This window comes from Notechis scutatus, chromosome 2, assembly GCF_049901735.1.
Source record: "Notechis scutatus isolate UNSWTSFEM ecotype Mainland chromosome 2, rNotScu1.2, whole genome shotgun sequence".
In the NCBI taxonomy this organism is placed as follows: Eukaryota; Metazoa; Chordata; class Lepidosauria; order Squamata; family Elapidae; genus Notechis; species Notechis scutatus.
Genome location: NC_142010.1, coordinates 85,447,602 through 85,573,447, shown reverse-complemented (window position 1 = coordinate 85,573,447; position 125,846 = coordinate 85,447,602). Strand labels below are relative to the sequence as shown.

The 125,846-nt window shown below is 40.1% G+C and overlaps 1 protein-coding gene and 2 long non-coding RNA genes across 5 annotated transcripts; 1 reads left to right on the top strand and 2 right to left on the bottom strand.

Moving 5' to 3' along the window:
* Positions 1-65,861: 65,861 nt before the first annotated feature.
* On the bottom strand, positions 65,862-92,871 carry LOC113425629 (uncharacterized). 3 transcript variants are annotated; one of them, XR_015747599.1, is made up of 6 exons: positions 92,671-92,871; positions 89,581-89,689; positions 86,891-87,040; positions 85,490-85,549; positions 83,208-83,305; positions 82,839-83,050 (listed from the first exon to the last, which is right to left on the bottom strand). It is a non-coding gene; the product is annotated as an uncharacterized LOC113425629 (long non-coding RNA). The 3 variants fall into 3 exon arrangements; XR_015747600.1 differs by lacking the exons at positions 82,839-83,050; positions 83,208-83,305; positions 85,490-85,549 and adding exons at positions 65,862-65,909; positions 67,225-67,409; XR_003372609.2 differs by lacking the exons at positions 89,581-89,689; positions 92,671-92,871 and adding an exon at positions 89,093-89,170.
* A 12,735-nt stretch (positions 92,872-105,606) lies between these two features.
* Positions 105,607-125,560, top strand: SPRY4 (sprouty RTK signaling antagonist 4). The gene is made up of 4 exons (XM_026687848.2): positions 105,607-105,881; positions 108,103-108,198; positions 120,113-121,747; positions 122,077-125,560. Exon 3 carries the CDS (start codon positions 120,142-120,144, stop codon positions 121,033-121,035), a length of 894 nt encoding a protein of 297 aa, XP_026543633.1. The 5' UTR covers positions 105,607-105,881; positions 108,103-108,198; positions 120,113-120,141; the 3' UTR covers positions 121,036-121,747; positions 122,077-125,560.
* LOC148132112 (uncharacterized) lies at positions 109,099-115,089 on the bottom strand. The gene is made up of 3 exons (XR_015747602.1): positions 114,993-115,089; positions 111,583-111,785; positions 109,099-109,791 (listed from the first exon to the last, which is right to left on the bottom strand). It is a non-coding gene; the product is annotated as an uncharacterized LOC148132112 (long non-coding RNA).
* Positions 125,561-125,846: the final 286 nt, after the last annotated feature.

Here is a 125,846-nt window from a genome sequence, read left to right as displayed (position 1 = left end):
ACTATCTGAGTAAAAGAGTAAAATCGTATTTATACCCAAATCTTACAGTGGTTCACCCAGGACTTTGTCCCAAAGCTTGGGAAAATAGCCCCATATAACATTATCAGTGTCGGAGCCATATGGGTCTCTGGAGGAAAATGATTATCTCTGTTTAACAAAAGAGACTTAAAGTGTACAAACTCTGCCAGATTTTATCAGATGAGCAAAAAACGAGATATGCAGGAACCTTATTAATATCCAGATCAGCGGTACCAAAAGGGCTCATGGGTTTTAAATCCAGAAATGTCGTTGGCTTTGAAAGAATAAGCCAGTGAGGGTAATTATAATTATGGTTATAAAGATAATGCATATGTTACATGTGCAACAGCCGTTCAAATGGAAGATAGGAGAGAAAGAGTTAGGAATGGAACACTGGGGAATCGAATGAAAATTATTATAGGTTTTTCCCATCCTGAATATCATTCAGAACCTAATATACCCTGTTAATTGCTGCATTGTCCTGTGCTTGAAAATAATGTTTGCAGAAAAGTGCTGAAGTGCCCAATAAGCTGCAAGTGACAACAGCATGTTCTTCCTTAGATAAAGTGGGCCTATTCATTCACGGTCCTGGATTATGTTAGACTACTTGCATAGAGCTCTGCTTTCTTTGGTTGTATTGGTTTGTGCGCTGTGCTTCTAACTAAAGAAAATTTACAACTTAAATATTTGCCTGTTTTATTCCAATCTAGCCACTCAGGAGCCATCTAAGTAGAACAAACAGGAATAGGAAGGGGATATGGCCATGGAACATTTTGTCCGCAATGAACTGCCTGTTCCAAGTCTGGCACTGCAACTCCATGAGGACCTACAGCCTGTTTCCTAACTAAAATCCCAAATCAATTTTCTGCAAAACGTAATTTACCCAAGATTCAAAAATGGGTTGCGTTGGTTGAGGATCTGAAGATAGCATTGCAGAGGGCCACAAACAGCCCACCTAGCTTATCAGAGCACAGGGTCTCTTCATTAGAATCTAGAGGCCAAATGAAGGGCTGGATTACATGATCAGGTATATTGGCCAATTTACCATTTCATGCTCTGACTAAGCCTGAGTGGCTCTCAGTCACTTCCCTTTGATGTTAACAGAACTGTTCGTCATATTGCAGGGAAATTTTCCTAAGCGTCCACCAGAAACTATTGTGAACCATCATGATAGGTGTCTGTAGTGATCCATTAGAATGAGCTTGGGAGATCAGACCAGATTAGATCAGGTCCTCCAGGAAGAAACAACAGAAAACTTTGCAGATATGCCCAAGTAGCACAAAAGTCCATCTCAGCTCAAGAAAATATTTCCCTGTTTTAAATGTGCACGGAATTATAACCCAAGTTTATACATTTCTCAAGATTTGCTCTGCATCTCGGTAGTGGAAAAGTGCTCTTTGCTTGACATGCTTGTTTCTGTGGACTTGATAAATACTTGCACAAAATACCATAACATAAATGCACTGCCATCCACAGGAGCTCACTGTTTCTGTCAAAAAAAAGAGGGGGGAGTGCATAATGAAAGGGAAATTAAAGCATATTGGTTGACTTTTGATCCAGGCAAGCTTAGATTTCTGAGCAGGAAATCTGCAGTCAGACATAAAGGATCTTAGAAATTAGCCAGTTTGAGGGCAACAAGCATAAGCACTTATTTGAAAATGCCTTTTGCAAGCTCTGATTTTTTTTTAAATCTTTCTTCCAATTCAAACACAACAACAATTTGGGGAAGGACAAATCTCCAGCAAATTCAGCAAGTCTTAGCAATCGATACATTGGTAAAACAGCTTCCAATCATAATCTCACAGATTTGTTCCATTTTTGTCCTGTCTTAACTCCTGTCAGGCTTTATCCTGTCTATGATCCAACTTACCTCATTCCTTCCTCTGCAACCCTATAACAAAGGAAAATGCCAACCAAATGAAGATCGCATCATCTCTCAATAGCTACTGTGTTTCTCACAAAATAAGGCCGGGCCTTATTTTTTTTTGACCCCCGAAAAAACGGCCCACCCGTCCGCGGACAGGGAGGCGAGCTGATGGCAGCGCTGCTTCCCTGGCCGGTGGAGAGAGCCCGAAGCCCTCCATCCTTTCCACCCCTCGCCCAGCCCGTCCCTGTCCCCATGCATCTCCAAACGCGCCGGCAGCTCCAAATGCTGCAGCGGAACGGGCATCAGGCAGAGGCGCTGATTCGGCGGGGCTCGGCTCAGAGGAGGACACGGCGCAGGCCGTTGCTTTGCCTCCCTGTCCACGGATGGGTGGGCGCTTTCACTGCCTCGGGCGGCCTCTCCCAGTGGCCCCTTCAGGTCCGGGCTGGAGGGACTTGGGAAGGAAGCCAAGTTTGGGTCGGCCCGGCTCTTTCGCTTGGCAGGCGGGCACGCACCCGCGGCTCGCTTTCCTGGCTCTGCCCAGCCCGCATGGCTCTGGCGCGGCCCTGGTGGGATGAGCGGAGGGTCCGGCGGGGAGGCACTCCTGCCTTGGTGAGAGCTCTGCTGCCGGGAAGGAGGGCCGGCCTGTCAGCTGCGCTGGGCGCCCCAGGAAAAGCTCTTCGCACTCTGCCTGGTGCCAGGCAGGGATGGGGGCTGGGTGCTTCTCCCGGGGTGGGCCGATCCTGCACTGCGGCCCCGGGAGATTCACCTCCCCACGTGGGGTTGGGCTGCCCTCTCGGGCAGAGGAGGCTTTGTTGTAGTAGGGTGTTGTTTTTAAAAGAATTGGCTTTAACTTCGAAGGCAAAGGGAAGGCGGTGACAGGAGCACCTGAAGCCAAGTGTCTCCGCAGGGCTCCGGTTGCAGGAAGGAGCCCTGGCTGGCCGCGCATGGCTGAGCCAAATGCCACAGCATTGCTCTAAACGCTGTGGCAGCAAGGGAGAAGGGAAAGCAACGGTGGCGGAAGGTCTAATATGGGCCTTAATTTGGGGGGAGGGGCTTAATTTGATTTTATGCCAATAAAACATGGTGGGGCTTCCTACTGGTGGAGGCCATATTGTTGGAGAAACACGGCAACTGCATGTCATTCTGTCATCCGGTGTTTTTTTTACCTTTATTGATATGGATAAGTTGCACTGTTGCATATTGTTTGATAAGGTCAATGCTTGATAAGGTCTATCAACAACCTTTTGAACATTTAAAAACCTCAAACCCTCACAGCTTCAACCTCAAACTGTCTACTATGGACCTCACCCCATTTTTAAGAGGTCCTTAAAGGGGGAGTGCATAAGTCCACCAGCGTGCCTACAGTTCCTGTCTTACTGTCCCCATTTATCTGTATTTACTTCCTTTGTTCATGTTTATGTTCATACCTATACTTGTTGTCTTGTACATGTTTGACAAACAAACAAATAAAATTTTAACTGATATTCTGAAGTGACAAGATGTTCCCTCCACCCCAACTTCTTAATCAATTATAAAAATGTTGAAAAGCACTGACTTGCATGCCGAGATACCCTACTTCATACCTCCTTTCATAGATCCATTAAGGACCATGGTTTGGGTACAGTAGTTTAACCAGATGTGAATCATTCTGGTCGTGGAACCATCCATTCCACATTGTTCTTATTTATGAAGATGACTGTGATGGTCAGTTTTATCAAATGACTTCCTGAAGTCTCTAGTATACTACATCCACAGCATTTTTATTTATAATCTAGTCATGCTGCCCACCCCCCAAAAGCAGCAATAAGATTTGTATGGCAATGATTTGTGATTTAAAACAAAAACAAAGAAACAAACATGGTGATCTCTACCTTATGCCTTTCTCATTGCTTCCCCATTTCTTGACGGTCTTTTCAAGCTTTTTCCTGGTATTGACCAGTAGTTACCCCCCTCCCCTTTCTTTTTGAAGATTTGGACAGCATATATTGCTTTTCTCCATTCTTCTAACACTTTCTCTGTATTTCAGGAATTCTCCATGACTTCTCCATGGTTTCACTTTTGGGAAGTGCCAATTGGGCTTTGAAAGTACATGCCCAACCATCAGATTTTCTTAGCAACAATATGGAAGTAATTTATCACTAATTTCTGGGGTGGGGTGTTTTTTTTTTTCTGTTCAATTACTCAATCTAACCCTAAGTCCTAGAATTCCCTCACAGTCAAATCTCCTATAAGCCAATGCTTATTTTGCTTGGCTTCCAAAATCAAACACGATCAGCTCAGTGCTGCCCTCTGCTGAGACACATATGCAGACTTTAAACACATTTCTGAAATTCCAAGCCAGGAAAAATATCTAATTACTATAGTATATTTATCCCTGCAAAGGAGGTAGAATGTCCTCCTCCATTAACACTCTCCAAGTTTAGAACTACACACATGCTTCCACTTGCCCTCGTGTCATTCATTTCCTGCAATGCATTTTTTGTTATCGAAACAAATGTTGTATAAGCATTCTTATACACCAGAGATCTACACTTCATATAAGATCCAACAGCCGAATATTCAAACAAAAATATAAGGTTACGTGGGCCTCACAGGTAAGTCAGATAGGATTCACAACCAGATAAACTAATTTTACTGCTTTCTAAAACTACACTGACAGACTCTGCAAGTCGGACAGTATCACTCTCCCCACTATCTCCTTCACGGCCTGAGAACTTAGGGAAAGTCCCTTCTGAGCCTCTTGCTCTGCCTATTGTGCAGCTGCAGGCTATGCTCTCTCTTATCTAGCCATTTCCTTGAAGTGTCCCTTTGCCCAGGCTCCCAAGTTCTTTCCCACATATTATTACAGGTTAGTCCATATCTACCACCATGCTGTAAGTAAGAACCATTTTATTTTTCTGGATAATTGCTCCCATCCTGTTCGTGCTGGAGACACCATATAAGGCACTTCCGGGATGAAAAGATTAGCCAAGTGACATCACCGTTGCTCTGGGGATGCCCATAGGAGCTCCTTTCATATCCTTGTCGAGCAACTGGAGTGAATGACGGGGGCTCACCCTGCCACGTAACAGCCCTCGGGTCTCAAACGTGGGCTCACTAACCTCCAACCCAGCATTGTAACCACGTGAGCTACCACACTCATTGGATAATTGTTGAAAAGATGGATTTAAGGATGCGTGAGAACACAGCAACTGCCAAATTTGTAAAAATTCGAGCTTATACTCTTGCAGAAAATGGGGAAAGGAGAAAGACTGTCTTGAACATCATGGATATTACATATAACTTCAGATTGGGTTTGGGGAGGCCTGGCATTATAGTGGAATAGAAATCAGATGCAACAGGAGAAAGTAGGAAAGGGCTATCTAATCTTGTCCAACAGGGCCTTCCCCCTCCCAACTCCCATGGATATAAGGATCAGGGTTGCCAACAGGCTGCAAGCGGAAGTGCCTGGTGTGTGCACAGGTGACTGGGATTTCTAATTAAACCTGAAAGCTGGAAAATGGTAATATTGGATTTAGTTCTGCTGTTTTCCAGCACCTCATTAACCTCCGGGCATTCCTTTCATTAGACATCTGAAGCCCAGCTATTCCTTACTTCGTGTGTATACTTGACACCCAACTGGGGGAAAATGTCAACACTCCTGTTTGAAAAAATAATCCCCAGTAATTGCTCCAGATGGATGAACAAGGGGGAAATGCTGAGGCCCTCCATCCTGCACTAAGTTAAATATGTCTGAATCCTCTGGTTTCAATGGATTTACACCAGCACAAGTACTATGCCTCAGATTGTGTCCCAATAGCATTTTAAGAAGCGAGTCTCTTTTCCTAGCTTGAAGGATAAAACATAAACTTCTTTTCTTCCTTTCTGTGTAGTAGGTAGTTATCAAATCATTTATTGGTCAGCTACTTTGCTGTTCTTCAAGCACGTTACAGATCTGCATTGTTACAGAAATTGGACAATGGAATAAGAAATGGGGAGCTGGGGCTGGCACATCACACATACAAAAATTAATTCCATATTTCCCATTAATCAATAATATTCCCTTAAGTGGAAAATATTGCACTCCAGTACTGGAAGCAATGTATTTCAGAAACAGTTCTAGTGTTTCCTGCTTCTTTTGAAAGCTTTTCAAGAACCAGTTTAGTTGGTTATTATGGGAACCAGATGCTGGTTAAGCTGATTCCATAAGGCCTTTCTCATAAACTTAATTCAACAATCAAATGTTAAATCCTTTAAGGTATGCACAGGTGTCAGGGAGTCCATGCAGAAATTAGTGTGATAGTGCAGAATCTCTCTTTTTTAAAAGCTGATCACATTTCCATCCTAGTGCTCTTATCACTTATGTCACAATAAGATTTGTTATAGCAAGGCCCCTATAGTTATCCAAACACTGATGATCATTGACATTGTCAGTGTTGGCTTGGGCTTCCAAGACTTCTTCAGCAAGATTCTGGCAGCTCACAAATTCCCCATTTCTATCAGATTATGAAGGTAAACAATAAATAAATTCCAGAATGCCATGACATTAGACGTATTCATTACATTTTAGCAATGAAACTTTCCAAGGACTTCAAGACAACAGGGTCTGAAGAAGACATTCAGACATGCAACATTCTGAAGAAGTTAATTGCAGAATTTTTTTGCTCGCTAGTGTACATTAGACAAAAGAAAATGAGAAATTACCAGCTGTCTTTGAAGGCTTATTTTTACTTTACATATCATATTTGAAAGGCCAATGTTTAAAATTTCCTGAGTCCTTAGTTAAAAACAAATACAACCTTAGAAATGAAAGCTGTCTGAAGAACTACAGTGTGTTAAGTTCAAAGTCCCTAGGATCCCCCTAGGACCGTGATGGCGAACCTATGGCACGCATGCCGGAAGTGGCACGCAGAGCCATTTCTGCCGGCATGCGAGCTGTCACCTGGAACAGATCCACTGTGCATGTGCGCACCCCGCCAACTGATTGTTGGGTATCTGCCGTGCATGCATGAGGGTAGGGTTCGCATGGGAGGCATGTGCATATGTGCAGAGGCACACGGCATGAGGGTGGTCGTGCGCATTGCATTATGGGTGCAGGCGCATGCACTTTCAGCATGCGACAACGAAAAGGTTAGCCATCACTGCCTTAGGATTTTACTCCACTAGTCATTGCCAACTATAGTGGGCGGCCATCTCCATTTCAAAGTCATTGAGCCAGCTCTGTCCAAAGACAAATCTGCAATCATGTGGCCAGCATGACATCAATGAGCACTGTTACTTCCCACCAAAGTGGTACCTATTTATATACTCACATTTGCGTGCTTTCAAACTGCTAGGTTAGCGGGAGTTCAAGGGCAAGGACGGGAGCTCACCCTGTTGTGTGGGGGTGTCGCGCCTGGGCTGCTGGCTTCCCAGTTGACAAGCTCAGCATTTTAACTGCTAAGCCACCATATGCCACCCTCAGATTCCCTAACATGGGAAGGTTTCTTCAACCAATACACAGCATTCAGGTCCATTCATTTATTTGGTTTTAAAAGCCGCCTTGTAACAGTTGGTGCTGGCATCAGAATTTATAACGCAAATCTAATCTGTATGGGGAGGGGGGGAAGCATTCCAATAATAAGACAGTTTTTAAACAATAAAGTGCAAAAGGGCCTTTCCAAGCACTCTGATTTCTGCAGAGGGCATAAACCAGATTATTAACCGACCCCATAACATCAGCCTGGAGAATGCAGCTCACTAAATGTAATTAACGATGTTGCAGTCTCTCCACAGCCCCAGATGCACACCCAACTTTCCTACTGCCATTTTAAAAAAAGGCTTTGTACACACACAGAGAGAGCAATTCTGCAAAGAGGTGGTGGCGGAAAGTTGTTTATTTGGCAAATAAAATCGTGTGATTGTCTCCGGATTGGGTTTATTTGTCCTTCTAACTTCCAGCCAAACAACATTTTTCTATTAAAGCCTTCCTGCTCAGCAGGATTAAGGGGGCCCCAAGCCCACCCTCCGTGCCAGCGCTTCCAATCCATTCCAAGTGATTTAGGAAGCCATCGCCGCGGCTGCCTGAGGGTGCCATCAAGGGCAGGGAAGGGCTTATTAAAGCAGAGGGGCGGGGGTGGGTGGGGGAGAGCTTCCTCTCTCAACGCGAAGTGCTGGCAGGCAGGCAGGCAGGGAAGGCGAGGAATGTACCCGAGACAACAGGGAGCGAAGCGGACGGAAGATCCTCCTGACAAGGCCGGGGAACAACGGGTCCTTCCGGGCGCAGGGAAGCCTGTGATCCCATCCCACGCCCGATTATCTCCCTAGTTCCGGAGAGGCAAAGCAGGACAAAGGCCTCCTTCGACCTTACTTGGGCCTTAGGCAGATTTCCGCCCCCCCCTCCCCGTCCACACGCGGCGGGAGGTGGGGGAAGCGGAGCAGCCTCTCTCGGGGTCTTCCTGGCTGGCTCTGCAAGACGCGAGATAAGCAGATAAGGCGGCATCTGCTCCGGCTGTGCGTGTTTTTGGAGCCGAGAGACCGGCCCGATCTGCTGCTCTGCTTCAAAAACAGCGTCGGTCTGGGTGAAGGTTTGCAGCTCGCCCGAGAGAGCCCTTGCTTCGCCCCGAACAACTATGGTCCCAAAAATCGGGGCTGGCCTGGAGGGTGGGAGGATATCTAGGTTACTTCCAAGAAAGAGTCTATTCTCAGTCATCCAGGTCATGGTTGTCCCAAAAGGGCTTTTTTCAAGAGGCAACTGGACTTTTTCCTCTTCTTTGAAGACATTTCGCTTCTCAGATGAGAAGCGAAACGTCTTCAAAGAAGAAGAAAACCAGAAAGTCTAGTTCCTTCTTGGAAAAAAAAAAAAAAAGCACCTTTGAGTCTTCCAAGAAAGAGAAACAAAAATTAACTGTGGCTCCCCATGGATCAGAGACTAAGGAGAACTTTCCTAGCCCTGACAGTAATCAACCAATGGAATAGTTTGCCTTCAGAAGTTGTGGGTGCTCCATCACTGATGGCTTTTTAGAAAAGATTGGACAGCCATTTATCTGGGATGGGATATGGTCTCCTGCTCCAGCAGGTGGTTGGACTAGATACAGGGGTCTCCAACCTTGGCGACTTTAAGACTTGTGGACTTCAACTCCCAGAATTCCTTAGCTAGATTTGCTGGCTGAGGAATTCTGGGAGTTGAAGTTGCCAAGGTTGGAGACTAGAAGGCTAGAAGACCTCCGAGGTCCCTTCCAACTCTATTATTCTATGTTTTAATTCTCAGCCTGGAGGGCTTTCTGGATTTAGCTGGGAGCTCTTGTTGGTTTTACTTTTGGGGAATTTATTACTTGGCCTTCACTGCTTTATTGCTATTTAATATTTTAATTGTTTATATTATCTCCATACAATCCAAAAAAATGAGTTAACACAAGAATAACCTCTGACCCATCAAAATGAAAATTCAGTGTCTTCTTTAAAACATGATGTCTGTTGCACAGAAATGGAAATGCGTGTAAAAAGATGTGTCTTATACCTGCTGAAATAACCCTTACCTGTGTTCATATAATTGTAGTCTTCAGCTGTTACATTACCGCAAGTCCTTACAGGCACTCAGCCCAGGGCCTCTGTTGGCTGCATTCAGTAGCTGTACCAATGTGCTTCTCCCTCAGTTGTAGCACAGTCGAAATCCCAATAAAACTAGCCTTGACTACAAAACATTGAGGCTCTATGGAGTTTTGGGGCAGCCTATTTCCACATCTGAAAGAACTCTTCTCTCTCCGTAGTTTAAAAGGTCCTTCAAAGGACTCATTTGATGAGTTCATAATTATCTCTCATAAGACAGGAAGGAGGACTAAGTATATTCATCATCTTAAGTTACTTATAAAAATAATAGTGGGAAGAAGAAAAATCAAATGTTATAAAATGGATGGACGGATGGGAGGGAGGGAGGAAAGGAAGGAAGAAAGGATACATCAGAAGGAAGGATTAAACACATAAATCAAGATATGGGATACGGTGGGATGCCAAGAATTTATATTATTTCCCCTTTTAATATAATGGGGGGGGATTATTATTTTTTGCAACATTCAAGAGGGATGATAATTCTGTGCTCCCTGTTATTCAGATTGTGAAGTCAATAGAAGAAAAGACTATTTCTTCTTCAAACTGCTTTGGAGATGCTGGAGAGTGGCAATGCCCTTATTATTCATACCTTGGAATAAATCCCTTTCCACTCAGGTGGGCTTATTTTCTAGTGTTCCAGCCTTAGGCTGTGACTCCATTTGCATCTAACCACAGGGGAAAAAAATCATGTTCATATGAAGTTGCTTTTAGCTGGTTGCAAGACCTTTAGGTGAGACAGGCTCTAATTGTCCTTGGTTGTGCCAGTTTTAAGCCAACAGTTCCTGGGGTTTTTTTCCAATGCCATCCAAGGGCAACTTCAGGGAGTTGGAAAAGTCTTTTTGGGTGTTGTCCCTAAGAACTTCTTTCTTGTAGGGGAATCAGATGAGCTGCGGTAATTGGGACCAGAGTAAATTTTCAGGCAAATTTCATGAAGAAGTCAAGTCAAGGATATCATTGTGGCTCAGTGATGGGGAAAGTCCCTCATAAAGCTAGAGAGATGTCTGTCTGTTCCTTTCTCTGACCTGGTATGCTTTAAAAAAAAAAAAAACTCAAGAAAGCAGAACCCGAAGGCTAAAAGTATTCATGGTTCTCAGCATTTTTCATTAAATTAAGTAAGCCTTTTTACAGTATCTTTCCTCTTATTATTAAGCCTCTCTAGGGATTCTGCCTTAATATCCTGCTTTCAAGTTTCTCAAAGCAGAAGGTCATTAATTTTTTTTAGAACTGTCCCTGTTCGCCTCTGAACTGAGCTTTATTTAAAAAAAAAAAAACTAAACCAAGTTATGTGTACCACTTATTGTATTGAGAACAGGATGATGGCAGAATAAAATGGCATTTTTTTTAAAAAAACAAACCAGAAATAAAATATCTCATGTTGGTATTCATCAGGCACCTAACACCTAGCAGCTGGTGCCAAATGAACCACTGTAGAAAAGTCATTCCATAAGTGAGACATCACTACTGAGAAGGATTAAATGCCGCATCATCACCCAACCAGTGTAATCTATTGTGTTTTCCTCGTTAGACAATTTTTCTGCCAAGGGAGAACTGGCATTTCCTGATGTAGAAGGCTACAGTGGAACATGATATCAGATAGCATTAACCTCTTCTAATATTAGGATTACATTTTGTATATCCCTCAGATTATATCGCTAGAGTACTATGGTGAAAGACATAGCTTTTATTTCAGATCAATTTGTGAATATCTCTCATCAGCCCTGCATAACTGTTCTTCCAATCTGTTTGCTCTTGTGGTTTTATTCTCATCTCAAATTTCAACCATTGGCCTTGAATCTTCCTCTTCATTTATTCTAACCCTCTTTCCTTTCTCCTTTCCTCAGGATGTTGACATCTTAGGAAATTGCTTCTCATCCCTCAGTGCATTAACATTTTTCATATTCTGCATCTTCTTGGCTCTGTCATTGGCAGCCAAATGCTCTTCTGTCTGCCCAGAGTCTATTACTAATCATACTGCGGAACCTCCATTGCAATTGTCTCGGCTTTTTGGAAGAGCCAGTCCACTTCATTTGCTTTAAAGAGTTTCCTTACTGTCATTTTTAGATTTTTGTTTTCCATTGTTGAATAGCGATTTTCACCCTAAATTGGGGAGATTTTTGTATTAATCAGTCTTTTTCGTGAAGCTTTGGTTGGTTGGTTGATTGGATGGATGGATGGCCTGTGGATCCATAATGGAATAACTTGCCGCAGCCAATTCACTGAAGCCAACTCACCACAGCCAATTTGGCATGGCCAACTCACCAAAGTTAACTCACTGCAGGATAACTCACCATGGCCAACTTACCACAGGAAAACACACTGTGCAACAATTCAACAATTCAATTTAATTATTTAAAATATTTTTTAAAATATTTTAATTTTTGTCATTCACTTTTTATTCTTTTGTTTAATGATTCTATCCCATTATTCCTTCAATATTTGTGTAACTCTTATCCCACAGTGAGTTGGCCCATGGTGAGTTGGCCACAGCAGTTGATTGTGGTGAGTTGGCCATGGCGAGTTCGCCATAGGGAGTTATTGAAAACCCTATTGGATCCGTACAGTCCAATAGCATTCATGGGGACTTGCTTGACGAGAGCATTTCTACAGACAGTGGCCTTCTCTCCATTTAGGACTGATGATATTATCTAATTTGATAATGAAACATCTGCAAGAAACCAACCAAGCTCAGAGAGCACCAAGGTCCCCACTTCTTTCCATTTATCTGATAATGCTTTCTCTTTTCCTCCGTGCTAAAATTTGTGTGTGAACTTTATATTAGAGAACCACAATTCTCACCAAGTAAGTTCATTCACAAATTCCACAGAGAGAAGAATGAAGAAACACACACACACACAAAAGTTGTCTTTAATAAAGGCAGCCCAAACTCAGTGCCACTGTCAAGTAAGGCCACTTGTGAACCAGCATGAGAAAGAGAGTGATGGCTTCCTGTCTCTTTTAGTTAGCAACAATAGTGATGTAAAGGTCTGTGTGGTGTCCTAAGACCTCTCTGCCATTGGAAACTGGAAGTGGAGAGTAAAGGTTGGGCAGCCGGTGGGGTTTTAATCAGACGTGGTATTCAGCAGGTTCTGACTAGTTTGGGAGAACCGGTAGCAGAAAATTTGAGTAGTTTGGAGAATCGGTGGTAAACCTTCCTCCAGGAGTAGGGTGGGAATGGAGATTTTACAGTATCCTTCCCCTGGCATGCCCACCAAGCTACACCTACCAAGCCAAGCTACGCCCACCAAGCCACGCCCACAGAACCGGGAGTAGAAATTTTTGAATCCCACCACTGATTTTAATCCTCCCCACTGCTTGTTTATGAGCATAAACATCATGAGCCTCTGTGGCGCAGTGGTTAGAGTGCAGTACTGCAAGCTACTTCTGCAGCCAGCTGCCTACAATTTGGCAGTTCAAATTCCACCAGGCTCAAGGTTGACTCAACCTTCCATCCTTCTGAGGTCGGTAAAATGAGGACACAGATTGTTGGGGGCAATATGGTGACTCTGTAAACTGCTTAGAGAGGGCTGTAAAACACTGTAAAGCGGTATATAAGTCTAAGTGCTATTGCTATTGCAATAAGGGGAGCTGTAAAATAGCAGAAGATGCTGGCAATACACCAAGAATAGACTCTGACCCTGAAGTAACACCTCCAACTTATTCAAGTTGCTAAAAGGCAGCCCCTGATTCACATCCCAAGACTTCTCATAAACAGAAACAGATTAGAGAGACCTGCAGAAGGCTGGGGGTGGGAAGGGAAACAGCCAATAGTGTGTTAAGTCTTTATATGCACAAAAATTTTATTTTCTATTTTCTGCAATAAAACTATTTGTCCAACTTTCCTGTTGTCTGCTTGAGAATGCAGACCAGAGAGAGAAGAAAAAGAGAGGTGGGGGGGAGTGTTGATCCTCCTATGAAAGCTGGAGATCAGTGCAAAAAAGGTGCCATCAGCAAAGAGGACACAGCAAAGTAGCCCCGCGTTACAAGAAGACTTTCTGTGGGCAACAGAATAAGTATCGCCATCAAGGAGGAAGCTGAAAACCACTCATTACATTTTGACAATGCACTAGAATAGCCAGGATATTAGGGCAATGTCAAAAGGACAATTTCCTACTTGTTGGTAAACAGGTTTTGGGGCAGGCTGGCAGGCTTTTATATTTTTCAGGGAGGCTGCAAAGGAAGCTTCAGTAACTGCTTCCCTCTCATTATTTATATGATTCATGCAGCATTCTTTTGCTATTTATAGAACTATTTTGCTCTTCAAATGGGGGGGGGGAATGTAAAGTAGCCAGTAATTAAAGCTTTCTCTTGTCCCCTTCAACCCCGCCTCCTGGGGAGAAAAATTAATGTTGGGTCTCTTCATCGATAATTATCCAGACAAAACGGAAGACACAAAACTAATTGCAGTTTAGAAATGCTTCAGATGCCTAAAGTGCTATTATTGCAGAATCATTCAGGGCGGCGGAGATGCCTCATGGCAGGAGATCTGATATACCACCGCCTCTAAATCTCATTCTCCGTTGCAGACTTGGCTCTTTTCAGAAATGGGAAAATATTTCAATATTCGCCTTTGGGCTTCTGAAAAGAGCGAGTGGGCATTCTTCTTAGCTCTGCTCCAGGGGTGGTATTCAGCAGGTTCTGACCAGTTCTGGAGAATCGGTAGCGGAAATTTCGAGTAGATCAGAGAACCAGCAAATTCTACCTCTGACTGGCCCCTCCCCCATCTATTCTCTGCCTCCCGAGTCCCAGCAGATTGTCTGGGTCTTCTTTTGTTGCCCTGCACAGGAGAACGGAGCAGGAAAGCAGGTTAGTGTGGTGGGGAGAGAATGGGGATTTTACAGTATCCTTCCCCTGCCACGCTCCACAGAACCGGTAGTAAAAAATAATAATCCCACCACTGCTCTGCTCGGTGCTGCTTGTATATATGCCAGCATTGTACACACACACAGTACTATGAAGGGGTCAGTTAAGAATGAGGTGCTCTGACTCCTAGTTTCTTGATGACAGACTCTGCATGCCCCTATTTATTTGTTGATTTGTTGATATTGATTTATCCAGCTGTCCATCTTACAATGGTCTGCCTGGACTCAAATAGTACAGAGAATCAATGAGACAGATCCAGGAGGGGGCAATACAGAGACAGACAGACAGTCGTGGGGCAGCCATTTTGAATTTTTGTGCCGTCATACAAACATCTTAATAATGCCAAGGCCTTTGGATTAAGCCCAGAAGAGGGTGCTGCCTACTTCTAAGATATGATAGCAGAGAAAATGTATATGCTGTATACTTTACCACCTGCAATAGAGCAAACTGGTACATAAATAGAAGACTTCCTTCTCAGCAACCCTGCAAAAGAAAAGGCTCCATGCAGTCCAAGCAAACAGCAGCGCTACTAAAAAAAATCTCACTGTCAAGCAAGCTAAATATCTTTATATATTTCCATCCAATCTTGATTGCAAGGGGAAGGGGGGGATAAACACAAGAGGAAAACTAAAGGGTACATCCTTTGAGATTTCCCCCCCCCCCCCCCCCCCCCCCCCCCCCCCCCCCCCCCCCCCCCCCCCCCCCCCCCCCCCCCCCCCCCCCCCCCCCCCCCCCCCCCCCCCCCCCCCCCCCCCCCCCCCCCCCCCCCCCCCCCCCCCCCCCCCCCCCCCCCCCCCCCCCCCCCCCCCCCCCCCCCCCCCCCCCCCCCCCCCCCCCCCCCCCCCCCCCCCCCCCCCCCCCCCCCCCCCCCCCCCCCCCCCCCCCCCCCCCCCCCCCCCCCTGCTATACAGGCAGTCCTCGGCTTAGGGCCACAATTGACCCCCATTTCTGTTGTTAAGTGAGATATTTGTTAAGTGAATTTTGCTCCATTTTACGACCTTTCTTGCTTCGGTTGTTAAGTGAATCATTGCAGTTGATAAGTTAGTAACCTGGTTGTTCGGTGAATCTGGCTTCCCCAGTGAATTTGCTTGTCAGAAGGTCACAGAAGGTGATCACATGGCCCTGGGACATAGCAACGGTCATAAATATGAACTAGCTGCCAAGCATCTGAATTTTGATCACATGACCATGGAGATGCTGCAAAGGTCATAACTGTGAAAAAGGTCATAAGTCACTTTTTTCAATGCTGTTGTAACATTGATTGGTCACTAAATAAACTGTTGTAAGTCAAAGACTACCTGTATTATCCTCCTGCAGTCTGGTTTTCGAATAGACAGAAGAAGAGATACATTTTAAAGTAATGAACATGCTTTGGCATTGCAGTCAGGAATATTCCAGGGATACTATTGGAAGCGGTACTGGAAGTTAATGGTACAATGTAAGCATTAACATCTCCTTGGAGCCTTGGGACCCAAGCAATCCAGGCGGATAGAAAAATATCCCCTTGCCCCAGTGAATGCATTGGAACAAATCAAATTGCATCATCTGATTTAGAGGTGGCAAATTCTTTTTATACTTATTTTAATAAAAATTACAATTAAAAGATTAAAAACCTAAGTACAAACTAAACACAAACTAAAAAAAAAGAATAAAAAATAAAAAGTGAAGAAAAGGGGAAAAAAATAACTCTATGTCCCTTCTCACAAAAGTTATTTGGGTCACTCTCTTAGTTTGTTGTTTGTATATCCACTTTAATTATGATGACACTAGCTGTTCCTTTTGTCCCATAATGTGGCATCTTTTTCCATATCATTCTTGTAGCCTGTCATTTTTAAATCCACTTTTAGGTCAGCCTCAATCTTGTCAGGTAAAATTTGTTCCTTTTTCATAACATCTTTTAAACATCTATCTGTAGAGGCAGGCACTGTTAAAATAAACTTCTGAGTTCATTGTTCAAAAATATGCTTTGGTATATTCAATGTTAAAATACTTTGCTCCATTCTGTAGTAATAAATCAGATTTAAGCATTCTCCTTTAACAGTAATCTCTAGTTCTTTCTGGATAGCTCTAATATTCAACCTTAAAGGTCTCATCATTTTTATAAAGAAAATTTAAAAGAAAAGCATTTTTCCACAGGAAGGATTTGTCCAAAATTCTATTTCAAATCCGTATGGACTCATTCTTTCAGAGTAATCAATCAACAAGATAATTGAATTACAGGATCAGATTCATTTCAATATCATATACAGAAAGCAAGTGGGTTTCTCATTTATTTTAAGGGTCGGTGTCTCATAACTAGGACAGATTGTCTTCTACATATCAGTTTATTTTTCTGGGATTTCTTCAATCCTAAACATTTCCCAGTTTGGTAAAATCTCAGTTGTGCTGCTCAGTACAACAAGTACTGAGTACAGTACAGTACAACAAGGGTTTTAAAGGGTGGTAATTCATGCTTACAGTTACAGACATAAAATTATGCAACCTGCATTTTAAGCTGCTTTTTAATTATTTAAATACAGGGTCATAGAAAGAAAGAAAAACACATGGAAATCCAGTTTGCTAAGAAGATGGATATGTGGTGAATGTAGTTTGCAACACAGCTGAGTCTCAACAAACTATGGAAATTTTATGTTCCTCCACTTACTTTATCCCAACCATTGTCAACTTCGTTTATTTGAATTTCTAAGCAAGATTGTTTTAACATGAAGTTCAATTCCTCTCCTCTCTTTGTATTGTTTGTATTTTATTTTATTTTGAATGAATTGTATCATTTATATTCCAGCCATATTCCAGTAAAGGGAATCATACAGTACAGGTAGTCCTCGACTTACAACGGTTCATTTAGTGACCATTTGAGGTTACAACAGCACTGAAAAAAGTGACTTATGACCATTTTTCACACTTATCACCGTTGCAGCATCCCCAGGGTCACATGATTTACATTTGGATGCTTGACAACCGACTCACATTTATGACAGTTGCAGGGGCCTGGGGTCACATGATCATCTTTTGCAACCTTCTGACAAGCAAAGTCAATGGGGAAACTAGATTCACTTACTAATTTAAGAACTCACATCCTCTCTTTCTGACTAGGGAATTTTTGCAAATGTTATTCTAATAACAAAATAGGTCACTTCCTTCTTCCCTAAAAAAAAATCCCTCCAAGCTGGTTCATTGGTGCAGGCATTCTCTACCCAAAGGTTCAATATAAAGCAATAAATGTTGACATTTTTTGCTCACATTGTCAAGGGGTTATAATATTTTAAGCCACAGCTATGCCTATGAAACAAGGCTTGTCCTCAGTAATTATGACAGTATGTGTTACTGTCCAAATACAGTATATTGTTGTAAAGTAGTTTGATATGTTTTAAAATTCTAATTTATACTCTTTGTTTTTATTTTAGGGCACAAAACAATAAAAAGTTGAAAAATTCTTCTTCTCCTCCTCCTCCTCCTCCTCCTTCTCCTGGTGGAGAGCAAAAGCAAGCAAAAAAATGCTCCAGCAAGAAACTTGCTAGATTAATAACCAGGGGGAGAGTTTGTTGATTTTGTCTGATACAGACAATTCTATACCTGTTGACCCTTCTATTGGCACTAAGCCATGCCATCAAAAACTTTGCTTTCTGCATTGTGTCAACTTTAAAATTCAGCTGTCACATTTCATGGAAGGCGGGGTGGAGGAGTTGAAAAGTTCAAGGTTATTCTGTATGTCGTATTAAGAAATTCCAGTTGCAGTTAATTGGTTCACGTGATTTAAGAAGTGTAGAAGTGGGAGGAGAGAAGGGAGGAGAGAAGGTGGATTCTGTGTAACGCGCAAAAATAATTTAACTTTGGGAAATTGCCTTTGACATGCCAGATCTGTTTTGAAATAATCAATTGGAGAGAAATTGTCTCCAAGTGATTGATATCATGGATACTTTCTGGATGCCTTACATTTATTTCCCAAAGTCCACTTTTATTTTTTGAAGGGGCTTGGCTTTTATTTTTTGAAGGGGCTTGGCTTTTATTTTTTGAAGGGGCTTGTTCTTTTCCCAGAGATGGAGAAAGATCAACAATCAGCCAAAATTGGAGATATGCAGGGGGGAGAGTGTGGGGGCCCTCCCTCCGGAACATTAATTGGATCTGCAAGCCCTTGTTTGGAGGAGATGATGGATGCTTTCAGAATGACAGTAGAGGAAAGAAATTTGGGAGCTATACTGAAGCGTTTCAACTCAAGAAGTTGTTATAACCCAGAGGTAACCCAGATGTTTGAAGAGAAATCTTTCTCAAGCCCCAGGCATATTGCTATTCTGTCGGATTGGAGGGAGGAGACTATACAGATGCCAGTTGGAGGAAACCAGAAAGATGCATCAACTGACAGAGGTATGTTGCAGCCTCCGAGGCAATCCCCTCATTTTCCAGAGGGAATTTTGCTGTTTGCAGAGAGTATCCCTCCAGGGTGGGGATTTTATCCAGGCCAGGGGTGGATTCAATGCCAATGGTAGCCAGCATCAACACAGCCCTGGTCTGAAGGGGGGTTGCCCAGTCAACAGACAGCAGCCACTTCCCCTCCACCCGACCAGGGAACCAGGCCACACCCATCTTCCACAAATGCAGCCCCAACTGGCAGCGAGGCCACAAGGACCCCTATTCCAGAGAAGCACCACCCAGCCAGGATACAGGGGGCCTACCCAGCCTACCCAGCCTACATACACCACCAGGCCAGTTCCTTTCATTCCAGTACAACCTGCAGGGGCCTGGCCTGTGCCACCTCTGCAACCATGACCCAGGCCGGACCAAATACTCTTTAAGGCCATATTCGATGGCCGCCATGAACATTTCAATTACTTCCTCACTCAAATATGATCCCATATAGAACAATTTGGGGATCAATACGCCACAGAGTGCGGTTTGGTTACCGCCATAACAAATGGGATGAATGAAGGGGATGCTTCAGACTGGGTGGCCCAACTACACAATGAACAAGCCCCGAATTATGCGATGTAACCTGACTTATTCAATTATTAAGATTTAGATTTGAAAATCCAGACAGGGTAGCAGAGAATGAAAAGAAATTAATGGAGATGAGGCAAGGCAAGCGACCCTTGTCAGAATTCATTTGGGACTTTAGAAGGGTCGCAAGCCACCTCATGGATTGGCCTGAAAGAATGACTTTACACTATTTTAAAAACACCATTGATCCAGAAGTAAAGAAGGCCTGTGAAATTAGGGGAATCCCAGAGACCTTACAATCATGGTATGTCGCATTCCCTCAGCTTAGTTCACAACATCAACACACACAGGAAACCCCTTCCGGGAGCCCCACCTAAGAGAATTGTGGTTAGGAGACTGCCGACTGAATCAGCCGAACCTGCTCATACCCAACCTACCAGGGTGCTGAAATGTTACCGATGTGGCCAAGTCGGTCATAGAGCAGCAGACTGTCTGGCCCCTGCTCCTGTAGCTGTTAGAGGTCAGAAGAATCAAGAAAGACCTCCGGCCAGGGGCGGGTTCGCCAAACACAGCTGGGAAAGCCCCCTCTGTGCAGATGGGAGCAACAGACCACCAGACCGCCACCACATCCCCAAGAACCCGACCTGAGAAGACAACCCAATGGTGAGTGATCCCATCATACCTTTTACAGTCAAGGTCAAGTTAGTGGTACCAAACACAGGGGAGGCCGGGGAGTTAGAAGCTGTCATTGATACTGGGTGTTCTAGATGTCTTATGGGACTCCCCATCGTTGAACAATGGGCATAAAGACTAACCCGCTAAAATGCCCAATCAGATTTGAGCAAGTGGATGGAACCTTAATTGGGGGGGCCCAGCCACTCAGATGACTGAATTGATCAAGATGGAATTAGGGCCCCATCGCAAACTCATATGCTTCATAGTGGCCCCCAAGATGTCAGAACATGTTCGATTGGTTCTAGAAAAACTTCTAGCCGCCAAATTATATGTGAAACTCTCAAAATGCAAATTCCACAAAGAGTCATTGGACTACTTAGGCTACCAAATACCCAACCTGGGGATTGAAATGGGCCCCGGAAAGGTGAAAGTGGTGCTGGACTGGCAACCCCCCAGAACCCGAAAACAACTTCAAAGTTTCTTGGGGTTTGCCAACTTCTATAGACAATTCATTCCATCCTTTGCTGAAGTTGCCCTCCCGTTGACAGAGCTATTAAAAACGGGCCCGTCGCCCACCAAACCGAAGCCAAGTAAACCCCTGGCTTGGAATATGGACTGTCAGAAATATTTCGAGCTCTTCGCAGCTGAGCCCATTCTCCAGCACCCAGATGCGACCAAGCCTTTTATTGTCCAAACAGATGCAAGTGATGTAGCAGTGGCAGCTGTTTTGCTGCAAAAGGACTCTCAAGGCTGACTGATGCCTTGCACTTATGTGTCCAAAAAGCTGACAGACACAGAGCAAAGGTGGGTGGTCTGGGAGAAAGAAGCATTCGCTGTACGATGGGCTTTGTTGACTTGGAGGCATTTTCTAGAAGGGGCACCAGAGGCCTTTGAGGTATGGACTCTAAAGACCCCTAGGAGATTATCACCCAAACAAGTTCCACTGGGCCCAATATTTCAAACGATTCAACTTTAACATTAAATATATCCCCGGAGGGAAAAACATACTGGTGGACGCTCTGTCCAGAAAACCTCAGTTTGATAGCCACCGAGAGGAAATAGTACAAGCCTTAATTTCAGAAGCTCAATCAGCTGGACTATGTTAATATACTTATGATGGGAGATTTCAATGGAATTGTAGACAATAAACTGGACTATACAGCAAAAGCAACACGACAAAATAGGAAGACTCTCCCTAAATCCTTTTTTAAAATGACAGATGAATTAAACTTAAAAGATATATGGAGAGAAAGAAATGCTAAAATTCAACAATATACTTTTTATTCCAATAGACATTTATCATGGTCCAGAATAGATATGATTTGGACATCAGCAGAATTATTATCTAATATTCAAGAAATAAATATTGAAACAAGTACGTGGGCAGACCACAATCCAATGACAATTAAATGGAAAGGACAAAAAAGAAGATCTAGATGGACATTAAACAATACTATTTTAAAAGAAGAAAACTTTACACAATGGATGGAAAAAGAATTGGCCTTCTTCTTTAATGAAAATAAAAAAGAAGATACTTCAATACAGAATGTTTGGGATACAATGAAGGCATATGCAAGAGGATTAATAATAGACTATATAAAGAAAAAGAACATTAGGAAGAGGCAAATGATTAAAGCTCTAGAAGATGACCATAAAAACTAGAAAAAGAATTACAGAAAACGCCACAGAAAAAAGATGTTAAACTCAAAATGGATATAATCAAACATAAAATGGATCAAGTAGAGAAAGAAGAACTGGCACAAAAAATTAGAAGTGCTAAACAGAACTATTTTGAAGATGCAAATAGGCCAGGTAGATGGCTAGCATATAAATTGAGAAAAGAGAAAGAATCAAGGAAAATATTACAGTTAATAGACGATCAAGGTCAAATTTGTTATGGTAATAAAGAGAAAAAGGCAATTATTCAAGATTTCTATGGACAACTATATAAACAGGAGGATTTTGATGAGGGAAAAATTAAACAGTATTTACAAAATGCTAACCTACCTAAGATATCTGATGAAACTGGGAAAATGTTAGAAAGTGCTATAACAATGATGGAACTAACCGAAGCACTTAACAGACAGAACAATGGAAAAGCACCAGGACCAGAGATGGTCTCCCGGCAGAATTTTATAAAACATTACAAGAATCGTTGAGCACTTCACTGTTAGAAGTCATGAATGAAGTTATGATAAACAAGAAAATACCTAAAACATGGTCAGAAGCTTATATTACACTTATCCCAAAAGAAGGGGTCGACCCATTACAAATTAAGAACTATAGACCTATTTCCTTATTGAATGCAGATTATAAAATCTTTGCTTCAATCTTGGCAGAGAGGCTTAAAAATACTTAAACAACTTTATTCACTCTGATCAGAATGGATTTTTACCAAAGAGACAAATTAAAGACAATATGAGGGTAATCCTGGACACATTGGAATATTATGAGTCGCATCCTGAAAAACAAATGGCTTTGATATTTTTAGATGCGCAAAAGGCATTTGATAATGTGAATTGGAGATTTATGTTATTATTATTGGAACAGATGGGCTTTGCTAGAAAATTTATCCAAGCAATAGAAGCCATATATTATAAGCAAACGGCAAAAGTAATGATAGATGGAGAATTTACAAACTCTATTAATATTAAAAAAGGTACAAGACAAGGATGCCCATTATCTCCTTTGTTATTTATATTGACTTTGGAAGTGCTAAATAGAAATATTAGAGAGGATACAAACATAAAAGGAATGAAAGTTAAAAAGGAGGAATTTAAATTGCAAGCCTTTGCAGATGACTTGGTTTTTATCTTGGAAGATCCTCTAGAGACAGCTTTAAAACTATTGGAAAAGATAGAGATATATGGTGAGATGGCTGGTTTGAAAATAAATAAAGACAAAACAAAGATTTTGACAAAGAACATGCTGTTAAGACAAAGAGAAGAGCTTGGAGACTTATTGAAAATTCAAGTTACGAACAAAGTTAAATATTTGGGGATATATTTGACGTCAAGATGTACTACACTGAAAGATAATAACTATATTAAACTTAAACAGCAGATAGCATCTGATTTGAAAAAATGGGAAAACTTACAATTGTCATTGATAGGCAGAATTTCAACAATTAAGATGAATATTTTACCTAGAATTTTGTATTTGTTCCAAACAATACCAATTAGGTTAGGTAAGGATTACTTTGAAGAACTGAATAAAATTGTGTTGAAGTATATATGGCAAGGTAAGAAAGCGAGAATAAAATTAAAACTTTTACAGGATGCTAGAATTAGAGGAGGATTTGGCCTCCTAATTGGGAGTTGTATTATCAAGCTGCAAACTTAATGTGGGCTAAAGAATGGATAACGTTAAGAAAGACCAGATTGTTGGCATTAGAAGGACATGATTTATTATTGGGTTGGCATGCTTTTTTATGGTGTAAGGGAACTAAATCACAGGGTTACTTTAGAAGGCATTATATACGGGAATCGTTATGGTTGAATTGGGAGAAAACTAAGAAACAATGTTATTTGAAAATCCCAGTTTGGTTATCAACTATTGAAGCTTTTTCTTATCCTATAACCTATAAGAAGGAACAAACAGTTAGATATGGGGAATTATTAGATGAAAAGGGTGAACTTAAAACGATGCAAAATTTAGAAGAACAAGGCATAAAGATGAATTGGTTTTCATATGCGCAAATACATTCAAGGTATCTTAAAGATTCTAAAATGGAAGGATTCTATGATAAATTGACTGATTTAGATAGGATTTTGACAGGTACTGATGAAAAAGTGATTAAAAATTATATAATTATTTGTTGGAAATTAAATTAGAGGAAGAGCAGGTTAAAGAAACAATGATTGCTTGGGGGAAGAATTTTGGATATGGGATTGATTTAGAGAAATGGCAAAAATTGTGGTCTCAAAATTATAAAATGACAATGTCAACAGCATATAAAGAAAATTTGTATAAGATGTTTTACAGGTGGCATTTTCCTCCGACAAGAATAGCAAGAATGTTCAAGAATAAATCTGAAAAGTGCTGGAAATGTCAACAGATACCTGGCTCATATTACCATATGTGGTGGACTTGTGAGGATGCTAGAAAATATTGGACTAGAATTCGTATATGGTTGGAAAAAATGACAAAGAAACATATAGATTTGAAACCAGAGATTTTTTTATTAGGAATCTTACCTGATACATATAATAAAAACTTAAAGTATTTGATTGTAAATGTATTAACAGCGGCTAGGATTGTACTTGCTAAAAATTGGAAGAATGAGAAAATACCATCAGAAAAAGAAGTTCTTAAGAAAATATTGGAATGTGCAGAAATGAGTAGATTGACATTTGAAATTAGAGAACAAGAAGATAAACAATTTTATGAAGTTTGGGATCTTTTTATCAATGGTTGGATAATACAATATAATAATAAAATATTTAGAGATCTAGGAAATAATGAATATACATCTTGGGGGGGGGTTGATAATACTTTTATAATATTTTATTAAGATAGACTTGGTATGATTTTATGATTTGTTAGAAAATAAATTAACTAAACTATAGTTATCTCGCTTAAGTATGAATTAGTTAAATTATAGTCAAATGATTGTTTAATAATGATATTAGGATATATAATTGTTGATTGATAATATGAGTTATTATGTAATATAATTATTGTAATGACTATGAAATGGATGCACAAAAAGGAGTGGTAAACCAACTGATACACTGTCTGTAAATTTATGAAGGATGATGATGTTTTTATGTTATGTTTTATGTTTTATGTGTTTTTTGGTTTGTTGTTAAAATCAATAAAACTTTTACTTAAAAAAAAAGAAGCTCAATCAGCAGGCCAAGTGACCACTCGAGCCCAAGCCAACTGCAACCCCAAACACCTGGAAGATAAGCTGACTGCAGAATTGAAAACAGCCCTATTGACTGATCCTTGGTTCCTGGACCATCAAACCGAGTTGACAATGAATGATGGACTAGCTTGGAAAGGGACTAAGCTTTATGTATCCACCACCCTAAGACTACTGGTACTAAAGCGTAGCCATGACTCCCAGCTGGGAGGCCACTTCAGATTCCTAAAAACCCTAGATTTACTGAGAAGACAGTTCTGGTGGCCAAAAATGAAACCTGATGTTGAGGACTATGTAAAAAGTTGCTTAATTTGTGCCACAATGAAACACAGAACTGGAAAAACCCCTGGCTTCCTGCAACAAGTTGCTGAACCAACCCAACCTTGGGAAGAGATCGCAATGGATTTTATTGTTGAATTACCTAAGAGTGAAGGGAATATGGTCATTTGGACTATAATTGACTTATTCTCTAAACAGGGCCATTTTATAGCCTGCAAAGGATTTCCATCTGCGAAAAAACTTGCAAAACTGTTCGTGAAACATATCTATAGACTACATGGAGTACCTCATAGAATAATATCAGACAGAGGGGTACAATTTACCGCAAAATTTTGGAAGGAATTTCTGAAATCCATTGGTTCCTCTCAAGGGTTATCCTCAGCTTTCCATCCTGCTTGTAATGGAGCAGCAGAGAGGGCTAACGCCATGATTGAACAATACATTAGATGCTATGTAAATTATCAACAAGAAAATTGGGCTGAGTTATTACCTTTTGCAGAGGTTGCTTACAATAATGCAGTACATAGCAGCACGGGATTGACTCCATTCCAAATCAACACTGGAATGGAATTTGTCCCAATGCCAGAGTTACCTAGACAACCTCCCTCATCCATGTCCCTAACAGAATGGATGAACTCATTAAAGAAAGGATGGGGAGATACAAAAAAAGCTTTGACCGAAGCTGCAAAAAATTATAAAAAACAGGCGGATAAACATAGATCCCTTCAACTGCCTTTTTTTTTTTTAAACAAGTTTTATTATTTTTTTTCAAAACACACAAGTCGTCATTATCCATTACATATTTAAACCCTTTTCCATTATAAATTTAACAAGTCAGATAAACTATAATTCTGTTTTAAACCATTTCCATATAAACATACAAAAACCTCTTATCCATTTTCTCTTTCTTTCTCTTTACTCTTATTCCATTTTATTATTATTATTTCATCTATTTCTTTCTGACTTAGTTACCATTATTCTCATTCTATATTTCTGCAAGGTTTCATTAATTCTCCCCCAAAAAAAACATATATACACAACACACAAAACATAAAAAGATCTTTTTGGAAAGTAACTTGGACCCAGGTATTTCTTTCTTCATGGACTTCAACTGTATTCATACTCATCTTACATATCATTACTTATTTTATTTACCATTCTAAATCTTCTATATTAACTTCTCCCCATATTTCACTCTTTTTAATTCTATCTTAATTAATCATCTTAATTTGAGTCATTATATTTGTATCTTTTGTCCATTCTTTATTGTACCTTTGTCTCATTCCTTATAAAAAAAAAAGAAATTTCTCCTGAAATCACTAATCAGAGTATGATGCCTTTCTATCTCCTGACTAAATTAATCAAATTAATCTTTAGAATACCCAATCCGATTTTGCTTGGTACATTCTAACTGAATAATACATCCAAAATAATTAAATACATAGTTAAACAATAGATCTAAATATTAAAAACAAATACTATAATGAAAATTTTATAATAACATCAATCCCATAATCTTATTAAACTCTTTAATTAAAGCTCAATATTCTAAATCTCCTCATATTATATTTTAAAACCAATCATTATTAACATTTCAACATTTTAATCTCTTATCAACTCTTAAGCCATTTAAGTTTTCTATTTCTAATACAATACTACCATATCATCTTATGTACCTTGCAAAATCTCTTTGAAGAAATTATACTTATCCTTTATCCCTAAAAAAATTCCTTTTTTCCCATTTAATTTCAAAACTTTGTAGCTTTTCTCCACCTTTTCCCTTTCTTTCTTCTCCCAACAAACCTTTCTACCCCCTTCTTCTAGCCTCTGCCTTACTGGCTTCCCTTCTCTGTCGTATTCCTCTTCCCTTTTGTTTACCATCCTTATATTGATTTTGCACCTTGTTTTTCCCTTTCTTAAATGTTTTTTTAAATCTTAAGTCCTTTATTTCTCTTCTCTTCCCTCTTCCTTCCCTCTTGGTCGAGTTCTGAGATTTATTAAAGATGGTTTCCTCTCCTTCTTCTTCTTCTGCTGTCTTCATCTGCTGCAATGTTTGTTGATAGTTAATAAGCGCCATTTCTAAAAAAAGGAAGGCTTCTTTCAAACCAGCTTTACCATTTTTTTTGCTTGCTCATAATCTTTTCTCAGTTCCTCAATAGAAGGAGCCATTATAAATCTTTTCTTTTCTTTTCTCTTACAACAGTCAGAATATTCCAAAGGAAAAATAAGACAATCCCAAAGTTATCAGTCAGTCCAAACCAAGACAGAGTTCCCACTCTCTCCTCCTAGGGTAGTATCAATCAGAGAAAAGAAAGTCCAAATCTGTTTCTTAAAATCTTATTGCAATATATTTTAGTCTTTCAATCCTTAAGGCATCTCCTCCAACAAAGTCTTAGCATACAAATATTTTTTTAGTCCTCTCTTTTCCCACTCATCGCTTAAAGCCAGTTTTCACCTAAAAAAATAGATTTCTTAATATTCACTTTTTTATTCCATAGAAAAAGAGGGTAAGCTATCCTTTCAGCACCATTAAACTGCCGCTTTCTTCCTCTTCTCGAAGGTATCATTCAGAAAGTCATACTTTTCAGGAATTTTGTTAAATATGTCTTAGAGTCCTAGTAGCCAAGAAAAACTTTCTCCTTTCAAGCACTTTCTCCACTTCCTCCTGCGCATTCTTACCCGGCTGCCAGCTTCTTTGTGGCGGCCATTACGGACCGCCGCTGCACGTCCTGGGAAAGGGGTTCTGCCCGGCGGGGGGTCTCAACCCCAAACCCTTCCCCGGCATCCCCTTCAGCTGCCCTGCCCAGCTACCCGTCTGGGTGAGCCCCAAACTAGCCTGGCAGGGATCGGCAGCCGTAAATCCTCATGGGCCGACAACGGAACTGCCTTTTAAAGTAGGGGACAAAGTATATTTGTCGACCAAATATCTTAGGTTGAAACTGCCCAGTAAGAAGCTGGGTCCAAAATTCTTGGGTCCATTCCCAATTTCAAAGATAATCAATCCACTCACTGTCCAATTAACTCTTCCTCGAATATTGGGGAAAATTCATCCAGTATTCCATTGTAGTTTATTAAAACCAGCTACTGCATCAATGATAAGACCACCGCCAATTGCTCCCCCTAAACCATTAATGGTACAGGGGGAAACACATTATGAAATTCAAAATATTCTCAATTCTCGATTTCACAGTGGCCGATTACAATATTTGGTCTTATGGAAAGGATACCCTCTCTCAGATGCTAGTTGGGTAAAGAGTTGGGATGTTCATGCTGATCAATTGGTTAACCAATTCCATGAGGATTTCCCCCACAAACCGAAGGGTCTTCGTGGAGGGGGGAGAGGGGGTTAAGGACAATGTGTTAACTCCTGTATCTGTGTTTTTTCCTTTTCTTTTAGAAGGAGGAGTTTTCAAGGGGGGACGCCTGTTAGTTTTAATATTCAGCTGTCACATTTCATGGAAGGGGGGGTGGAAGAGTTGAAAAGTTCAAGGTTATTCTGTATGTCGTATTAAGAAATTCCAGTTGCAGTTAATTGGTTCTCGTGATTTATGAAGTGTAGAAGTGGGAGGAGAGAAGGGAGGAGAGAAGATGGATTCTGTGTAACGCGTGAAAATAATTTCACTTTGGGAAATTGCCTTTGACATGCCAGATCTGTTTCTAAATAAATCAATTGGAGATAAATTGTCTCGGAGTGATTGATATCATGGATATTTTCTGGATGCCTTACACATTGCTTACCTTTATTCTGCTTCAGTTGCACTCACTCTAATTCCAAGCTGAATCATATTGTCTGATTTTGGGTGGGCAAGTTCTTATGGTCAAAGAGATTTGTCTTCTGGCTTGCTACTGCTTCCTTGCCCTCAGGAAGTCATTGGCCAGCGAGAAAACATTCACCACTGCAACATGTATTGCATGGATCAGAGAAACTGCTTGAGTTGTCTTTGGAGATACATAAGGAGGTGCCAGGATAGAAATAGGAGGGAAACATGATCAAATAACCCCCTGTAGAGGTAGATTCCTGAAACATCTCACTTTTTTCCCATATAAAATAATGGAACTTTTCTTCTTTACCTGGTGAATACTTTGGAAAGAACTCAAACAGAAAGGAGGACTAAAAGAGGGTGAAAGAAATCAGGAAATACAAAAGCATAGGTAAAGGTATCTGAGCCTCAAAAGTAACCAGATAAGTTTCCATGGTAGTAAAAAGAATTGAATGCCAGGGTGGTTTGACTCTCCAGCCCATTTTTACTGGTCTGGCTGATTAAAGGAAGGACAATTGGTTGGCTGCAGTTACACTGGTACTGCTGCTGGCAGAGCTGATGAGTGACTCTGTTTACAATATCAAGAGTTTAGTTCATCACTCCCTTTCATTTCCCTCAATCTCTAAGGCTCCTACTGAGTGTCATGATCCAGGAATCAGAGTATATCTCTAAATGTGAAGACAATATCTCTAAATGTGAAGAACTGGTCCAGCAGAGGCTGATCAAACACAGGCAACTCCTGAGCAGTGGAAAAGTCAGATACTGACAATGTAAGGCCTCCTGGGGAAGGGGGGGCTTCCCTCCATACTTAACAACTACAGAAGACAAGAGTGCAGAATGTTTTATGAGGCTCCTTGCCAAACAAGGAACTAAATGTATTGATTAGAGACAACTGGATGCAGTTTCATTTAAGAGGCAGCCCAGATGCATAGTCCCTCACTAGAAGTAGCTCATGGATCTCTGCTTCTTATGTGACATTTGTGTGTGTGGATTCTGCTCGTGAAATTTTGACATCTGGACTGGTTTACAACCTGGATCTTGGAACTTGGGACTAGATTTGGACTAGTCTTCTGAAGCTTCTTTCGGAGACTCTATGAATATTTAATTGGAACCAAAAGCAAGACATTGAGAACTACACAAGCAGGTGATTGAAGGAGTGGAGACAACTTAAGGCCAATATCATGTGGCTAGCATATGGGGAAGGTTGTGGTTGTCAGGGCATTCTGATGCACTGACAACTACAATCTGGGGCTGCAGTTTGGTAAACTACAAACAAGGAGAAGGCTTTTATGTGGACTTATTTGGGAGCACATACTATATGTAAGATATGTGCTCTGGAAAGTCCTGAAAGTTTTCTATCATGTCCAGAATATGCAGCATTAAGTGTTCGATGTTAGCTATTTAAACCATTTTAGCTGACCAATTGTTTGCTTTAAATGATGAATTCTATTAATTTTGGTTCTTAAAGAAAAGAAAGTAATTCTTTCAAATGGGACAGTTTTATTTCAACAAAAATAATATTAAATTATTAACATACACAGATGAGGATTAAACAGCAACATCTTTTAAAAATGCATTTTTAATATATTTTGGGTGAATATCTTTGCCTGGTGCCAAGAAAGTTGAAAATGCTGACGTTATGTGAAACTACTGAAGAAGTCTATAAAAGAGATGCTGAGAAAACTTCTCTGTCTCTGATGACATCAACAATATGAACTGCAATTAAAATAGGAATATTCTTTATTGACCAAGTGTGATTGGACACACAAGGAATTTGTCTCCGGTGCATAAGTTCTCGATGTACATACAAACAACAAATGGTAAGTCATAGATCATGAATTATAAAATACAAACAACAAATCATAAGATACCAATAGGAGAAGGTAGTAGGAAAGATGAGAAGGATAATAGCAATACAGCTGTATGGCTGTATTGCTATTATCTTTCTGTGTTCTCCTGTATTATAAATGGGTTATAAACCAGCAAAGTTATTTCAGAGCAAGATCCATCAACAGCTCTAGATTAGATATTATAATTTTATAAATTTGCAAAGAAAAAAAAAAGCAAGATACTTTTCAATGAGCTTCCAAGCTTATTGAAAAGTAAATACAGAAAATAAAATACAAGCTGAATAGTCAAGATCTTGTTGATGACCCAAGCTCATTCTTCTTTTATTTTTCTTATATGTACCCATTTCATGTATTCACAACTATGTATACACTTATTATCTTGTAAACAATTGGCAAATCAAATAAATAAATAAATAAAAATAAATAAATGTTATCAAAATATAACTAACTAACTACAAAATGATAATTTTTAAACCACTGAGGAACCCCTCAATTTTGCAGAGGATTCTGGGATGTTTCCAAGAAGCCATCTTGGTTTCACCTCACCCCAATGATCCATATTAACAAAGACTGCCAATTTGCCTCAACCTTATGAAGGAATCGAGCAGTACAAGCAGCCCCAACAGCTTCACATCCCGTGGTCACACTTTCCCCATTTTCATTTGCAATGCAAAAGCTCTGTACTCTCAGATGAATGCAGTCGGCCCATTTTCTATTGTGTGTGTGTTTGTTTTTTGAAGGGGGGGGGAAGTCCCCAGAAAAAGTGGGGGTTGTTTCTCAAAGTAGCTCATAAATAAAAGGGATGTCGACTTCAGATCAAATGAGTGAGACTTAGTAGAAAGGTTGGTTGTTCTGTCCAATCGCTCCAAGTAACAAGTTTTCATTCCCTAGGGCACCCAGTTGGGCCTCTCCTTTGCTTTCCATCCATGTTTGCCTAGGACTGTGCTGCTTCCACCGCAGTGTTTTATATTTCAGCCATATCTTGGGTCTCTTGGGGAATCCAAGGATCTCTCCTCTAATCTACCCCTCCTTCGACCATTTGAATCTCATTTATCCTGCAACTGATTTGGGGGAAGGGATGGAGAGCAAGCTCTTTTTGTGGATCCATCTGGATATTATTAAAAATATGTTTTCAGTGCACTGAGGCTGCTGGCAAAAGTTTGTTCTTGGCTTTCTCAGTGCTGGACAACCTTAGCCTTAGTAATTGCCTTTTTAGAAAGAGTTTAGAAGTTTAGTGTACAAAACAGAAACAGTATTGTTTGGGTATTGAAAACTCGTAAGTTCTGTTAAACTCGTCAAGATGCCTCATATTGTCACCTTAACATGATCAACCATGTACCTAGCCAAACATTACACTAATTATGAATTATCATATTCTCTGCCTACCTTCTAAAAGTAGCTACAGCTACTAGTAAGAAGGTAAGTGATTAGCCTCTCATCTGCTGTGAATTCTCAGTTCAGTTCAGATTATCATAAGTTTGATAAACCTTAACAATTCACGTTGACTTAAAAACTGAGTTGACTTGATGTTTTATTTTTAAAGGACCGAATCAAGTTGATCCCGTGCTTTTTGCCCAAAAGCCATCCAAATCATTTAATCAATATAGACCTGCCCAAATTTGACAATTTGATCAGAATTTTCAGTCTGACTCAATTCAGAGATTGGATTGATTTGGCTTGGAATCAATTTCCCTCAATCAAGAGTTTTCCACAGCTTTATACAAAATAATGTATGTTATCCATAGTGCACCTGGATTACCTAAGCCTCTGGCAGAGTGCTGAGAAAAAGAAGTTATATTTTCCCTTCTATGTTGGACTTCCCCCTTTTTTCTTTTTTTAAATTTTTAAACAGTGGAAAATGTTTCCTAGATAAAGAAGCATGACAATTTCATGTACAGCTCAGAGCTTCATTTGGAAAAAGGTTCGAGGAGATAAAGTAGATTTGCTACAGTCAAAGTAGTATGGTGGATTGCAAATCCAAGCCAGAATCAGCTTCACTATCAAGTTGTGATACTAATTTTGAAGTTACATATTGATGTACTGCCTAATGCTTCTATACACTTCAATCATAAGGACTCTAAGCAGCTCATAGTTTAACATATCAGAGGTCCTGCTTGCTTGACTTAAGGGCTAAATGGTTGTTGGGACAGTGTTATTTTGGACTGTTTTCAAATTATTTTCAGAGTAGATACCATTTGCAATTCCAGGGAGAGAAAGCCTGTCACATGGCCTGTGTCTCACGAACTCTGTAGAGAGGGGAGACTTACAACAGGCCCTTTCTAAGTGACTGGAGGCCAATTAGATTTTGTAAGGTGCTATCCGATGTATCCTGATGCTGCACCATAAAGGGCTTTCAAACTGATTGCAGCACTTTTGAGTTGGGCCCAAAGCCTACCAAAACTTCAAGACAGATGTCTATGGAGATTCTTAGTCATCCAGGCCATGGTTATCTCAACGGTGCTTTTAGAAAAGGCAACTGGACTTCATTTTTTCCTTGAAGATGTTTTGCTTCTCATCCAAGAAGCTTCTTCAGCTCAAGACAGTTGTTATTCTCACTAGCCTCTGTGTGGAGTCTAGCACCATAGTTTGTATCACTATATTTTCCAAGTCATTTCCAAAGGCAGCCCCACATAATATGCACTGGAGTAGTTCAGCCAGGTGGTGATCAGAGCATGATTTTTGATCCAGGTGGTCATAATTGGCACACCAGCTGAACCTGGGCAAAGGCTGCCCTGACCATAGTTTCCACCTGCTCTTTAATCAGTAGCTGCTGCAAATCTAGAAGAACTCCCATCCTTCAGTGGGAGTTCAGTCCCATCCAGAGTAATTACCAGAACAATTTTCTAAGATTACAATGCCTCCTGTCAAAAACCAACTCTGCTCTGGTAGATTTTAATCTGATCTTGTTTTGTCTCACCCAGATGGTGAACTGCTTTTGAACTGGAAATACTTTTATCCGTTTGTTTTTGTTTTGCTTTGTTTTCCCCTGCTAAGGAGTCAGACTACACAAGATCTGAAAAAAAGGGACATACGTTCTTTGCTGCTATTTGGGGAGGGAGGTGATTTTCATCTGTATGTGGGCAATCTGGTGTCTGCTCCTAACCAATTATTGTCTAATTCCAGCTTGTGCATCAGTTGCAGCTCCATATGGAGTATGAATGTCTTTCAAAGCTAACTTATCACGAAACCCTAACTTATGCAAATATATTGTTGCAAAGGGCTATCTTTGAAGACCACTGTAAATGAAGTTTACACTTCACTGAAGTAGCAATTTCACTTTGAAGGTTATAATTGATGCAAAATATGAGGGGGGGGGAATTATTATCATTTGTTAACCCCTGTGCTTAAGGCCCTATATTGGCTGTCAATTGGCTTTCAGGTACAACTAAAAATGCAAGGTTTGAGCTATAAGACACTATATGGTTTGGTAGCTTCAGGAACACTCTTCTCCAACCAGAATCAACTCATTCAACTCATCGTTCATCATGGAAAAAGTTCTCATGGATTCTATATCTCCAGAAGATGGGAGTGGAGTCTAAATTTAGAAGATAATTAATAATTTTTGGACATGGCTCCCATACAGTATTATAGAATAGCTTCCCTTTGAAATCAAATTCACCTACACTGCAACAGTGTAGAGCAAGGGTGCCAAACTCCCATTGCCATGGCAGCATCATGTGATGAATCTGGACTTTTTCCCCCTTCATTAAACCAGGCAGGGGCGGGGCCAGCACATGACACATCTGGTTCAAGGGCCGCAAGTTTGACACCCCTGGTGTAGAGAGTAAGGAAGATTGCTTTGACAGAGATATAAAGGGATTGTTCCCTAGACCAGGGGTCCCCAACCACCGGTCCGCGGACTGGTACCGGTCCGTGGAACAAGTCCTACCGGGCCGCTGGTTTGCTGGGCGCCATCTTTTTTTGATGAAAAAGTGCTTCCGGTGAGGTCACCAGAAGCACTTTTTCATCAAAAAAAGATGGCGGCGCCCAGCTGATGCCGGTACCGGGCCGCGGCACCCAGCTGATGCCAGTACCGGACCGCGGCATAAAAAAGGTTGGGGATCACTGCCCTAGACAAAAGGGTTCATGTGCTTTTTAAATACAGAGCAATGATAATAGCAACTCAGGCAAACACTTTCTAATTCACTGAAGATGTATAAGGAGGAGCAAGAGCAGGGTTGGGATTCTACCAGTTCGCACCTATTCGCTAGAACCGGTTGTTAACATTCTAAGCAGTTCGGAGAACCGGTTGTTAAGAAGAAATTACTGGCCTAATCCTGTAAGGAAGGCAGGAAGGAAACATTCTGGTGTTGCTTACAGAAACTGCCTGTCCATTAACTCTTATTACATTCTTGGAAGGACTAGACTTCCTGTCTCAGGAACCTCTCTGGAGTTTTTTTTTTCCCCTCCTTTGCTGGTACTTTGCTTGTGTGGAGTGACCATTCAAAGTTACAATGGCACTGAAAAAAGTGACTTATGACCATTTTTCACACTTATGACTGTTGCGGCATCCCCACAGTCACGAGAGGCCAGGCGAGGAAATGCATGCCTCGATGTGAGTGATGTTGAGTTGGCCACGCCCAGCTAATAACACGACCACCAAGCCACATCCACCCAGTCACATAACCACCAAGCCACACCCACCAACTAAGCCACACTAACAGAACTGGTTGTTAAAAAATTTGAATCCCACCCCTGAGCAAGATGAAACCTGCAAAATTCTGTTACTCCGTACAATCTCAATAAAAATAATTTTAGCTTTCTTGTGGGATTCATGTTCCAGTCTGATCTAACTAGTGGGGCTGAGATACAGGTAAATTTTAAAGACTGAATTATTTCAAAGGATCTTCAGTAAGTAGGTTTTATCCACTAATTATTATTATTATGGAGTTGATTGCATATAAATTTATTTATTAAGTTTATTAAATTTACACGCCACCCATATTGCTGTCCAAAGCAACTCTGGGTGGCTAAGTGCCACAATGACAGAGCAGCTGTCATAAGCAGATTTTTCATGCACATGATAGTCCTTGGTAACAGCTTCCTGTTCCCTGCCTTTGTCTAATCCATTTTTAGAACCATCCATGTAGGTTGCCAGAACCAACTCCTGCCTGCAGGAATGAACTATTTTTATTCATTTGGTTTCTGGGGTATTTATCTGATAAACCGGCCACTAATCAAAGGAGTAAAATATTACTGGAGAAGGAAGAAAACATGTTTAGTAACGGAGTTCATATTTGGCATGCAGAAAGCCCCAGTTCAGTCCCCACCATCTCCAAGCCCTGCATCCTAGGAAAAAATCTGCCCCAAATTGTGAGAACTTGTGCAGGACAGTATTTCTTATATCTGATAACCTAATGGGAGATTACTGAGATTTTTCTCTTTGAATAAGGTTCACTTTATCCCTGCAGTTTACAAGATCTTCCCATCCAAGGTCATTTTTTATTTATCTGCAGTGTCCAATTCTGCACTGTACAAAACTAGATAACCTTGAATATGTTCAGTCTAAGTTTATTGGAGCAACCTTTGCAATTCCAAGGATAAGAGAAAGGATAATTTAGACTTGGTCTCCATGTATTTCAAGCTTTGGCTAAAGTTAACCATTTTTCTGCTTTAATTCAAACTGGTTGTCAACTTTGGAAGCCATATTGAAATTTGATGCTCCCGCTGCCACAAGCCTGAGAAAGTGGGAGGTGGGATTCAATTGAGTAGCTCTAAGTAGACAAAATAAAATTCTTTTGTTAGTTCAAGGTAATTGAGTATGGCGCAGAATGAAATAAGACTCTTTTACTTTAGGACGGATTGTGATTGGGCCATGTGATGTGATGACAGCCAAGGGGGGACGGATTTGTAGTTTTGAATATTGCAAGGAAGCCCGAAAACTTTCAGATTCGAGATTCCACAGATGTGCCAGTTCAGTATCCAAATAAGGGTATCTTTGGGATATGTCTGTCTCGGAGTTATTGATTGGAATGGAGGTTTGCTGGAATGCTGACACTGGTTCAAAAAATTACTTGCAAGCTTCAATCCCTAGGGCTCTTGTTAGAAAGCCCCTGTCCATTAGGCCTCAAAAATATCCGAAGTATTCTTAAGCAACACATCTAAGACAATAATTTTCAAATCAATATAAGCCTGTTTTCCAGCCTTGCAGCATTTGGGATTTTGCAACTTCACCGGTTTGAAATTTCACGAACCTTTCACTTTGGCCAAACTGGTGCAATACATTGCCTTCTGGAGCTCTGCTGGGGCATAACAAAATTACTTCTCTATAAAAATGAATATATCTTTGAGGGGACTTCTTGAGCAACATACATCTTTATTGTTCTCTCTACAGGAAGTCCCAGATGACTTTGGTCCGTCCTATCCTGAAGATATTCCCAGGCAGGCAGAGAGTATGCTTTTTATTTGTGGCTTTTCCTGTCTGACCTTTATTAAGACGGTTTCTCCCTGGATGGCCAGTTTTGTTTCTCCTCATGCATCATCCACTTCCTTTTGCATTTGAAAAAAATGTATATGAACATAGTGGTAAGTGGTATATACTTTGCAGCTGGTTGCTGGCCTTGTGACTCTAATAAATACTTGGTTAGATTTCATTTGATAATGTAAAAGGTTATGAAACTGCTTTCTTGTAAGTCTGTCCTGCCTGGAGAAGATAGGAAGTGTTGTCAACACTATATGAACAAGCCAAGGAAGCATCTTTTCATGGGGGGAAAAAGCACCTGTTACATTACTCTTGCCCATGTTCTTCTTCACACATTTGTTGTTTTCCATCAAGAATGTCAGATTTGGAAAACAATTTTTTCAAGTTATCATATGAAGTCCAAAAGAGAATAAGTAAAATAGCTTATTAATAAAAGTGGTATATGTCATGGAATTGTGCAGCAACTGTCCAAATGAAGTGGGAGACACTAACACAAATTTGTAGTTTTATATAAATAAATATATTTAGCATTTATATTTACAGCAGACAAGATAGGTACATGGGAACATCACAAGGAAAATCTAAACAGCATGCAGAACACACAGAAGAAAAAGGGGTGAAAAAAGGGAAACTCCCCCTTTACACCCAGTAACCAAACATAGTACAGATTGCCTCATGCATAAGGTGACCAATCGTCCTCCTTTAGGGAGGACAGTCCTTCTTTTGTAAGTTCTGTCCTCCCTCGAAAAGTGTCCTCCTACATGTCCTCCTTTTTGATATTTGAAGACTAATCTGTAAATCTCCGTATTTGATCGATGCCGATCTGATCCGTTGTGTGTGATGTGATGTATTTGTATTTGACATGTGAAGGCTCGGTACAGTTTGATGTGATGTATTTGTATTTGACATGTGAAGGCTCGGTACCAATTAGTGAAGGCTCGGTACAGTGCAGCGAGATGCGATTATGAGACGCATGTGCTCCACACAGAAGAATTGTTTTGAGAGAGAGTGTCACGGGCAAGAGTGCGCTGCATACAAGTGGCTTTGGTTTTTTTCTTCAATTTATTTGGGTCCTCCTTCTCATTGTAAAAAGTTGGTCACCTTAATCATGCAGGAGCCAGAATTCTCTAACCAATCAACTGTGTATTCTGGCTAATTGTGCACTTCACTGTTCCAGCTACTAAATTAAATATCCTAACAGAATTAAAAATGCATTTGTAATTTATATGGCACAAGATAAAAGGGGAAGAGCATTATTTTCAGATACCCAGAATATGAAATAGTCTCTTGTAATCATTAGTTTGTAAACAGTTATAGTGTGATGGTATTAGTAGAAAGAAATGTTGGAAGTGAAACAATTTTAGGTGCAATTTTGAATCTGGGAAGATATGCAGGTTGCAGTTGTAAGCATGTTTAACAGAGAATAAGCTGTACTTAACAGTGGAATTTACCTCTGTGTAAACTTGAATAAGATTGCGCTACTAGTTTTACTGTCCTACTGATGTAATATGTCATAAATATGTCATAAAAGATCAGTTTCCACAGATCTACAATTATGAGCTGAATTTCAAATTATGATCATGAAAGTTGTCTCCTTCCATCCTCCTGCCATCAGAACTGATAGAGCTTATTAGATGAGAAACAAGACATTTTCTTCTTCTTCCTCAAGGAAAAAAAGTCAATTTGCCTTTTGAAAAAGCACCTTTGAGACAGCTATCACCTGGATGACAGAATCTCTACAGTCAGGAAAGTTCTTATTAAATGTCATAGCTGCTTCACAATCTTGAGATTCAGGAGGAACAGATGAAAGATGGATTTGGTTAATCAGAAATGACAGTGGTATCAGTTCTACCCACTACCTCCAAGAAAAAGTCAACAGTCATTTCAAGGAATAATGGAGTTTATTAATGGGGATTTCCAGTACGAAATAGGATGGATTTCCTTTTCCACTCCCTGGTCTATTCAAATAGCTGGGAAAATTCTTGTCAGGCTTAATATAAGAGGGAAGCAAAAGGTTATAGGAAAGCAAATAGGAAAGGAAAATCTGAAATTTTGGATTTTTTTTCTAGCGTACTGACTCCTCTCATCCTGATACTTGTTAGATCTGTGCTTGTTGATTGTATGAAGAACTTGGCATGACTTTCACCCATCATGTTTTAAAACTACTCTTTGAGGCATGTGCTTGTTTAAATACTGGGAAATCCACAGCGGTCTGTATAGAGTTCATATATTTCATTTTAAATGGTAAATAAATTGAATTTCCTGAACTGTGGTGCCCTTTGACCACAAGCTGAAGAACTCACAATTATTTTATTTGTCTGTTGCTTTCTTGAATGCATCACAACCAAAGGAGTTCAATCAAGCATGAAGACAAAACAAACACAAATATAAATACATCAATTGTTGGATCTCCATCAAAGTTCCTGAAAGCCCGTCCAGCTTAGAAAAAAAGAAATGTGAGCACAAACTTTAAAGTTCTTCAACTTTGAAGTTTATCTGTGGGATAATCTACACTGAAGGTACTAGATGTCTGGATCACTTATATAGCACACAGCAAATCCTCAAAATATTATTTTCCCACTACAGTATTTCCATCCTTTTTCTGGATTTGTTTTTCAGCCAGTTTTATTACTTTTTCACAATCTATTGAAGTTGCCTCATTGTATACATTTCATTTGAATGATCTGAATACTAATCTCACTATTAGTCCAGCCACACCAAAATCTGTTGTGATTCAAGGTATCCCAAGCAGAAGACCAATGTGTGTGTGGGTTAGCAGACAGTTAGGGTATCTAGCAAAGTACCAAGGGGTTTCTCAGTTGGCTTCAAAATAACAGTAAGTACCCTCCATTCAAGAGCCTTTTGCTCATGCGAGTGGAACTTCATGCGCGCACGCACACACTCCCATTGCTCACACGGCCTGGTTCAAAACAGGCTGCGGCCTGTAGTGGACTGCAGCAGTGGTGGGATTCAAAGAATTTTACTACTGGTTCTGTGGGTGTGGCTTGGTGGGCGTGGCTTGGTGGGCATGGCAAGGGAAGGATACTGTAAAATCTCCATTCCCTCCCCACCTCACTAACCTGCTTTCCAGCTCCGTTCTCCTGTGCAGGCAACAAATGAAGACCCAGCCGATCAGCTGGGACTCAGGAGGCAGAGAATAGATGGAGGCGCGGCCAGTCAGAAGTGGTATTTGCCAGTTCTCTGAACTAGTCAAAATTTCCGCTACCGGTTATCCAGAACTGGTCAGAACCTGCTGAATACCACCTCTGGACTGCACCCTGGGGTTTGGGGACCCCCTGCTCTATGAAGTCTTGTGAGATTTTGACAGTATAAGAATACGAATCTGGGACACAGTACACACAAAAATGAAGCATTGATATGTAATTGGTCAAACTGGTCCAAGCAATAGTAGTAAATTACCTTCACCACTAGCAGGATACATGTATTTGCCTTGGTTCGGTTTGGGATTTACTTTTCTCAAAGAAGTTCCTCTTGGTGCTTGGAATTAGCAAACCACCATTAGATTCTTTTGAAATGTAAAAGGCAACTAGAAAACATGAGGGAAAGTTTCTAGAAGGAAATCCAGATCAGCTACCCAGCCACATCTCTAGCCTTTCTCACTGCACTCATCATAGAGATTGCAGTTGTACTACGATTGCAATTGCATATGTATTCTAACAATGACCATGTGGGTCCTGTTATTTGTGTCAAGAATATCCTTTCCCATAAGGCATGTTATTAACTGCAAATGCTTAGGTTAGCTTTGGCAGTGAATCCAAAATTATTAGTTCTCTGACACGCAACATCTGAGTTAGGGAAATTGCAAAAGAACCCAACCATTTAGCTTGGAAGTTCTCACTGAGGAGCACAAATCAACTACAAAAGGAAAGGGGTTGAAATAGAGGGTGGGGGAAGGAAGAATCTTATGCTCTGACATTACTTGTATCGTTCTTGCACACCACTTTATAAACAATTGCTTCCTGCTCCACAGTATATTTATCTTGCATGTTTATCTTCCATACACTTCATTTAAAAAAAATGTTAATGTGCATTTTTCTCAAAACTGTTACATCCCATTGGAACTGACTCAAAATACATCAGCTGTGGTTTATTTATGTACAGTATATATGTACATAACTTTGTTGCTCAAAACACAAAAGCAGATATATACCTACAGAAATTAATCAGTAGCATTTTACCAGCTTTTGTGTTTTGAGCAACAAATTCACATGTTCATATTTTCCATCTTCTCTATGTCTCTTCAATGGAAAAATAACTCTGAATTTGTTTGTAATGTTTTTAGTTCACAAATAAAATACTAACCAAGTTAGGGCACACAGTAGTGGCATATTTACTTACTTGTTTGTTTATTAAATTTATGTACCGCCCATCTTGTCCAGAATTGACTTTGGGTGGCTTACAAACATTAAAACATTATATTAAAAATAATAAAGCAAAAAATAACAACAGGATCCCCCACCCCAAACAGCTGTTGGCCAAGAAGAAAAGTTAGTATTTCTGTGAGATCTGCAGCAGAACTGCAAAGGGTAAAAAAAAAAATGTATAAATTCCTTCAAGTTGAACTCCCCTTCTATTGTCTTCATTAATATATTAATATATCCAAGCTATTTTCTTGGCAGCCATATTTTTTATTTTAATTAATCCACTTAATTTACATATTAGAATTGAAAACCACAACTGGGGGGGGGGGGAAGACACACAATAACAACCAACAGCACACCAACACTTAACAAAACCCAGTAACAGTCAATGACATTTCAGCTGGTGGAACATAATCCACATTGTCTGAGAGCCTGTGAAAGAAGTTGACAGCCAGATGTTTAAAGATGTGAGGAAAAACATACCAAACCAGGGCCATTGAAGCTTCTAAGAGAAGACCCTTTTCACCCTCCCACATGACATTGCTCTTCATGGGACAATGAAGTAAGACAGCTGTGGTTTGCCATTGTCTTCTTCCAGTACATTTTACAATTTGCTAGTCTAGCTTACATCCTTGGTATTTTCTGGTACTTTTCCATCCATGTACAGTACTAAACTGGCCTGATCTTGCTTCAGCAAATCCAAAGTTGTCACCAACTAGCTTGATGAGTATTAGTGCTTCTCCTCATCAGCCTATGTGCATACACGTAGAAATGTTCTTTATGTTCTTAAAAGCATGCACATAATAGGGTACACATAGGGAATATCCTGTTTAATTTGGCCCTAAACTTTTAATGCAAACTGTTCAGAGGAATGTGGGCAGCCAATGCTTGTATGGTATTCCAAAAGTTTGCTCAACATATATGGCAAAGACTGATGTATTCTCAGCCCCATCCATGGATTAACCTAAAGCTTTCAAATAGATCCGTGCACCAACCTAACCCTTTAGTGAACTGTCAGTAGATAAGCTGATTAAATCAGATTGTTTATTTTTTTAACCCAGGCCCTTTCAGAGATGTTTGAAATAACAACAAGCTGAGTCTGTCAATCAATGCTGAATTACTTGAAAATGAGAGAGATTTCCCAGGACTGACTAGATCACGGTCACATCCTTCCCCATCGCAGACAACTCTTAACAGCACACATAGCTTTGCACACTGATTTTTATCAAAGGCATAGATTAAGCAACTGCATGTGGAGGATTTATCACTGTAAGCCTGAAATGCTCAGACAATGGACTATTCTCACACAGAATTCCCAGATCAGAAACTGAGACAAGGGGAGAAATGCACCTAGGCACCCCTGCTTATCAGCTGAGTGCAATCATGTAAATTAAATGGCATTTGAATGTTGCTGAGGTATGTATGAAAACTCAGCCGAGTTCCATACCTTGCCATGCCTTTTTTCTTGATCTATAATGTTGCATCCTTCTTTTGCCCCATCTCTCAGGAAATTTTGACTTCAGTAACAACCCAGAACAGGTAGTCTTTGACTTACAACCATTCATTTAGTGATTGTTCAAAATTACCACAGCACTGAAAAACGTGACTAAGGACCAGTTTTCGCACTTATGACCCTTGCAGCATCCCCGTGGTCGTGTGACTAAATTTCAGATGTTTGGCAACTGGCATATTGCAGTGTCTCAGGGTCACATGATCACCATTTACGACCTTCTGGCAGGCCAAGCTATGGGAAGCCAGATTCACCTAACAACCATTTTACTAACTTAACAACTTCAGTGATTCACTTAACAATTGTGGCAAGAAAGGTCATAAAAGAGCAAAACTCACTTAACAACTGTCTCACTTAGTCACAGAAATCTTAGGCTCAATTGTGGTCGTAAGTCGAAGATTACCTGTATGCCCTAAACTTAAAGAAAAGAATATTTTTATTCTTGTGCATACCTGAAATCCTGTGCTAAAATCTTGACCTTTCACCCAGTTCTAATAGTCTATGGAGATTCTCAGTCATCCAGGTCATGCTTTTTTCAGGAGGCAACTGGACTTTCTTGTTTTTTTCTTTGAAGATGTTTTGCTTCTCATCCAAGAAGCTTCTTCAGCTCTGACTGGATGGTGGGGAATGGAAGGATCTGCAAGGAATATAAATCTTTCCTTTCCCCACCAAGAAGCTTCTTGGATGAGAAGTGAAACATCTTCAAAGAAAAAACAAGAAAGTTCAGCTGCCTCCTGAAAAAGCACCTTTGAGACCCTATTCTAATGTTGCTTTATTCAAAAGTAATGTCTCATCTTAAATTACTCTCACTAATCCAGTAGAGGACAATGAATGCAACCTTGGAGCAATCATTCTTATTACATAATAATGTACATAATATTACATAATGAGCAGGTTGTAAGACATAATTACACAGGCTTGTTAAAAAGGATGGTTCAAATCCAATGTTAGAACCTCAAATTATTTTTATGTAGAAGCTAGATTATACTATTATATTGGTGTATGATTGATCCAGCACCCAAAGAGATCACTCCATCTTTGATTTCCCTTTCCTTGACCCTGTAGCAATACCAAACAACACTCTGGCAACAGTGATCAAGTATTTCTGCAAGAGTAATGCCTTCTGAGTTCCATTCACCCAAGAGAGGTTAGCTTCCATCTGCTGCTCAGTTACCATGCAATCTTATAAAGCCACTTCCAAAGGTGGTACTCATCAGAGATTTCAATAGAGAAATGGCTGACTAGTGTTCTATCCTATCTTTCAACCAGTTGGTGAATGGTGAGTTTGACTGTTTTATTTATGTGTTTGTTTTCTTAGATTTCTAACTCCCTTCCTCCCTCCCCCCACAGCAGAAGACTCGACTCAGGTTATTCCCAGCTTACCCAATGAGCCTCCATAAGGAATGACCCTGAACCAAGATCTTCAGGGTCCAACATTTTAAACATCATACTTCCTTATTTTGTGTGTCAACGAATCACCAGCATATTCCAAGTATCAATGTTTTGCCTATTAAGAATACTGTGTCCCATAAGACCCATTACATTATAATTCTCTTCTCCTTGATGCTGAAATTCTTCCTTGGATTCTTCATCTGAATGACTGTGCCAGATCACAATGTTCTACAAGAGAAAAGGAATGCCCACTCCACCTTATCCAGTGAGACAAGCAGAAATCATGGGAAACAGATGGCCCTACCAGTACAGTGGAACCTCAGGTCACAACCGTCATCCATTCCAGGACTTCGGTTACAACTCGATTTGGTCGGAAGCAAGACTGACTGCACATGCGCATATAAAAAAAAAAAAAAAAACTGGCACAGAAGGAGAAATCACCATGGCAAGGGAAATCACCACAGCTGTGTTTGATCACCACCTGAGGATATGTTCGCAACCAGAGTGAAACATTTAGCAGATTTTTTTTGGTCGGCACCCAATTTGGTCATGGTCAGAAGTGTTCATGACCCAAGGTTCTACTGTAACTTGGACCTGTTCTTTAAAGGTGATGACTAGCACCTTGAATTGTATCCTGAAGTCTACTAGAAACCAATGCATCTTAAAAAACAATAGTGTTATAAGGATATACTGGGGTGTGCTTCAAACTGAATGTGTCATTGCATTCTGGACCAGTGGCAGGTTTCAAATGCTCAAGAGCAGCTGGGTCATAGAGTGCATTGAAATAGTCCATTCAGGAGAGAGCCAAAGTTTTCATACTGTCCAGATCCAACTGTTGAACAAGATGAATTGGACAAAACCCTCCTGACCACAGCTGTTACCTGATCTTTGAGCAGGAGCCATGCATCCAACAGAACTCTCAAATTACACATCTGCTCTCTCTGGTGGCTTGTTATCCCATCCAGAATGAGAGATGAAACATTAAAATACTTGATCATCATTTCCTCTCATATGCACCTGGGAAGTATATACATCTGTGAATACTAATTAATGTCTAAAATTGAATAGTTCGCATCTTCATCAAATTTCAGTTCCTGTCATTCTTTGAAGGAAATCATATAAGACATATTGATAGAAATCTGATTAACTGTAACATAGTTATGCTAGTCTGTTAAAACACCTGACTAGAAACTAGGAGACTGTGAATTCTAGTCCTGCCTTAGGGATGAAAATCAGCTAGGTGACTTTGGGCCAGTTACTCTCTCTCTCTCAGCACAATCCACCTCACAAGAGTTGTTGTGGGGAAAATAAGAGATATGTTCACCATCTTGAGTTGTTTATAAAAGTAATATATGTGGAGTAAACTTAAATAATAAAATTGGGAAGAACCCGACACCCTCATGAAATGAGAATATTGGCTAAAAAGAAGTCATCACAGATCAAAGCATTGGATGTAATTGTGGCTGGAGATTGTTAGAATTTGCTACATTTCACACTATCTACAAAGAAATGGCTCCTGTTAGGAATTGCTAGTCACCTAACAGTTGGGTTGAAAATATATAAACCAGGATAGACATTTAATACCATCTCTTAAAGGGAATGCTAAAATAGTAATTGGGTGTGGTTCCTCAAACGGCCATAAGATGGAGCCAGAAACCTGGGTTGTTAGTTCTGTTGTTGTTAGTTGCTAGTTGGTCGATGTTCTGATGTTCGCTATTTTTGATTCCTGCATTTTTCCCTATTGACTGTTGCTGATCGTCATTCTTCTTGAATTGCTGTAAGTCTGTTACTGAACTGTTTATGATACTGGACTTTGATATTTGGATTATCCCTGGATTGGAAAACTGACTGCTTTAACCGTGTATGACTTGGACTGCTTGTTGGACTTTGCTTAACCATTTACTGGAAGTAAAAACCTACATTTTATTATTCAGTGTATCTGTGTGCTGGTTATATGTTATTCAACATCACTCTCACTACGTTTCCCTGTGTGCACTCATTCTCCTAACGGGGAATTACCTCAAAAAGCTCCCTTCTTTAGGAAGTGCTGGATTCAGAACTGATGAATCATGGCAGTCAATAAGAATCATAAGTAACTGGACTACCATTGACTTTAATGGATAAGTATACTCCTCTACTCATTGCAGAATACCTTATGCCACCAGACTTGACATTCTAGACCTAGAAAACCTAGAACTATGCCACCTTCAGTCCAATCTAAATATAGTACATAAAATCATACATTGTAATGTCCTACCTGTCAGTGAATACTTCAGCTTCAACCACAACAATACAAGAGCACATAATAGATACAAACTCAAGGTAAACCGCACCAAACTTGATTTCAGGAAATACGACTTCAGCAACAGAATGGTCAATGTCTGGAATATTCTACCTGACTCTGTGGTTTTTTCCCCAAACCCCAAAAACTTTAACCTTAGACTTTCTACTATTGACCCTACCCCTTTCCTAGGTATGTAGGGGGCGTGCATAAGCGCACCAACGTGCTTACTGTCCCTGTCCTATTGTTTCTTTTTTTATTTTTCTTATAGGTATCCATTTCATGTATTCATAAGTATGTTTATACTTATACCTGTTATCTTGTAAGCGATTGACAAATCAAATAAATAAATAAAATAAATATATTGTAAACATGAATACATCTATATCAGTCCTCCTCTCATCAATTGTTAAACAATTAAGATGGGATTAAAATTATCATTGAGAAAAATATATGAATCATATCCTGTTCTGTTTTAAAAGAAATCTGATGATTTTCTTCCCCCCTGCTGCTTCTTTTGAATACATGGAGTTTTTTTCCCTTCTGTACAACCATGGTGGCCAATCAGCCATCTGGACTGATAAACAGCTCATGATAGCATTTAGCTGACCATCCGTGGGGGTGGGGGAGAGAGACATGTTTCCTTCAACTCTCCCTTCCTCTCAGTTGTTCCCAGGAGATTTCCATCATTCCCTTGAAGAGGCAGCTGGCTATCATTTTACGAGGCAGGAAGCAGCAGAGAAGGAAAAGGAGCAGACAAATGACCAAAGGACAAGGCAAATTAAGTGCTGTGAAAGCATGAGGCACTTAAAAGTGTCTCCTCGGGCAGTTGAGGCACAAAGTGGGAATACAGATAGAGGTCCATCTGTATATAACAACCATGTAGGTCTCTTTATGGAATGCTTCTCAAACATTTCCAAAGATGCTTGCAGGGTCTTCTCCAAATTTCAGCAAGTTCTTCTCAATGACAGGTTGGGGCGGGGGGATGCAATTAAAGATATAGCAAAGCAGGACACAAATTCAAATATAGGGATGAGGACTATGGATAACTTTAGTATAGAAATTACTATATAGAAAGAGAGGTGCACAGGTTATCATTCTTATTCGTTTTGATTTAAGAATGAGAACAAGCTTTCATTTATTTTAAATAGCTGGATTGATTTTTTCTGCCATACATACGTACATTCAAGACCAGGCTCTCCTTTCAGAATCACAATCAATTGATGGTAGTACCTCAAGTGAAGGCGTCTGAAGCTCAGAGATTTATTTATTTATTTATTTATTTATTTGATTTGTCAATTGTTTACAAGATAATAAGTACAAGTGTATACATAGTTGTGAATATATGAAATGGGTACATATAAGAAAAATAAAAGAATAAGAGAAACAATAGGACAGGGACGGTAGGCACGTTGGTGCGCTTTATGCACGCCCCTACAGACCTCTTAGGAAAGGGGTGAGGTCAATAGTAGACAGTCTAAGGTTAAAGTTTTTGGGGTTTGGGGAAGAGACTACAGAGTCGGGTAGAGTATTCCAGACATTGACCACTCTATTGCTGAAGTCATATTTCCTGCAATCAAGTTTGGTGCGGTTTACTTTGAGTTAGTATCTGTTGTGTGCTCTTGTGTTATTATGGTTAAAGCTGAAGTATTCATTGACAGGTAGGACATTGCAATGTATGATTTTATATACCATGCTTAAGTCGGACCGAAGACGGCGTAATTCAAGGTTTTCTAGTTTTAGAATTTCGAGTCTGGTGGCATAAGGTGCTTTTTTCAGTAGCAGCATCTGCCCTTTGAACAGCTTTCTGGATACAATCAGACTTTTGCGACCACTTTTTTGGAAGATGCTAAAAACAGTTTTTCCATTGGTGGATTAAGTGGATTCATCTGGGGGCTGTATAATACTGGTGAATTTCAGGCTTTGTTTTAGGGGTTATTTATCGATGATTATAATGATGATTTTACTGTGTATATTTTATTTATTTATTTATTACTGTAAATGTTTTAATCTCTCTCTCTCTCTCTCTCTCTCTCTCTCTGTGTATGTGAAATACCACTCATGCATCATCACAAAATCTCCAGAACCATAAAGCTGACAAACTTGAAATTTGGCAAATACTTTGACTTCTAGGTGCTCATTAAGAAAGGATTTTTCTAAATGACCAACAGAGCATTAGCACTTTATATATTATTAATAACAAGTTCTACTCCCCCTCCCCACCTGAAAAGCAAATGCAAAAAGCAAATGCAAAACACAAGCGGAGGAGAGGAGTTTCAGTTTCAGTTTCACAGCAGCAACCAGCATTAGTACAGAACAGTTGAGCTAAGCCACGCCCAGGCTCCTTGCTGTCTTCTTCTTGCTCACACAGCAAATACTGTTTCAATTTCTCAACTCTCTCACACACTGACAGGATGCTACCCAGATGAATACCGATAGATGCTTGTAAGCAGAGGCATTTTCCCCCTTATTTTCCTCCCCAAAAATTAAGCCCGATCACATAGTTTCATAGCGAAGCACAGGTATAGAGCTAGTTAGCTATACATTGTTAACCATGGGAGTCCTAGCAGATTGTGGAATGAATTAATGAATAAATGATAGACAAATAAATATTTTCTTAACTGAATAGCTCTTTCCACTAAGTTATCTTTTGACTTTCAGAAAACACTTTGTTTATATACTTTTAGAAATCATCTTAACCTGTGTCAGTCAGATGCTTCTTATACGTTATTTTCTTTCCTTACAGTTCACTTAAGTCAGCATTGCCAAAACCACATGCTTAAACTATATGGAACTCATTAGAATTTCTGTTTTTCCTTCTTTTTGTTAAAAAAACTCTTAAGTATTATTTTACATGAGATATATTTTATAGCTAGTAAAAGTTTCCTTTAGGTTCCTATTCTGAGCCTGCTTACCTAAAACCCAGAAGGAAGAAAATTTAGCCAAATTGTTTGTTCAGTTACTGAGGGCAACCATTCCCACAGGGTAACTACTGGACAGCGGGGGAGCCAAACTAGCAAATTATTCATTTGATGCAAGTTTCATGAGAACTGGATCATCTGTGAAAAGGGATGGTGTCCAAGGCACCTATCACAATTGATACTATCCTTGCTTTCTTTTGCCACAGTTGTTCTACTTCTATTTTCAGGTCTTGGCATTTTGTAATTTTCTCCACTGAAAAGGAAAATTTAAAGAAGGATCTTGCATCCTAGCAAGATTATGCCTTTACCTCGTGTTTTTTGCATTCATCTGGTTATTTATTTTACATTCATCTGGCTATATATTTATTTATTTATTTATTTATTTATTCAAGTAGATAAATCTGAGGGTTATGACACCAGACCGCATACCAGGAGATCATAAGTTCTAGTCTCACCTTAGGCATGAAAACCAACTGGGTGATTTTGGGCCAGTCATTCTCTCAGCCCAACCGACTTCTTAATGTTTTAGGGAAAATAGAAGGAGGGAGGAGTATGTTCGCCACCTTATTTATCAAAATAATAAAAGTGGGATATATAATAATAAAATAAATTAATAATAAGATAAAATAATAAAGCTGGGAAACTATCAAACCAACTAAAAAGTGTGATGAAAAAATTGTCCTGGCTAATGGTCTACCTAGCAAAGACCTGTTCTATTATGACTTCAAATATAGCTCAAATAATCCAGAAATAAATCAGCTCAGCTCTTAAATAAAATTGGTATTGCGGTCCAATAATGCTTTTGAACCGATGCAGAACCCTTGTGTACTTCAGTAGCAAAGCCACAGTTTAAAACAAAAACATGTCATGATCGTGGTTGAAACTCACCAATATATTTAAATTACAAATTTCTCAGCAAAGGTGTTGTATGTCTGATTATTTTTTTTCAGTTACACTTCGTGTGGCAATTTTGTAAGAATCATTACTTAGATACTATCTTTCACTGTCCTAAGGTTTCCCCAATCCACTGGCATCCAAACTATAATCTGAACAGATATGAAGGTACAAGATTCAAGAAGTCTAGTTTAAGCACATAGTTAGGATTCATATTCCCAATTATTGCTATTACAGCAGTTTTCTTATTTTAGTTAAGGATTCTATAATGCCACACTGTGCTGGATAACATTCTGAATACAGATTCAAATGTAACAAAAAAATTTCGAGATCAATTGCAGAACATGTTTAAGAAAATAACTAAATAGTACAACCTTATATATGCCTAACCAGTTAGTAGCATTTGGTTTGTATAAAGGAAAGTAGAATGGCAAAGCTTAGGGGGGTGCCAATGCTACCCCTCCTTCTATCTAAATCATTCTAAAAATGCAAATCTTTACATTGGCAGGAGGTGGCGCCATCTATCAATCTGGCCTAGGAGTGCCATGTACCTTTGAACTGGCACTAGGTACATTGGTGAGAAGAATACCACTTGAATCATAAAATTAATTGAATTACTTTAGGCCAATTCATGATCTCTTGGCCCAACTTACCTTGTAGGATTATTGATAAAACACAACAGAACTAAAGGAGTGGGGAGAAATGCTACATATGGTACATATCTCAAACCTCTAGGAAAGGTGTAGCAGTAATGCAACACGCTCACTCACAATCAATTGGTTTTAATGAAAAATCAAATTAAGTTGATTAAATATGTTAATATAATTACTGCTCATGGTCACACTACTACACACACACACCTTACTGATTGATAATAATTCATGGAGCAGTTCTGCAAGAAGCTGAATGTGGCCCTTAGATTTCAGATTACAAATTCTTGTAGCAGTTCAAACACCTTTTTTAAATTGTTGAGAAAGCCACTTAAAGCTGACTCTCAGGACCATCTAACTTCATCCTATATTATTCCCAATATCAACTTGGAAATATATGTGGACAAGAAAAATCTGCTGTTCTCTTTAACTCAGTGGAGGGGCCTGCAGGCTGTACAGTGCAAAGATACAGAAAACAGACTCTGTCAATGCTGTAATCACAGTTTTATTTATTTATTTATTTATTTATTTGATTTGCCAATTGTTTACAAGATAATAAGTATAAATGTATACATAGTTGTGAATACATGAAATGGGTACATATAAGAAAAATAAAAGAATAAGAGAAACAATAGGACAGGGACGGTAGGCACGTTGGTGCGCTTTATGCACGCCCTACAGACCTCTTAGGAAAGGGGTGAGGTCAATAGTAGACAGTCTAAGGTTAAAGTTTTTGGGGTTTGGGGAAGAAACTACAGAGTCGGGTAGAGTATTCCAGACATTGACCACTCTATTGCTGAAGTCGTATTTCCTGCAATCAAGTTTGGTGCGGTTTACTTTGAGTTTGTATCTATTGTGTGCTCTTGTGTTGTTATGGTTGAAGCTGAAGTATTCATTGACAGGTAGGACATTGCAATGTATGATTTTATATACCATGCTTAAGTCAGACCGAAGACGGCGTAATTCAAGGTTTTCAAGTTCTAGAATTTCAAGTCTGGTGGCATAAGGTATTCTACAACAGTAGAGGAGTGGAGAACTCTTCTTGTGAAATATTTCTGGACTTTCTCAATTGTGCTAATATCAGATACGTAGTGTGGGTTCCAGACTGATGAACTGTATTCGAGTATTGGTCTAGCAAATGTTTTGTATGCTCTGGTTAGTAGTGTGATATTACCAGAGAAAAAGCTACGTAGGATTAGGTTAACAACTCTTAATGCCTTTTGGCTATGTAGTTGCAGTGGGCTCTAGCACTTAGATCATTAGAGGTGAGTATTCCAAGGTCCTTTACAGAGCTTGAGTCATCAACAAGATCTTGACTATTCAGCTTGTATTTTATTTTCTGATTTTTTTGCCAATATGTAAGACAGAGCATTTATTTGTTGAGATTTGAAGTTGCCATTTGTTTGACCACTCTGATACATAGTCAAGATCTTTTTGTAGGGTAGCAGTATTGTCTGTGGTATTGAACAGCTTTACATCATCAGCGAAGAGAACGCAATTGCTCTTAATATGATCACAGAGGTCGTTTATGTAGAGTATGAAGAGAGTTGGTCCTAGAACACTGCCTTGGGGAACACCACTATTGACAGGTACTGGATTTGATAGTACGCTCCCGATTTTGACCATTTGTTGTCTGTTTGACAGGAATGCTTCTATCCAGTTATTCAGTTGTCCAGAGATACCATAGGATTTTATTTTTAGGAGTAGTTTGTCGTGTACCACTGAATCAAAGGCTTTACAGAAGTCTATGTAGATTGCATCTATTGCTTTGCCCTGGTCGAGTTGTGTCGTCCATATGTTTTTGCAGTGTAAGAATTGCAGATTACAGGATAGTTTTTTTCTGAAACCAAATTGTTTATTGGAGAGTAGGTTATTTGTCTCTAAGTGAAGGATGATGGATTGGTTAATAATTGATTCCATGACTTTACAGGTGACGCAGCATAAGGAGATTGGCCTGTAATTTTCAACTAGGCTTGGGTCTCCTTTTTGAAGATGGGGATGACTGTGGCTTGTGACCATAGGTTAGGCAAGGAGCTGGTTCTGAAAGATTTTTCAAAGATTATGCTTAGAGGTTTGGCTATGGCAGTGGATAGCTTTCTTAAGAAGTAGGCACATATTCCATCCGGTCCAATAGATAGAGATGGTTTTAGGTTGCGTAGTGCTTTTTCAACATTGTCTTCTGTGAAATCGATATGTATTAGATCATTGTTGTTATCTGTGGTACGGCTAGGAAATACTGGGCATGATCCATTGCTGTTTACAAATACTGAGCCGAAGAATGTGTTAAAGATGTTGGCTTTAATGGTGTCGTGTTGCAGTCTTTACCATCAGGTCCTATCAAGAGAGGGATGGACCTTGAGTCTTTTAGTTTGTTGTTTACAAAATTGTAAAAAGCACGGGTGGAATTGGTGCTTAGAAGGTTTTCCTCTTGTTTAATGTGATAATTGGTGCATTCGGTCTTTATCTGGTGGCATAAATTTTTGTATCGGTTTTTGAAATTGGCAACGTGACCAGATTTGTTTTTCCGCCAGAGTGATCTCTTTTTGGATTGAAGTTTCCTTATTGATATGGGTAATCTGCTTTTTTGTTTTGTTTTGGGAGTTGTTGTTGGTACATATAGTTTGATGACTCTTTTGACTTCAAGTAAAAATATGTTGTAATGGTCTTCAACAGTATTGCATCCAGTGAATAGAGATTGCCAATCAAGGGATGAGAGATCGTTGTGTATAAGATCATAGTTGCCTTTTTTGAAGTTACAATTGGGAATTACATCATTGTGGTGATTTTTGTGTGGACGCATGTTGAGACAAAAGTCAATCATATTGTGGTCGCTACTGAAAAGGGTTCTTTAGTTTGTATTCCGTAAATTAAATTCAAACTATTGCAGAAGATGAGATCGAGGCAGTTGTTTAGTCTAGTGTTGTTGGTTACTAGTTGTTTTGTAGTCTATAATCCTGCAAAATGAAACTGCACCATACCACCAAAAGCTGAAGACTGCTGTGGGAGTTGTTTGAGCTTATGTTCCCTAAATTATTATTCTCTTTAGAAAGGAAATCATGAGTAATCACAATAACTGCAACTGTGAATTTAGATTGTGCTTTTACCAACCAGCACTAAAAGAATATTTCAGAGACTATGTCATTTAACTTGTGGTTGGTTGCCTTAGTTAGCTGGTAAATGGCGATTGCATTTTTATTGGCATCTGGCTTAAACTTTCCATTTACATTTTAAAAACCTGAAGAGAAAAACTTACCTGGAAGAATTTCTTTATTTAAACAAAAAAAAAAAAACCCAGAACCCAAACAAACTAATCTTTCCTCTTGAAAACTAGTTATAAGTTAATGATAATTCCACTTTGGGCAGGAAGGAAAAGTTTAGATTTATGTCCCTGAGTGAATCAGGAGGATGTTAATTACAGAGTTTTCTGTTACTCAAGACCAGTTTACAATCTGAGTTCCTTTTGGGAGACTCAAATTCCACAAGGACACTTAAGAATATTTCTGCAGAAGAATGCTTCATTTATAAATCTCGGATAACTTTGGGTGATTGTTTTTGGCAAATAGTATGTGGGGCAATACAAAGCCAATGCATACTATTATGAATTCCTTTAAACTAATATTTTAGTTATATTGAAATATTCTGAAGTGGCAGCTATTGCAAAGATATAAAAGGTTACCTCACACAATTTTTTGTGACTAGTTTAATTTATAGTTCCAATGTTAAAGTTGTTCTCTCTTAGCACATCAGTAAGTGAATGGATGCAATGAAACATTTATAATTAAAACCAGAACAAGACATCAAAATATTTATATAAATGTTGTATATTAATCTCTGCATTTAAAAAAAAATATTCTAGAAATTAAAAGAAAAATGAAAAAAATCAACCCCTGCATTGTATTGAACATATGTCAAATTTCAGTTTTTGGCAACAGCATTACAATTCAATCTAAGGATTTTTCTATATCAGGCCTATGTTCTAAAAGCATAGTTCATCCTGCTTGGTCAATAACAATTTCAACAACATGATCCATGTCCAGAATATTTTTTTTATAATAGCTAAAGGAAGCATGTTTCCTTAATTACTAGGCAGTAGTCAGGTTATGTCATATTCATTAAGTACAATGGGCTAGGCTACTATTATTTTATATGCAAAACAGTTTTGTTAGTGATTTGCAATTAGGTTTACTGCATGTTTTGCAATAAGGCTATGGTCTATTTCAGAGACTATGTCATTTAACTTGTGGTTGGTTGCCTTAGTTAGCTGGTAAATGGCGATTGCATTTTTATTGGCATCTGGCTTAAACTTTCCATTTACATTTTAAAAACCTGAAGAGAAAAACTTACCTGGAAGAATTTCTTTATTTAAACAAAAAAAAAAAAAACCAGAACCCAAACAAACTAATCTTTCCTCTTGAAAACTAGTTATAAGTTAATGATAATTCCACTTTGGGCAGGAAGGAAAAGTTTAGATTTATGTCCCTGCAGTGAATCAGGAGGATGTTAATTACAGAGTTTTCTGTTACTCAAGACCAGTTTACAATCTGAGTTCCTTTGGGAGACTCAAATTCCACAAGGACACTTAAGAATATTTCTGCAGAAGAATGCTTCATTTATAAATCTCGGATAACTTTGGGTGATTGTTTTTGGCAAATAGTATGTGGGGCAATACAAAGCCAATGCATACTATTATGAATTCCTTTAAACTAATATTTTAGTTATATTGAAATATTCTGAAGTGGCAGCTATTGCAAAGATATAAAAGGTTACCTCACACAATTTTTGTGACTAGTTTAATTTATAGTTCCAATGTTAAAGTTGTTCTCTCTTAGCACATCAGTAAGTGAATGGATGCAATGAAACATTTATAATTAAAACCAGAACAAGACATCAAAATATTTATATAAATGTTGTATATTAATCTCTGCATTTAAAAAAAAATATTCTAGAAATTAAAAGAAAAATGAAAAAAATCAACCCCTGCATTGTATTGAACATGTCAAATTTCAGTTTTGGCAACAGCATTACAGTTCAATCTAAGGATTTTTCTATATCAGGCCTATGTTCTAAAAGCATAGTTTATCCTGCTTGGTCAATAACAATTTCAACAACATGATCCATGTCCAGAATATTTTTTATAATAGCTAAAGGAAGCATGTTTCCTTAATTACTAGGCAATAGTCAGGTTATGTCATATTCATTAAGTGCAATGGGCTGGGCTACTATTATTTTATATGCAAAACAGTTTTGTTAGTGATTTGCAATTAGGTTTACTGCATGTTTTGCAATAAGGCTATGGTCTAAAAAGACCATAGAAATGTTTTATGAGTTGACAAAGGCATTGTTTTTATTTTGGTCTAAATATTGGTCAGATATGTAGTCCCAGCTTTGATAAATCTCCTAGCTTGAAGACAGTTTGATCTACTGGGAAGCCACCAAGCTAGAAAAGAGGAGATGGTGAGTTCTATAAATAGTCCTCAACTTATGACTAATGATGACCACATAATGAGCGCTTTACAACCTGCAAAGCATTCTAGTCATTGCAAAATGTTCTCCATCACCCCTGAAGTCACATGATCATGATCAGGGTGTTGGCACCCTGTTCCATGTATAATTGATTGTCAAGTGTCCCACAATCATGTGATTGTCATTTGCAATCTTCTCTGCTGGTTTCCCCAGAAAGTCATTGGGGAAACCAGCAAGGATGGTTGCAAGCTACTGCCGCCTGCCACAGCTAGCAGGCAACTCTTTGAGAGTGAAAGGGCTGCCTGCAGGGATAGAATCTCAGCTGGGAGGGAATCTTAGCTCCACATGGAACTGAGATTTTCCCCACCCTTGCAGGCAGCCCTTCAGAGGAGTTTTCTTCCATACACAGACAGGTATTAAACTCAATGGACAGCTCTTTTGCCTGTCTGCTTAATAACTACTTAAAATGAGATTACTTCACAACCACAACTGGGAATACCAAAATTGTGAGCAAAGCAATCATGTGGATTAAGCAAGCTAGGTCACCTTGGGCCAGTCACTCTTTCTCAGCCCACAGGGTTGAGAAACTCATCTCACAGGGTTGTCGAAGTATTAGATATGTTTGCATCCTTGAGTGCCTTATAAAAATAATAAAGACAGGATTTAAAAAATCTAAGAAAAATACTGACCAGAGTTTGCAGAAAGCTCTTTGTTTCCCACAGTGAGAAGAGAAAGGGGTTGTTGCACATTGAAAGGATGGGGGGGGCAGTTTCCCCTCATTCAGAAAATAAAAGGAACAGGGATTCTTTGAGCCTGAAGTTGCCATGGCTCAGGCACGTTGTGAGAAACTACAGGTTGGTGTTACATCTGAAGCCAGCTTATGCCTACAATACAATGTCAGTGATTTCATGTCTGCATCCTATCTAGCAATTCCATTAATGGAACTCACCAGATGAAAGGATCATAAGCTCTCAAACAGGAAAAAAGTGAGAGTGTAAAACTTAGTTAATGATAAATTTGAATACCTCATTTCTTGTTATTTTCCTTAACGGAAGGTGTTTGAATGGCAGTGCAAAGGTTTCAATCTATCACAAGTAACATCTGAAGAATTGATCTCTTACTACGCAGTGTGATTTCATGTCTGACTTATCTACTTTGAGCAGGCAAAACCAGGGCATTTTGATTCCCTAATTCAAGTTTAGGAATGATCTAAGCGGCTGTGTAGCATATTGATTAAGTGGGGCTTATGCTACCTTGGTAAATTTGAGCTGGGTGTACATTGAAGGAAAAGATCAAAAGAGAGAGAATTTACATCACTGCAAGTCTCTAATCTCCAATGGCTGCAGTGAAATTCAGCCCAATACATGGCTGAGATAGAAACAGGGAAGTAAAATAATAAAATGAAATGCAGGGGAAACGATAAAAGGCAGAAAGCTCGGCTCCCGAAGGGAACAGCTGTGTCTGCTAATCCCTCCTGGGCTGCTCCTTTTGGATCTGCCTTCCTTCCTTCCTTCCTCCCTCGCTTCCTTCCTCCGGCCTTCTCTAATAGCTCCCTTGTTCCTTGTGGACAAAACCAGTCCTTTGTGGCTCCTCTCGGAACAACATTAAAAACAGGAATAAGGAAATTGTAAACAGGAGGCTTTTGGCCTACAGGCCAAGGCACACACAAGCCTCTGAGGCCTACTTCATGCTAAGCAAAGAAACAGATCTTTGTTGCTAAAAAGATTAGTGTGGCAGCATTTCTGAGACGCTGTTCAGGCATTCAGCTGGCCTGAAGGAGGGGCATTGTAAAGAGATACCTCCATTATGTGTCTCCCAGCGGAAATCATTCAAACTCTTTATGCCATCGGAGTAATGCGATAGTGTGGGAGGACTGAATGAGTGGAGAAGCAGAGGACCCGGTCTGTTGAAAAGGTTTGGGGAGGTTTGGGGTGTTGTTGTTTTTTAACCAGCTAAAGAGATGGTGATGTAATTATCTTAACTACAAGGGTAAAATAGATGGAAATTAGAGTCCCTCCTTAGTCCCTCACTGATGTACCAACAAAGCTAAAGGACAATTAGGCAAGTTGAAAGTTAGCACACAGACCTCAGCCTGAAATAAGCTATAAAAGCAGATAATTCTGTTCAGGGCTGTGATAAATTTGACCTAAAGGTGTGATCCACCTGCAAGAGCCATATGGATGGACTGGGTATAGATAGGAGAGAGTCCTAAAAACACATGAATGGGCTTTTGCACATCAGCCTTATTGTCTTTATTACACAACGGTCCAGAATGCCTCTTGATGCTGCAAACACAATGATTTTGTAACATTTATTGGGGAGATTAGCACTGTTTGCCACTCCTCTCCTAGTTTGCTTTTGCAGTCTAAATTCATTGCAGTAGTAGAATGATAAATACTGTGCAAATTGAAGAGTGGGGAAACATACTACATTTTCCTTTGAATGTATTGCATTCAGCAGCTTAATAGCAATAACTGAAGTCAGCGCTGTTCAGAGTTTAGTTCCTCACCACTTCATCTCCTTTCTCTAACCTCACAAGAACAATGCTGTTACATTATATGTTTCTGTTGCTGTTTTCTAGAAGTTAAATGTCACATGTACATTTTTTTTCTTATAATTTTCAGGTTCAAGTCTGACCTCTTCATTCAATCCTAATCATAGCCAATAAAGCAGCTGCCAATATAGGAGATGGAAATTGTATGATTGGTTGCTGAGCTACAAGCCAAAAATCAATTATGGCTTTATTTTCTCTCTTCCCTTGCCTTTCCTTCAAAGAGCCCAGGATACTTCACAGCATCTATTTTTCTGACCTTTGACCAAAGCAGAATGGCAAAAAAATCATTTCATTATGCTGCCAAGTTGTATCTGGCCTCGAATACTGGCAGCTAAATGTGCGGCACTTATTTCACATGAGCTATGTTTCAATCATCATGAATATAAATAACTATCACGTATTCTGAAGCATTCTGTACAATGGACAGGCATCTTTCAACCAGTTAATGTCTTGATTTTGTCCCACAGAACTGAGGTTCAACACCTGTAATCTATGAAAGATTTGGTGCCACTTTCAGAAACTTCGAAAGTTTCCTACCCAATTGCCAACACTGATGTGTGAAAAGAAAGAAATTGTGTGTGTTTGCAATATTGCAAATTGTGAAAAATAATTACAAGGTTAGGTTTAATTTTAATGGAAAGTAAAAAATAAATGCAATAAAAGTAAGATTTATTCACTAATTTGAGGTTGTGGACCTCATTATACCACACAAAGGTGAATTGTAATACTTTTCCTGGGGAAAAAATGTGGTGTCCTCTAGTTGTGCTTTAAATTTTATTGCAACGAGGCTATATGCTTTTCCATGAAAGCATGGGTATTAAAAAGTTATCAAAATACTGTGCTAAGATCCCCCACTCTCAGAAGTAGCATTAATGATAATCAGCTATACCCCTTTCCTATTATGGCTATCTATCTTTGAAACTCCTTTTCCAAAGAGGTTTTCGTGTGTGTTTTTCAGTGCTAGGTGAGTTTTGCTCTTTTATTTTTCCTGACCACTTAATTGTTTGCATTTACACTGGACTATATTTCTTCCGTTTGTTTTATTATTGATATGTGTCCTGTGTTATACATAAATAATATACGTAAATGTGATGCCAAAATGATTGCACTTAGTCTGGCATTCTAATCTTAGTGAATATGTTCTGTTCTTGTGTTTTTTTTCCCCTCACAGTGGGAAAAAAAGTCCACATAGCCAAGACCAGGAGGAAAAATATTGGTCTTATTGTCAGACAATAGGAACATTCCTTGGTTTCTTTGGAAATTGAAACTTTAAAGAGGTAGGAAGGAGCTGGAAGTTGATGCCAGCTAGAACTTAAAAACGATGTAGATGTTGACTGGGTAGCAACAGTTTTAAAAGTCTCTAGTTTCAAGTGGACTTCCATGGAAGTCAGAAAAGATTGACTATGCTTTAACCAAGCCATGAGGTTTATGTCTCTTCCTATCAAATTCCCTTGCTCCTTATATGTCCACTATGTAAGTCATCCTGTTCACAAAACAAGTAACAAAGCTGATCATGTAATTCAGGATCATTGGTTACCTTTCTTCAGTCGTTTCCCACAGATGCTTTTCTGCCATGTGACCCCTGTTAAACATGGTATCTGACTAAGAAAAATGTAAGACTTATTTAGTTCACCCAAGGGAAATAAACTTTTAATAATAGATAGGGTTTTTCAATTATTATTAAATAATACTTAAATAAATATAAAATATTTATGCAATATAATAAATAAATAAATAAAAATATAATAAATAAATTCAATATAAAATAATTGAGAGCCAGTTTGGTCTGGTGATTAAAGCACCAGGTGAGTTCTAGTCCCACCTTAGCCATGAAAGTCAGCTGGATGATTTTGGGCCTGCCTTTCACTCTCAACCCAAGATATTTCACAAGGTGGTTGTGTGGAAAATGGGAAGAGAAAGGTGCATTGGATATGTTTGTAAAAATAATAAAGTGTGTGTGTGTGTGTATTCGTAGATTTTCACAGGTACAGGTATGCAGGTCTTGGCATGTTCGGGTCTTTTCCCATGTAAGTTTGAGAGTATCTTGGCAATGTTTCGACGAGGTCCCACTCGCCATCTTCAGGCTGGTGCTTTCGGCTTGTGCCTGTATGAGCAAAGCGTGATCTGAGCTACCGTCTCTCTTTAAATACTGGTGAGGGTGGTTGGCTGTGTTGTCATTTCTTGATTGGTTGATGGAGTTGATGTTTGCAGATTGGCTGGCTTTTTCATAAGAACATGTGTGGCTGAGGTATTGGCTGTGTGTCTATCAGCCTCCTGTGTTGTAACGACCTGAGTAATGGGCTGTGTGATGACCTTCTGAGTTCTATTGTTTTGACATCCTGGGTCTTGTGCTGTAATCTCCTGGGTCGTTGGCTGTGTTGTAACATCCTGAGGTTTTGTGGTGTAACCTCCTGAGTTCCGTGATGTGATATCCTGAGTGGGTGGCTGTGATGTGACATTCCAGGTTTTGGTTTGGCTCTGAGTTTGAGGCCTGGCTATGTGTTCATGGCGTGTGTCCGTTTGCTTGGTTTGGAGGTCGGGGTGTGTGGCAGCTGGTGATGTACCCCATAGATGAAAGGCAACCACTGTCCAGAAACCAGACCACGGCTACATCACCAGCTGCCACACACCCCAACCCCAAACCAAGCAAACGGACACACGCCATGAACACATAGCCAGGCCTCAGACTCGGAGCCAATGTGATCTGGATTATGGTTATAGAGTTAACCATAATCCAGATCACATTGGCTCCGAGTTTGAGGCCTGGCTATGTGTTCATGGCGTGTGTCCGCTAATGGGAGTTGAAAGAGAGAAAATGGATTAATTCACTGGTGCCAAGTCTTCCATTACCAAATACACTGTAAATCAGAAGGAACTTCACTTCTTTGGCTATTCACATTGAGCGGCTGCTTGCCATAAAGTGTTGCTGCTGGAAAGATGATTTTCCACTCCTATAAAGAGCATCTTGGAAACTACAAACATGAGAATGTTTTTCAAAATTTATACTATAAATTTATACTGCATAGTATCAATGGACTCTATCTTCATTTCAAAGCTTTTCAATATTTACATAACACCCCTGGGAGAAGTCATTTAGAGATTTATGATGTGATAATGTCAGTACCTTGTACTAACTCTGTACCTCTATTACAGTTCCAATTGAGGGGATGGAACAGGTAGATTCAAGACAGGGCTAAACATGTAAATTAAAACATAATTTTATTTATTTAATTGTATCCCACCTTTATTATTTTTACTAATAACTCAAGGTGGTGCACATATCCAACAGACATTCCTCCTCTTATTTCCCCCACAACAACCCAGTGAGGTGAGGTGAGGTGAGTGAGAGTGACTGGTCCAATATCACCTAGCTGGCTTTCATAAATATGTGGGACTAGGGCAACCCACAGCCTCCCTCTTTCTAGCCCGGTGCCTTAACCACTAGAGCAAACTGGCTCAAGTGTAATGTTCAAGCATATCCCAGATGGGATTGAACTTGCCCCAAATGATCACAATCATTCTATTCTAGGTTACTTCTGCATGTAAGGAGATCCAAAAGACCATCTACCAAGGAATCCCTAGTAACAACTCAGGCTAACATGCTACTGTAGATGTAGCTTTTCCTGGAGAGAAGTGACTCTGGCTACAGTTCCCTGTTTTGTTAAAATGACTGCTTATTTATTTAGTGTCCTAAGATGGTTTAATTATCATCTAATGTATATTTATTCCACTTTTCTACTTACAAAACACTCAATAGATGAAGCTGTTTTTTTTTAAAAAAAAAACAACAAGTCAGAAACTTAAATTATGTGGATGGGACCTAAAGCCAACCACTCCAGCTAATGATCCCCAGCAATTAGTTTAGTGTCCTATTGCCCCTTATACCCGAAGTGACATGTCTTGCATGTATTGAAAGAATTTCATTGCCTTCCCATCCATCTCCGAGGACCCTTCAAAGCGCTGGCAGCTTAGAGCAAAGCTATCAAAAGAAGTCTGCTCCATACCAATCTGTCTTTGTGCTGATGTTATCTGTTGGCAGACAGACAGCCTCATTTTATATTGCCATCCAATCTAGCAGAACAGTATTAAGGACACCTACTCCAGGAATAAAATTGCCATTTGTGACTCTTATTTTATATTATTTTGCGGCTTACACCAAATAGACATGGTTTATTTTGTCTGGTTTGTTGGTACAAAATATATACGAACTCTTCTTTCCAAATCTAAAATCAACTTTAACTGGTAGCAAGGCCCCTTTTGTTCTTGTTTCTGTTGCTGTCTTTCCCCATCCTCTCAGCCTGTCATCCAGCTACTGTTGTCAGGGGACTATTGTCAGACTAATTTAGATTGAAAACATCTCACAGTAGGGATCCTTCCTCTTGCATTTTAACTCCTGTCCTCTGTTTCCAAGCTCAGTAAAAAAAAGGTGCAACAGAAGTAAGAGATAAAATAGTCATGAAGAGGAAGTGACAGTGGAATGTTTTTGAAAAGGATGCAAGAATGAGGTGGGAAATTAGATAATAATTACAGGAAAGCTTTCCCAGCAACATCTGGAATGACTGAGCACTTCACATTATATTGTTTCCTGGCAACTAATGAAAATGCAGAATGCTGGCAGGAATGAATAATATTCTTAATATCTTGGTTAGAAGATATCTGGCTGGCATGCAAGTTGAACCCCATTCCTATTGCATTTCTCTTTTATTTATTTATTTATTTTGTCAAGCAAGTATTAGATAACAGGTATAAGTATAAACATGGTTATGAATACATGAAATGGATACAAATAAAAGGAAACATTAGGACAGGGATGGTAGGCACGCTGGTGCGCTTATGCACGCCCCCTACAGACCTCTTAGGAAAGGGGTGAGGTCAATATTAGAAAGTCTACGGTTAAAGTTTTTGGGGTTTGGGGAAGAAACCACAGAGTCAGATAGAGCATTCCAGACATTGACCACTCTGTTGCTGAAGTCGTATTTCCTGCGATCAAATTTGGTGTGGTTTACCTTGAGTTTGTATCTATTGCGTGCTCTTGTATTGTTGTGGTTGAAGCTGAAGTATTCATTGACTGGTAGGACATTGCAATAGATAATTTTATGTACTACACTTATGTCAGACTGAAGGCAGCATAGTTCAAGGTTGTCTAGGTCTAAAATTTCAAGTCTGGTGGCATAAGGTATTCTATTATGAGTAGAGGAGTGGAGAACTCTTCTCGTGAAATATTTCTGGACTTTCTCGACTGTATTAATATCCAATATGTAGTGTGGGTTCCAGACTGATGAGCTATATTCAAGTATTGGTCTAGCAAATGTTTTGTATGCTCTAGTTAGTAGTGCGATATTACCGAAGAAAAAGCTATGCAGGATTAGGTTAACATCTCTTAATGTCTTTTTGGCTATGTAGTTACAGTGGGCTCTAGCACTTAGATCATTAGAGATGAGTACTCCAAGGTCCTTGATATAGTGGGGGTTATCAACAAGGTCTTGACTATTCAGCTTGTGTTTTATTTTCTCATTTATTTTGCCAATATGTAAGACAGAGCATTTGTTTGTTGAGATTTGAAGTTGCCACTTGTTTGACCATTCTGACACAGTCTAAGTTTTTTTGAAGGGTAGCAGTATTGTCAGTGGTGTTGAATAGCTTTACATCATCAACAAAAAGAATGCAGTTGCTCTTAATATGATCACAGAGGTCATTTATGTAGAGTATAAAGAGAGTTGGTCCTAGAACACTGCCTTGGGAGACACCACTGTTGACAGGTACAGGATTTGATAGGGCACTCCCTATTTGACCATTTGTTGCCTGCTTGACAGGAATGCAGCTATCCAGTTATGCAGGTGTCTGGAGATACCATAAGATTTTAGTTTTAGAATAGTTTGTCATGAATCAAAGGCTTTACAGAAGTCTATGTAAATAGCATCTATTGCTTTGCCCTGATCAAGTTGTGTAGTCCATATGTTTTTGCAGTGTAGGAGTTGCAGATTACAGGATAGTTTTTTTCTGAAACCAAATTGTTTGTTAAAGAGTAGGATGTTTGTCTCTAAATAGAGGATAATAGATTGTTTAATGATTGATTCCATGACTTTACAGGTGATGCAACATAAAGAGATTGGTCTGCAATTTTCAACTAGGCTGGGGTCTCCCTTTTTGAAGATGGGGATGACCATGGCTAGTAACCATAGGTTTGGCAAGAGCTGGTCCTGAAAGATTTTTCAAAGATTATGCTTAGAGGTTCTGCTATGGCAGTAGATAGCTTTTTTTAAGAAGTAGGCACATAGTCCATCTGGTCCAATAGATGGAGATGGTTTTAGATTGAATAATGCTTTTTCAACATTATCTTTTGTAAAATTGATATGTATTAGATCATTGTAGTTGTTGACTAGGAAATATTGGGCATGATCCATTGCTGTTTTCAAAGACTGAGCAAAAGAATGTGTTGAAGAGGTTGGCTTTAATGGTTTCATCATTACAGTCTTTACCGTTAGGTCCTTTTAGAGGTGGGATGGACCTCGAGTCTTTAAGTTTGCTGTTTACAAAATTGTAGAAAGCATGGGTGGAATTTGTGCATAGAAGGTTTTCCTCTTGTTTAATGTGATAATGTGTGCATTCAGTCTTTATCTGGTGACATCAATTTTTATCTGGTGGCATAAATCTTCAGTATGCAAACACATGGCAGCCCTGTCTGATCCTTGGTTACACAGAAGTAAGTCATTTCCCCCCCCCAGTGGAACTGATGTTAAGTCAATGCACAAATGCAATCTTCTCTCTGTATTAAGTAGTTTAAACAGAAGCTTAAATAAAGAAGACAATGACTTATTTAGTCTTAATTATAACTTAGTTGTATTTATTTGATCAATATCTTAGTGTGTCCTCCAAGTTCAGATGTCAAAGGCACAAAAACTCTGTGAAGCTCTTTGAAAAATAAGTATTTATCTCTAAACATCACAAAGTTGAAGAGGTTGGCAGCAGCAATGAAGGCAATCTCTCTGTGTGATGCTGGAAATGATGTTATATTCCCATAGGTCTCCTGAATGTTACTATATTAAGTGACATTTCCGCAGCAAGGGCTCCAAAGCTTATATGAGATAGGCAGAAATTAACAGACTAATGTCCTCCTATAAATACCATTTTGTGCTAAGAAAAACCTGGATTTCTGCTTAAGGTCCTGATGTTGAAAGAAGAAGAAAGAAAATGGCAGGCCTAACATCCACTGCAATTTGGTGTACAGGTTAGGGCACAGGCTGGGAGACCGGTGAGTTTTAGTCCTACCTTAGCTGCACAAAATCAGCTGGGCAACCTTGAGCCAATCATTCTCTCTCAGCTCTAGGAAGAAGGCCATGGCAAACTACTTCTAAAAGTTTTACCAGGAAAACTACAAGGACTAGTCTACACAGTTGCCAGGAGTCAAAAACTGACTTGAAGATGCACACAGAGCATCCATTAGGAAATTACCAGCTTATTCAACAATTAATATTTTAAAAAAATTATAATTCAAAATAACCTACCTTCTTCGGTTCTACCTATAGAAAGTTAGTACCCACCCTTCTCCTAGAAGAATGAAATATTCTAGGAAATATTAAAAAGGCAGAATATTATACCTCCCTGGATGAGAAAAGGAGAAACATGCTCTGGGAAAGCAACTCCCATCTTTGTTAATAGCCCCAGAAAGACTGAGCCATCTTTTCTACAAGACAAAAGACATCTTATCTATAACAAAAAATACCTTCAGCTCCAGGGTGATAGGAATTGCCCAAAGCCCCTTTATTACATCACCCAGTAAGATTCAACCAAGCTTGGGACTCAAGACAACCTACAAAGTTACCCCTGCATGGCCCCATGGGAGTCTGACAACCAATCAGGATACATTTCTTGCCACAGGAACAGGAAGCAAGTTCAAAGCCCATCAGAGGGTATAAATCTCTCTCCCTCTCTCACCCATGTGCTCATTTTTTGCCCAGGACCTCAAAACCATGTGGTCCTGCTGTCCACCATTAAACCATCCTTCCAAGCAGTCTCCATGTTTTCAGTGTCTTTCTTTCCCACTTGGAACTGAACCCAGATGGACATTTCTTCCAACATACCTTTTATTCTTTTCAGTTGTGAAGATAAAACTGTTGTTCAAGTCTCCTTTGAATCAAGTTAAACTCTTGGTATCTTCATGGAGAGCTGTCTTTGAAGTTTTTCCATGCAACTGTGCAGAAACACTTTGCCACTTTTTTTTTCTTCTGGAATGTTTTTGAGACTTCCCATCTTGACCTGCTTCCTCCTTTTTTAAAAAAAAGAACAAGAAAGAACCTTTACTTTCTCCACCATAATAAAAGGGCCTTCTGTTCAACTGATGGCTTTCTTGGTAGACTCTGTCCCAAATCCCTGACCAACGGGATGCAATGAGATTTTTCTCATAACCTCCCATTCTTTTTTATGCACAGTGAAAGTGTAGATGTATGCCCTAGCAGCTCTAACTAGTTTGTTAAAGGATGGCAGATATTGCTCTTTAATTAATGCGAAGAACTATGGTGTGTTCTTGTACCTGAAATACCTAGAGGTGATGCAGTATAAATAAGAATGGAAAAGTATTCTTCCCTAGGAGTTTCCAATCTGGCACCTCCAAAAGCATTAGCATGAAAACTCTTCAATTGTCACCTTTCTAGCTGAGAACTTGAAATCATTTCTGGAAGATTCGGGATTGGGGAAACTGTTCTACAACAAGAATACTGCTCAGCAACAAATCTCAAGGGCACACCCCTTTATACAGAAGCTAATTCACATTTCCAATAAAAGGTTGTGTTTATTTAAATAAAATAACACAGCAATTCTCATTGCAGTTAAAAGAACTAAAGATAGAAACACATTCCTCTGATTACAGCACTTCCTGGCACCTGCCTCTGGCTGAGATTTGTTCTGCCATAGAGGAATGAAAACAAAGCAAAACACAAAACCGACTTGATAAATGAGAGGGATATAAAAGGGGAGGAGTGGATTTGTGGCTTTCACCGAAGATATAGAGTGAAGTGAAGGTAGTTGTTGTTTCAGGTGTCTTCCTGGGAAGCTGCTTTCTTAGACTCTGAAAATGACACGTGTTCTTCAGAAAAGGATGTCAACAGAAAAAGCACCACTATAACATCTCATCTCAGTCCTCTTGTACTTCCTGAAGGCACTAGAGTTCCTGGGAAAGAAACCCAGGGGGTAAAAAGAAAGTAAGATGGAGAGACTTCACCGTATATGTTCTGAAGCACTGGATTGATTAAATTACTATCCCCAGCTTGCTTCCTAACTAAGAGGCTGGGTGGGTATTTAGAACTAAATAATGGCATCATCAATAAATACATCAAACTCTGGGATTCATATTGAGATGCTCATCAGTACCAATGTACCCATCACACCAGACTGAATGATTGACAGATGCCTGTATAGATGGCTAGCCGACTGGATGGCTGGACATTGTTACTTTAGCTGTAGGAATTAAAAGCTTGCTTCAAAGCTAAATAACAATTCTGAGCATTGTAAACATGACTGCAAAATAAAAATTGCAGGGCTATGCAGACCAGTGCTCTGTATACCCACCTGCCAAGGAAGAGACAAAGGTAAATGAGGGAGAGGTTAGATCGCAACCTGGGGAGTTGATTGGTTATGGTAAGCAACCTCATCAGTTTGCCTTTGAGGAAAGGAGTATTTTGTGATATGTAACTCTTTCCATACCAGTTCTTGCCTGGGGATATGACTTACAATATTTGATGCCACAGCACTCTACACATCCATAGCTCCAAAACTAGCAAAAGAATCCATGACACCAGTACTACACAACATACCTGAAACTAACCAAACATTCTAGGATCAAAATAATCAGATGTATGAACCTCATCAACCCCTTCCATGCTACCTGGACAGATCAGCTAGCAATAAATCTGAGGAACACTAATAGGATCGTCACTCTTAGGACTCATAGCAGTGACTCTAATGAAGCCTGTGGAAGCTTTAGCACTCTCATGCATTCAACCAAAACTATACGGATTCAATATGTAGATGATACTTTTGTCATAACAAAAAAGGAACAACTAGAGAAGACAGATGAAACTCTCAACAACATCTTCAAAGGAATAAAATTCACAGGTGAGGAATAAAACAATGCACTATCCTTTCTGGATATCCTCATCAAGAAAGAAATGATAAAAAATTAAAAATGCAAGTCTACAAAAAAAAAATGACAGTAACCCCTAACCTGGTGTCAATAATAACTTGACAAGTCTATAGTTTCTGGTCCCTCCTTCTTCCCCTTTTTGAAGGTAGGGACAATATACTCTTGTCTTCTGAAACCCTCCCAGCATGAGTCCGAAAGCCCAAAAGACAAAATATCTGGTTCCAGAGGCCGACCCAGATTAGATCCAGAAATAAGGTTTAAGTTGCTGCATGGTATATAAAGAGAAAGTGTTGGGGCATGAAAACCTTATTGAATGTGTTTGGCTAATCACCACATTCTGGGAAGATGCAGTTGGACCTGGCTCTTCCCTTAGGCACTTGGGCCAGGAGATTAGGTGAGTTCTGTTGGTAATGCTGCTTTTATTACTTGGATTTATTGTTTTAACCGTAGGCATAATGGTTTAGATGTTTTATCTGGAAGACAATGGACCTCCGGCAGTCTCATATAAAGTTTGAAGATAGTCACTATCGGGACACTCATCAGGAAAGCACTCACCAACAGTCTTCATAATCTTGAAAGTGATTCTCAAGTTTCTTGCATCTGTGACGGTCTAAGCCAGAGGTGGTATTCAGCAGGTTCTGACCAGTTCTGGAGAACCGGTAGTGGAAATTTTGAGTAGTTTGAGGAACTGGCAAATATCACCTCTGACTGGAGATTTTACAGTATCCTTCCCCTGCCATGCCCACCAAGCCACACCCACAGAGCCGGTAGTAAAAAAAAAATGAATCCCAGCATGTCTCTCATAATTCCATGTCAAGGTTACTCCATGCCAAAGTGGCTGTGTATTATGTTCTAAAGCACGGGTGTCAAACTTGCGGTGTCACGTTGCCGTCATGTGAAGTTTTGTGATGTTTTTTCCATTCACAGAGTGGGGGTGGGGGTGGCCTGCGCATCCAGCCCACAGGCTGCCAGTTTGACACCCCTGTTCTAAAGGGAAAGCCGACAAACTCTTCCTGACCTTGAGTGCATTTTGACTTTTGAGGTCACATGTTTTCACCTGTTGATCCGGTCAAAAAAAGTTTTGCTTATTTATCAAACAATATAAGATATCAATTCCAGAAAACTTACAATCATCGATCAGATAACAGTGTAATATAATGCACAGAGATGAAGAAATATCCCTCGACCCAAGGTTTCATTCATCACAGTTAATCTTGCTTAACAGTCATTCATACAGCAACCATTCAAAGTTACAAAGTCATCCCCTCTCCTCATCTCTGCCCTTTCGGCCACCCTCTGCTCTTCACCACCCCTACTGCCTCAGTCCCTCCAGTTGACCTTCACCGTCTTATTCTTTCTACTGCTGGCGAGGTGTGTCCAGTCAAAGTGGCTGCTGGCCCTTTGCAAGTCCATGCAAGGCTCCCCAAGGCTTCAGAGAGGGCTCATGCAGGGTGGGCAGCTGACTTGACCAGGCATGCCTTGCAGCAGTGAGAGGAAGAAGGTGGCAAAAGCGTGTTGGGGGTGGTAGGGGTAGGTAGAGAAGTGCAGGACAGTCAAAAGGGCAGAGATGGGGCAAGGTGGGTGGGAGTGGGTGAAGTGTATCTATGGACATGAATGTGGACAGATTTCCAAGCACCTGAATTTTGATCATGTGACCACAGGGACACTGCAATGGCTGCAACATTGAGGACCAGTTGTGGCTACCATTCATTCAGCATTGTTATAATTTCAAAATGGTCACTGAATGAACTGTTGTTTTTCTCTCCAAAGGCTAGTGAATATTGCTTTAGTACAGCTGTCTGAAAAGCCTTCAAGAAATTAGATGCAAGAAGTCAAACATTTATCTACTAGTTTATTTTCATTCTACACTGCATATTTTCATTCTATTTCTCTGAGATTTTGGAAGGATAAAATATTCTTTGTTTCTCTGAGCCCAAAATCCAGCCTACCCTTGACTTCAACATTCCTCTGTGATGCGAGTATACCAATTAGAGCTGTGTTGATTCCTTTTTGTTTAGAAAAGAATATCTTGCATACATAGGCTGGCCTTGTGTCTTTAACGCAGTTCCGGGACAAGCAACTTCAACCCAAATGAGACATTCCAGGACCGACACTGTGAATCTTTTGTGTACTTGTTGTTTCAGGTGTCCTATATCTTAGCTCCCATTGGGGAGAGGAAGTGTCCCATGTCACACTGCTTTGTCCTCTAGTATTATGATATCAAAGGATCAGTTAAATAGTTCCTGTGATCAGTGGGTTGTGGTTTAGTTACTTTCCCATCCTATCCCATCCTAATCCCAGCTGTTATGCCTCTGAATGTGCCTGGCTGCTAAACATGGAACAAGATAAGGCTTTATTTAAGAAGCTTCTTTGAACTGGACAAAATAAAGGAGACAGGGAGAAAAGAAGGAAGGAAGGAAGGAAGGTTCTATTGAAAAGGTAACCCAATTTTAATGCCTGACAAGAGAAAGAATAATAAAACTGTACAGTGCAGAAGATTGAAATTCTTCATATAAAAATCAGGAATATTGTTATATAGTAATATAATTTTAGTTCCTTTCATATGAACACCAAAAACTCATAGCTCCCATTCACCACACGTTTGTTTCTTGGTACATTGTCCTGGTAACTGAGAAATAGTTGCCTAAACCTGTAAATTTGATGTAAAACCATATGAAAAGGGCTTTCCACATATGCCCACATACAAACACACCAATGTAATATGGTCTTAGAAAAGAGAGCTTCCTTGTCAACAGTGGGTACACAGCACAGACCTCCAGACATTTATTATTACCTTTCCTTCAGGAACAGACAGGATTTGGAAAGAAACAAGGATGGCTATCGGACTAGCTGCCTAGCAAGACTGGAGCTTAACATTATCTACATCTTCTCCATGGATCAATCCTCCTGGCAGGATTTTGTGTTCTGGTTCCTGGTTATTCACTACAAAAAAAAAAAAAAAAAAAAATCATAAAGCTTCAAAAACAGTGAAGAGTCACCTGAATATGGTAGCTTAGAGACACAGTGCTTTCTAGACCCATTTTATTTATTTTATTTATATCCCACCTCTACTCCAAGGATCCCAAGGTGACATAGACTGCTCCTAGCTTCCTCCGTTTTATTTTCACCACAGTCTCATAAAACAGACTTTGTCTGAGAAAGTTGTCCAAAGTATTGGACAACAATTGGCATTATCCCTTAGCATACTGCATGGCATTATGGAAGCATAATGCCTGGCATTATGGAAGTATAATCCTAGCATATAGCCCTAATCATTTCATTTAAACCCTGTGGCATGGAGATTCCATTTTACTTTATTTTTAGCAATAGAAACCAGTCCAAAAGTTCCAAAATCTAAATACCTCATCCGTGAACGAAGAAATGCAAATTAGGTGCTCACTTAGTCAGTGAGCCACTAATGACCCCACACAATTGAAGACAGATTTAAAAACCTAGCCTGATTGACAACAGATGTCCATTTTTGGAAATACTTCTAAACTTTGTATTGCATTGTAATATATCCAAGCTTGTATAGTTCGATTTAACAAAATCTGCTTGGTTAAAACGCAGTCCCCATTTCAAAAAAAGCAAATATTCTGTGTAATCATAGCAGCTACACTCCTCACATTGATAAGAGTTCTAATCCTTCCGCCTTTTCAATCTGCTTTGTCTCATCAAAGTCTATCAGTGACTAAACTCCCAGAGGTCATTCACTATTCTTTGGCTGAAGCCATAGAGGAAGGAAGCTCTTCTTCACTGCCATATTAATGTGCCTTCCACTAATCCTTGAGCCAAATGAAAAGCTTAAATTGCACTGCCACAGTGCCCAAACATGGCCCTAAGGAGGAAGGCTGGTGCTGCCCTTAGAGAGTTAAAAAGGGACAAGTTAAGTTGGGGGAGTTCCTTGGCTTTGCTGGGCTTCCCTCCCATCAAGTGACACTATCAGTGGGGAAATCATCCACTATAGGTTGTCCTCAACTTAAAACGGTTCATTTTGTGAATGTTCAAAGTTACAACAGCACTGAAAAAAGTGACCTATAAACTGGTTTTCACACTTAATGACCATTGCAGCCAGCGATCAAAATTCAGATGCTTGGCAACTGGTTCATATTTATGACGGTTGCAGTGTCCTGGGGTCGCGTGGTCATCTTTTGCGACCTTCTGACAAGCCAAGTCAATGGGGAAGCCAGACTTAACAGCCATGTGACGAATGTAACAGCTGCAATGATTCACTTAACAACTCTGGCAAGGAAGCTCCTCAAAGGGCACAAAATTCATTTAACTAATGTCTCGCTTAGCAACAGAACCTTTGGCCTCAATTGTGGTCATATGTCAAGGACTACCTGTAATTGCTAGGTAACATGGGCCAGGAATGGTGGGTGGGTGGGAGTTCTGGCAGAGTTTCATCATCTATCAAAATACGTTCTGGATGCCACAGTAAGGAAAAGTGTGAAATCTATTTTAGAAGTAGCTCAGTAACGATGGGGGAGCTTCCTATGGGGCCAAGCAATACCACCCTCCCATGCTGTTATTATACGATGCAGCTGTTATTAAAGTAGCAAATCAGTGGTACTTTTGAGAAGAGATGCTTTTTCCCACCCTGTAACGAATGCTTTCCTGGAAATTTAAAACATAGGCACCCTTCTGCTCCCACAACCCTCACTGCACTTTAGAGGTATTTCCTGTAAATATAAAATAACAATAATAATAATATAACTTGCATGCCATTCAACTCTCAAGGATTCTGGGTGGCTTGGAGGGGAGGGAAAAAGTTGTGGGAGTTGCAGGCTTTAAAGGAAAAGTCACAAGGTCTTGTCAAACAGATTTGGAAAACAGTTTGTTTGTAGAACTGGCTTGGTGTACATGGAGGAAAAAAATGATTAGCAGGTATAGTACTAGGAATAGTAGCAGTAATAGTAGGGACTGGAGTAAAGACCCTTACTCAACAGCTAAAAATAATATTTGGGAGCCCAAGAAGGTCCTAGCCCCTTGAGATTTTACAGCAAGACTTGTGTTAGGAAAACAGGAAAACACAATTTCACAAATGGAACAGTTAAGAACAAATGTAAATGAAAATAATATGGTGTGGTGTAATCAGGACAAAGCACCTTTATGTTGTTTTTAGCAGGACGTGACTTTGTAGGAATGACAGCAAAGAGGACTCCAAGATTTCAGACAGATATCTTCCCTATCTCAACTGAGATATCCCAGAGAGACTGGATTTAGGATCATTTGCAAGCATGAGCCAGGGCACTGCGCATGCAAGATTTTTAAGATGAAAAATGGAGATTAATGGGGATTATACATGACATAGCCAAATTAAAAATGCAAATGAAATATCAATCAGATCTTGGATGGGAGAGAAACACTCGTTCATATACAGAAATTCTCGCTGTTTTGGTTTTATCTGCAAACCCAAGAGAACGGATATGGTCCAAGAAATTTCCAACCAGTGTTGTTCATATGAACACCCTCCTCAGAGTTTTTCTAACTCTTATAGAATGCTCACATAACAAAATACCGTCTTAGATACCCTAACTCTAACCCTAAGAAGTTTAGTATTGCAGTACTGAATTTGGAATAATAATCAGAAACCAGAGCAGCTAGGGATTTGAGTTTGACCACATCTGAAAGGTCAGTAATCAAGAATATGCTGATAATTACACATCTCAATCTCAATGAGAAGTGAGTGGAAAGGATCTGCCCTTGACTGTGTATAGTGTTATGGAGAGAGAGAGAAAATGGCTCTTTGCATGACACACTGAATCACAAGCTAGCCAACTCACATTTAAATCCAGTGCCTTGTGCAAACCCAGAAAACGGAATTAATCGATTAAGCATATAGCACAAACACAGAGAAAGAGATTTAGTTCCCATTGCTATTTCTCACGATACTGATCCAGCCGGCCTACCAACAACTACATGTGCTTTGCACAGGTAGTTGCCACTGTGAATTTAGATTTTAGGTTATTTCTTTTCCTAATTGAGAAAAATGTCCTAGTGAGAGAAAACTGCTCATCTCAGACTTGGACATTTGATAAGGTTTCGTTTATTTCAAGTCATTCCAGATCATGAACTGTTGAGGACACAGAATAACAAAACAGAATAAATGATGGACAGAAGATTAAGCAAGCTAATCTTTGGAATTTACAATCTACTTGGATTCCTGATTTTCCTCCTTTGCACTTTGTGCAGCTGTTTCATTTCACACCCCAAGAATTCACCTTTCTCCTCTCTGATAGACAGATACAACTGCTTTGGAGAGTCTTAGCTGTGGGCCCAGCCCAGAGTGAATTAGTGTTCCAAAGACTTGCACACCAGCAAAGGACATTAGGTCACATTACAAGTGGCACAAACCTCTGACGGTCCCAAGCAAAGAGCTGTGAGTAAAAACACATACATCTGTCAGTTTGGAATAGCACTCCTGCAGCTCTGTGTACAAAACCTTGAGGAAAATATGTCAGGGAGCCACTTCAAGGGTCAGATGTCACCCACAATGTTTGAAAGAAACCAACTTACTGTTGTTTCCCATCCAGAAGAAGGAAACCTTTATTTAAAGGCCATGAGCCTCTACAATCACAAAGGTCAGAAACACCGATCCCCTTATTACTGTAAGAGACCCCAACTTGTTGAAGCAATTGAGCATATTTGACCATTGATTCCCTTAAGATCGTCAAGGTGGGTAAAGGTTAATCACAAAATACTAGGGCTACCAGATCTGACTGAACTGCAAAAATCTAGACCATCACTGCAAAGAGTTACACACTCTAGTGGCTGTCTGAATTTTGGCAATCCAGATGTGCTACATGTGCAAAGCACCAGTTTATCTGTAGATGAACTCACTGGCTTGGTTCTCACTGTGTTCTCCAGACCTCCAAAACACTATTCCTCTTCACACCTACAGCTTCCTTTGGCCTTTTTATTTCCAGATGTATTGCAAACTTCATGGAAACTGAATGGAATCCATGAACAGAGGAGGCTTCTCCTTAGAGACGGTTGGCCTTTCTACAAAGAGAGGAAGAAGGACACCGTTTGTGTTTACTCCTATTCTCTTCCCTTGTGTTTCTCCAGTGCCACTAAGAGGCTCAAGCCTAAGGGCATTTGTGCACTTTTTGCCTGGCCCATTGCCAACATGGGCTACTCACCACTTCCTGAGAGCAGAAACAGATGACATCATCCTGCACTTACTCCCAGCCCATTGCAAATGCACCCCACGCCCATGTTCTCCGGCTTCAGTTCACTTCTCGTCTTCCAAGCCCATCTTGAGCCTTTCAGTGCAGAAAGTCTCCAGTGCTTCAATCCATTCCATAGCAGCCCCAGCTCTGATTGGCTATAATTCCCAGCATGACCCCTCCCTTCCAGAAACTGGTTGCTGCCCCAGGCAGCTGCTCCATCCTGGGTTACCAGGCTGCTTTTGCTTGTTTTTATGATCCTGCAGTCAACCCAATGGTGCTCTGTCAAGTCACTGAACAATCTTCAAATTGGAAGCTCAGGCTCACTTAATTTTTATATTTCCCTTTCGGTTTCTGCCTGGGCAAGTTGTAGCATGTTTTTCCTGCTTTCTTATCCCCTGGCCACAACATTACAAAGATTCCCTCCCCTTCATCTTTAAAAATATATTTAACTTTGCAATGTGGAAACTTTACTAATCTGTTTCTGTGAAGCTGAATTATCAGTTTCTGCTGCCATGGAAGCAGCGCCTGCATTAGCATCAAAAAGCATAATAATGAGAAGGAATCTCACATCTTCCATGTATACAAATCTGGAAAAGCAAAAGAAGGGCACAGGGTCAATCGAAGAAAGAACGTCCCTAACAGAAATTGCAGGCACAGGTAGACTGATCTACAGGGGAGTCAGCCAGGAAGGATTGCCTTCTCTGTATGAATGGGAAGATCTAAAAGCAGATGTGGGAATGGCCTTGGGAGACAGGAAAAAGAGCTACAGACTGGACAACTGACCTAAAAAAAGATTGGTCAGTCTACAGATGGAGAGGAGGTATGGGAAGCATTTCAAAAGGGACCCTCCTTTATTTACCAGAGAGCAAAAGGAGCTTTGCAATTCTATTAATGTAACCTTACAATAATCATAGAGTTGGTTCTCATAATTGTGCTTCTTGTCTGGACTGCCTCAAAGGGCTTCCATAGCTCAAAACGAGCACCAACCCAGCCCATATGGCAACCCTTCTTCCATGTAATATAACCCCCTACAAATAACCTGCAAATAACCCTGTCATTAACTGAGGCTGAAACCCAAATAATAGAAGGCGAAAAGGACTTCTGCTATATAATTCCCAATTTACATGCCAAAATTAAGACAGTGTAACTAATTTTCAAACCCAAAAATGTCCTAGAGATGATTTGTAAACACTTTTAAAAAGAATACACTGAGGCTACCATTTCAAAAGAGTTGTTTATGATCAAGAACCCCAGCATCTTCTCCTTATTCCAAACATCCTCCAGTGATTTCTTCATTTCAAACTTGGTGTGACCAAATATTTGGAACTGCCTACCTATCCTCTCGGTGTCCTATGCAATTCCCAGAGGGTAGGAAATTCTCTCATCATATAAACTTTGGATACATTTTCTTCTTTTCGAAATCTAATGCAGATTGTAACAGTTTACAGGGTATGTACCGAAGACTAAATTGTTTGACTGAAATGAATGTCAGTTACTAACATACTTAAGAAAGTGACGCACAAGTTGGTTTAGCACATGCGTAACCTTTCAAACCAGTGTGTGTGGGTGTGTGTCTAAACAGAAGAAATGAAGCCAACTAATTTAATCCTTGTTAACAGACAAGATTTTCTTTTTCCTAATCAAACCTTGTGTTAACTGATTTCTAGGGTGAGGGAGGGCAGTGTGAAAAAGATAATTAGACTTCAAAAATTTTGTTTTGCACACTAGAAGATCTTATTGAGTTGACGTTCTTTCCATGTAAAATGTACTCTAGTTACCCCAAGCTTTTCTTTTATTGCAGCTGTGTAATTTTGCTGTGGTATGCTGGGCAGATGGAAGAATTTTGTTGCTGTTATATGGTTGTCCAACACATACACAGTGATTCTGGGCAACTTACAGTTTTAACATTTCAGGCATCAACCACACGATCACAACAGCCCCTTGATTGCTTCAGTCTCTACCTGGATGCCTAGGCCTGCTGACAGAACCACATGTTCAGAGCCTTCCAGAAAAGTATAACGGCAGTGGCCAATCTTATATCCAGGTATTCCACAGAGAAAACCTTTTTGCTCAGGCTCATTAGATGTATTTTACCGATAGATGGAATCTGCAGCACATTCCTGCTGTGGTTGGCCAGATAGATGTAACTGGGGAGAAGTCGTACTTTAAATAACCTGGCCCATGTAGGGCTTTAAAGATAACCAGCACCTAGAATTTCACCAGAAGCAAATCAGTAACCAATGCAACTCTTGCAAAAGAGATGACACATGCACTAATCTCAACTTACACGTAACTATGTGGGCCACTGCATTTTTGAACCAACTGAAGCTTCTGGACACTCTTCAAGGGCACCCCTATGTATAGTGCATCCCCAAACAAGAGGTGACTAGGGCATGAATGTCTGTGAAGAAGGGATGTAACTACTGCACAACCTGCAGTTGCACAAAGGCTCTCCTGACCACGACTGCCACCTGTTCTTTGAGCAGGTGTCAAAAGTCCAGAAGCTACACATCCTGTCCGTCTATGGCAGAGATCTTCAAACTTGGCAACTTTGAGACTTGTGGACTTCAACTCCCAGAATTCCCCAGCCAGCTGGGGAATTCGCCAAGACCAAGGAAGTCCGAATCCAAAATCATTTCATTTTGCCAGGGCTCAGTTTTATCCTATTGCTCCCATCCAGCCTTAAAAGCTTCCTGGAATCAAGAAAAGGTGATCCCAGTATCACTTATCTCACCATAGACAAAACTGTATAATCTGGTATCATTAGCATATCATCCATGGCAGGGGTATCAAACTGGATTTCTTCGAAGGCCGGATCAGCATTGTAATTCTCCTCCACAGGCCAGCTGGGGGGAGGGAGACGGGATGGATGCCTCCTGCAGTGCCCTGCCAGCCAAAATGAGGCAATGGGGGCATGCAAGCCCCCCCGTGCTCCATTTTCAGCCTGGACAGTCTCCTGCAGCACCCTGCTGACCAAAATGGTGCATGGGGGCCTCACATGACCACCACTCCCGTGCCCCATTTTGGCTGCCAGAGCTCCATGGGCTGGTCCTTTGCTATTTCCAGGCTGGCCTCATGGACCAGATTTAAGCACCCCACGGGCCTTGAGTTTGACACTCCTGATCCATGGTGACAGATGATATGATTCAGCAGTTTCATATAGCTGTTCAAAAGGAACGGCAAAAGCATTGGTCCCTGTGGAACCACACAAAGCAGGGACTGAGAGTCAGACCTCATACTCCTATCAACACCTACTGAAAACACCCTCAGAGGAAGTGAACCAGGTCAACATAGTGCCCCCATTCCCAAGCCCTGGAGCCATTCCATGGTTGATGGTATTGAAAGCCGTGGAGAGAAGGATGCACACACTACCCCTGTGCTGCTCCTGCCAAAGATCATCGAAAAGTGTAACCAGTGACATATCCAAACCTAAATCCTATCTGAAAGGGATAAACCCATTCCATCCAGGATACTCTGGAGCTGCAGCACAACTACCTTCTCCGGCCACCTCAACAACCAGAAAGGGAAAGTTGGAGATAGGATGAAAATTGTCCATATGGATAGGATCTAGTGATGGCTAGATAGGCAGCAAACACTGAGAGAGATCAAGGCTAATTACTTCCCAAAGGCCACAGAACATGCAGTTGTCTTAGGTCAGATTATGGAAAGTGCTTTGGCAGAGAAGAACTTTGTGGCACACAAAGATGCTCTCGTGACTTTTCGAGCTATGGCTTTTCGTTCAAGGTGCCTTTAACAAACCAGGCCATATAATCTAGCCTTTCCCTTAAAAGGCACTGCCCCAAGTTTGGCAGTTATCAAATAGGCCATAAAACGAACTGATTGCTTGACGTCTTTTGTCAGATTAAATAAACAGCTGAAGGAAAAGTGCTGTTTCTCTCTTTCCCCGCACCCCTCCTATCCCACATCTTCACAAAGAAGTTTTCCAGGTCCTTTCTGCTTTCTCTGGGGACAGAGACTGGGTTCCAAGGGAAAAGCAGTTGCCTCAGACAAACAATAACATCAGGTTCAAGAAAGCAGAGCTAAGCCAGAGTATTAACGGACGGATATAAACACACACCCATCATTTTTTTTTTTTTTTTCTCCCAAAACCCCCCCCCCATTTTACTTAAAAAAAAAAAAACTTCCCTTCCCCAATCCTTTTCCTTTTTTTTCTCCTCCCTTGGGCTGTTTGCACCAGTGCTGAAAGTCTCTTGAGGTTCGTGCAAACTGTCCAAATAAGGAAAAGGAATAAAGGTACATCTTCAGCAATGTTTCGTCCGAGCTACTTGTTTTCCATGCAAGGGTGCCTTGCCTTGCCTTTGCTTTTCAGCTATCCCAACTTAGTCAAAGTCATTCTTGTTTGTTGCTTGGAGTGTTGTCGGGCATACTGACCAAGCTCCTTATTCAGACCTATCATCTGTGATAGTTGACTTCAGGACTTGTGGTCCATTAATTATTAATTAACCAGCCAACTACTTTCTTAATCATTTTAGGATGGAATCATATGCCTTTCGCAGATGTTTTCATTTACACCCAACTGCTCAGATAAGAAGAGTCACATTTTATTGAGTTCCTGTAAACCACATTCCTACTACAGGTAATATCACTCAGGATTATTCAGCTGGCTCTTAAAGTACTACCATTAGGCACTAAAATGATAAACGAACTCAGAACAGTCATTTCGGATAATACCTATTGCTAAATTCCATTAAAAAAATATCAGAACATTCCACTCCGACACATTGGTTGTATTCTAATTTTCAGCAACAATTCCTTCTCGATACTAAATAATTTGCTAACCAAACCATATAATTCTTAAATAAATCTTCACATGCATATTAACCAACTTAAGTTGTTAAGGTATAAGCAAGTCACATTCATGTTTTACAATCTCCAATTATAGTCTTAACATTTTTTTCATTTTTCTCTTTGCATTTTTGTCACTAATATTTATAATGCTGCTTTCAATTCCACACTTCAACGTATCACTGCTCTTCTCATAAAGATCTCTAAAATTCTCTTTCTGTCTTTCCCTCACTTCAGTTTCAACCCTAATAATTTCATCAATGTCCTTTTTAGTTCAATTTCTTCCAATGGAGGCTTCTTGCTTGGGCCTCTTCCCCAACTTCCAATATTTTTTTTGTTTCCATCAAAAATGCCCTGTAATTTCTCTGCCTCTTTTACTATTGAGTATTTTTTATTTTCTTTGCCCATAGTTCCAACTTCTTTTTTTTCTCTGTACACATACATCTTTCTCTTAACCTCATGTTTTTCAGTAACAGTGTTCTTATGTATTTTTTTCATCCACAGCTTCTTTCACTTCATCATCCTTTTTCATCCTTTTCATTGCCATACAGTAAATACACAAATTTCTGAAGCACTGTATAATATAGTACTTTTTACCGTGTTGCATTCATCATTTAAATTTTCTTCCCTTATGTCCACTTTTATTTATTTTATTCTGTTGGGACTTTTTCATGTAAAATAACTTTTTGCAGCCCAATGTGCATTCTCCTTTCTTTCATTTCTTTAATGTCTATTTCTTGCAAGATTCACATTGTTAAAATGAGATTAATAAAATAAAACATATTTTGTTCCAGGTTCAAAAATCTCTCAGGATCACTGTATATTCCATTAATTATGTCAATATCTCATTATTAGCAAACAAATTGATTGCAATGTTAAGATTTATATTCATTCTTTTTCCGTATATACATATTATTTATTCCAGAATCACATATTTGAAACGAACAGATCTCTTTCTAAGTAATTATTCATCCAAGTGTATTCTCAATCTGGGGTCTCCAATTAGCCTAAACCCCTTTTTTATGTGGTATCTCATTTTGTCCCTACCTATTTATCTACACCACTTACCAAAATACTCTTTCACATTCATTAAAAACTTTACACATTTCCCCCCAAAATTCATCTCTGGCTCTTCCTATTCATGGGAGCATTATATACAAAGACGACCAGCTATTTTTGTAACAAGGACATATACAGTTTCTTACAAACCTTTTAACTCTTTTGTTTATAATTAAGGCTGGCCCTTCACTTCCCTGTACTTTTTTTTATCAGCAGTGATCCACAGGATAAGACCTTCATTCTGATATCTAACATCTTTCCTTCTTTCAGATACATTTTCTTTCATTTCCATTAATTAATGCTCTATTTGTTATTTCTCGCCAAACCACAGTCTTTTGTATTTCATTCACATATTAAATAAAATGTAAATTAACTTGCTGCCTTAGTCACATTTATATTACATGCTTCATTCCCTACTAACATCAAGGACAATACATGTTAGTTTGAACATATTTTGCCACAAACTAAACCAATGCCAAGTGCTCATCATTATATTATCAGAAAACAGAAACAAATCCAATGTGCAGAAGCTTTATTTGATTCTAAAGCACAATTTGGTAATTGCATCTTCCATTCCATCCTCCTTCCAGGTGTCCAGACTAACACAGAGCAGAAGAACCTGCCAAAAGTATCAGCTTCCCCACAGGGCCAGCTTTAGACAAAGACAGAGTGGGCACCAGCCTAGGAGTGCCATGACTTGTGGGGGAAGGGTACCAAAATTGAAGACTTCTGAAAAACACAGTAAAATAGTGAAAAGCAGTAACAGCACAATCCTTGAGCCAATTTACTTTATGTGAACTTGAGCATTAAATATAATTAAGAAAAAAGAAAGTGCCTTTTCGAAATTAATGACAAAATGAGAAGACGAACCAAACCATGAACATACCAGAATATGACTCTCCTCAGGTGGCCTAAATGTCTAGAGCTGGCCCTGACGACTTGGGTCCCTTCAGTTGTTTCCCATTTGCCCTCAACCAGCATAGTCTAATAATCAGGAATAAAGGAAAATGAAGATTTAAAAAAATGGGATGACCCAGATTTCTAGGCATGCTAATTCAGTAATGATTATGTTTGGTGGGTGAAGGGACTTTAGATGTGGCCATTCTGACTCCATCCATTCAATTACACTAAAATATATTTCTCTAGAACCATAGAGGAGGAATGAAATTTATTTAATTTTATCTCACCTTTATTCCTTTATAAGTAATTCAATGTGATGAATATATATATATAATACTCCTTCATCCTCATCTTTTTTCGCACAACCAGAAATCCTGTGTGGTAGGTTGAGCTGAGAGAGAGACTGACCCAAAGTCAACCAGCCGGCTTTCGTGCCTAAAATGGGACTAGAGCTCACAGTCTCCTGGTTTCTAAGCCAGCACCTTCACCACCATTCTTTGAAAACTGAATTCAAGACAGTTGGTCCAAGAGTAATTTTTAAAAAATGTGCCTGCCATTTTTTTTTTAAATTATGTATTTATTTATTGCTTTTTTGCTTTGTATAAATGCATATCACATCACATATATTTGGATCGTGGCTTCTATGTTAAGGATATAATTGAGGCCGAGGACGCCTGGATAACCACCAGGCATATATCAAAAATAACTACAAGTTGTAATTTGAAGAACGGTGCTAAACATGCATGGCTGAGAATGAGAATCTCTTTTCCAGTTGGAATATATATATGGCTGATCCAGACTTCCACTTTATAGCATCTCTTGATTACACTAGAGGGAAAAAAAAGAACCCCAAAGTCCAGTGGAATCTGCAATCCAGTTTGCAATTTTAAGTTAACTTGTGGTCCTGTTTCATTATTTTTAAAATAAAAGGCAAAAGCGCCCCCCCCTCCGTAAAATTGCTACATAAAGGAACAGCAAACAGTCAGAGGGCCTTCTTCGCTCTTTGATCCTCCCTGCAGAGAGCACACCATGGAGCATCTGTTAAGATGTTAATCCTATTTAAAACCAGCTTTTGAATAGTTTAAAAGAGGAAATGCCAGCTTCTTATTTCCCACCCAGCAGGGATGAGGGGGGGGGGAAAAGCCTCCTGTATTTTCCCCTCCTATGTGTTAGTGGCATATAGATCCAGGGCCAATCATCAGGGTGTCAATGCTCAAATGTGTTCCAACAGCCAAACATGTATTCTTCAGGAATCTCTCCTTTGAAACTAGAACACCTAAAATAGGTGAAACGGGGAAATGGTTTTGAAATACGGGTTTTGAAATACCGTGACTCATATGAAGAGGAAACAGTGGATAAGAAGGCTATGAATCACAGTAGTTGAGATAGGATGTCCTGAAGCATTGTTGCTAAATAAATCCTTCTTCAACCCCATTATTTTCTTTCTAAACTAAACCAGTTTACTCAAGACAAAAGGAAAGTAAAGAGCCTACTTGTGGTTGTGTGGCTTTGTTTACATTCAGACAGCTGCCTTTCTGTATTGGTAACCCTAAATATCACGCCAGAAGTCAGGCAAATTAATTGACATGAAAACACTGTGCACGTTTGCTCAGAAATAAATTCCAGCAAACTCATTCAGACTGCTCCCAGGCATGGATGCCTAGGAAGGACACCTATAAGTTTTAGACTTCAATAATCCAGATAGTCTTTTCCAACAAAGAAAGAGATAGAGATAAGCTTTAAAGTACAGGTAGTTTTAAACTTACAACAGTTCATTTAGTGAGCATTCGAAGTTACAATGGTGCTGAAAAAAGTGGCTTATGACCATTTTTCACATGTACAACCATTGTAGTATCCTCATGTTCACATGATTTGCATGTGGACGCTCGACAACTGGTTCATATTTATGATGGTTGAAGTGTCCTGAGGTCACAGGGTCACCTTTTGCGAACTTCTGACAAGCAAAGTCAATGGGGAAGCCAGATTCATTTAACAACAGTGTTACTAACTTAACTGCAGTGTTTCACTTAACAACTATGGCAAGAAAAGTGTAAAATGGGGCAAAGCTCACTTAACAAATTTCTCACTTATGGTCGTAAGTCAAGGACTACCTATACTAAGATATTCATTCTTGCATATGCCTGGATCTGAATATCTATGGTCTGCAGAATTAAATGATATAATTTAATGTTTGTAGTAAAGTATTAAATCAGGAAAGAATGGTCTGCAGTCCACATGCATATGAGCTCTTGAACCCATAACACATACACAAAGTGGCAGGCCAAGTAGAAAGGGAGGCTGATCCCTTTGCCTCGATATGTTCATTTCCTAGATAAATGAATTTCTAGTATGAGAGATTTAGATATGCGGCTTTACCTCTACAGTCTCCGGTCTGGAAAAAAGCAATAACATCTGATTGTAAAAAGTCATTTCCAGTAATCCTACCTGAACTTGCTTTCCTCTCCCCATTCTTTCCCTTAGCCTGTTTAATTTCCGCTTACCTTGTCTCCTTTTATTTTCCTAATGGACCTAGAGTGTATGCCTCTGTAAAGCAATCATATTGAATTACTTTTCCTGCATACACTTTTCTGCTACAGATGCTTGAGTTCATTGAATGATGCAAAGGGCCACATAAGGACCAAAATAGCACCTTTTCTACTCATTAGCTACACCAATTGCCATTTCAGATCTCAGTATATGCAAGTAAGCTTCTCGCTCCTGTTTTCAAACTGGACACAGACCAGTATAGGCATGTAGGTATGTAGACACAAACGACTGATGCTCATCAGGATAATCAATCAGAATAGAGCTGGGAGGGACCTTGGAGGTCTTCTAGTCCAACCCCTGCTCAAGCAAGAGACCCTATACCATTTCAGACAGGCGGCTGTCCAGTCTTTTCTTAAAAACCTCCAGTGATGAAGCACCTTCAACTTCTGAAGACAAGCTGTTCCGCTGTTAAGAAGTTTTTCCTTAACTCCAGGTTGCTTCTCTCCTTGATTAGTTTCCATCCATTGTTTCTTCTCTTGCCTTCAGTTGCTTTGCAAAATAAGTTGAGCCCCTTCTTCTTTGTGGCAGCCCCTCAAATACTGCAATACTGCTATCATGTCATCCCTAGTCCTTCTTTTCTCTAGAGTAGCCTCAAATGAACAAATGAAGATATATTTTCATAAAATGAAGTTCCTATGTTTTTTTTTTCAAAAAAATGGGACAAATGTGTATATTTTTCTTTAAAAGGGGCAGTTGGGCACAACCCCCTCACCCCTGAATTTTATTGCTTTTATCCAAGGACCGGGTGTTAGCAGAAGCTGCTAATACCTCAAAGTAACACTTTGTGACAGGAAAGACATAAATTATCAATTAACACCCCCTGCCTAAAGCACAGCTGCTAGAAACAGCTGTGATAAAATGTATGTTCCCCCACCCACCCACCCTCCTTTCCTAGTGAGGCAAGAGCAGGATCTGGTGTGAATATGCTCATTGCTGCTGAAGGCAAGACCTGGGAGGTGCTGTTATTTGATAAATACTACCAAAGAAGTGACTAAGAAATAGAAGGGGAGGAAGAGACAAAATGGAACCTGCAGAACCATTTTTTTTCTCCCTAGATACTTGATTCCCACAAGGAGGGCCCTTTTCCAACAAACAGGAATGCTCAAGTGCAAAAACTGTCACCTGGGATTTGTGCATCTCAAACAGCCTTCTGGTGATGTGAATCTTGGGACTCAGGAAAAGCTCATGGAGAAAATTCACCCTCTTATCTTATTGACCAGGAATGGGCCAAACCTCATATTTGCAGCTCTGGAAATCCTCTTTATTCCTATTCTGAGGCAAGAAAGAAATGACAAACATGACAAATGTAAAGTAGGCACTTAAAAAGGAAATCTTTCAAGTTGAACTCAACTCTTGGTGATTCCATACACATGTCCATATTGTTGAGGGTTTTTTTTTTGACAAGTTTGGGCAAGGAAGTTTCTATGATATTCTTCCATGACGTTTATTGCACTGTGTAGCTTCTAGCATTTTGCTCTAGTTTTTTCCGATGTCTCCCATCTAGAACTTTCTCTGCTTAGATTTCCAGGTTAAAAACAAATGAATATAGATGCTTTTCCCTAGCTCAGCGCTTCTCAAGCTTCGCCATTTTAAGATGTGTGGATTTCAACTCCCAGAATTCTTTGAGTTAAAGTCCACACATCTTAAAATAGCCAAGGTTGAAAAACACTGTTGTAGCTTATTATGATTTATTGTTATTAAGCATATGATTAATAATACAGTACACCTAATAAATAACCCAAAGGAACTTCTTCAAAAGATAGTTGGACTTTGTTTTTCCAACAACAAAGTCCAATTGCCTTTTGAAGAAGAACCATGACCTGGATGACTGAGAATCTCCATAGACCAGGGGTGTCAAACTCACATTGTCAAGACAGTGTCACGTAATGTATTGGGACTTTTTTTTCCTCTTTGCTAAACTGGGCATGGGTGTGGCCAGCACATTATGCATCTTTTTCCTCTTTGCTAAACTGGGCATGGGTGTGGCCAGCACATTATGCATCGGCCTGTGACCAGGAGTTTGACAGCCCTGCCATAAACACTTAATTGATAAGTTAATAAAATGTTACCAGATGTGTAAAGTGCACATGCACAGACACATCCACATTGGGGGTAAAAGAGAAAGTCCAAGCTCTGCTATGTGCCTCATTTGATCCCACCAACTTTGTGCCATGACTGCAATCAACGAGCCTTGCTCTGTAATCATTACATGCAACTCCTACCTCTTAAGGTATTTTAATATTAATGTGAAGGGAGGGTGGGCAAAAATGGAAATATGAATTTAGGCCTACAATACCCCCACATAGGGACTGAAGCCATGGTCAGTTAGGGTTCCTGTTTCCATCAGCTAGGGGCACATATATGCATCTGAAAAGAAATAACTAGGCACAACAAAAAACAAGATTTGCATGGGTTCTACCAAAGCAATTCCAGCTTTGCTCATGAGAATTTTTAGAGTATCATATGAACATGGATAGAGATAATATGTCATTGCTGCACCCTTGGATTTTTTTTTTTTAAAAAACCAGCTTTTTAAGTGAACTGTTTTTTATCTTTTTTCAGACTAGCGTGAATTATGAGTAGTAAAGCAGCACGAGGTATGAAATACATCTGAATTGTTTTTGAATCATGCATATGTTCCTTCCAGAAATCTCAGGATCATGTGCAAGAAAGAAAAGTGGAAAGGAGACTCTAGTGATAAATCCATATGAGCCATTTACAACCTCAAAACAATTGGACTACCATTTCCAATCATCCTCATACTGATTACTCCATGCAATTCCAAAACTCTGCTGTTTGTTTGTTAAAATAGTCTGTGACTCCGCACTCCTTTTTGTATTAGGAAAATAAAACAGTGTATAGTGCAAGCATTTTGCTGTTTCTCCATCATAGTCTGGCATTCTGAAAATAAATACCTTAAACCAGGGGTGTCCAACCTTGGCAACTTTAAGACTTGTGGACTTCAACTCCCAGAATTCCTCAGCCAGCAAAGCTGGCTGAGGAATTCTGGGAGTTGAAGTCCACAAGTCTTAAAGTTGCCAAGGTTGGACACCCCTGCCTTAAACCCTTATTTAGAAAAAGCTTATTGCTGTGACTTGAATAATATATACAAGTGTGACTCAGAAACAAAGGCTGGCATGCTAAATATGCTTCCTCTTTATACCATGTTGGACTTTTAGGTTCAGGTAGTCTTGAGTTAGCTACTGCCTTTTTAATAACCATTCATAGTTAAATGGTGATGAAAAAGTAATGTTGCAAGCAATCTTTGCATTTCCAATCTTTGCCAGGTCAGTAAAGCTAAAGTAAAATCATAAGCATACTCACAGTTTCACTTAGTAATGGTGTCATTTGACAATGAAGTACAGGTTACAATTGTGGTCCTAAAAAAGGAAAACCTGTGTTCTTCCACCAAAAAAAAAATGACATTGAAGAACTGGAGCTCAGTTTAATCCCCAGTGTCCAATTTCAATGTTTAGGTAACCCTTTTGAATAGCAATCAATAAATCATTTATACCCAAACATGTACTCTAAAGTCTGGTTTATACCCTGATTAGCTTCTTGTGAGAACAATGCCTAAAATAGTTTGCACGTTGTGTTTGAAGGCACCTAAAGCAGTAACCCTTGATGGTGCATGAGATCTTTCCTGGGAATCCTTTGCATATCAGAAGGATCCTCCTGTGGTGTAGATCTATAGTCCCCAGAATATCTCACTATTTGCCATGCTCAATGCCATGGGATTATAGGCATTGTAGTTCAGCAACATCTGGAAGATTATACAATCCCTACCTTTATTGAAGATAAAACCATGCTACCTGCATAAGGAAAGAAGCTGGAGTAGAAATAAATGGGTCTACAGCAGGGGTGTCAAACTGGCAGCCCACAGACCAGATGCATCACGCACAGGCCACGTCCACACCAGTTCTGCAAAGGCAAAAAATGCCGATATGTCATGTGACACCGTGACGCAGTGAGTTTGATATCTTTGGTCTACAGGAATTGACTCCCAGTATCAGAAGGAATAGAATTACTGCCTTAAGTTCCTAAGCGTATTTTATGAATTATAGCCCTTGTATCTGCTTGGATTTGCAATATGAAACACTGCAATCTCCTATAAGTTTTGGATCAAAATATAAAGAAAAAAATAATAGACATTTCAATAATAGACATTTTCCTTTCAAGGGGAAGGGTTGAAAATGTCCTAAAAATCACATCCAGACCCTATAATTTTAAAGACTTACCAAATCTGTTAAGATGTTATCTGCAAGTGAAAGAACTAGAAAACATCTGGGCGGGGTGGGGATAACGGACAAATTAAGCTTCCCCTGGGACCGCTAAAATAGCATTTTGCTACATTTGTGTGTGTGTGTGTGTGTGTGTGTGTGTGTGTGTGTGTGTGTTTAAAAAACGCCAATCTCAATGACTGAATAAATCAAGATAAGTATGGAAGTTATCTTGGAGTTGCATAATCAGTTATTCTGAGAAAGGAAGTATCCAACTACTACAGGGATACATCCATAACCAATTAACAGATTGTCACCCTCTAATCCAGAGGTGGTATTCAGCAGGTTCTGACCAGTTCTGGAGAACCGGTAGCGGAAATTTTGAGTAGTTTAGAGAACCATCAAATACCACCTCTGACTGGGGATTTTACAGTCTCCTTCCCCTGCCACCAAGCCACGCCCACAGAACCGGCAGTAAAAACATTTGGATCCCACCACTGCTCTAATCCTATGTTGCAATTCAATTTCCTGCCTATGGTTTAGCATCACTGTTAGGCTGAAAAGTCAAACCTGCAATCCCTTCTTCAAATGTAGGAATTATCTCCAAAATATAAGGAGGGCCAGGCTTGGTAATTGATAGAGTAGCATCAGGAAATGCCAAAATTGGAGACTCGACTGGGATTTTGAAAAAAAAAAAAAAAACAACCTGGAAGAAATCAATGGCAAAGTACTCCCATACTGTTGCCAAGAAAACTATAGACTTATCCCTGAAGTAATCCAGAGCCAAGGCTTGAAGGAGACTACGTTATATGTACCCCATAGCTATTATCCCAGAATACATTTGCAGGCATAAAAGAATTTACAGGCAACCCTATGCCTATTTATTCGGAAGTCCTATTGTGTTCAGTGAGACTTATTTCTAGCAAAATATACATAGTTGTATATGCCTTAATTTTGAGTAAATATGCATGGGACCGGACATCAGGCTGTCTTCCATTCAGCAATCTAAACATGCTTTTATGGAAGCCAATGTTATCAAAAAAGCTAATTCTGTCAACTGAAAGCAGTTTGATCCTGACCAGCTCAAGGTTGACTCAACCTTCTATTCTTCTGAGGTCAGTAAAATGAGGACCCAAATTGTTGGAGGCAATATGCTGACTCTGTAAACCACTTATGGGCCAGCTGTAAAGTACGATGAAGCGGTATGTGAGCCCAAGTACTATTCCTATCAGCCAGGCTTGTATACCTCTATGTGGGCAAGTGTATACAAAGGGCTTTTCATAATAGCCTTGATTCCTCGCTGGCTTAATTTATTTGAACTGCCTAACAAGGACATCTGTTGTACATCTGGAGGACAGTAAGATCATATTTGGTATTTGCCATCTTTTTTATTCAAAACAATCATAATATATACATAAATCACTCAAATTCCAACAAGTAACAAAACCAGTCAGATGCATTCAACAGTAATTATTGCAAATGCTTCTCCAAGAATTCATTGGTATTAAATTCTATGGCCAAGACTGAGTCCAATAATAGATTAAATATCCAGTTCCTCTAAATATTTTATTTTTTTGGATTTTTTCCCCCCTTGTCTTGGCAGTTATCGTTTCCTTGACTTTATGTGGCAGATTCTCCTTCCCCATTTATCAACAGGCACCCAAAGCTATTTTCTATGCTTCTGTCAGAAATAAATCAGCCAATAGGACCTGTTCCCAATCTGTTCTACAGGCTTCTTCCTAATAGCATAAACAGAACTTATTTTCCTTTCCCACACAAAATTGGTGGGGATATTGTGGTATTAGGCTTGTTTTTGTTAGTGTTAATTATTGAGTAATTTGTTAATCTCAAATTATTCAGTAATTAGTCAAATACTCTAGTATTAACACTAGCACTGATATCTAGCACTTATTACCTAGTTTTGGGTAATGAAACCTCTGCAAGAAAACAACCAAGCTGAGAGCACCAAAGTCCCCTCGAATACTAGTGTTCTCTGTTACATGATGAAGCCAAACGGGTTATCTGTTTAGATCAGGGGTATCCAACCTTGGCAACTTGAAGCCTGGCGGACTTCAACTCCCAGAATTCCCCAGCCAGCAAAGCTGGCTGGGAATTCTGGGAGTTGAAATCCGCCAGGCTTCAAGTTGTCATGGTTGGACACCCCTGGTTTAGATACTTGGAATCAAGGGGAGTGCACATTATGAGTGGAAAAAATGAATCTTTCTGTAGATTAATATCAAGGCTGCTGCTTTAAAAATACAAGCGGCCCAAAATTCCATCTCTTCATTTATCAGCCCTGGCACAATAGTTAGAAAGTGGCACAAGATGGTTCTCTAACTGAACCATTGAAAAGATTCGCTGGATTTCAGGGATTTCCTGCAGGACCAACTCTGTTATTCTGTGAGATCTCAACTACAAAAAAAGGATTAATGCTAATGGATTTCTTCCTTCCCTGTAGAGAGAAACTCACGTAGGCAACGACTCTCCCATCCGCCCAAGTGTGTTGTGACGGATCTTTAAAAGGGGTCGAAGGACGGTCGTCTTAACCCACAGTAGCCAGAAATCAAGAAAGTCTGGAAGCAGCTTTTCCAACTACCAAATCTCATGAATTTATGCTTTTTTTTAAAAAAAAAAAATGTCCTATTTTACAGTAGTCGGAAAAGGTACTACCCGTTTGCTTACAAAATGTAAAGCCGTCCGCACCTCCCAGCCCAGCAAACAACCATTAAAAAACAGGAGCGGAGGGGGGGGGCACGGGTCCGGACTTGGGGTTCACACAGCGAGGAGAGAAGCGACAGGAGACCGGACGAGGCGCGAGAAAGCCCCACCGTCTCAGCGAAATTCCCTGGGCTGAACCCGGCGCAGGCGCAGACCTTCCAGGGCTGCGGGGGTGGCAGAGGCGGAAGCGAAGGAGGCAGACGGTTGGGATGTTTAGAGGAAATTGACACTCATTTCCTCTCTGTGGTTTGGTTACAAATCAACAACATCCTGTTCTTTTGTGAGGCTCGGCGGCGTCTGCCAGGCGGCATGGCTGCAGTCCCTTAAAGCTGCAGCGGCGGCGGCGGCAGCGGCAGCAGCGCCGGTAGCGCTGAAGCCGGCTGGGCTGGGTGGAGGAGGGGCGGCTGAGGCACCCCCGGAGCCCGCGCGGGGTTTTTCCCTGGGCACCGGTTGACAGATCGAATAAGGGGATCCAAAGATCTAGTTAGGAAAGGGAGCGACCCGCTCTCCCCTTGCTCCTTTCGGGATGCACGCCCGAGCCGTATTGCGGAGCTGCAGCTCTTTCGCACCCTTTTAGCTGGCGATGGCTTTGTGTCGGTTTTTGCATTTTACGTCGGTTTTACTCCTCTGAGTAAGCCTCTCCCGAGCAACCCTGCGTAAGACCGGGCTTGCTTCGGGAGCAAGGACAATATTGACAAGGAGGGAAACCCCGCTGGGTTGAAGGGGGTTTATCCCGGGTAAAGAGATGTAGGTGGCTTTCCGGGTGGGCGCTGATCCCATCCTAACTCCGCCAGACAACGGCGAAGCGATTTTGAATAAAAGGGACTTTAAAGAGAGTAAAATCATAGTGGCGGGTCCGCTCCAAACTAGGTGCTGGAAACGAACCCGGAGATAAGATTTTATTCTTGCAGCCCCCATTTAGCATTCAGAAATACACTCATATGTTAAACGGAACTTGTTCGTAATACATTTGCATTTTTTAATCCGTGGACGGATTAAATCCGGTTGAAATCCAAGTCTGGTTTGGGGTGGGTTTTTTGTTTTTTTAAGTAAACCTGCCTACAATTTAGTTAGGGCCATTTGAACAAACGGCTATTATTTAGAAATTCCTTATCTGGCTTTGGATTCTAATGGCATCAATAAAAAATTTCAGCAAAAATAACAAAAAATACTAGCTGTAGAAGGAACTTTCCCCAAAATGGCCAGTGAGGACTGAACCTGTTTAATGTCCCTGGAATTCTGAAGAGAAAAAAAAACCCTTGAAAAAACAAGAACAAAGCAAGGGATGGCAAAGCTACAGACTGAAATGATGTTACAATATATGAATCAGAAATACAATGGAATGGAATATTAAATCCAGCACCTATGGTTTGTTGGGACCCTGATCAGAATCCTTTGATATGGCAACATTTAGAGGCAAGAGTCAGGATCCACTTTAAAACCCTAATTTCAAATTGTAGATAGATGCTGAAGATATTTCAATCTGAATTCCTGCATTAAATGGGCTGGAATGGATAACCAAAATTATCCCCTCCAGCTATACAATTCTTTTTTACTTCAGTTTCAGAGCATGAAAAAGCCGTGCTATATAAAACACATGCACATAGAACAATTTTTAATGCTAGTTTTCTAATTGCAGACTTAATTGTATTCTACTTTCTAGGTTAATTTTGGTCCCACATTTGCCAATTTTTTTGTGGAACTAACTTCCAAAGAAATATCTGAACTGCAATTTTATTGCCCAGTCCTAATGATGTTTACTTAGAAATAAAATGCATGTTATTTCCCTTTTTTTTCCTCTCAGCTTTATTTTACAATATTGAATCTAAAGCAGATTGGAAGAAAAGATTAAAATTGTTTTTATGGTAGTGTGTGTGGTTTTTTTTAAAGTTTTTAGTATTTTTGGACTTCTCTGTATCCACTTGGCTAATTGTATACCACAAACAAATATTTCTGATCAAAGCCTAAAGGATAAATTCTAAGTTAAAATGTACTGAGTTCTTTCCAAAATTTGATTTGTAGTGAAATGGATTCCACTTCCACATTTCTTAACCTATAGGAACCAGGGAAAACATGGGAGATCAAAAAGAACACAACTCAGCAGGCCTGAGAAATTGAAGGAGAGTCCAAGGGAAATAAAAGTAGCAGACTAAACTTTTCCACCTCACGTAATTCTAGCATTGTGCTTGGCCCAATGAAATTGAATGGCAGCAGAATCTTAGGCAAAATGCCCACCTGGAATACTGCATTTATAGAATTGCCATCCTGCAGTATGGAGATGACAGCTAACTCTTTAAAAGAAAGGAATACTTTTTGGGAGGAAGAACTATCCATGGCTCCTAGACTTCAAGCTTAATAGGATTTGAGACTCAGAAGAAGAATCAGGCCACTTCCTGAAAAGCAATTGTCTGACTCATCTTTCCAGAAACTGGAAAGAGTGAGAAATAAACTCCTCTCAGGCCATAAGACTATTTTTTTTAAAAAAAATCAGCATTTATATTTATATCTCAGCCATAAATAGCACCTAGTATATTTTATTTTTAACCTGTAGGAGTTGGAAGTGCTGAGTTTCTGGCTTAAGGTGGTTGGAAATTATGTAATACTGTAATAAATGCCATAGCTGTAATATTGTGAACAACTCTTAAGAAAAGGCTTGTCCAACCACTTACTATACAGCAATAACTCTTAAGACAGTATCTCTAAGCCTTATGAAATGACCTGAAAAATATTTCAGAAATCTGTTTCTAGGGTCTTGTAGTCAAGTTATAGAAAATCCTGCTAAAGTATTAAAGTAACAATTCTTAATGGGAAAAAAGATTTCCATTCTCTAATCAAGTACTAGATTATTAAACACCAGTTCAAAATAATATACAAACTTCTGACAGAGTTGTTGCTCTCTCGGGATATTTTAATCATGGAAAGGTGAGCTACAGTGTTTCTACTACTTGATCTATCGTATATGCAAAGGATAGAGGGCTAGGATCTAAGGAATGCACTACAGCTATACTGTAATCAGGCACTGCTCTGAAAGCTTGTTTTCAGAGAGCAGCTTTCTATTGTAGATCCATGTTTCTGAAATTAAAAGACTCCCAAAAGCAATTTGCTATGGAACTTGAAAATATACTTTCATGCAAAAAGAACCCTGAAGAAAAAAATTCCTCCAAGTGTCCAAAACTCTTAGATATTTGCTAAAGTAGTTATTTAAATGTCATTAGTATAGTACCTTAAATACTTACAAAAGCCGATGTCATTATCCCTCTCACTGAGGCCTGCTATGCAAAGTTAGCTACACCTTCGCTCACTGATTTAAATACGTTTATTTCAAAAATATAATCAACTAGGTTAAAACATGCCCTAAATGAGAGTTTCCGGTTTGTCGGCCACGCGAGCGGTAGGGATTCGCGAGCTGCGCGATCCTGCCGCGCTAGCCGTTTTGGGGCTCCGACCCGGACGGGTGCGGAGCAAGGCTGCCCTGCAGGGGGTAGCTGAAGGTAAGGGGATCCGGAGGAAGGGTTTGGGGGTGTTGCAGACCCCTCCCTGGCGGCAGAACCCCCTTTTACCAGGACGGTGCAGCGGCGGTCCGTAATGGCCGCCACAAAGAAGTTGACAGCCGGGCAAGTATGCGCAGGAGGAGGAAGAAAGAAAGTTATTGAAAGTGAAAGTTCTTCTTGGTTGACCCAGGGCTTTGAGATTTATCTAATTTAATTCCTGGAAAAGATGGTTTTTGATGATTTTTCCACAAGAGAAAAAAAAAAGCGGCTATTTTGAGGTGCTGAAGGGAAAGTTTACTCTCCTCCCGACGGAATTAAGCCGGAAGGGAGAGGATAAAGAAAATATATAAATTTGGATCTTGTTGGTGGAGATGCCTTGAAGACTTGAGGACAGAAATATAATCTTAATAAGGCTTTAAAATATAGATTTGGACTCTTTTTTTTTTATTTGTTTGATACCACCCTGGAAGAGGAAGGGGAATTTTGGCTTGCTTGGATTTATTGAGGATTGTGGATTTTGGGATTGTTTTGCCTTTCTCTCGGAATATTTGGTTGGTGTAAGAAGGAAGAGGAATAAAGAAAAGAAAAGATTTATTTATAATGGCTTTCCTTTTTGAAGACCTGAGGGATGAATATGAGCAAACAAAAGCAGCCTGCAAAGATGGCATGGAAAAAGCTTTTCTATTTCTAGAAATGGCGCTGGTCAATTACCAACAGACAATGGAACAGATGGAACGGAAGAAGAACAACAAGGAAGAGGCGAAGACGCCATCTTCATTGAATCCCAAAACTTATCTAAGGAAGAAGGAAGGAAGAGAGCAAGGAAAATGAAGGACTTAAGATCTAAAAAAACATTTGAGAAAGAGAAAATATGATGCAAAATAAATATAATGATAACAAACAAGAGAAAAAGGGAACACAACAGAGAAGGGATCCCAGCAAGGCAGAGGTTAGAAGAAGAAGGGGGTAGGAAGATTTGGTGGGGAAGAAAGAAAGGGAAAGGCGGAGAAAAGCCTCAAAGCTTTAAAATTGGATGGGAGAAGAGGATTTTTTTTAGAGACAAAGGATGAAATATAAATTTTTGTAAGAAAGATTCTGCTAAGGTACAGAAGATGGTATTGTAACATTTATATTTGAAATAGTAAATTAGAATGGTTTAAGATTTAATAAGAAATTAAAATGTTGAAGTTTTTAATAATGATTGATCTTTGAAATGTAATAAAATATCGAAGGAAAGGAGGATACAATGTATTTAAACATTTTTGGTGGATAGAATGTAACAAGCAGAACCAAATTGGGTATTTGTTATGTTGAATGTTAATTTTACTAACTTAGGGGGAGGATAGAAAGGCATCATACTCTAATTAGTGATTTCAGGAGAAATTCTTTTTATTATAAGAAGAGATAGAGGGATAATGAATGGGCAAAAGATACAAATTTAATGATTTAATTAAGATGGATTAAACAAGATAGAATTGTGAAGAGTGATATGCGCTATTATTTTAGCCCATGCAAAGAGAGGTAACTGGGGCCAAGGTACTTTACTAAAAGATTTTTTTATGTTTGTTTGTGTTTGTTTGTGTTTTATGAGAATATTGGGGAAATTATTGTAGAAAGACAGGAAAGATTTAATATGTAATGATTTGTTTGTTGTTGAAACTTTTAATAAAACTTGTTTAAAAAAAAAAAAAAACATGCCCTAAATCTGCATAGGAACATGGAAGTGCCATTTATGACTCCATCCTTTTCACCTGACACAGTATGTTATCCTCATCTTTGCTATTTTGGTCTGCTTAGATCCTAATTTCAGTAATTAAATGATGCCTCCTCCACATTTAATACTAGCCCATGTGGGATGTATTTGTTTATAGTACAGTCGTTTTTTTCTCTGCCTCTTTGCTATGCTTTGGGCATTCACCATAAATATCAAAGTTATTGCTGATTCCCCAAAACGCTAGAGAAAGGTACAACACTGGCAATCATAGGAAACAGAGGGGGGGGGAGATACCAGTGGCTTGTTGGACCTGATCCTATGATGATATTATTTCTAATCTGCCCAATAGCTGAAGGGGCTGCATTCCAAGCAGATTAGAAAAGTACTTACAACCCAAAGATGGGCTTTAGAAAACGGAAGAAAAATAGTAAAATAATAAAATGCATATGAAAAATATGAACATTATTCCACTGTGGAATGGACACTGAAAAACAAACAACAGAAATGCAAGAAGCAGGGGAGACTTCAATCAGCCCTAAGAAAACAGTTACCAGGGGTACCCGCAGTGCTGCAATCCATAAGTAGAGCCCAACAATGACTGAGGACTTTGAAAGATGACCATAGACCCAGGGAGGAGGTTTCTGAAGCTATCACTGGAGTCTAGCCTGGGTAATTCCTGGGATAACCTTCAACAATGAGGATAAGGCATATCTGTGCCTAGCTACAATGTAAATACCCTGAAACCAGTAGGAGCTAGTTCCAGGTGAGCACAGGAAGGAGCTACTAGAATTGGCAGACACCTACACAGTACATTCCTAGTATCTAGTTTTGCAGCTACAGCCATTGAAGAGTCCCACAAGCGGAAGCACTTCAGTCAGCAGAAACACCCCAGAAGATTTATCTCTGATTTGAAAAGGTTCCTGTTTTTTTTTTTTTAAAGGGCAAGTATGTAAGTCAACTCCAAGAAAAACAGCAAAGAGTTTTGTGGTATCTTGAAAATTAATATATTGTATTATGATGTCAGCTGTCATAAGCTAAACTAAGCTTATCTTGTAATGAAAATGCTTATTTTTATGGTGCGGCAAGATTCTGGTATTTAGCTATTGCAGACAAACAGGTTTTTCTCCGCCATTTTTTTTTAAATAACAAAAAAATGAATGTGTTCACCTGGTTTTATGGAGCGTCTTAATGTCTCCATTTCTTAATTTTGTTGATTCATTGTAAGTTGTCTCAGGCATTCAACAGAACGTTGAACAATTCAGAAATCTATAAGAAAAATATTTGGCAGTAACATACAATGTTTTACCTCTTGTTTTTTTTTAAAAAAATGTATTTTCTGCTAAGTCCAGAGAAAGTAGTCAGTTGACTACCATAGGATTCATAGAGTTAAGAACTCAAGGGAAGAGAACTGATTTGTTCCAGATTAAGTTTTGGCAAGTATCTTTCTCATGCTATAAAATGCTTTTCAGTCCACGGACAACCTAAGTTGGGATGCATCAGTTTCAGATCGTATATAAACCCGTTTGATCTACTCCAGACAATGAAATGAAAGACGGATTTACTCTAGAAAGTCCCATATCGCCCGAAGAATACTGTAACTTACTGTCCTTGGACTATCTAGACCAGGGGTGTCCAACCTTGGCAACTTTAAGACTTGTGGACTTCAACTCCCAGAATTCCTCAGCCAGCTTTGCTGGCTGAGGAATTCTGGGAGTTGAAGTCCACAAGTCTTAAAGTTGCCAAGGTTGGACACCCCTGATCTAGACATTCTCTTTAACATTGAAGTTACTTGTCTATGGAGATTCTCAGTCATCCAGGTCATGGATGTCCCCCAAGTGCTTTTTTTCAAGAGGCAGCTGGGCTTTCTGGTTTTTCTGATGCCAAGTGCTCATTCAAAAATCAGGATGCTTTCCTCCAGTCCACAGAGCAAAAATAAAATTACTGATTTACTAGAATGAACTAGAGTGATACATCTGTTTATAGATAAAGATGGCTCTGGCTTTCTCTGCAAATCATTTATTTTGTAAGCCATACTCTGCACTTTATTTTCACTCAAATAAAAAAGGATACATTTGTTCTGCTGAACTGTGAAATCCTGTCCAGGAAATGTCCATTTTATAAAGCGTTGATTTAATTATTGGCTCCAGTACAAATCAGCTTGGAAAATATTCCAAACTAACTATCACTGTCTGCTAAATATTAGTTTCAGTTGTGGTCCTTGTCATGTGCTGAGCTAAAAAAAAAAAAAGACTGTTTCTCCTGACAGTAGAAAGAGAGATGGTAGCTACAAACGATATGAAAATAATATCCAGGAAGGTGTCAGCTCCACCCATCAAAAGCTACCCATACACATTCTGGTTATCAATTGTTGTCAGTCTTTGTCGCCCAGTACCTGAGTAGCCACTTGCCAGTTTTATTACACAAATGTAAAAATAGTGAATCTGGATCATTAGAAAACAATAAGCAGGTGATTTAATTAAATCACTCAGAATCTGAATTTCCCTGATATAGAATTGAATAGGTCAGGGGTCAGCAACCCATGGCTCTGGAGCCACATGTGGCTCTTTCATTCCTTTGCTATGGCTCCCTGTTGTTGGTCAGCGCCACAATTTTGAGAGGAGCTTCTGGTTGGGGGGTGGGTGGAAGCACGGCATGCCAGAAGGAAACTCTATGGCAAGGGGCAGATTTTCTGATCAGCTCCACAATTAATAGGGCTTTCGGTTAGGACAGGTAGAGGAAAAAGGACACTGTGCTAGAAGACTCTGGTGGGGGGGGGGGGCTGGACTTCTGGTCAGCTCCAGAATTGAATGGGGGGGAGTTTCCAGTTAGGACCTTTATGGCTCTTTGAGTGTTCAAGATTGCTGACCTCCGGAATAGGTGAAGATAATTCAATGCAATAATTGCTATAATTTCTCAATCGGACATATTGACTGGCAACCTTGCTTAGATGTTTATCAGATCCACAATAAGTCTGTACAGACAAGAAAGCATGGAAAATAATATATGAATGGGAAGACATGTGATTATTACCACATTCATTCCATTTCTGGATTCAGAGTGCTCAAATACCTTCATAGCATAACAGCCCCTTAATTCATGAGCACCAAAGGCCTTTAGGAACAAAAACATGGGGAAGCTTGGACTCAACCATAGCAAGGCGAAAGGGATGTGGTTTTTTGGTTTCCCTGGTTCTGGTTAAGTATCATCTTTAATTCTTGTTATGGTTGCACTCTTCTTGAGAGAGCTAGTGTGCAACTGGGGGTCCTCAAGGAGCAGGTAGCAGCTATTGGTGGGGAGAGGGGAGGAGTTGCATAGATATATCTTGTATGCCCTTTATGTCCATTCCTGGATCGGAAAACCTAGCTCACAGCCATTCATGACCTGGTGACTTCTCATCTGGATTACTACAGTGTGCTCTAGACAGGACTTCCCTTGAAGTTTATTGAGAAATTACAGCTGATTCAGAATGTGGCAGCATATAAATTCTGGGTTCTTCATTTGTCCATGCTGTGTGAGATACACTGACTTCCATTTTCTTTCTAGGCGCGATTCAAGATGCTAGCTCTCTGTCAGGTGCAGATAACCAGGAGCATTAATTGAATTCAAAACACAGAAGAGTTTCTTATTGCTACCTATACACAATAATCTAGTCAACTAGACTTCTGGTTTGGGTCTCTTCAGCGATAGACCGAAATCCGCGACCGTGTGCGGTTTCGATCTGTGCTCGCTGGTGGAACACCCCGATCCTTTGGATTCAGTGCTGAAGCCACCCCATAGAGGTGCTGAAGAGGGGGGGAGATTGCTAGCCAAGTGGAGGGGAGCCTCATCTCTCCTTGGCTGGTCGAAACTCCCTTCCCTGAAGGCGGTTGCAGCGGTGGTCAGAAATGGCCACCTCAAAGAAGAACCCGACTGGATAAGAGGAAAGCAGGTCAGACCGTGCTAAACAACAGAGAACATCTAAGCAAGGTATGCTGAATCTAAAAGTACTTAGAGGGATACTTCTGAAAGAAGATCTTTAAGCGGCGAAGGAGAGAGAAAAGGAGGTTAAAAGCCCCTTTTTTTACCTTTATATTGACGATTACAAATGGTATGGAAAGAAATTTATATTAATCTATTTTGACACTAACAGGCAACCTTAAGCTGAAATCTAAATGTCAAAAGGAGAATAAATATTTTTTCTTAATTAATTCTATATTAATTCAGGTGATTGATCGTATACAATATGATAGCCCTGAGATGCTGAAGGGTTAGCACTATGGGTCATCCAACAACTGAACCTTCTCTTCTAAAAGGGTGGACGTGATAGCAGTGTTCTAATATTTGAGGGACTGCCACAAAAAAGAGGGGGGTCAACTATTCTCCAAAGCACCAGAAGGCAAGACAAGACGCAATGGATGGAAACTAATCAAAGAGAAAAGTAACCTAAACTAAGGAGAAATTTTCTAACAGTGAGAGCAATTAATCAGTGGAATAGATTTCCTTCGGAAGTTGTGGGTGCTCCATCACTGGAGGCTTTTATGAAAAGATTGGACAGCCATTTGTCTGGAATGGTATAGGGTCTGCTGCTTGAGCAGTGGGTTGGACTAGAAGACCTCCAAGTTTCCCTTCCAGTTCTGTACAGTATTCTGCTCTTTAGCACTCACTGCCTAAGGGGCACTCACTTTGCCCACGGACATAGCTGGCTCTGCAAGAAAATGATAGCTCTTTAAATAGAATAGAATAGAATTCTTTATTGGCCAAGTATAGTTGGACACACAAGGAATTTGTCCTGGTGACTATAGTGAGTATGGTGAAATAAATTATTTTCTTTTTTTGCATAGTTGTTCTCAAGCTTTTTTCCCTTCTCAGGAGATGTTTACTGTGTGATTTACTTTTCTGTTATAGAAAATCAAGCAATTCTAATGTTATCAGTAAGTCTTTTAAAATAATGTTGTGGAGTAGAGATGAAGCTGATGTGAATTTAAAAAAAATCAAAGTGTATACTCAGATTTTGTTTTGTTTTTTTCTTTCCTGAACTTTCAGGTGCAAAAGGTCTCCATTAGCTGAGAAGGAAGCAATTCCCTTTTGCATTCCTTAACTCATACAAACATACAGGCATTAGCTATCAGTTAACAAAATGGTTACTATTCCCCAGGAGTCAGATGAGGTAAACTCTAATGCATTATATCTTTTAATAAAATGTGCTAATCTGAAAAAGTGCTACCAGGTTCCATCTGATTCTATTCAATATTTTTTATATATCAAATAGTAATTTGTATTTCCACCTCGTTTTGAATATTCAAGGGCCATTTTCAATTTATCTTACAATCCAGAACAATACGAAGTCTTCGTGGGGGGGAAAAATGCTTCTGAATCTCTCTTCGTGTTTACTTCCTCCATTAAAGTGAACGAGAGGCACTTGCAATTAATATTTAACAAGGTTACAGGAACATTCGAATGTTATGAGATTATTGAACATTCCAACAAGTTAAGGCTTCAGAAATTCTCATTCACTATTTCTTGAATCATGTCTGAATGTAAATTTAATTATATTCCAATTTCCTGGAAATTTTCTTGGCACTTAGAGAAATGTATTTCTGAGTCAATACTAAGATGAAAACTTGACTTGAACAGGAGGTTCCATTCCTACATAGAAGGCTATGCTACCATAAATCCCAGAGCTCTTTACCAGGATCAGACACTACAAATCCTCCTTTCCCCCATTGGGCCAAGAAAGAGTTCCACATACAAAAAAATACTGACTGGAATTGCAATGAATTCACTTAAACAGGATCATATCATTTAGATCTAATTTACAATGCAAGGATTTAGCTATTCAAGGCTTTTGCTGACAATTACCCTGCTTCGTTTATGGAATTGTAGAGGCAATGTAACAATGTTATCTTCCATTCTTCCCTCCCCACTGTTTTTTTCCATATTTTATTTGTAATAACAAATATCTATGAACGGTTACCAAATATTGTTATTGCCAAATATGGTTATATAGAGACAGAGTAGCAATGCCATGTCTTGATAGCACGAAGAGCCTTTTAGAGGGGAACATTTACAGGAAGATAATAGGGATCTTCCATTTCTTTCTTTCTCTATTTCCCATGATTCACACAAATGGAGAAATATCAGACTGTAGTAGGTGGTCTGAAAATATTCTTTGAGCCTTTCCACTGACTGAAAGTCACAGATACATTTCGTTTTTTGCCAGAATACCCACACAGGTGTTGCCATAGATCAGATTGCATTACTTGGGTAAGCTGTTTTGCTTAAGACTCATCTGCCTTTCTGCCCCATTCTGCCCTTCTCCCCCATTTCAGGTTTATTTGCCTGCTTCTAAACTTCAGTGACGATGGATGAGACCAAATGTGATGGAATAACAGCTTCCATTACCCCCTCCAGTCAGCCTGGGGGCGGAGATCATTGTAGTCCCACACAACTGGAGGTCAGTTTGAGTTTGAAGAAGTCAGCTGACATGGTTTTGCCCAGCTCTTTTTGGATGATCCAGGCTCTGCTCTTGCTTGGGAAGATATTCTGGAAAATCAAATGTTCCACGTTAAACTTATTCTTTATCCTGTTTTTTTGTTTGTTTGTTTGTTTGAACTCAGGCTTTGCAGATGCACTGAATGCAGCTAATGATATAACAAATGAAGCAAACAAAATGCTAAAAAGTTAGGATATTTATACAGTTACTTACCAAGCACATTTAAATTATATCAAAGTAACCCAAATACTTTTACAATCCCCATGGAAATTGAGCACCCCTAAATGTTTGGAAACAAAGTTGAAAAATATGACACGCCCTATAAATATGATTCTGTCCTGGGGGGGGGAGAGGAAGCTGATGGGGGTGGAGGATTAAGGAATGCGTATTGATTTGCAGCTCGGCCGTTTTCCATCGATTAAGAGACCTTTTCTTAAACACATCCCTTCCTTCCTGCTGCCCTCAAGGCTCCCAGCAACGCAGACCGTGTCCTTTAAATGAACAAATACAATATCCAATACTTCTTCTGAGCCGCGGACGTGGGGAACGAATAAGATCGGAGGAAAGCCCTACAAAATGTCCAGATTTGTGAAGGGATTAGGGAGGGGGCATATTCTCCCAACCTCCCAGTGTCGTCTTCATTATTATTTTTTAAAGGTCTCCGAAACCCCTGGACTTCCACTTAATAAAGCAGAAATGTGTTGTATCGCGATCCCGCGGGACATCCAGAGGCTCACTATCGTCCTCGGGGAATGAAAACCCAGCGACAGCCAGGAGAACTACTCGCAAAAGGATCCGAAATAGCGTCCAACCGCACTTTCTCTTACGCCCTCTCCGCCCGCCTTCCTTAATTACTCATGAGAAATCCCATCGGCCGCCCTCGATCGCAAAGACAAAGGCTATTTTTCCACTCCGACCTATTTCCTTTATTTCACTCTCAACCGCACATCCACTCCCTGCCTCTACTGTAACTTCGCTTTAGCAACAGCCCGAGTCTGGGGGTGTGTACCGTGGTGCATGCGCAACTGCCCGCAGCTACCGCGTTTCATTCATAAAAAAAAAAAAGAGAGGAAAAACATTCAGTCTATAGTCATCCTTAACTCTCAATGAGTTCCTTCCGGCCCCCCATTCATAAAATGAGAGCAGAGCATGCGCCTTGGAAATCCAGTGCCCACCCATTCATAGAATTGGGAGGACAAGCATGCGTAGTAGAGGCCCTTTCCCTCCCATTCATAAAATAGCCATTTTCCCAGGCAGCAGTTTGTTGCAACAGCGAAGCGAAGCGAGGGGGAAGCGACGGCTGCCGCTGCTGCTCCTGACAGCGCACCACTTGTTAGGTTGCTCTCCGAGCCCCGGGTGTGTTTCGTGTCGATCTTTAACCTCATCCTTCACCACCCACGTGCAAGAACAGCCGGATTTTTTTTTTCTCCCCCCCCCCTTCTCACGGATTTAGGATTAACTCGCCTGTCGAGATATGATCTGGACTGGATTGTTGAAAGTAAGTAGAAAAATCATCGCGGGGTTGAGGGAGGGAGAGGAAAGGGGATGAAAGAAAGAGGGGGGGGTCGTTCTACTTCCTCGTCTGATCTTCTGCGGGAAAGGCGTGTGCCCTTAAACTTCATGTATCGTGAGAGAGAGGGAGAGAGAAGAAGACCACGAATCGTTTTTTTCCCCACGAATTGTCTCTTCGGCATGGACTGGAATTAAGCCCGATGCTCCTGCCAGAGAGGCTCGTCCCCTCTCCGTACACACCCGCCTTATGAAGACGCGGTGTTTAGTCGCAGGCACCTACCTACCTGGGCGCTCGCTGGGATTAAGAGCGGTCTGCCGGCTGCATCCTGTAGAGCCGCCTCTGCCCCGGGATCAGCCCAGACAGTCCAAGGGATTGGACTCTCCGGCTGTGCGGGGGAACCACCCCCCCCACCTTGCCTTTGGCACCTCTCTCTCTCTCTCTCTCTCCTCGGTAAAGCTTCAGGCGGCTGGGATCGGGGCACTCGCCCAGCCAAGCCGCTTGCTCTGGCTGCCGTGACCTTTGCTCTTTTTCGCTCGCCTTGTTTTATTTCGGGTAACCATCCGGCGATGCGGTCTCGTTCTCTCTCCCCCGCCCCCCGGCATTTGCTTCGCTTCGCCTGGTTCCTCAGGTCCCTTTTTCCTTCTCTCCCCCCATCTCCCTTTAACCCACCCGTTGCCCCCAGCGGCTTGTGGCTTTGAACTGCGAGATTAGCTGGGAGGATCGCGCTGCGCTAGAAGGAAACGGCGCCAGCTGGGTGTGCCAAGGGCTGTTTTTTTTTTTTTTGGTACCTGTGCGCAGCAGACGAGGAGCGAGAGAAAAAGAGCCCGGGGAGGGGGCGGGTGAGGTGGGGGTGGAGGGGAAAGCGCGGATCTGTTCGGGGCCTTCTCCACCTATTGCGTCGTGGAGATCTAGGCCGAGGACCGCCATCGTCGCACAAGAGAGGAGAGCTAGAACACCCCCCCCCCCCTCCACCCACCCCCGGTGCGGCCTGGTTGCAGGTCCAAAGCAGAAAATGGCAGGCGTCGAAGGAGCCCAGAGGCTGAGGCGGGCGAGAAGGCCGCCAAGGAGGGTCTCGAGATCTGACCGCGGGGTGGAGGGGGCGCGAGAAAGGGGGGCCTGAGCTGTGGCGACTGCTCCCCACCCCCGTCGGAAGGGCAGCCTAGAGAGGGTGGCAGTTGCAGCCTGCCGCCTCCTGCAGTGCAGCTCCTGAAATGTCAGTGTCAAAAAACAATTTTCCTTTTGATCGAATTTAGAAAAAGAGTGGAAAAAAGACTGGTGGGTTTCCCAAGGCTCTTTTCTATCTTCCAACACCTTTGGCTTATTTTATTGAAAAATCCCTGGCCGTCTAAATATTGAGTTTCTGCTCTGCTTGACACCCCTCTTTGTTTTAAATAACAAAAACAACATCAAATTCATAAGGAAACTGGACAGAATATTTCAGTCCTGATGTTGGAGCTCTCTCTTACACACACCAGCATTGGTGTTTTCTGCAGCATCCTCTCTCCCACTAATATTACTAATTTCGGTCGTATATTGAACGTGTAAACCTAGTTTCCTTGATCTGGAATTATTTTAAAAGAAGTCTTGTAAATTGGGCGTTGAAGGACCACTGCTTTCCTTCTATTGGCCCTCCAAATTCCCATTATATAAAAGTGAACAATAGAGGAATTAAGGAAGCATTAAAACATTTTCAGGATATCGGAATACTGCTGATAACATCTCCATTTGATAAATGCTGCTTCCTACAACCTATCAATTGTTGAAGGAGTCCGTATGGGATTCCTGTATTCAGACACCTTTTTAACAGCTGCCTTCCCCTTCTGCAAATGATCTTTTCACCTGCAAAAAGAAATTGAAAAAGGGTTTATACTGCACAAAATGAAAAGGTTTATACTGCGCCACTTCTAACTCTGCCTGTGCAAAGCCATGGTTTTGTGTGTGACTGAGCTTTGTAAAATGGCTGCAGCAAGAAGTGTTCCCTTAGCAGCAACTTTCCCCACCTGGTGTTTTCCAGGCAGGTTGGACTACAACTCTTACCATTCCCAGCCACCACAGTCCACTGGGAATTAACAGTCCAACCCATCTACAAAGGTCCAGATCAGGGGAAGATTACTTTCCATTACCTTCATGTTCCCAAGTAGGGCACCTATTGTGTATAATGTTCATTAGACGTTTTGAGAACAACATTGCTTTTCCCTTTTGACAGATGGAATTGTGGTGGTTGTCGCAATCATAAAAGACCTGAAGCCTGATCCTAAGCATGTTCACTCAGAAGTAAGATCCACTGAATTCAGTGTGCCTGGTAAGTGCATTTCTCTGGTCTGGGTAGTGGCAGCTCAAGAATTACAATCAATGTCTTAAGAAAAAAACTGTGCATAATTTATTTGTTGCTTAGAAATCAAGCAATACTGTTGATGTGTGGAACAGATAAATTCACAGGGTGCCGGATGGTTTTCCTGTTAAAAAAGAAAGTTCATTGATTGAAGTGAAAATTTTGAAGCACTTGAAACGTTTGATCATAATTCTCCCAAAATATTGCAGTTTTACCATCTCGATTTTAGAATTTAATCATTTTGCCATTTCATTCATTTTCTTATATCTGAGTGTGGCTCCTTTTATACCAAGGATTTATTGCAGGTAGACTAATTCCATTGCATCAAGGTCACACTCCCTTGATAAAGTAGAGCTTGAAAATAGTGGATGAAAATAGAGGGAGGAATTGGAAGCAAATTTCCTGAAGTGGATGAGTTTAAACCTAGAAAGAGACTGTGTGAAACTGGATGCTCCTGATTTGTTCCAAGGGTTCCCTTTAGTGTAGCTTGAAGTCTTTTGATGCTATTCAGTGTTAAACACTACATGTTCCATGGGGATTACAAGTAATTTGATCCTCATTAACTGGCATTCTTGTTCTCCTGTCAGTTTGGTCAATGCAAGGGAGACTTTCCCCTTGGTTTGCATACTGGGAAATTCTTTTGAATGTTCCATTGTGTCCTGTCCTCTGTATCTTTCCTGAAGGTATAGTTTTCAAGTAGTACTGTCACTTTTTCAAGCAATTTTGTAGTAAAAAATATTTCTAGAGTAGGAGTCAGAAAACCTATGGTCCATCAGAAAATTTCATCATCCCTCACTGTTGGTCTTGCTGACTGGAATTGGCTTGGAGTCAAGATCGGAATGGCCACAGATTTTCCCCCTCCCTTTTTTTTGATATCTTTTTTGAGACCTTTCATTCTAATCCAGCAGGGCCATCTTCATAATTGAAATATTTACATTCACCCCTTACCAGACCGACTGTTTACAGTTGTGCAAATGAGCGCCCAGAATATAGAGCAACTAGAGACAAGGCCTGGCTATTTGGTCAGACATTTTATTGGAAATGTCGTTGAAATTCCCATGAATTTCCTTCAGAAGGTTTACTGCTCAGGAATGTATGGGAAGCCCAGCGTTATGTCTTGGTAGAGGTGGTATACTTGTCTTGTGGTTTTGTGTCCACGAAACTGCTGCAGCCTGGTTTCATATTTCTCCATGCAAATTGAGAATTGCTCGATCCTCTGGATCATTGTCCACATACGACAGATAATCTGCTCAATTTCTAACCCCCCCAAATGGCTGACCCCAAAGTAAGAGTTTCTCTGTCAGATTCTTTCACTGTTGCCTTGCCTGCTTCTAGAAGTCTTTTGTCCGAGAGGAATGAATATCTTATTCTCTCTCACTTCGTGCCAGGATTCTCTGGAACATTCAACAAGAGCAGTTGAAAGTTCCACAGCCATTGCATGTTTACTCAATTCAGTAGGTTTCTGCTCTTTCTTGAACAGCTCTTTCGGGGAGGGGGGGGGAAGAGTAAAGTTTCCCTTAAGTTAAAAGAAGGTTTTGTTTGGTTTGTGAGAAAAACCAAAACCTGTATTAAAACAATACCTTTTGTAAGATTTATAAAATAATAATAATCTTCCAGGTTTTCAAGGGTAGGCATTTGTTTTCTTCCTAAAGATGATTAAAAACCAAGACCCAAAAGCGAGGGGAGGGAAACAAAGAGAAAACATTGGCTTGTATTTGAGCCAGATTTGTAGCAATTTACATTCTTCGATGGCGTGAAGATGAGACTCCAAATTGTGTCCTATTGGTACTGTTCCCTTCTGTTTTCCACTGCTAATTCTGCACAAGAGATGGATCTAAATGTCCTGCTCTGTTCTACAATCTGCCCAGGTACACCTTAGGGGTATGTTTAACTCAGCAACTGAAAGCAACAGGACTTAGAAATCTCTAGCACGCTATTGCTCTTCATCTTTACATTGAATATACACATAGTAAATTTATAAAATAAGAAATGGCATTTTTGTAGAAATTCTAGGTGGGGTTATCTATCTATCTATCTATCTATCTATCTATCTATCTATCTATCTATCTATCTATCTATCTATCTATCTATCTATCTATCTATCTATCTATCGTGCTGGTCAACTCCTAGTGACTTTGGCCAGTACACAAATAAAAACAGTTTTTAAAAATACAATAAAAAAACAAAAAGAATAAATAACAAAGATAGATGACAAAATCAGACAGGAACGTGGGGTGAGGAGCAGGGAAGGAACAAACTCCTACAATCTGAGGAGGCTTCTCCCACCCTCACCAAAGCCCTGGAGAAGAACTTCTTCAAGTCATACATCTCATTTCTTCTGCTGTGAAGTTGGGCTACAACTAATGTTCTACTTGCAGATGAATCCCAATGTACTTGGTACAACACATTTCCAAATAAGCTTCCTTAGAAGCATGACCTTAATATATTCACCATCGTTATTTTGAAGGAAGTTATACTCCATAGCTATCTTCCATTTGTAGAATAGTGGCCAGATTGCACCTTGATAAAATTTGCAATTAAAATATAAGGCTAATTAACTGAGGTGCCTTCTTCCAGCCTCCTGCCTTTGAGATGGATTGGTCTAGTCCAAATATCTATAGCTTTATTCTCTTAGTTCAAGCCTGCCTTTCTTGGGATTCAGGTAAGAACTCTGAATCAGAGTTTCCTATGCTCTAATTCAACCACTAGAATCATGCTTAGTAAATCTTCTATTCAGGATTTTGTTAACGTGGCCTCTTTTCATCGTGTCTCTGTCAGAATTATTTTTGTTATTTTTGAATTTCAGTATTTTCAGATTCACAACAATTAGCAGATGTTACTTTAACATGAAATATCTTTTAGCATGGGAATGAATAGACTGTTTGAGCCTTATTTGCCATGATCCCGAGCTCTTGACTTTGATGACAGTGCCTAATGGGAATTGAAAACACAGGATTGTCCTCTAAATCCTAATTTAGAGTCCAAAAAGGGAGCACACAATTTCCACTGATTCCAGGGCCACAGCAGATTTTGTGTGGTATAATAAGGACTCTGTCCCGAAAAATGGGTAGAGTCAGCTCAGCTCCCCAATTACTGGGAAGATTTGGGTTTCATAAAGGGTGAAATGGGACCTCAAGTCTTTCCAGTGCTTAGTGATCCAAGTGATTGCTCACAAATACCATTTCCTGTCTTGCCCTCCAGACTCAACATGGGAGGTCAATGGGTAGGGCTCATGTGGAAAGATAACCTTCTGTAGCTATGTATGAGTTACATACGAAAAGGCTATCCAAATGGATGTTGCGGACATGTTCAGTTGGGGGACAAGAGAGAAACGTTAAAAAAAAACACAATTACCTTGAAGATTGCCTACCATGAAATATTCCTTCTTCATGATTTGACTTTGCTCAAAAAATAAAACGGCTCCATTTCCAATCCGTAATTCATCTATGTGTCTGTTCCAACCGCTTTGTTCAGTTGTTCTATATAGAGTCATCTCTAGTACTGTTATACCGATTTAAGTTTCATAGACCGTGTCATTTATGTTGCCTATATTGTTCCTACTGATAATAAGAGAATTCTGTTCAGAATGCATCCTGAAAGTAGATTGTTATGGCGGCAATCTGAAATCCCTCCTACCTTTCAAGCCTCATTTCTCATCTCTTCTCTTGGGCTGGACCTTGAGTGCTAATTAATATTGTAGCATTTTGGATCAACAAGTAATGTGAAAGATTATATTTAGGGAGCGTGGGCATATAAAATAAGTTATTGAATTATATGTCAAATCTCTAGCATCTAATTTAATATCCAACTGCTTTTCTTCTTTGCCGCATAGCACAGATACTCCACTGATAAGGCCCAGGGGAAGATTAAATTATGGGATCTAAACGTTATCAATCAAACATCCATGGTTACATGAGAGTTGCTTTGTCATACTAGTTATTGTTGAAAAATCCTGGGTGGCGAACTTTTAAAGCTGAAAGCATGATTGTGGGATCACAAGTTGGTTCCAACTTTGTATGAACACCTATACTAGCATGTCATGAGATCTTGTGAGTTTTGGTGCTATTGTGTGATTTTAGCTGTAAATAATCTGTTGGGGGAATCTTAGGCATGTTGCTTTTTGTTACAGAAGCATCAACTTTTGTTTCCAACATACTTTGCTTCCTAGCTTGAAGAAAACTTTTGTTTTAATTTCTAAAATTCTTTTTTTGTTTGGGGTCAGTTGTTGTACAATTAAGGTAAAGAGTTGTTGCCTGTTCTTAATCCCCATCAGTTGTAATAAAAATGACTTTTTGAACTCTGCCTTTATATATCCACATCAGTCCTGGCCAATCCCAATAACATTGTATTATATGATCTATTGAACTTATTTTAAGCATTTTGCTTTTCTTTTGTGATTGTCCATTGGATGCAATTCTGAAATAAGCCTCCTCTCTCTCTCTCTCTCTCTCTCTTTCTCTCTCTCTCTCTCTCTCTCTCTCTCACACACACACACACACACACACACACACACACTATCTAATTCGCAAAGACTCTGAGTCTATAGTACTATTCACTCAATCTAATCAATGGGCTGGCATATAAAATGTGATTTGCTCAGATGCATAATTTTCTTTTTATTGTTTTCTTTTTTTTATTCTAAGCTACTAAGAGACATTCTGGAGTTGGCCATCTCTATCTAGTCCACTTTAAATCTTTAAAAGTAAGCTTCTTGAATCCTGTTATTTATTGTTCCTCTCAAAATATTGATAATTCTTGATTCAATTCTATATCTTATTTTTCTCTTCTGTAAACAAGAGCCCCATATCTTCATTGGACTCTTGCAAGTTTTCCAAATATTCAGATTCTGCTAATGCTGTTAATTAAGGATGTACAAATGACTTTGCATTTGAAATGTTTGAAGTGCTCTGTTCTGAATTCAAAGCCTTTATTCCTACCATTCCAAATGTGTTTTGCCCTTGAAAGTACAAAACATCCGTTTCAAACTCAGAAGAGTTGTTTTGAGGTGAAAGCATCTTGGGAATGGTCAGAACATCACCAGAACAGTTCTGGGAAGGTCTAATTTATTCCTTTGAACATCAGCTTCCTCTCTCTCCAGCAAACTTAATATTAAGTTAGAAGTAATATATTTCACAATATTATTCCTACCTGAGCCCAACTCTATCAGAGCTGAAATGTGCAAATTGCAACAAGATTGTGTTGATATTTCACTTGAGTGATCTACTTCAACTCTTGTATAATAAAGTCTTATTCTTTAAAGCAGAACTTGTCATGCATAACTTGTCTCTCAAGTGTTCCTTGTGTTCTTGATGCCTCCCTCTCCTTCCAATGCTGATTATTGTGACCACCTTACACTTCTCTGAATGACCTGAAGATTCCTGATATGGTTTCATCTCTGAGGCTAAGCAGGCCTGAACAAGCCCACCTCTGCCTGAGTTGTTTGAAGGCGAGGATGGAATTCAGAGGTACCAAATAATGTGTACCATAATCCCTGTAACTGAGGTGCAAGGACAGTTTTGAGACATCTTTGCTGAAAGCCAGGGCATAAGTAGAAAAGCCTTTATTGTCCCCAAAACGATTGAATGCATCGTGTTGCATATGCTGCTTCAGATCTATTTCAGATGGGCAGAGACTGCATGATAGGTAGCTCTTCCGAGATGACCATACCTTTAAAATTAATATAATATTCAAATTCACTTTCCCTCACTTCTGTTCCAAATAAGTGTAAGACAAGATAAAATGGTGTTTAAGCACCTTTCATGATCATGGTGTTTAAGCACCTTCTTTCATGGCTATGATTTTCAGTGTCCAGTTCATGCTGGGTGATAATAAGTTAGTAATGAAGTAATTATTGCTAATTTTGTTAATGTAGTATGCATTTCAAACCCTACCATGTTAAAATATAAGATGTGTGTTAAAGTTACACACTCAATCTTTTCTTTTAAAGCTTGATTTACTGATTCAGTCCATGCTGGAATAAAGAGCAGATAGCTATCCAGCTTAATTTCAGGTGTTTTTTTTAATCAACCTCAATCAACATATCTGTCATCAGTAATCAAGGATGAAAACTAGCAGTCCACAAATACAATACATATTTTTAAGCTTTCAATCTTAAAAAGTCTCCTTTGTTGACCCAAGGAAACAATTAGCCTACTCTAAGCCCCCCTTCTTTTATCCTTTGGGAAGCAGGTCAAAACCATCTTCTTCCTTGGGGCATTTGGTGATGAGTTATGAATTCAAGACAGCAATACACTTTAAAAAATTGTATTGCCTGTATTGATGGTTTTGTGTTAACAGGCTGTTAGTTGTTTAGAGTTGTTCAAGTTGAAGGCCTACACAAAACTGAAATAAATGCTCATAGCAATATAATTACCTTAAATATATATTTTTGAGATTGGAACTTGCAGCAAAAAGAAAATGCAAATGTAATCTTTAAGCTCATTTTGTTCCTAAGGAGCTCTCGGTAGCTTAGCAGCGTTCCTGGAGAAAACAGGCTTTTGAAATCTATAACTTTTAAGTGATCAGTCAGTTCCAGATAGCTTAGGGATTTATTTTGAATGACAGAAAAAGTCAAACTATTGTTAAAAATCTGACGTTGTCATAAAGGGCAATGCCACTAGCTATTTCACTGTTGACATGAAATAACTTCTGTCTTGTTCCTCCCATTGCACAAGGCTTGTTGTTATCAGGTTCTCGTTATCCAGCCAAGTAAGTAATCCTGAAAATGAGTATACAATATCTGCAAGACCAGTTTAATTCCCTACCTTTTGGCTCCTTCCTAGTTCATACTGGAAGTGCCCCGAGCTCTAGAAAATGAATCAAACAGTGCCAAACAATTTCAACACAAATGTTGTTATTGTCTTCGCAGTCAGCTAACATTGATTTACTCTCTGCCTCCTCTGTCTCCGCCCCTCAGTGAGTAGAGGAGTGAGCTGAAGATCCTCAGGTTCAACTCAAACCTAAAAGCAGACTGTTCTTCCCGGTCAGGGTCACTGAAAAAGCAGGCCCTGCCATTCTGTGTCTTGGGATAGGACTCCCTCTCTGCCGTTCCAGCAGAGGAGAAACCAGTTCTGCCAGTTTGCAGCAGAAATCGGCTATCCTGTGCTCTGATTGGCTGGAGTTTACAACATCACAAACCCACCCACTTGTGCAGCTCGTCCAAAATACATGTTTCTTTTTCTAAACTGGGGAAGTGTTATTGAAGGGCCAAACAAGGGTTTCAACCATTCTGGCTTTTAAGACCAACACCCTCCCCCCCCCACAAATAGTCCAGCTAACATTCCAACAAAGAGGCAAGGCCAAAGGCTAGAAATGGCATTTGAGTTGTTGATAAGTATGCCTGATTTACACAAAGGAAAGGAGAAGAAGCCCGATTCACAGCATGCATTGAAACTGAGTTTGGATTTAATGGGATGAAAATCAAGATGTAGCTCAAATGAAGGATTTTTTTAAAGTCTCATTGGACTGGAGTTCTTGCTCTTTCTCTCCCCATGACTTCTCATGTTTACTCATTCTGTCCCTGAACCGATGTTTCCCTCCAGTTCTCTTTTTCAGCTTGCAGATTTCAACAGCTTCTCTTCAGTCTTTGCTAGGAATGCTTGGAGTTGCTTGCCTCTTTTTTTTTAAAAAAAAAAAACATAATTAATAAAGAATCTAAAGGTCACTGCAAGGAAGTGGCAACTCCACCAGAAAACAATGTGTACTCTCTAAATTTGAACCAAGCCATTTCCGTTCTTTGATTTAAGTTTAGTTGCTTCCTGTGGTTTCACGTCCTCCCCTACAGTTGAATCTCTGGACGGGCTCCAGTATAAATTGCACTCTTCCAATGAAATTAGAGACTAGCAATAAAGGGATTGGCTAGTAAACAGCATTTAAACCAAATATTATGTGGTGTTTGGTGTTTGGATGAAAAAATACTCTGAATATTTTAAAGGATTTTGTGTCCTCTGCTCTGATTTGCAGCTCAGCCATTATGCTCCCTTTTTGCAAAACAGTCAGAGGACCAATGTTCAGCCTAAAGAATATGCTTTTAAGGAATTTATATTTGGCTTTTTTTTTTTTTTAACTGGGAAGAGAAAATGTTTTGCCTATGTTTTCAGTTAAAAAATAAATTATGTCCCCTTCCCCCAATTCAGCAACCTGTGGCCTTCCAGAAGTTCTTGGACATCGGCTCCCATCTTCTACCTTCACCATTAGCTGGGGCAGTTGGGTGGGGCTGATGAGAGTTGGACCATAACCACAGTTTCTCCTATCATGGTTTAGCATTGCGAGAGCATGTTGCAGCACATATTAGGGCTGCACACTGCATTTCCTCTGATGCAAGCATAGCAAAGAACTTGGAATTTTCCACTGTAGATTAATCACATCTGAATGTACTTTCCAAACTATAAACTCTGAATATTCAGAGATGGGGTATTAAGCCAATTTCATAAGCAGAGGATTTAAAAATACATAGTTAATGTTAGTGAGAGTTTAGTTTATGTACATTATTAATCTGTGGCTTATTCTAAAAAGAGACTTTCCAGTCTGGTCTTGGCCATGCTCTGGAGTAAAGAGGGAAAGAGAGCCCAAAGCTTGGTATGATTGAACATCACACTATGGGTTCATTACTAGGTTATGCAAGTAATTCTTGACTTTATGACCACATTTAGGACTGGAATGTCCATTGCTAAACAATATGGTCATTAAGTGAGTCATGCATTTATGAACTTTTTTTGCCACAATTATTAAGTGAACTGTCTTGGCAAATCATAGGGTCAATCTGGTTTCACCCATTAATTTTTGCTTGCTGGAAGACACATTGACTTTGCTTGTTGGAAGTTTGTCAGAAGAAATTAGAAAGTCACAAATTGTGGTGGAATGTAGTCTGGATTCCCAGGAGGGAGGAGCTGCATTCCAGAGGAGCAAGAAACAGCAAAGTTAAGATAGTTCAGTTGTGAGGCAGAGGGTCAAGATATCTCCTCCATAGGAGTTCTCAAAGTGTATCTTCAGTGAAGCAAGTACTTGCTTTAGTTTGGCTAAATTTCTGTCTGTAGTCCAGCCTTCACCATGAAAGCTGTCTGGATGGCTTTGGGCCAGTCACTCACTTTCAGGCCAACCTATCTCACAGTTGTTATTGTGGGGAAAATAGGAGGAGGAAGGTATCGTGCATATGTTCATCAGCTTGAGTTATTTATAAAAATAATAAAGGCAGGATACAAATAAAACAAACAAACAAATTAAATGATACAGTAAAGGGAACTACTAAGAAGAAACTCAATGTATTTCTTGGTAAGAGCCATGGCGGTGCAATGGTTAGGGCTGGAAATTACTGAAGGTCTAAAGTTACATGCAAACATAGTCACCATGTACTATGCAATGATTGGCAGATAAGAAGTTGAGGTAAAGGGTGGGGAAGGAATCATTCCAGTCCTGCCACTCCAGATATCGGTACCATTCTAATTCCAAAGTATATATGAGGCATTCTAGTATAAAAGCTGATTTAGAAAATGGCTATTCTTCTGGTTTATTGATTGAGTGAATGAATTATTTCCAGCCTATCCTAGAGCAGTAAAATTTGAGCTTGGCACAAACTTCTTTAAAAAAATCAAACCAGTCATTATCTATAATCCATTCAGTCTTCATCAAAGTGGAGAGCGATGACATGTGGACATTATAAAGTTGAAGGCCATGAAATCCAAAGAGTTTGGGAGAGACTTAGAGTTGGCTTAATGTCAGAATCAACACTGAAGCCAAATGGATCTGTCTGGCGAGCTGGTTCAAAAACCCAGAACTCCCATTTGAAGATGGCTCTCCTGTATGTTTTAGCACAACTGTCTCCTGATAGTAGGATGCAGAGAAGTTTTCCTGGAAGATTTTAATACCCTGGCCTTGTTATTTTTGGATATATAAAAAGGAGCATGGAGACCAGGTCAGGTAGAATAATTATTTCCCTCTTCTCAGCCGGAGTCTTGCCTTGCTTGGAATTGAATGTCTAATACTCGGCATCGTAGTCTAAAAATGGGATCACTGAACTGGAATTGATTGGGGGAAGCTATCAAGATTTCACTATCAGATTCTACTATTAGGAGATTTTCAGGGTTATCATAGGGACTTATTCTCTGTTTCCTCAGAGGGCAGGAACTGGAACCCAGGAGTTAAAATCTCAGGGAATGAGATTCAGGTTAGATATGAAGAAGAACTGCCTGACAGTAGGAGTTTTTATTTTTAACCAGTGGAATAAATAGCCTCATGAAATGGCATGTTTCCTTTCACCAGAAGATTTCAAATTGAAACCGGATAGCTACCTATCCAAAATGCTTTAGCAGACCCTGTCTTGAGCAGGAGAATGGAGTAGAGGACAGCTGAGAGGATTCCAGTTCTTAAACTCTATGAAATCAGTCATTTAGAATGAATTGGCATTTGGAGGGATAAAACCGAGGCTTGAGAACCCATCTTGGATGCTGTTGATGTAAAAATTGAGACTCTCCTTCTCCGTGTTTTCCATGTCTTCTAGAATCAGAGCATCTGTACCTTGATTTATGTGGGGGACCTTTCTCAAATTGGTGCCCTCAAGATGTGCAGTGATTACACGCTCCAATCTTACATGATCGCTATCTGGAAATTCTGAGAAGTATAATCTTGACATATCTGGAGGGCATCCAGTTGACTAGCATACATTCGTGGCCAACCTGTTTTTTTAACCTGTGAATGAGTTAAGAGTGATGAGCGATGGCATTACTATTCCCCTCTTCCGTTCACAGATATTTCTGAATAAGCTGGCAGCGCTTGTTTTTGGCTGGATTTTAGGCGATATTTATGTATGCATTTGAACATTTCCTCTTAATTTATCATCTTTTACTTTTGGACCTTCAGAAACTGGGTACGGATTCAACAAATGAGTCATCATAACTAGTCTGCTTATTTAGAGACTAGAAAACTAAGGCTGACAGATGGCACTGTGGGCAGCAGGCCCAGAATTTCTATGGCAAGAATCAGTGTCATTAACTCAATAATACAGTTCCATTTAAGACTCTTGATTCCAATTCTGCGCTCCAGGTTCATAGGACAAACTAATCCTATCCCACTCATTTTATTACACTCTGCAGAAAACTATTGGCAATGTCTGTCCACCTCTTTTATTTCAACTAATCCCTAAAGAACATGTAGCTTTCCATTTAAGTTCCCTCTTCTGCTAGGTCTGTGATGGTGAACCTATGGCATGCATGCCACAGGTGGCACAGAGAGCCATTTGTGCAGGCACGCGAGCCCCAGCCAAACTTACCTGCACTGTGCATGTTCGTGCCTCGTAGCTGATTTTTGGCCCGTTTGAGCCCCTTTTTGGCCTCCCAGAGGCTCAAGGGAAGCCTCTGCAGCCTTTGTTCCCAAGAACCTGGGTGTCTGCATTAGACTGGCTATCTTATGCCATACTAGTTATTCTGTCTTTTTTTCTTCTTAACAACAATAGGTATGCTTTTTTTCCTCCTTTCCCCCAATATTAAAAATCCCATGGAGGTGGGCTTGCAGTTCAGGTTTTTTTGGGATGTCACCATAGTGTAGAGCAGGGCTGTTAAACTTATGGCCCAGGAGCCAGATGAGTCATGCGCTGGCCATGCCCATGCCTGGTTTAGCGAAGGGGGAAAAAACCCTGCGATACCTGACGATGCCGTGATGATGCGAGTTTGACACCCCTGGTGTAGAGCCACCCCAACTCCACTTGCACAACCACACTGTTACTTCTCGGTCTATGGGACGGACAACACTCCAAAGAGTTATTAACCTGTAAACTGCCAAGATTGACCCTGGGACAACCCTGGCAGAGGAACAGCTCAGTTCTTTGTTGGATCTCTGACAGCAATGGATAATATCTCAGCCTCTTTTCTCTTTATTCTCCTTTTTTTTTCAGGACACTTAAAAGCAGCCTGAAAAAGAGAAATGGAGCCTCGAATGCCTCACAACATGACTGTGGCCCCCAGTTCTACCATGGTACAGCCTCTTCTGGAGAGCCGGATCCCTTATGGCAGATTGCAACATCCCTTGACTATCCTGCCTATCGACCAGATGAAGACCACACATATGGAGAACGACTACATTGACAATCCCACGCTGGCTCAACTGGTTGCTCAGAAGCCTCCCCGGAGCCACCACGAGCCCACCCTTCCGCCCCGGTGTGAACAAGATGTCACCCATCCATGGATCTCCTTCAGTGGGCGGCCCAGCTCCATCAGCAGCAGCAGCAGCACATCCTCAGATCAAAGGCTTTTGGACCACATGGTCCCGGCTCCCGTGGCTGACCAGTCCTCCTCCCCAAGAGCAGTTCGGCTTCAGCCCAAGGCGGTTCACTGCAAGCCCTTGGATCTGAAAGGACTCCCCTCTCTGAAACCGGACAAGCACTTTTTGCTGTGTGAAGCCTGTGGAAAATGCAAGTGTAAGGAATGTGCCCTGCCTAGGACTCTGCCGTCGTGTTGGGTGTGCAATCAGGAGTGTCTGTGCTCAGCCCAGAACCTGGTCAATTACTCCACCTGCATGTGCTTGGTGAAGGGCATATTCTACCACTGCACCAACGAGGATGACGAGGGCTCCTGCGCAGACCACCCCTGCTCTTGCTCCCACTCGAACTGCTGTGCCCGTTGGTCCTTCATGAGCGCCCTCTCCTTGGTTTTCCCTTGCTTGCTGTGCTACCTGCCAGCCACCGGCTGCGTGAAGCTATCACAGCGATGCTATGACCGAGTGAGTCGGCCTGGATGCCGGTGCAAAAACACAAACAGCGTGATTTGTAAAGCGTCCCCGGATGGGAAGGCTGACAGCAGACTAGAGAAAACTTTTTGACTGCTGGGGAGATGTTGGGAAGTGCAGGATGGGAAAAGAAAACACGAAGGGTGTTTTGTCACCTATGTCAAAGTATAACATATGTCAGCCTTTTGCAGGGAGGGAAGAAGGAAAGGAAGGGAAGGGAAGGGAAGGAAGGAAGGAAGGAAGGAAGGAAGGAAGGAAGGAAGAAAATGGATATGGATATTTTGCAGTGCAAGGGCCAAAACAGAAAAACATAGAGCAATTTAAAGACATCTCCTCTCCTAGTCCTTAGTCCTGGCAGTTTGATCCATCTAGAGATTGCAAGAATAATCCAGAAGTAGGCTTGGCATGTACATCAGCAGATGGAAGCAGGACTTCAGTTCAGGGCCGCCATCCAATTCACATATTTATAGGTTATGGGCAGTAAGGGCTAAGTTTCCCTCAAGGCTTTAACATGAATGTTCCTTACCGCCTGGTTTTGTTGTTGTCATTGTTGTGTCTGTACGTTGTGAGAGTACTCCTTTTAAAAAAATAATCTTTCTGAATATGTAGAAATCAGTAGCTCTTCTCAGGTATTAAGCTTATAACAGAGTATTCAAACTTGAATAGAGGGTTCAGGACTGACCAGATGGGTAGATTCAAGGACAGGGCATTCTGCACCCTCCCTGTAGAGGTTTAAATACCCTGGGTGAGCTTAACACCTGGATTAGCGCTACCTTTAACTCATGCTGATTCTACTGCCATTAAGGCAGGGATCCCCAACCTTTTCGACGCCGCGGCCCGGTTCCGGTGTCAGCTGGGCGCCGCCATCTTTTTTGACGAAAAATCACTTCCGGTGACGTCACCGAAGTGATTTTCGTCAAAAAAATGGCGCTCAGCGCGCTTCTGGTGAGCTTTTTCGGGTAGAAATGGCTTTCTACCCGGAAAAGCTCACCTGCGCTGGCGCCGCCATCTTTTGACGAAAAATTGCTTTTTTACCAAAAAGATGGCGGCGCCCAGCAACCAGCGGCCCGGTAAGGCTTGTTCCGCGGCCCGGTACCGGTCCGCGGACCGGCGGTTGGGGACCCCTGCATTAAGGCACAGTCTTGAAAGTCTTAATAACGAGCAAATATCCAAATTCTTTTCCAAGATCATCTTCTTTCCCTCTCTCCCTCTCTCTCTGTTCTTTTTAGAATGATCACCACAATGAGTATATTCTAATTGATGGATTACTTCCTTATTAAGTGTTTCTTGATCTCTTGTAACAGAAATGGCGGGGAGGAGGAATTCATTCCCTTTTACAAGTTCCACAAAGAATTCAAACCAGCAGCCACCAGCCTGAACTCCATCCATTCAGGTCAAGTAGGAGCAAATTGTAATATAAGGCTTTTGATGTTTCAGTGCTGGAACAAGTTTGAAAGCTATGATCCAACTTGGAGTGCCCAACCGAAAGAGTTTCTGGGACTTTAAGCCCCTGTTTGCATTTCAGACGCAGAAAATTCTGAGCATACATTTGAAATAATCCGTTATATTGCTTGATCATTATTGCACATTTTTATTGCACAAATAAGGTCCTGCTACGCAAAAGAAGAAGGAAAACTGAGCATAAGTTTCAAGGGAAGTAATCTCAACAGTACTTTCAGGATCAATATAAGCAGTTCAATTCTCCTGATATAAATTCTACTTTATTAAATCAGATGATAGAGATGCTTGAACTGAAGCTTGAGAATTAGCCTCTGCTCTGCATCTGAAGGATTAATCCAAACCAAACACAATATATCTGAGTATCTTGGGACAGTTAGAAGTGGGTCAGCACAATCCCAAACTCTCTTCGAAATGGAATTGTTTTGACAAAACCAGCATACACTCACTATTTTATTTCTCAAATGAGACAGTTGCTGCTTAATTCTTTTTCTATAAAGTAACATGCCGCTGTTCTTACAGGAGGCTTGCTAACATTTTTTTAAAGTGTTGTGTGGATGGAAAGACAAGCTTGAGGGGCATATTTCTGACAAAGTACCTACAGTTTTTGTCAGCTACCCCTTTCCAGATATCAACATCAAACTTCCTGAAATGGGTGCCCCCTGGGTAGGTTGGATGACAAGTTCTGTGGCTCCCCTGCTGACTGGGAGACATAGAGAAAACGGGAGTGGAATATATTTGAAGGGCTGAAGGTTGGGAAGGTTAATCTCTGTACTTGACACCAACAAAGGCTGTTAAAATGCCTTTTAGGTGGGAAGGATCCCTGCTCAAGGCCAGTGGATTAACTTTATTACAAGATGCTAAATAGGAAGTCACTGACACTACACAACAAACGGAAAAGACAGGCATGTAAAAAGCTGGTCTATAAGAGTGAAGAGTATTTCTCTCTTTAATTTGAAAAGAAAAATCCATGGTACCTTTTCAACTGAGAAGGATTTCTTTATTCAAAATTAATCAACTATGTAGAGAGAAAGGAGGCCAATTTTATTATTATTTTAGGGATAAGCAGGTAGAACAATATGCTGACTTTTTTCATGATGGGAGGATTTGTTTAGAAAGATAGATTTGGCTGGAAATTATTTTTAATATTTTTATATGTTCGCATTCTTCTATTTTATAGGAAAAAGAATTTGTTCTATGAGTCCTGGATGTCTGAGATTAGCCTTAGCAAGTTCCTGCTGGATTCTGCTCAACGTGTGTTATGGATGTTCTTACAAATACTTGAGAGAATCACAGGGCATGGGGGTGGGGGCAGAGTGAGGGGAGAAAAAAATAGAACCTTAGCCAACATATTGTTGAATGAATTCATCCCTATCAATATTCATGGTAATGAAGTAGCACTATCCAACTATAAATGCTTTGTTACGGCATTCCTCAAAGTAGTATCCTCTGAATTGAATGAAAGTTTATCTCCATATCCTGACAGCAAGGGAAATAATATGTAAAACATCTGGAGGTGAAAATGCTGTTTGGTTGTCTCTTTTGTTCCTATTTGTGTGCAGCAGTACTGATCAAGCAATATCTTTTTTTTTTTTAAAGTAAATTCTAGCACTCTTAAGCAGAGGTGATATTCAGCAGGTTCTGACCAGTTCTGGAGAACCGGTAGTGCAAATTTTGAGTAGTTCAGAAAACCAGCAAATATCACCTCTGAGGAGATTTTACAGCATCCTTCCCCTGCCACGGCCACCAAGCCATCCCCACAGAACCGGTAGTAAAAAAAAATTGAATCCCACCACTGCTCTTAAGTCAGACAAAGAAGCAGAACATCCAAACTGACTTTTTACATTTGTCTTATTATTTCTGAGACTTTTTTTTAAAGAAAGAAAACTTGGGGCTTTTATTGTTACTGTACGCAGTTGAAAACCACTTAAAATTACTGTGTGGGTTTTTGAAGCTTGTTTTTTAACCTATCGGTATCAACCTACTGGAGATGGATTATGTGGGAAAAAAGACCATGGAAAGGGAGACTCTGAAAATGCAAGCAGAATTCAGCTGCCAGCCTCCACAGCTTCCCCCTCCTTCTGCCTAGCCCTCTTGTCGAGCAGTCAGTCCGCATGTTTCTACAGCTCTTTCCTCGAGACCTAGCAACACCACTGACAACATTCTTGCCGAGCATTGAAAACTTTCTGGGTTAGTCCAGCCCAAGAAGACCCTGAATTGCTTCACGCTATTCCTTTGAGATGGTCTTCTTGAACGCTCTGCCTGAAAAGTTCCTCTCCTGCTCCCCTCAACCCTTTGCCCTTTCCGTTCTGCAGCCGATCCTCTTTTCCTCTTGCACTCTTCTGACCACCTCAGTCTCTCAAGGGTTATAAAGACAGAACCGCCATATCTATGTGAAACTAAGAACTGATTGGCTGATCCAGGGAATTTCCTTACACTCTCCCCCGGCTGGTCAGGCTGGATTGTGGTTCACAAAGAAATTGTTCAGGAGCATCAAAAGTGCAATCTATATAGATTAAACCCATGGGAAAAGTAAGGAACCTGTGGCCTTCCTGACAGCTGGCTACCAGTTTCTGAATGGCCAGTGGTGGAAGATGCTAAAGGTGTCTTCTCCTTGATCTTCCTCCCCTACTTTCCCTGGGTGATTCCTGAAGGCTCCCCTCAGATGGGTAGCACCTTTACCTTTCAACAGGACAAACAAGAAGAATGCACACCAAGTAAGGGATGTAGTTCCATCCCTTGTTCTGAGCAAACATTATTTCTTCCAAGACATGCCCGGCAGCATAATTCTCTACAAAGCAAGGAGACAGAAAGTGGGCACACAGTGGCACAGCACTTGCTATTTCTGTCTCTTGTTGCTTTAGCAAAGTAAAATAGCTGCTTTTTCAAGTTGCTGTCCTGAGCTCTGTGCATGGTTAGATTATTTTTTATTAATCTTTACAGAGAGCAGTCCAGGTTTTCCCTCTTTACTTCTTTCCTCGACTGAAAAAAATTACCACAGAAGTTTTCCTTTGTATAGAATATTTATTTCGAAGTTCTATTTTAATAGTATTTATTTTAGAAATTTACTATTGTAAGAGTTCTTCTGTTTGTGAAGAAAAACACATTAAACTGAATGTACTGATCTAGAAATTATATATTAAATATATATTGTTAAATACGTGGCAATCTTGTGGTTTTGTTCTTAAAAAATATTTTTGTTACTGTGGCACTTGGAAGAACACTTGGAAAATTGGGAGACCATCAAAAAATCCCAAGAGTGTAGATCAGAGGTATTCAGCAGGTTCTGGCCAGTTCTGGAGAACCAGTAGCGGAAATTTTGAGTAGTTCGGAGAACTGGCAAATAGCACTTCTGACTGGAGATTTTACAGTATCCTTCTCCTGCCACGCCCACAGAACCCACAGAAGTAAAAAAGAATTGAATCCCACCACTGGTGTAGATGAGG

What these genes read in the sequence shown, in the direction of transcription:
- SPRY4 (XM_026687848.2), top strand. Translation starts at nt 120,142, where the DNA reads ATGGAGCCTCGAATGCCTCACAACATGACTGTGGCCCCCAGTTCTACC.